This window comes from Diadema setosum, chromosome 20 (assembly GCF_964275005.1).
Source record: "Diadema setosum chromosome 20, eeDiaSeto1, whole genome shotgun sequence".
NCBI classification, from domain to species: domain Eukaryota; kingdom Metazoa; phylum Echinodermata; class Echinoidea; order Diadematoida; family Diadematidae; genus Diadema; species Diadema setosum.
In genome coordinates, this window is record NC_092704.1 from 17,387,827 (window position 1) to 17,521,737 (window position 133,911).

The following is a 133,911-nucleotide window of genomic DNA, read 5'->3' on the forward strand; positions in this document are numbered from 1 at the left end:
GCCTAAACATGTGCATGAAGCCACTCACTTTCAACCTTTTATTAAGATTATAATGTTTCAATATATCATTCAAAGTGTGCACCAGATCGTTAAATTTCAATTCTAAAATAGCAAATTCTCTCCCTCGTGGGAGGGGGTATCCCCTTCCCACACCCTCCCTCGCCACACTTCGGTTCTTTTCCTGGCACATTTAGATTGACAGATTCCAAAATGTTTCATTTAAGTTTGCATCAGATCCATGACTTTAATTCTATTAAATGTAAAAGTTTCCTAATCCTCGTTTAATTTACCTTTCCCCGCTCGGTCGCTGTCGGTTCTATCCATTGATTTAGCCTCTATGAGCACTTTGGGGGTTGATTCCACAAAAGTTCGCTTATGTCAATCGTAATATGCAAACGTTCCGTTAGGGAGGGGGCCACCCCTTAATTCCCACACCGTCCCCTTTCCCCTAACAACTTCCACGTATCATTAATTTTAGTCCGCCTACACGGTGATGTCGCACACTCGGAACGAGATACCACAATTAAGTCATTCAGTTATCCGTGAGTATTTCTTTTTCTTACTTTTTATAGAAAAAAATCCGACATTTTACCAAGAGTGTACACCAGATCGCTGAATTTTAGGTCTAAAAATGCAATGCCAAATGCAATACCACCCCCCCCCCTCCCCCCTTAGGATCAAATCCTGATGGCTATACGTCGGTGCTAGTATTATAGGCTACTAGAACCTACATACAGCCCAACTTTGAAACTTGGAAATCGAAATAATGATGAACCTGTTGAAGATTTGGTGTAACTATTGGTGCAGATTAATGCACTGCACCAATTCCTATATTTACTCATGATTCTCTAGATCTACAGTATCATATTGAGAGAAGAGATAGACCTAATAACCCTCATGGTGGAGGGCTTGTGCCGAAAAGGTGGGTTGGGTGGTGGCGCGTCGCGTTAATGGGAACACCACCCTTCGTCCAAAGCCCCCCCCCCCCCCCCCCCCGGTTTTGCCGAAAGGGTGCGTTGGGAGCGTTGGGTCGCGTCGCGTTGACTGGAACCCCACCCTTCGTCCAAAGCCCCCCACCCCCCCCCCGGTTTTGCCGAAAGGGTGCGTTGGTACTTTTTCTCATGTAATATTAAAAGACGAGTTTTGAATTTATATTTAACCTTCAAACAACCATTTCAAAGAGGCTATCGTCCGGATCAAATATTTAGTTCGTCCAATGTTCATTTGGTCCAATATCCATTTGGTCTAATATCCGTTTCTGTTTTACATTACAGGGCATGGGTCATGTGGATAATCAGTGGCTTATCTAGTCCAGCTGCTGGGGGTGCTGGCCTGGCACCATGGGGGAGGGGCGAGGGGCCCTAAACTTTACCCTAATCTTATTTCATGTGTATGAACATATTTTTTTCTCCCTCAATGAAGGGTCGGAGGGTAGTCCGTAGTCGTAGAAAAAGCCCCCCCAAAAAAAATAAAAATAAAAATAAAAATAAAGATAAAAATAAATAAATAATAATAATAATGATAACCCAGTTGGTCATATAGACGAAACGATGATTGGACCAAATGGTACCTGATTAGACCAGGAGGCTGGCTATTAGACCAAATGACAATAAGATCAATGGTTATTAGACTAAATGGGTGTAGACTAAATGATGATAGACAGACTAAGGCTAGACCAACTGGGCAATGGACCAAAATTAATGATGTGTACACCAAATTCATATTGGACAAATTTGGTTTTATTTTAGACCATTTGATGATTAGACGAAATGTTTGAAATGTTTGAAAAGATTTTATTTCTGCATTTCATATTTTCTTTCAGAATAACAAAAATAACAAAGACATGTTCAATTACACAAATACAATTCTGAAAATTATTGACATATTATATAGTAAGTCATATTTTGTATGTAAAGACAAATGAAACGTTAAATAACATACAAAATGTTTATATGGCCAATAATGACTTAATTCACAGTACAATATATAATATATACATATGATGCAGAGGGCCGCCGTTATAAGCCGTGCTTGAACAGACGGACAGCCAGAGTTAAATTACCATTTTTTATTGTAGTACTTGAACACTAATACAGATGGGCCATGTTAAAGTGCGTGTGAATCCAGTTTTATACAATTACTTGGTAAACAGGAGTGGTGCCTGTGAGTGCGTGTGCAGGTGATGAAGCGCGAAAGTGTTGATGGTCAGCACTTCTAAGAAAATGATTGGATATGTTATAATATGGGCGAAGGGTCAAGCAGCAAAGTAAAAGAAAAGGAAAAAGGGGGTGGACCAAATATTGCCTTGTTGTTGAGTATAAGAGGTACATGTTTAATGATTACTGTACCGTATGATATTGTGCCAAGAAATATTTCTTTGTATTTGCCTTAAAGGAATAGAGAGATGTGCACTGTTTTATGTGGAGAGGGAGTGAATTCCAAATATCAGGCCCGTTATGCCGAATTGATTTTTGAGCTAATAGGAGTTTAGGGTTATTCAAATGGAAATCATTACGATGGCGCGTGGGGTAAGCATGGACATCCCTGTTAAGGGAAAATGCGTTGTGGAAGAGTGGGAGTAGATTTTGCGTGTATTTGAACATAAATATTGCTGTTTGAAATTTGTGTATATCGTCAACTTTAAGAACTTTTAGTCTAAGGAATAATGGATCAGTATGTTCTAGATAATAAATGGAATTAGACCAATTCATAATAGACCAAATCGGTATTTGATGATATGAATTGGTGTTAGACCAAAAATAGACCAAATGGCTATTATTAGACGAATTGACTGTAGACCAAATAGTAATTAAACCAAATAACAATTAGACCAAACAGTAATTGGACGAAATGATGACCAGACCAACTAGTTATTAGACCAACTGATATTAAACAGTCTATTAGACCAACTGGCTGTAGACCAAGTGGTAATAGAGTGTAAACCGATCCGGACGATAACCTCTTTGAAATGGTTGTTTGAAGGTTAAATATAAATTGAAAACTCGTCTTTTAATATTACATGAGAAAAAGTATCAACGCACCCTTTCGGCAAAACCGGGGGGGGGGGGGCTTTGGACGAAGGGTGGGGTTCCAGTCAACGCGACGCGACCCAACGCTCCCAACGCACCCTTTCGGCAAAACCGGGGGGGGGGGGCTTTGGACGAAGGGTGGTGTTCCCATTAACGCGACGCGCCACCACCCAACCCACCCTTTCGGCACAAGCCATGGTGGAGTGTTTATTGCTACTAAGAGAGAACTTCTAGCTACAAGAGAAATCGAACTTGAAACAGATTGTGAAATTCTCTGGTGTAAATTAAATATGGCGGGATCTAAGACTCTACATATAGCTGCGTACTACAGGCCTCATGAAAATGACGAAGAGAGTCTTGCAGAGCTTCAACGATCCCTGTGTAAATTGAATCGCGATCATATGGTAGTCATAGGAGGTGATTTTAACCTACCTGGATGGGATTGGGAAACCAGACAGGTGAAAGCATGTCATCACCCAGCGCTTCATCATGCTTTTGGTTCTATGCTTGATGACCATGGGTTCACGCAGGTAGTTACGGAAATAACCAGGAAAGAAAACGTCCTTGACCTATTCCTAGTAAATAATCCAACGTTAGTCACTGATGTCTCAGTTGTACCAGGCATTTCAGATCATGATTGCCCAATTCTCACGATTGCTGGTTGTCCAACTCGCCAGAAGCTAGTAAGAAGGAAAATCAACATCTACAGCAAAGCGGATTGGGAGAAATTTGCTGATTTCATGCAAGTTGTAGGCAAGGAAATTGAAGATAAGCTTGACTTTTGCTCAGTGAATGAGGCATGGGTTATGTTCAAGAATGGAATAGAGAAGGGAATGACAGAGTTTGTTCCACATAAGATGACATCCAAAAAGAATGACATACCTTGGATTTCAAACAAGATTAAAAGGTTGATCAAAAGGAGAGATAGGTTGAACAAAAAAAGTCGGAACATGAAATTGAGAAACCACGGGGTAGTCCCTTTTCAATTGGAGGAAGAGCTGAAAGCAGTTAAGAAATCACTGCAACAGGATCTAAGGAGGGCTTATTGGAATTATGTGGAATCTATTTTTTCTATTGATGAAGATACCACAGAATTTGAGAGTATGAAGAGATTTTGGGGCTTCATCAAACACAACAGGACTGATAATACAGGAATAAGAGAACTGAAAAGTGATGGTATTACGATTACTGATCCAGTTGCAAAAGCTGAAGCATTGAACCAACAGTTCAAAAGTGTTTTCACCAAGGAAACTCCCATACCGAATGACTTACTACCGGAAACCTCAGACTTTGAAGAAATGGAGGATATTTTGTTTACATCAAATGGTGTAGAGAAGTTGCTTTGTGGTTTGAAGACATGCAAGGCCCCTGGACCGGATGGTATAACTCCACGAGTCTTGAAGCAGCTGGCAAAAATTCTGGCTCCAATTCTTTGCAATATATTCCGGTTGTCGTATGAATTGAGTGAAATACCAAATGATTGGCGTGAAGCAAATGTTGTACCAGTCTACAAGAAAGGTAATCGATCTACTCCTGTAAACTACCGCCCCATTTCGCTGACATGTATTTGCTGTAAACTAATGGAGCACGTTTTAGCCAGCAAAATTATGAAGCACGGGGACGAAAATAACATCAATTTTCCCCTGCAATATGGCTTCCGTAAGAACATGTCATGTGAACGACAATTACTTGGTTTCACAAGCGATTTACATAGGAACTTGGATGCAGGGCGTCAAACGGATGTTATAGTCATGGATTTTTCAAAAGCTTTTGACAAGGTTGGACATGAGCGGCTTTTACGTAAACTGGACTACTACGGTATCAGGGGGAAATCTGAAATGGATTCAAAGTTTTCTCAATGGAAGAAGTCAGAGGGTCGTTTTGGATGGTATTAAATCTTCTTCAGTAGCGGTAGGATCTGGAGTGCATCAGGGGTCAGTTCTTGGGCCTTGCCTCTTTCTACTTTACATCAATGACTTGCCTGATGGTCTCGCGTCAAAGGTTCGCCTTTTTGCCGATGATGCAATTTCTTACATGACCATCGACAATCAACATCATACGCAAAATCTTCAAGAGGACCTAAACAAAATTGGTGACTGGGCGAAAAAATGGATGATGGATTTGAACACAGATAAGTGTAAGGTTTTGACAATATCCGGGAAAAGAAGTAGGGTGCAACACGTGTATCATCTAAATAAAGCCCCTCTTGAATCTGTTGAATCCGTGAAGTACTTGGGTGTAACCATCATTTCTGATTTGAAGTGGACCTAACACATCAACAATACTGTCAATAAAGCCAATAACGTGCTTGCATTTCTAAAACGCAATCTTCGCATAAAATCTTCTGATGTTAAAGCCACAGCTTACAAAACGTTGGTTCGACCAATTGTTGAGTATGCTTCCACAGTTTGGGACCCATCTACCAAGAACCTAATCCACCAAGTGGAAATGGTCCAGAGAAGAGCTGCGCGATTCACTTTAAATCGCTACCATAACACCTCGAGTGTCACCAAAATGCTACAAGAACTTAATTGGACCACTCTGGAACAGCGCAGAGAAAAATAATGACAGGCTAATTATGATGTACAAAATACACAATAATCTCACTCCTCTTTCAGCACAGGACTATAAACAGGCTACTCAGTTAACGAGAGCCTCGCAACCACACTCCTATCAGGTACCATATTCGAGAACTGAATCGCATCGCCATTCGTTCTTCCCAAGAACTGTAAGGAACTGGAATTCCCTGTCGTCAGAAATTGTTTCAGCGCCATCTGTGGGATCATTTCGAAACCGTCTAACGGTTGATCACAGTGGCTAGTTTTTTCGTCAAATTTTCTATGTGCTTGTAAATATCTGTAAATAAATTGTATTATAATGTAAATAGCACCAGTCTGCAAGAATCTTCAGTCTATTGAAGGAGGCAGACTTAATCAGAAGAAGAAGAAGAAATTCCTTCTTTCTTGACTTCGTACACACAAACATATCGCGAAAGTGCATGCTCAGGCACCACATCTAGGCCTGGAAACATCACCCGCTGAAATCTATCCCCGCTGAACGCTAGTTGGCGCACTCCTCACCAGCGTTTCACTTTTCGACCGAGAGTTGGCCATCTTATGGACGGAGTGTGTATAGATCTTTGATGACACTATAGTGTAACGTGTTGTTGGACTGACCACTACTACTCATCACAACGGAGCATTACAATGGAGGACGAATTTCAGAAAGCAGTTACTCTCGTTTCAAGTGACGAAATTGCGGCTCGGGCATTGTTTCACAGCATTGGTTCGTATTTTCGACTATAAGTTGGCACGGATCATTCATGTGAATGAACATGAAAATGTTACAGAATATCTATTTCGGATCCCATAGAATGGGTTAGGCCTATCCCTATGGTTAGCTCAGAAATGGTAGGCTACTATGTCATGGGACGTTCTATGATTTGCTTGGTCATGCTGCAGCCGCACGCACTGCAGCATTTGAATGTACCGCTTTGCAGTGAAGTGTCTGTCTCTTCATCGCTGTCTAACGCATAACGTTATGACTAACAGAACTAGAGCCACTATAGTCTAGATAGTCGCCTGTTGTGTGTTGACTGTTTAGTAAGCTCATAAGGTTTTCTCTCTCTTTTTTTTTTTTTTTTGCTTAAAATATAGATCTAAAATGGAGACAGCGGTCTAATAATGATATGGTGGCCATGTATTGTGTATAAAACAGGCATGGTACAATAGCCTGACTAGTCTAGTTAACCACTCACTTTGATATTTTATTGTGAATAGCTTTACCAAATTATCTCCTTCCCGATTCAATCATGTGAAACGTGGTTGGCGATATTGCTCTTTCCAAATGTATGATACCAACTGTTCACGAAGTCCAATAACGGAATAAACGCGCGATACTAGATTCTAGTAGCCGCTCACCTAGCCCCGGAGACCGCGCCGCTATGCGGCGGGGTCCTGGCGGCTACCCCGCAGTTTCGCTAAAGTGAGAACCACGAACAACTCCCTATTGCCACATACGGCGACTTCACGAGTAAATCACGGGTAAATTTCTATCATAAACACAGTGACAATAAAAAATGAAATACACATTACCCCATTGCCTTGGTTCTTTTCACGAATTTATCTGGAAACTGCAAAATTTTCCACATTTTTTTAGGAGTAAGCGGCCTTCCCTAATGGTAGAGCCGTGCTACCATTTTGAACGTGTATATCCATTAGTAAGCATCTGCGCATGTAGCGAGTAATACGTAGCCTTTTGTCAAGGCCCTCTCGCTGCGTGGTGTAGAGAGCCCAGCCGAGTAAGGTAGCGCGACTCGCTTCGCTCGTCCGTTCGCTCGTCCGTTACAGCGAGAGGGCCTTGCCAAAGGCTAGCATGCAACGTTAGTGAGCATCGGCGAGCTGAAGACAATTCGCCTTATAAGACAACATTTTCTGCATCATAAGCAACGAAATGCATCAAAAAGTCGCCGATTTGAATCATTTAGGTTTAATCGACCCATGTAAGTATTCCTAGTAGTTTTTGTTGAAAAATTAAGGAAATATAGCGCCGCAACGGCACCCGTTTTGTACAACATTAAGATCTGAATGCGAAAACGGCGCAGCCCCAACGCTGCACGTTGGGGCTGGTCGCAGTTACCGCTCACCTAGCCTGACTGACCAGACACTGCTGCGCACAGGGTCTGACATGTGTTAGTGTTTCAACGTTGTAAACGACCGTCACTATTGACGGCAAAATCACATAAAATACCTTTTATTTTTTATGATTTTAAGAGTAATATAATTGCAACACTTACCTACAGCATATTTTCCTGATTGTTGAGTTGAATTCGGCGTTTTGTTAGTATCCAGACCTTATTGTTGAATTTTTCGGAGTATAGATCGTGCGGTAGCATCTTTTCCTTCGAGAGCTTCAAAAAATCAACAAACTACCACGCATGCGCATTCAGAAGTGGTTGCTTTTTACCTACGCCCGTGCGCCCGTGCGTTTCATGTGTTACGTAAAACTTGTGTAGTAGATCCGCACGCGCTGCACCGGCAATGATTTGACCTTTTTTAGTCGGGGTCATGCGACTACCTCATCACTTTCGCCCCGACTACCTACGTTGTAGTAGTGAATGCCATTCATATAACACGCAGATGAGGAGTGAAGCAGTAAGGACGTTTACAGACCTGATTTCAGCCATAGATTTCGGTAAGTTTTAGACGTAATTAAACAAAAAATCGCATACCGGTTATTGAATGATGGTCATAGATTACGATAATTCCTTATATGTTAGTTTTCCACGATTAATAAAGATATTCATGAAGGAAACGGTGAACGATAACAACGTCCGCGAAGGAATAGAGGTGCAGCGCTGTCGCGATTCGCGACAGCGGCTGCGTGTAGTTACCGCTCACCCTAACTAACGTTACACACAGCCGCTGTCGCTTCGCGACAGCGGCTGCACGTCTACTCCATAGTAAACGTCGTCATTTTCAGCGGTGGGTGTACGTTTCCTTCATGAATATCTTTATTAATTGTAGAAAACTAAAATATAAGGAATCCCCATAATCTTATCTATGATATTCATTCAATAATCGGTATGCGATTTTTTTTTTAACTACGTCAAAACCTCACCGAAATCCGTGACTAAAATCAGGTCTGTAAGCGTCCGTATTGCTCACTCCTAATCTGCGTGTTATTTGAATGGCAGTCACTCTCGTATACTACAACGTAGCGAGTCGGAAATATTCATGAGCTACAGTCACTCTCGTATACTACAACGTAGCGAGTCAGAAATATTCATGAGCTACAGTCACTCTCGTATACTACAACGTAGCGAGTCAGAAATATTCATGAGCTACGTTGTAGTCGCAAGTATTCATGAGCTACTCGGAGAGTGGAAGTGACACATGCAAATGTCAAACCATTGCCGGAGCAGCACGCGTGGATACGAGCGCTTTGCGTAACACACAAAATGCACGGGCGTACGTAAAACGCCACCACTTCCGGTTGCGCATGCATGGTAGTTCATTGATTTTGTGAAGCTCTCAAAGAAAAAGATGCCACCGCACAATCTACTCTGAAAAACTCAACAATAAGGTTTGGATACCAATGAAACACCAAATTCAACTCCACCATCAGCAAAATACGATGTATGTGAGTGGTAAAAATTATCTTTATGTTAAAATCAAACAAAATACAAGACATTTCATGTGATTTTGCCATCAATAGCGACGGTCGTTTACAATGTTTAAACACTAGTATACTATGTCAGACTGCTGTGCTTTGCACAGCAGTCTGGTCAGGCTACCGCTCACCCCTGACTAGTAGCCGCTCACTATAATAGTATACATGGCATGCGCGCTGCACATTGTAAGGCTCTGAAGGATGCAAGTCCTTTTCTGAATGATGCTAACTAGCAAAGGGCATGTCTGCCAACACGTGTGCCGAGGCTGAGATAAACAAAAATTTTCGGCAGTATACGGTGTGGTGGATGTTCTAATTGTATTCAATTTCCGTGTCTGAATTCGAACAATCAAAATATCACATTCATGTTCGGTTTATTTTTCATTTTCTTTATTGTGTAAGTGTGCTGCATTTGACATGTGTCGTATTCATTATTATGTGGAAGACGGGTCTACTTATTTAAAGTTGCGAAAATAGTGTAGATACATGGGAATCCCGTTATAATGAGATCGTCGGTTCCGGGTGATTTTGCTCGTTATATATCCGGATTCTCCTCGTATCCGAACGCTTGTGGAATGTACACTTTATATATAAATGCTCTATTAAAATTGGGTTACCTGCATTTTATTATGACGACGTCATATTGATGAACAGAACAAAGAGAAATGCGACAGGAAAATGAGAGAGCATTCTCGCGATAATACAATTATTTTTGTTCCAGACACATGTTATCAAATATTTCAGATTTGACAAATATAATAACCATTAACTGATTGACAAATTGCCCTACATCGACATAAATAAGCACTGAATTGATCAGTGTTTTAGTAGCAGCCATGATGAAAAATCATGGGCGTACATATTCGAGCAGGATTCGAACCTACGACCTCCTGATCACCGGACAGGCGTCATCTCCACTAGACCACCGAGCTTTCGCCCGACAGCAAGTGTTGGTTCTAATCCTTATAGCATACAGCGGGTACTGCTTTGTTATTCAAATTCATGAAATTCTTCCGTCGAGATGTTTTCATTGCAACTGATTGACAAATTGCCCTACATCGACGTAAATAAGCACTGAATTGATCAGTGTTTTAGTTGTAGCCATGATAAAAACTCATGCTGATCAATCTGCACATCTGAGAAGAGAGAGAGATAAAGCAAAATTTATGCAACTAAAGGTAAAGTATAATTGCGCTATCAACGCGCTTCAACGCTGCCTTTAGCGTAACTCGCGTGGATGAAAGCTGTGAGTAAACTCCGAATTTATCTCTCATTCTATGACAAACTATTGATACAAACCACGTGTACTATGGTGAAAGTTTACACCACAATTTATACTCTAGTTTTTTATTTCTTCCAGAGAAACAGCTTCCCGGTTGTGATGCATCAGGTTGAATGCATGCGTTGCGTGAATGTTTTACCCGACGAGATTGACGAGTCAATGCCGTTTTATAAGAAAACAAAAAACACGTACCGGCTAACTGTGGATTGCAAAATCGAGTGAAATACAATGTAGTACTTGTATGTATTTCGATAGGCTAGAGTTGACTTAATTAAAATTTTAGCATACAACCCCATCGTATTTTAATTTTTTGACATTTGATTCAATTTATCTTATCAAAGATACGTAAATGGGTATCTAACTGAGCGGCTAATGTTTGCAAAAGCAGCAAATAATAGCAGATTCTAACTTTTGTCAGGGCTTGGTAACGGTTGCAATCAAACTCAAGAACAGTTTTAATTTTAACAAGTAGTTCTTTCTTATCACAAAGGATTTTTGAACATGTTCAAAATTTCTCCCAAAACGTACAATTCACTGTGTTCGCCGCTCACAGATACTCTCGTTGCGTATCTTTGGAAACATTTCGGATACGTAAACACTCTGCTAAATTTATTTCTTGTTTAAGCCATTAGATAACGTTAATTCGAATCGTAGCGTTTGTAATAACATTTCGTCATAAATAGCGAAGGCTATAGCTATACGATGCTGTTCCATCACGGCCCTCAGAAATAGACTTTATGAACTTGTGGCGCCGTCATCACCTTGATTGCTTCTGTTGGGCACTGGCATAATTATGTTAGTCTGTTTGCACAAAACGATAGTTCAGATAATTTACGGAGAATTAACCTTTTCCGGTTTTGAAATAAAGTGTGATTTTGCCCATTGTTAAGTTCGGCTTAAAAAAAGATAAGTTGTTGTTATATCCGCACAAATTCATCTTTGTTTTTCTTTGTTTTCAGGCCCGAAAATTATCTCGCAATAGCTGAAATCTCCATTTAGGCTAACGTGCAAATTTATTTGGGACCGGACGATTTATCTCGATATAAGCGAATTCTCATTTTATCCGATCTCGTTAGAACAGGATTCCCCTGTATACAAGTTATGAAATAGCCATTATTCATAATGTACTGAATTGAATGATTCATGAGGTCTTTGATGTACAATCAAAAACATTTAAAACGCAGAATAGATCCAGTGCAAATAAATTCATGTGCATCAATATGCCCTCCGCTGTTTTATTCTAATATTCCTGTTCTTTTTTCTTTTTCTTTTTTTCTTTCTGTTTCTTCCATTTTCCTCTTAGATCATTTCAAGTTGTACAAACGTGGCAAAGAAGGAACTTTACAAAGAAATCCATCCACTTATATATAATGTCAATGTCTCACAACTTTTCCAACAAAGCTTTCGTTATAAACATCATTATATCACCCATCCATTAAAAGCGTAAACGGCATGCTCTGTAGGCCTAGAGTAGATATCAGAACTGGCATAAAATGTTTTTAAGCTCAAAACTTTCAATAAAACAAAAGGCTTTAATATCGGTACATCATTGTACAAAACACAGAAACATGTAGCTTGAAAACAATAAATTTAACCTTTTGTCAAAGTGTGGACTTTTTCCTATGGAGGTGGGGGGGGGGGGCGGGGGGATGCGTAATTAAAAAAAGAAAACTGACTTTTCATGCATGCAAAAATTATTGTTTCGTTAGCGCCAACAATCTCGCTCAGCGGGAGGAGGTTGGGGGGGGGGGTTTCCTCGTACCTTTATGATCACACATTGATATAATCTCTTATTGATCATTGCATCCCAATTTCCATGGTTAGTATATGAAAAAGGACTAGAAGTATACATCTATATTCATACAGTTCACCACACAAGCTTTTAATTCTAAATATTGTTTTTGTTGATCTCTCTTTCTAGTGGGCTTCCAGACTTTTATTTTGTTCTCAACTGATGTTTTTTCTTCTGAGGGGCCCACATTCTACAAGCTTTGTCTTTTTAGTGGGTCCCTCCATTTTTCGAATTGTGCATACTGTTTAGTTACTTCTAATCACTTGAGTTGTATGATAGTGTATAATTATTGTAAGGTGATACAATCATTGTACATTCTTTTCATGTTACATAGTTTACGCACCTTATTTTCTGTTACCAAAAAAGTGATGTTTATATTTTTTGTCGAAAAATGAAATAAAACATTGAATTGAAATTGAATTGAATGGAAAGTCCCCCAGACATTCTGGTAAATTTAGGGAATGCTGAAAAAGAATAAAAACATACCAGTTATGAGCACTTCGAAAAATGTTATAAACAAAAAAGTGTATCTGCAAACATTTCATAAACAGGCAAATCTACAGCAAGGCTGGCGATCTTTTCAAACAATGATGTGTTCTACTAATATTGCTACATTCTCTCAATCCTTATGTTTATGAAGGTGAACTTGTCCTTTAATTTGATACCAAACACATAGGGGTAGACTTAAAAATCGGACCTCAAATTTTGATTTTACGTAAGTTGTAAAATGCTTTTTTTGATGCATTACGTGGGTTTTGGGGGACTTTTTGGTAATTAATCTTTCATAATTAACAGTAAATGAGAAGAAATTAGCTATTGTATTACCACATGTGATTATTGATGTCTCAGCATGCTGCATGTGAATTTTGAAGTCAGTTGTTGCATTCTTTTAGAAGTTACAATTTTTTAAAGTGAGAAAATCATGATTGCATACCCTGATTGTGCTTATCACCTTATGCACTTTTTTCCCCATTCTTTTAATGACTTCCATTATTTAATAGGATAACCCTATCGCAGGGCTCCACGCTAACTTTTATTTTTGGTGGCCCAAAGGCATACATCCGACCTTTTTTGGTTGCCCGATCAGGCCACCAACTTCTTCATTTCTGAAATTTGGTGGCCCAACGTGCGTATTTGGTGGCCCCGGGCCACTGTTAGTGTCGAGCCCTGCCTATCGTGAACATCGGGGGTAAGGTGGACATGAATTTCATGGAAAAACCAGTCGATATTTCAAGGGAGATAATGTTAAATGGCAGAGATTTTACAACAGCCCAGGGAAGACACTTCCACTGTATGGCAATGGGTGTATGACTTTTAATATTATCTATAGCTCAAAATTGAACATAAAGGGAAAGTAATTTGCAATTATCAGCTTAAAGTCACCATTGATATTAAACTGAGACACACTGAAAATCGGTATAAACCATGTATACGTCCATGTAATCCCCCGGAATTGTCAAAAAATGATATTCAATGCACAGGTGAATGATCCTCAGTGTACCGATGAATGATCCCGCGACGTAAATCAATAGACAGAGGTTATCCAAGGTAAAATCCATACTATATACACTAATCCACAGCAACGCGTGTGGAGTCCAGACATTATGATGACCGTGTCCAGTCAATGCGTGAATGGAAGTCCAGCAAATAATATCCCGCTAGGAATCCATCCCATCACAGCTTTGACATAGCATTGTCCAGTGACACGAGAATGGAGTCAGTCACCAATATAGGCGAATCAATTTTCCACTGGCACTATGTCTCCCAGGCAATGTGCCTCCCAGGCCTTATCTCCACAAATGTAGCAAGTCAGCAGGTAACACAGGACTGACTGTAACAAGTCACTTCAGAGCCAGAAGTGACGTAACTCTCCAGAGCATGATAGGTGTTGGGTACTCTGCCTACCTCAGAATTTTTGTGGCTTATATACTGTACAAGTAGATCCATTCACCTTGTCTTGAATGTTCTGTAATTCGCTCCAACCTGGGGCTACATAGAGTACATACTTCTACATACTTGTACATACTTGTGACTTCAAAAGCCTTCCAGAACCCTGACTTTCTAAAAATAACTACCAATCACGTTGGGCCATAAGTACAGTGCATGTATTGCATCACTCAGCCAAATATGTAGGCACTTCTAGATTATTCTAGATTGGGTGAGCTATAATGTATGTTCCTTTCACATGCATGTATCATAGCTATACCAAATAGAAACTTCTCCACTAATCTGGTCAACCTGTGTACATGTATACACGTTAGAGCAACCATGTATACAGTACATCATACATGTGTACTAGTGTGTACATTCATGGCATAAAGTTCTTCCAATTTACCGAAAATAAACAATATACATTGTAACGCATACTTGGCTACACTGGTCAGTAAAAAATTGCAAATGTTATTCATATTCGGTTCAACCACACATTGGTTGGTAAGGGAGGCCATATCTTAGCAGCTGTTTGACCTTGGGGCAAAATATTTCAGAATCCTCTGTCAGACACTTGGAGTAACATTTTGTGCAAGTTTAAAGAAAATTGAAGGGAGTTGGGTTACAAGCATATTCGTTGATTTGACATGGATTGACCCATTTACAAGTTTTTATTGGTTTTATGTGCCAACAAAGGAAATTCAAAAGCAAAGATTTGCATACAGTTTGATGGGAGACTTTTATGAGGTGATGACATCATTGCATCTGCCGATTGACTACATATGTACATGTACTTGGTTGTAACTAATACCACTACTTTGTGAAGCGACTTGAATGTTGAGAGACTTGAATGTTCAATGGTTTATATTTTAGGTCCTAATTTGATGATACCATTCAGTTTCTTTCTTTCTCTCTCTCTCTCTCTCTCTCTCTCTCTCTGTTAAAGGAAGCTTTAATATAGTCTGTTGAATTTGCACTTAGCTGCTCTTTGGCGTCTCCTCCCCACATTCCTTTAAGGGGGCATGTAAGAGGGATTCCATTGGAAAGGATAAACAACGGTAAGGTGTAAATTCTGTCAATGCCAGTGGGTCGTCAGCAGCAAACTAGGGATCACCAGGGTGTGGGCCATTTAAGTACTTGACACCTCCCCCTGACTGACCTGTACTGCATTGGGATTCCCTACACAGTCACTCCCATGGCATCTCAAAATACTTCCCAGCAGCTCTCTGAATTGTCAAAGGACTATCAATGTCACCATCACTAATTCTTAATAGGTGTCACCACAATCCTCCAGCCAATGGTTCATGCCATCGATACCTTCCCACTGTATCACTCTTGTACCCCTTTCCCGCTGAAGGAAATCTTCTGCACCCGGGTAACCCCGCAGTATGAAACGAAACTCGGTTGGAACCTAGGGGAAGCCTAAGTGAAACACCGATTAAATTTTGGGCAATTTTTACCCGAGAAGCATCCTGGGTAAACACCGATAGTTCAACGGGAAACCACCGGTGGTTCACCTAGAACGCCCAGCGTGAAAGGTTGTCGCGGTGAAACACCAGGCGAAATATGCAGATTATGTCAAAGGTCATGTTTTGTTTCCGGTCATGCACATGTTTTTTGCTAGCTAGCGCGCGTTCCCAAATTAATCCGCACGTAATGCGTGTATGTAAACATACACACGACTAGTATGTTGATCGTGTGACGTACAGCAGCATTGTATTGGATCGTGTTGTATTGTACACATGCCATATATATACAAATAAGTGCTGCGCAAAACTGAGATTAGTACTTGAGTTGCCGTGTCGTTTGTCCTGTTGAATGTTGCAGTTGAATTGACTATTTTGGAGTTAAGTTCTGTGAGAGGTAGAGAATTAGGAGTACGAACCACTAGTAAAGTATCACGTTCAAATTAGCGCGTGAGATGTCGCGCCATATTACACACTTCCGCTGGAATCGGCCGCGGTGCGAGCAGTAAACACGTCTAGGGGAATTTTGCAAACAAAATTCACAGAGAGCATTGTCGTAGGTGTGAAAAGACAGCACTGAAATTTTCACCGCAGGTTCCCCGGTGAATTCACCAGGGAATCCAACGGCGGTTCACCGAGAGTGGCAGCGGGAAAGGGGTATTAATCACCACGGTTCCCTCTACACCCCCCCCCCCCCTATTATTACCACCACCACCCCACACCTTCTCAACAATCCATGTAGATCCTGTCTCCGCTGACTCCACAAATCCTCTTTAAAACCCACCTCTCCCCCTTCTTACCACCTACTCCCATCACTCTACTTCCTTACCGATTGTCCAGCAAATCTCCTGCACCCAACCTCCACAGTACCGATATGCACCTCTGCTCTTCACACCCCCCCCCCCCCTTCCTTTTTCTCACCCTCCTCCCTCAACTCAGCATACCTATCTAACTGTCTTTCCCTTACCTCATCTATCCTCAATTCTCATGGCACAGTCAGTTCTACCACTGCCACCCTGTGCACAGAACTAGCCACCAACATCCCATGTCCCGCCACAGGGCAGTCACCACCACCTCCTCTGGCACTGTATGATTCCCCTTTATATCCACCCCACCTTACAATCATCCCCCGCTGCTAACATTCCTCTAACATAATTCCCTTGGCCCTTCTTTCTCTTACCGCATCTGACCCCTCCTTTACAAATAGATTCCTCTCACCAAGGGGGTACATTCCTCTTTCTCGCCTCCGCTGCCACCCTTGCCACTCCCCCCATTTCCTTCAGCTCCTGGTTATGCCTCCATGTATAGGCCTACAATAAGCCTCCACACACTGACAGTATATAATGCTCCAGCGACCCCCTTGCTTTCTTGCAAACCCTACATCCATCATCCTCCAAAATGCCCCACCTCTTCAGATTCGCTGGTGAAGGCAAAACATCAAAGGTGGAGCTGATCGTGAAGCGCACAGCTCCAGAGGACATTCCACAACACCTTCCTCTGCTCCACCCCTTCCCACCAAGTCCACACCCCCTGTTGTGCAGCCTTTGCAAACTGGTACTCCTCCTTCTCCTTGACAACCTCCACTGCCAAATCCCTCCTACCCTTCCTACCTTGCTTGCTGTACCATCACACACCCTGAGGAAACCCGATCTTGCTCTGCCCCTCCTGAACAGTACCTTGCATCTCCTTCCACCTTGCCATTGTTACTGCCTCATTTATTAAGCTCCTCCGCCCTCCACTTCCTCCACTTTATGCAAAACTTTGTGCAACCTTTGTGAAGGTAGTGGAGGGGGATGGGTAGTGATTCAATTTCCGCTCTCCTCTATTTCCATGAACATGTAAGGAAGTTTAAGTTACAATGTATGTACATAAGAGAAAACTAAAAATGCACAATCTTATGCATTGATACAATGTATTGATTCAGTTGCCTGTGAGAAAATATTTAGACAACACATGGATACTCTGATAACACTTTTAGACATGTCATAGCTGCAAAATATGCATTTGCACAATACAGTGAAAATATTTATTGTATACATTACAGCTACCTTTCCCCAAAGCATGTACATTTGTACTGTATGGCAGTCTGATGTGACTAATCATCATACAGTGTGATGATCAGTCATGTATTCTGCATTGTCAGGGAGGACAAAAATGATCCTCCCTTGCACCATGGTTTCCAGCCAATCAGGGAAAATTGTTTTACTTTTTCCAGTCAGGGAAAAGTCAGGAAATTCGATAAAAAATGCCTCAAATCAGGGAAAAGTCACGGAATTTTGATTGGCCCTAAAATCGAAGTAGTCAGTCAGACTCTGTTATCTTTGTTGCATATCAAAACAATATCCATTGGATGACCAGTGTTTTATACTGCAAATAGATCGCTGCAACAACATAGAAAACATGTGAAACTGGAAATGAGTTGAAATAATTCTGCAATTTTAAGACATCAGGGAAAAATCAGGGAAGAATCAGGGTATTTAGTTTTTTTTCCAGTGCTGGAAACTCTGTACTATAGACTAAAATTAACTCATATTGATTCATGTCACATGTTGCTCTAGAGTTGAAGAATGTGTAACGTAGTATAACATGTGTTTGTGACCGGCCACAACAAAAGGATTAGAAAGTCACTGGCAGCATAGCAGAGAAAATTGAGTTTGAAGTCATATCATCAAAATCGGTCAAAACCATCAAATTTCTGTTGTTGGCATACGTGTAATGTTGTAGTCTAATGTTTCTGTGATCTTCCAAAATTTCGAACCTAAATTATCAGAGGAAAGGCAAGAAAGTAGCATTTTTCTAGGCCACGATTTTCTGACTTTCAACAGAACAGAAACATGTCTGAAGATTTGGATTTAGTGCCACAGATAGACTCCACCCCTAGCAATGAGGGAGTAATCTTAATGGTCTGTGCATGGCATCCTTGTTACTGATTGGTGGTGCATAAACCGCTGGCGCTAAGCTTGAATGAACATCACGAAGGTTGCTATGAGCGGACCTTCTATTGTCAAGAGGTGAGAACTGTCTTACCTCCCCCTGATCATGATTGTGTCAGAAAGAAAACTTTGAAGGCTGTTTTCTCGAAATGCTGATTTCCTAGACCTCTCGACATGGTCACATAAAATCATCAATATATCTCAACACCCGAGTACTGTTATGAGTCGTGTTACGAAATTAAGCTGAAGAGTATTAGGTGATAATGTCATGTCATTTTCAGAAAGACAACCTCCCTTGACTTTCAGATCCTTTTGGTGTAGCAGGTCTCATAAGAATATTTCATAATCACTTTCATTGTTGATATCCTATGTACATGTATTTAATGGGAGATTTGCTGTAATGTTGTCAGGTGGGTATGCTTTAATGGCACTGGTGTTTTACTTGCAGTGAAACAAGATGTGCCAGCGGCAGATGAAGAGGGAGTGCGTGTGAAGGAGCAGAGTATTTTAGAGCTGGGCAAGCTTCTCGCCAAGTCTAAACAAGCAGATGGTAAGAATTTGATGTATTACCATAAAAGTTGGCCTGTGTAGACAGGTGGCCACTGTGGATAGGTTTATATCTAATTTGGCAGTGTTTCGATTCAGTAGCTGTTACTCTCATTTAACAGTTTGGATCACCCTGAAAAACAAAGAAACAAAAAAGGCCATTTTGTCAAGTGAAAATCTTGAGCAGCAAGAAATGTGACTACTTAGATGTAATACAATGTACAATGTATCACATATTACTGTTCCTGTTTAACCTGGGCCCTGTTGCATAAAGCCTTAACCAGAGTTTTTTCATGGTTAAATCCAAAAACTCTGGTTAAGAATTTTTAACCAGAGTTTTTCTATTGCATAAAGCTCAACCATAGTTTTTTTCTCAGGTTGATGTTCAAGAAACTCAGGTTATTTAACCTTAGCTCTCTGACCAAAGGTTAAATCTAAATTTCTCTGGTTAAACTCACTTAGAGCTACTAAGGCTGCCATTCTGGAAACAATTCAGCTAGCGTGGAATTGGACTAGGAGAACTGCTGCGCACTGTTTGTTCATTCATTTCTGGGAAGATTTCGGTACAGGAGTCGGAGAGGCAGTAGAACAGCTAGTAGACTCTACTAGATCTAGGCCTAGATCTAGTTCTATAATTAACTGTTAGTTCTAGCATCACCCTTATTAATGTAGATCGATCTAGATGTTCTGGATCTGTATTCCAGATTCTTATTTCTAACGTTAGACACTAGACATAGGAACTAGATCTAGGCCTAGACTCTAGTTCTAAATTCTAACAGGCCTAGAGCCCTCAGATACGTGAATGAAGTTAGCACCAAAGAGGTAGATTCAATAGTAAGAGGTAGCCTAGGCCTAGGCCTAGTCCTACTGCAAGAAGCTGCAACATTAACAGACTAGGCCGTATTGCACCAGAAACACAGATAAATTCATATACTTTATAACTTATTTCTGAAAACTTATTAGAACCAAATTGGCTATCGGGAAGCTTACCACCCGTAGCAGGCTCGCTAGCGGACATACCGCGGTACTGTACCGGTACTCGTACCGACATGTTTGTGTGGCATGGCAGCATACAGCGCGGGATACTGTATACGCTATAATTTTCGCGTACATAAATTTTCGCGAATTGCCGATGTCACACATTTTCGCGAGTGGTTAAATTCGCGATTGGGGGACCAGAGAAAATATGAAGTGGCAAAGAAAGTGTGAATTTTCAACTTACTAGCATATAAGAATGATACTAGTTATACACTGCATGAAAAAGACTTGCCAAACTCTGCGAACTAGTAAGTTAGAATTCAACATTTTTGAAGTGGTTAAGTCCATCGCGCTAGATTTCTGACGAGTGGTCCCCTTGCGATATTGGATTGGCTCTCTACAGTATTCGTAAGTAGGCTAGACGTGGACGTGCGTAAACAAGCTTAGCCAGTATGGTCTGTTCGGTAAGCCGTGACATGGTATTCTAGTACTGAAATGTTCGTATCATCAATGGATTCATTTTGGAAGGTAATATTTTCGCGTGTTATTAATTTCGCGAATAGCTCCCGACTCGCGAAATTCGCGAAAATAAAACCCCCGCGAAATATATAGCGTATACAGTACTGTATTATACAGTACATGTACAGTTGAACCTCTATTATCCGGCCTCCCTTTATCCGGATCTCTCTATTATCCGGACGCAATCTCGCCGTGATTTTTTTACAATAATTACGGGAAGAAAGGGGGATTCCCAACTCCTTGAGAACTCCTACCCAAACACACATGAATTACATATTACTTCCAATATGATTAACATACATTGCATCAAATTTCCTTCCAAATTGCTTACCTTCAGACATTTCAACATCCCGAAACATCCCCAAATGTAACAATGAAAAGGTTGCAGTATACACATTACTACATGTGGTACTACAATGGGCTACATCAGTACATGTGTATGTATATGTACATATATAAAGCATTGAGTCTCCCGTATCCGGCCAAATCCCTTATCCGGATGAGCCCCGGTCCCGACTTGTCCGGATACGAGAGGTTCAACTGTAGTACATGTACATTGTACTAGACAGCCGTGCGGTGATCGCTAGCTGCGCGCGGAGTGTAAAACTGAGAAAATCACTTGCACTTCCGCATTTTATCCTTGTCCAAGTTTATTTGCATAAAAGAAGGCTGATAAACCATAACCTTAGTATTTTGAACCAGAGAAATTGACTAACCATAAAACTCAGGTAGGCACCCGCCTCTAACCCGAGTTTTTCTCTATTTCTTTATGCAACAGGGCCCTGGAGTCTATGGGTACATGTATCATTTGTTCATTTATCTTGCAGAATGATTGATGGATTGATTACAATTAATTGTTTTGATGCTTGTCAGTCATGCCATTGTAACAAAATGAAATTAAAACTGTACATGAAGTGAGCATTACAATTACAGTTTGTAATCTAAGGGAATACTTTTATTATTATTTCAGTGAAGAAATGGATAAAAAAATCATTTGGCAAAGGTCATGGTAAAATCTCAGAATTTCACAGATTGCATTGCATGGGATGAAAAGAGGGTTGATTGTGAACGTGTATTTCGATATACCTGGAAAAGTTCGAGATCTACGGGTTTGACATTGTATTCTATTTGGGATGTCTTAAAAGAGACTACACTTGTATACAATGCATAAGTAATAATAGGAGAGCCTGCATGCGATATCCAACAATGCATTCGCATTTGTTCCAGCAACTGGAGTAACTCCTGCGAGCTGACAGGTTCTTTTTATTGATCGATTCAGGTTTGTAGATTTTTAGCTCACCTGAACCAAAGGCTCAAGTGAGCTACAATTTTGTATTGCAATCGCTCCGTTGTGCATCATGTGTAAATTTTTTACATTTTCATCTTCTTCTTGAGAACCCCATGACCGATTTTCACAAAACATGGCAGGTAGCCTCTCTATGGGGATAGAACCTAAATTTGTTCAAATGGGCACCATGCCCCACCTGGGGACCCCGGAGAGGGGGGGCCAAACCCCCCAAAAAGGAATCTTAAAAAATCTTTTTCTGTAGAACCAGAAGTGATAGAGCTAAGTTAATACTATGAGTTAGTACATTGATGAATGTAATTTCAAGTTTGTTCATGTTGGAATCAGGGGTGCCCCCCCCCCCCCCCCCTTTGGGATCCAGGGCAAGGGGGTGGAGAGGTCCTACTTTGTAATGGGGCCTAAATTGTACATTTTCATCCTCTTCTACCTCATGTCAATGACTTTTCATCAAACTTGGCAGGTAGCATCCCTAGCGAGATAGCATCTCAATTCCATCAAGTGGGCACCATGCCTCACCTGGGAGCCCCAGGGGGGCCCGCCCCACTCCCAGTAAGGAATCTTTAAAGATTTTCTCTAGAACCAGAAGTGATTGAGCTGAGTTAATACAATGAGTCAGTATATTGATGACTGTTGTTTCAAAATTTGTTCATTGCAGAATCAGGGAATGGGGGGGGGGGGGGGGGGTCCAAATGCAGACCTAAATTGTACATTTTCATCTTCTTGTTGAAAACAACATAATGGATTTTCACCAAACTTGGCAAGTACTAGTTAGCATTCCTAGAGGTTAAGGATCTCAAAATGTTTGAATCGGCAACATGCTTTCCTTGGGGGCCCAAGGGGGCCCCAAACCTCCTAAATTAAAGGGCAAATCCAGTCCAAATATAGTTTAGTTTGATAAGAAAGAGTAAAATATTACAAGTTCAATGGTGAAATTTTGATCGAAATCGGGTGAAGAATGGGAAAGTTATGACATTTTGAAATTTCGCTCATTTTTCAGGAAACGGTTCTTGAACGGTCAATATGAATATGCAAATGGCAAAGTGAGCATGTCATACCCTCACAACTTACCATACATTTTGTACATAAAATTTGGGAATATCCAGTTTTTCATTCAAACGCAATTATGCCCAAGGCTCAAATCCTGGTATATCCAACTGAACACTATACTTAAGTTATTCAACCAGGAATAACATCATGTTTTAGACTTCAATGACAAAAACATTGAATTTTCATCATTTTTTGTACACAAGCAATAGAAAAATTGTGAGGGTATGACATGGTCAGCTTTCTCATTGGCATATTCATATCTACTGTTTTGCAGAAATAAGCAAATCTTCAAAATTTCATAACTTCGTTAGTTTTGATCCGATTTCAGTGGAATTTTTGCCATTGAATTTGTAAGATTTTACTCTTTGTTATCAGACTGACTTATTTTTGGACTGGATTTAAGAAATATTCAGTAATATTCTTCTCTAGAATTGGAGGTGATAGAGCTTTAAGTATTTTGTTTTCAAAACTGCATATTCCAACCTTCTACTGTGTAAGCTGTTATTTTCGCGAGGGTTTAATTTTTGCGAATTTCACGAGGGTTTAATTTTTGCGAATTTCACGAATCACAGTTGGATCACAAATTTAACAACACATGAAAATGCCTCCATGCGCTTTGTTGATAGAGCATTAACGTAAGCGTCAGCATCAATTCGCGAAAACAACATCTCGCGAAAATGTCTGTGACCTCGTCATTCGTAAAAATAACAGCATATATACAGTATAAAGTACAATGTACTTGGCAGGTAATTTTACCAGAGTGATGGAATATGTAAATGGACACCATGCCTCCAGCTCTCAAAGCTGCCGCCTCCCCAAGTTTCCAATGTACTCTAGTAATTAAGAGTCTGCAAGAATACCTGAAAGGTGAATTTGCAATACTCAAGTGAGCACAAGACCCTGGGGTCTCTTGTTAGCTCTTGGCGTGATAAAAATGTAGCTGCTAGCAGTTGCTAACAATTGTATTCATCTACAAATCACTGTATCTTATCTATCATAGAAATAGTTGTTTAGATAGCTGTAATATTGCAAATATTTTTACTCTCATTCTTTCTTGTCCCTTCTCATTATTCTTCCAACATTTCATATTTCCTTCTCTCTTTGAGAATTGGGAGGACTCATCAAATTTACCCGCCCGTTTCTGGTCATGGTCAGCAAGGCTAAGGCTGCAAAACTAGTCCGTGCGCTTGTAGACTTGTTCCTGGATATGAATGCTGGAACAGGCGAAGAGGTATGTCTACCGCCATATACAATTTTATTCTGGCTCAATGACTATAAATTAATGTCCATTGCTTCTCCCCCCCCCCCCCTTTTTTTTGTGTGTGATTTACAGGCTTTTCGAAGGCATTTTGTCTATTTTCTTTTTCAGCTCTCAGCAGCCAAGGGATCAAGTAGGCTATTGCAGTTGCTTTTCATCATCATCCAAATGTGTGTTGTCATCATGTATTGTCTGCAAACTTTTAAATTGATGATCTCATTGAATCAAACTTGCCAGAAATCATTTTCGAGTATTGGGGGATACAATGTTTTAGGAGTGATTCTTGTAATGTGGCTCCCAGGGGCTAAGGGCAAATGAGTAAGTTTCAAAAAGCTTCTCTGGATCCAGACAAAGTACAGCCAAGTCATGCTGTATGAAGCAGTGAATATACAGGGAAAACTGGATGTAACGAGAAGTTCGGGTCTTAACAGTTTTCCTTGTTATAGCTGATATCTCATTATATACATGTAAGTTAGCATTAAAAACGACACTAATTTGTACATGTGGGACTACAGATCACGTTTCAGTTAATACTAATAACCTGGCGATGTTTGTGATAGAATCATCTTTATGTGTAAGAAGATTTTTTGCCAATATGATATTAAGAATGTGTTTCTTAATGAATGTTTGCATTTGTTTGCATGCGAGTGTGTCACAATCATTTGTGAACTGGTACATGTATGTGGTTCTGCTACATTGTATGTGTGTGTTGTATTTCGAAGGTTTGTACATGTTTCTGTATGATGCATGCTGTGTGTGACACATGTGCAGTAAGTACATAATGCAAGTGTGTGTGAAGAAGATTGGGAATTCCCTAGTAGAGAGCCAATCGCAGCATCAGATTGCCTCACATATGCTACATCATGATGATACATGTATTGCATAGAGCTGTATGCATAGGATCGCTCCGGTGAAGTAAAAGCTTTACCTAAAAAAAAAATCCTTTACCTTGCTATAACAGGTTTGATTAACTATGTTTTTCTTTGTTTGGAAATCACAAAATTTATCTTGTTATAGCAGTTATTTCATAATAGCTGATCTTGTTATAAGAGTAGTTTTTTACATAGACATGTAGAAGGAAATTTGGGACCACAGAAGTTTCCTTGTAATAACCAATATCTTGTTTGTAGCAGTGTTCGTTATAAATCATGTACTTTGTTAGTTGAAGAATATAGGATTTTCATGACAGGACACCAAAGGGGATTGTGTAACAAGTTTGAACGGGACCCTAGTAATAACACTTAACAGTGATTTTTTTTTTTTTTTTTTCAAATTGCATGATCAGATTCATAGCAGTTGTAATAGTGGCTAACTTTTGCACCCGAGGGAGTACAGCTTTTTTTTTTTCTTTTTTTTTTTGGGGGGGGGGGTGGGGGGTTTCACTATTTCCCCCATATATCTATGCAATACCTGAAGGCATTTTTCTGAAACTTAGTGTATGTATACATGAACTACCCAATATAGATTCTCTAGAGAGAGTTTCGGGCTGTGAGGTCAAAGGTCAAGAGAATATGTTAAAATTTCACTTTTTTCTCCATATCTCGGAAAGGGTTCAAGGTATCTTCATGGAACTTGGTACATATGCATGATGTACTGACTGGCAGTGATTATCTTCCTGTGTAATTTCTGTTCATCAATCCAAACACACAATTTGGAATACCTAGATATTCGTTAATGCAGAAATTACTTCTCAAGGGTTTTTGAATCTGAACATTTGCGGTGTTTTGTTGAAGGTTTTGTTAATTTGAAAATGAAATTAGGTTCCTTTATATTTCATATTTTATATATGCCCCCTCTCTTTTTTTTTCTTCTTTTTTTTTTTTTTTTTGCGCTCCCCCTTTCTGAAATTCCTGGATCCGCTCCTGTATTGGACATATTTTATTTCAGGATGGCCAAATCTGAGGTATGATTAACTGAGAGACTGTACCACCAACATTCTTATATTGCATAAGAAGTCATGGCAACAACAGTAGGTATAATTATTCTTTGCCCTGGGCTCAGTTAATTTGTAAACATTTATCTTTGTGTGAGCAAAGGCAATAGTGTGTGCAGAGGACTGGGGACTGCATTGTACTGTTGTAGGTCATAGGGATCAATGCAGCTGGAGATAAGTTTGCAGGGAAAGTTTTAAGTGTGTACAATGGAAGCCTAAAATCTGAACTTGATATTAACAGCTAAAAAATAATCCCATGCTTGTATTCTCTCTCTCTCTCTCCAGATTGAATTATGTCAAGAATGCATTCAGTGGGCAACCACTGAAAAGAGAGTGTTCCTTCGCCAGGCTCTTGAAGCAAGACTAATCGCTCTATACTTTGACAACAAAAAGTACACAGATGCCCTCACAGTAGGTAAGAAAAGCGATGAACCAAAACACTGATACAATTATTTTGATTTGCTCAGTTTTTGTGCCTCCACCATAAAGTATCGCCAGAGGCATGATATTTTCTGAATGTCTGTCCTTCCGTCCGTCCATAATCAATTTTTGTCAAAGATCAGGGGTCAAAGGCAAGAGTGAAAGGCTGAAACTTAAATATTTAATGCTGAAATTACACTTTTTTTCTCTTTTTGCCTTGGAAATTACTCGATGCATACACTTACAAAAGGGTCAAAAGTCAAGTAAAATACCGCAAATCATGTTTTGTGTTTGTTGGGAAAAGCGTTACCATGGTTACCACAATTTTCCCAAAACCTTGTGGAGTAAACTACTTCCACAGTATTTAAGTAATTTACTACAAATTTGGTGTGTATAATGATCTATCTATAGGTGCAGTTATGCAAGACACTCTTTGTATTTGTACCTGACAAGGCATTGCCATGGTAACTGCATATTTTCTTGAAAATCTTGTGGAGTGAACTGCTTCCACAATTTTGAGGCAATTGAAATCAAATTTGGTGGACATCATAGCATTGAGGTGTAGATGTGGAAGATGATGTTTGCGTTGGTTTGACAAAGCATTGCCATGGTAACCACAGTTTTACCAAAACCCTGTGGAGTGACCTTTTTCCACAGTGTTTAACTTTTAAGCAATTATACAAATTTACCAGTACAGTGCTCACCGTTTAATAGGGAGAGGTTGGGAGACAGGTTTTTCTCCCGTTAAAGCGGTGCTCCCGCTTAAGCGGTGGCTGGTATTGGCCCATACAAACCACACAACATGAAGCCCAGTATGTGGGCATTACACTGAACCATGCACAGTTATTAAACCCGCCGATAACCCCAGCAGCAAATACATGCGTGCTATGACATGCAGACACAAAACGCCAATAAGAAAAGACACAGCAGTCTCATAATTTTGGCAAATGCATCATCGGAACAAACCTTCGTTCATTTGATCCCCTTCCCTCTTATATACCAAGTCACGATGGCTACCCTACTAATGCAAAGAAAGAAGCAGCTATGTTAACTTCCACATGCTGTTAAAACATGTTATAACAACATGCACATTACGACGACACTGATTGCAACGATCATATGAACGCATTTTTGTTGAGCTCACCGGAGGTGCGGGGAGACTAAGGGATCGCCTGCGGCATCTGTCCGTCCGTCCGTCCGTCATCCGTCCGTAATGCTACAAAAACTTGAATATCTCTCTACCGAGTACTGAGGACTTCAATTTCAATCAAACTTGGAGGGAAGAGCGGTTATGTAAAGTTACACATTTGTGACCCGCTACAACAAAAGGATCCTAAAGTCGCTGACGGGCGAGCCAAGCATGGCCCAGAAAAATGCTATTTTCAGGCCTTTCCTTCGATCATTTACCTTCGAAATTTCGGCAGATGATAGAAGATATATTAGACTACAAAATTATGTTAAAAACAGAAATCCCAACGTTTTGACAGATTTTGGTGATCTGACTTCAAACTCGATTTTCTCGGCTCACCCGTCAGCGACTTTAGGATCCTTTTGTTGTAGCGGGTCACATTTTACCAAACATGAAGTACACCTCAAGGTCAAAGGTCACAGGCAGGGGTCAATGAACTTTAGGGCCCAATTTTAAGTTTTTATGGCATGTTTCGATTATGGCTCATAACTTTGATGTATATGTTTGTGACCAAACTTGGATGGTAGATGTCCCTTGGGGAGTTGAAGATCACCATAACGTCAAAGGTCACTGGGAGGGGTCAACGAACTTTTAGGGCCTGATGTTAAGTTTTTACGGCGTGTTTCGATTATGACTCATAACTTTTGATCCCTTTGTCTGTTTGTGACCAAACTAGGATGGTAGATGTCCCTTGGGGAGTTGAAGGTCATCACAAGGTCAAAGGTCACATACAGGGTTAACAAACTTTTAGGGCCCAATGTTAAGTTTTCCAGCTAAAGCGCTTCCCAATTAATGGGTGAGCACTGTATTTATAATGATCCATAAGTGTATTTCCAATGCAAAACACTCTGTTTTCTACCCGACAAGGCATTGCCATGGTAACTTTAGAATCTTGTAGAGTGCATTACTTCCACAATTTTGGAGCAATTTAAATTAAATTTGGTGGACATTATGGCATTGAAGTATAGATGTGGAAGACCTGATTTTTGTGTTTACCAGACAAAGTGTTGCCATGGTAACCAGAATTTTAGCAAAACCTTGTGGAGCAAACTTCTTCCACAGTATCTAAGCAATTTATTTCAAATTGGGTATTTGTATAATGATCTAAAGTGAAGTTACGCAATACACTTTGTGTTTGTACCCAACCAGGTGATGCCGTGATAACTGCATATTTTCTTGGAAACCTTATGGAATGAACTACTTCCACAATTGTAAAGTATTTGAAATATAATTTTTTTGACCTTTATGACATTGAGGTATTAGATGTGGAGAACTGATTTTTGTGTTTGCCAAACAAAGCATTGCCATGGTAACCACAAATTTTACCAAAACCATGTGAATTGTATTACTTCCTGAGCAGTCAAATTCAGTATGTATGATCTATAGGTGTAGATATGCAAGACACCATTGTGTTAGTATCAGAACAAAAGGGTTGCCATGGTAACCATACATTTTTGTATCAAACTGAAGCCTTTAAACTATAGGTCAAATTTGATGTGTGTGAAGCTCTATAGGTGTGTTTGTGCAAAATGCCCTTTGTGTTTGTATGCAATAAATCCTGGTTCAATTCTTTTTCATGGGAGTTTGAGCTGCTGGAGCAGGGATATTAATCACCTTCAGTGATAATTCCGGTTTTTTATGCGTTTTGGGACCATCAGCCATATATATTTTCTTAGGGACAGAAACTATCCTTTTGAATAATCATGAGAAATTGTGACATATTTCAAGAGTCAATTTTTTCTACAGTGATCCATGAACAGGATGACAATGCCATTGGGGAACCCCAAAATGCCAAAGCCACAGAAAACCAGCAAAATGCTTAGCAATGCGAGAGCTGGAAATTCCCGGGCAAACCCGCTGAGGGTTCATTTACATCTACAAAGCTCAAGCTTAAAGTAAAAAGAACACGAGAGCTTTTAAATTAGGAAAATTATGTTAAAAAGGTGTTAGCAGAGGGAAATGTCTCTTGAAATAGATTATCAATATTACTGCATTTAAGATATCTGCGCCATTAAGAATAATTCACTTCACCAATTTTTGCTCCGGAACAGCTGTCTTTTTCAAGCCTAAATCGCTATGTCACGCAAGGATCAAAACCCTATACGAGTGCACCGGAACATTTAGGCAGTCATTCATAAAGCACATTTTCCCAGACAAGTGGATGCAATATCTGGGCTCTGTTTTTTCACATTGGCTTTCTCTCCTGACCCATTAAAATGTCCAATTCTTTGAGTTTGATGTCAAGAGTGAATTGAGTGATGGCAGTGAAAATGACACTGATAGCGACAGCAATGAAGTTGGCTAGGTAGAAAAAGCAAGGGCAATGTGTTGACATGGAGCACAGTGATTAGATTTTTTTATGCTTCGGCCACGAAGTGTTGCTGGAGGCATTACGTTTTCGGGTTATCTGTCCGTCCTTCTGTCCGTCCGTAATAAATTTTGTGGACAGCGTAACTAAAATTCTATGTTAAAGTTATCCTAATAAAACTTGGCATGTATATATAGAGTGGGTGAAATAGTGCCCATCAACTTTTGGGTGCACATGCTCAAAGTCAAAGGCCAAAAGGTCAAGGTCAAATTCCCCAAATTTCCCTACAATGTATTTCCCCCATATCTATGCAATACCTAAAGTTATTTTCTTGAAACTTAGTATATACATGTACTACCAAATAAAGATTCTCCAGAGAGAGTTTCAGGTCATGAGGTCAAAGGTGAAGCGAAAATGTTAAAATTTCACCTTTTTTCTCTCGCAAATGGTGTAAGGTACCTTCATGGAGACTTAGTACATACAATGTATGCATTTACTGACTGGCAGTGATTATCTAGGGAATTTGGGGGTCATTGCTCAAAGGTCAGAGCAAAGGTCAAGTCAAGTAAAAATCCTCAAATCCCGAAATACCTTCACTTGTAGACAATAATAATAGCCAAGTTCAAGGAAAGTGAACATTCTGTCATTTTAATATTTTGCCATTTATGTTAAACTGTCATCACATATTGTCAAGACATTGTACTATAGACCTATTAAGAGAACCATGCATAAATGGCAGAAGCATACCAGTCGATATAGTGACATTTCTAGTTTTTATACCCCCACCCTTACATAGTGTGTATGGGGGTATATTATAGGAATCACTGAGGTCAGATGGCTGGTCAGTTGGTCGGTCGGGCGGTCAGTCCGTTGCAAAATCTTGTGGATCGAACTACTCTCATTTTTCGAGCAATTGACCCCAAATTTGGCATGTGTGACTACTATCAAAGGTAGATGTGCAAGACACCTTTTTTTTTTTGTATGACATGATGCGTTGCCATGATAACGGCATATTTTCATTTAAAAATGTGAATTAAACTACTCTCTCATTTTTTGAGCAATTAACCCCAAATTTGGCATGTGTGACTGCTATCAAAGGAAGATGTGCCAGACACCTTTTTCGTTATTATTGCATAATGCGTTGCCATGGCAAATGGGAATTTTTTAAAAATCTTGCAAAATATTGTGGATGGAATTACTCATTTTTTGAGCAATTAACCCCATATTTGGCATGTGTGACTGATATCAAAGGTATATATGTGCAAGACATCTTTTTTGTTAGTATTCAATAATGCATTGCCATGGCAATGGCATATTTTTATAAAATCTTGTGTATCGAACTACTCTCATTTTTTGAGCAATTAACCCCAAATTTGACATGTGTGACCACTATCAGAGGAAGATGTGCAAAACACCTTTTTCGTTAGTATCAATGCTTTGCCATGGCAATGACACATTTTTTAGAAATCTTACAAAATGTTGTGGATCGAACTACTCTCAGTTCTAAAGCAATTCAGTTGAAAATTGGGATATATGATCAATGTAATGTGTTGTGCAAGACAACTTTTTGGTTTGTGAAAAAATCTGTTGCCATGGCAACAGCAGTTTTTTGCCAATCATACGAAAATATGTGGATTGACCTAGCTTCCTCAGTTTTTTAGTATTTGACTTCAATTTTGGCACATGTGACCACTACAGTCACTATGGTATGTAGATGTGCAAACTTAATTTTTGTCATTGTTAAACAATATTTTGCAATGGTAACAGTTACCTAAAAGCATATGAAAATGTTGCGGATTCAGCTTACCAACTCCCTCAGTCTTTAAGCTTTTAGCATGAATTTTGGCACATGTGACCACTATGGTACATAGATGTGCAAACTTAATCTCTTGTCATTGTTGAACAATGCATTGCCATGATAACAGCATTTTCTCACTAAAAAGAATAAAAAAAATATTGTGGATTCAGTTAACTCCTTCAATCTGTGAGCATATGGCTTGAAATTTAGCACATGTGACAGCTGTGGTACGTAGATGTGCAAATGGTAACAGCATTATCCTAGATGAAAATCGTACAAAAATACTGTGGATTCAGTTATCTCAGTCTTTGAGCACTTGACTTGAAATTTGGCACGTGTGACCGTTATAGTACGAAAATGTGCAAACTTCATCTTTCGTCATTGTTGAACGATGTGTTGCCATGGTAACAGCATATCCTAGATGAAAATTGTACAAAAATACTGGGGATTTAGTTATCTCAATCAGTCTTTGAGCACTTGGCTTGAAATTTTGTACATATTACCACTATATGTGCAAACTTAATCTTTGTCATTGTTAAACAATAGGGCGTTGCCATGGTAACAGCATATTTTCACTAAGAAACATACAAAAATATTGTGGATTCAGCTTACTCCCTCAGTCCTTTAGTATTTAGCTTGAATTTGGGCTCATGTGACTGCTATGGTACATAGATGTGCAAACTTAATCTTTTGTCATCATTCTATAATACCAACTTTTTCCTAAGTCAGAAATTTCCATATCTTCCTCGGATTCACCCTCATTTGCATATTTCCCTCAGTTTCTTCCTAAGTTTAAGGAAAGAATTAGGAAGAAACTTGGGAAGATTTTCAGAATACCTCTTGAGAAAAAAATCTTGACTTAGGAAGAAAAATCTTCTTACATGTAGGAAGGATTTCAGAATCCCACCTCAACTCCAAGAGAGCATGTCTGCAACATTCTACAAAAATTATCTCAGAACTAAAATTTATCATTCATGATAAGAAATCAGTGCTCACGCCAACACATGAACTAGCCTTTCTTGATTTTATCCTGAACATTGAGAATGACTGTAAAATTGCATCATACTATTAAGGTACAAAAAGTGAAGGATGTACTGTATACGCCATATATTTCGCGAGTCTAAATTTTCGCGAATCAGGAATTCCCGACAGTTTCGCGAGTGGTTAAATTCGCGATCGTGGAGTCCTGTACTGAACGGAAAAATGTACACGCGATCAGAGTCAATATTTTCGCGTGTCATTAATTTCGTGAATAGCACTCAACTCGCGAAATTCGCGATAATAAAAACCTCACGAAATATTCGGTGTGTACAGTATGTCATTATCGTGTCACTGCCAGCAACTAGTGATAGCCTGGTGGTAGTATGGCTGCCCAGAAAGCAGTAGATGACAGATGTGTTTCCTACTACATCCTTTTCTGACATTTTTGTTAAAATATAGATCAACAGTTGCAATCTTACAAATTATTCATTTGAACACACGTTGACAACTGATTAAAAATCTTTCAGAGCACATTTTCACCCCTCTGTACTGTAGTAATCTCTTGATTTATGCAAACTTACCTGTTCACACTTTCTTGTGTGTTTACGAGGGTATAGGCCACACCCCAAATTTGCTGTTTTATTTCTATTTTCCACATGATATAAATCCTGTGTCTTCTTTTTCACTTCATATATTGATTCTGTTTCAGGTTCAAGGTTACTGAAGGAACTGAAGAAGCTGGATGATAAAGCACTGCTAGTGGAAGTCCAATTACTTGAGAGCAAAGTCTATCATGCTCTCAGTAATTTACCTAAAGCAAGGTAAATGTTACAGTGTGTCTCTTTATCAATAGTGATGTAACGTCACTCTTATCAGTTATGAATTTAAAGGGAGTGTCTCACAATTGTACTCATTGCTTGAATGGGCATTTTATAGTGAATTTCACAAAGGGTATTAAGTATAACTAAGAAATTTTCTTAGTCTGCCCATCTATCCCAACTTGTGTTATCACTATTTGAGAAAAATTGTTCCACAGGTTTTCCTGGCACCTCATGTGAAAACTGTACAGCATTGTATGTGAATTGTACAATGTCCTGAGTATAATATATGGTTATAAGCTACAAGGTCAATTTTCACTGAACCTGGGGTAAAAACTACATTTCAAATTGTTCCTTTAAAGGAACTGTACAGTACTGGTTGAGGTGGAGATTCATGTTTTGAACATTCCTAAGTGAGATAATAAGAAACCTCTTATGAAACATGCTTCCAGCTTCCCACGGCAATTCTCACCAAACTTGGCAGGTAGCATGCTTCTCGGTGGATAGGATCTGAATTCTCCCTGTTACATATGAATGAAAGCATTGTTGGATTATCTATACCTAACCTTTTTCCCAAGTCTGGTGCCTTGTCTTCATGGGAATTCCTTATACCCTCGAATATACCCTCGAATAACCTCGTCCAGCGTTCTAACCCACGTCCAGCGCTCTAAACCCACGTCCATGGAGACTCAAAGTCCCTAGGATGGATTTTCCATGCGGGCGGATGGACTAGTCCAGTAGACGCGAATACCCGCAGGGAGACAAGTGTGCAGCCTCGTCCAGATTTTCGAAAAGCGTGACGTTTCCCACGGTCAGCACGGTATCGCCTGCGTGGAAGCCCCATGCGCAATGCAGCGAATAAAACCCAGTAATCAATTGGCACGAGCTACAACAGCTTCCACGTGCAGGTTCCATTGGAGATCTGACGATATGATCACTGCAAGGTACTTGTGGGTCATTGTTAAGGATGTAGACTGGGTATTGATCCGGTATCCGCTTCCAGGTAATGTGCATCACCTTGGTTTTTGCAGTGTTCAGTGACATTTGCTTTGATGTGCACCATTCGTGGATTTGTTAACGTCTGATTGTAACACAACTTGGTCATGTGAGCATTGTATTACTCTGTAGATGAGGATATCATCAACAAAGAGAATTGTGGTGGACTTGATGGAGTGAGCCACAGCGTTAACAAACAAGTTAAAAAGACGGTCCAATCACGTTTCCTTGTGGTACCCCTGAAGAAGCTCTAGTCCTGGAGAACAAGGAAAGATTTGAGCCATTTCCAGACCTTTTTGCGAATGTTGTAATCCTTGGCAACTGTATTGAGCAGAGCAGAATTGACATTTTGTCAAATGCTTTTGACATGTCACAGAACAGTGCATTAATCATGGAAGTTTTAGGTCTGTCTAGGGTACAAGACCAATCATGGAGGGCATTGGTTAATTGAGTAACACAACTTCTCCCTCTCATCAAGCCATGTTGGTGACAATTCCACATGCCATATGCATCCATGTGTAATTTAATAGGCGTATCCGGGCAATTACCCCCAGAGGGCAATTACCCCCCGGCTAAATACTGGTTAATGGTAAGGTTAGAGTTAAGATTAGGGTTAGGGTTAGGTTTAGTGTTAGGAGTTTGGGTTTGGGTTAGGATTAGGTTCAGGATTAGGATTAGGATTAGGGCCAGGGGAAGGGTCCGGGGTAATTGCCCAGGGGGTAGTTGCCCTAGACCCTTTAATAGGTAATGTTACTAATCGTTCAAGGGTTTTACAGAGCACAGAAGTTAGTGCAACAGGTCTATAGTTAGTGAGCAAATCTCTATCACCTTGTTTATACATAGGAAGTAATGTTTGCCTTTTCCACATGTTTGGTACAACCCCTGCGTGAAGAGATGTATTAAAAAGGGCAGAGAGTGGATACACAATCTCATAAGCTTGATGATTTTGGGGTGAATTCCATCTGGCCGTGGGAGCTTATTTACTGGAAGAGAGAGAGCAACATTGGAATAATCTCACTTACAGAAACTGACTCAGTTCAGGGACTAGGCTTGAGCTGCCTAGAGATTCATCTAGGATAACTTGTGCAGGGTTGAACACTGAAATAAAGTAACCATTAAAACTTGCGATATACTGTCAGAATTATTGAGAGTAGTACCATCATGAACAAACACACAAGGAGGAGGGCCCCATTTCATAAAAAGTTGATATGATAGCAACTCTTGCTGGAATGACAATTGTCATAGTAAAGACAAGAATCCAGCTTCGTGATTGGCTGTTGCTATTGGAAGTTGTCATTCCACCAAGAGGTGCCATCCTAACATTTTTATGCCTCCGCCACGAAGTGGTGCCGGCGGCATTATGTTTTCGGGTTGTCCGTCCGTCCGTACGTACACGTACGTCCGCATTCGTTTACACGATAACTTGAGTAATATTGACTGGAATTTTACCAAACTTGGTCCAAGTATAAAGTATGATGGGGCAATTACTTGATTAGATTTTGGGTGAAATCGGTTAAAGGTCAAAGGTCAAGGTCAAATCATGAAATTGTATTTGTTTACACGATAACTCAAGACTGGATCGAGCAAATTTCACCAAACTTTGTCCGAGGATGATGTATGATGGGACAATTACTTGATTAGTTTTTTAGAGAAATCGGACAGAGGTCAAAGGTCAGAGATCAAGGTCAAATCCTAAAATTTATCTGTTTTCGTGATAACTCAAAACTAGATAAAGCAGCTTTCACCAAACTTGGTCCAAGGATGATGTATGATGGGCAATTAGTTGAGTAGATTTTAGTGACATTGGCAAGAGGTCAAAGGTCAAAAGGACAAGGTCAAATGCTAAAAATTTTGCTATTTTCCCATATCTATGCAATGCCCGAAGGTATTTTCTTGAAACTTAGTGTAGACATGTACTACTGTGTAAAGATTCTCCAGAGAGAGTTTCCTGTCATAAGGTCAAAAGGTCAAAGGTTAGGTGAAAATGTTACAATTTCACTTTTCTCGCAAATGGTTCAATGTACACTGTATTTTCATGGAACTTGGTACATACGCATGTACTGACTGACAGTATCTAGGGAACTTTGGGGTCATGGGTCAATAGTCAGGGGGTCAAAGGTCAAGGTCAACTCCTCAAAATTTTACTATTTCCCTCATATACTAGTATACAATGCTTGCATTATTAGTTTTAAAACTTAATATATGCATGTATTACCTAATGGAGATTCGCTGGGAAATTTCCAGCCAGAAGGTCAAAGGTCAAAGGTTAAGGGTCAAAGGCCAGGTTTAAATGCAAAGAAAAAATCTGTTTTGTACTGTAATTACACTCTTTCTTTCTTCATACCTTGAGAATTACTCATTGCATTGAATTAGAAAAGGGTCGGTCAGAAGTCAAGTAAAAATCCTCCATTCCCCAAATATGTGTACCTGCACTCTTAGACAATTATAGCAAACCCAGTTCAAGGAAAGTGAACATTCAAGATATTTCTGACAAACCTGTCATTTCAATATTTTGCCAGTTATGTGAAACTGTCATCACACATTGTGAAGACATTGTACTATACACCTATTGGGAGAATCATGCATTATGGCGGAGGCATCAGTCGCCATAGCGACATTTCTAGTTTATGAAATGGGGCCCAGATGATTGCTTACGTGATCTGGCATAACTCAAGAACCTACATACATTGTACGTCTATTGTCATTAGACATAAACATATTGTCTATGTAGAACCAGTATGCATGTCTGCATTGTTTCTTGACATTATTTCATACCTGGCAATATGTTTCCTAATCAGTTTTCAAGCCTGGCCTGTGAGCTTTCTTAAATAACACATACCGGGTACTTCTTATGAACAAGCTTTCTCAGCTCTAGTAATCCAAGGGGAAAATTTCGACATTCATTTGGATACTCTGGGAATAGAGTCTTTTACAGCTGCATGAAGTAAGTCTGTCAAGTTCTCTGCTGATGAATTTGGGTCATCTGAATCCATAAATGCGACCTACGGAATAAGCTGGACTAGTTGTCACAAGTGGTTAAAGTGTCATCACAAAAACTGCAAAAATGATCTCACAAAACTGTTTCGAAGGAGTGAATGTAAAGAGGGAAGGTGGATAATGAGATAAGACAAGTGACGGTGTGATATTGATGGAGGAGACATAGTGCCGGCAATTCGTGAAGACAAGGGCTATCATTGAGGCAGTTGTAGGCATGTTGGCTGAAGATCCTGCCATTTGTGGCAAATACTTCGAGCATTGAAAAGAAGGCATGATAACAGCATGGTTACTCCTGTTGTTGACTGAAGAGGACCGCTTTAAGTGTACTGTACAGTACGTTGGTGTAGCAGGTACAGGGGAGCATACCAAGTGCCAAGGAGAGCTTTGTTCACATTCAGATAGGCATAGTGAATAAAGCCAATCTATTTGTCAATACTCACAGAGGCTGTTAAGCACAAAGGGAAGAGGTCCATTGATATCCAGGGGTATTCAAGGATAAGTGAACACATTTAGGCCATGTTCTGTGTGTCATGACTTCCAAGACCAGTCATTATTATGAAGAGTAACAGCAAAATCAGAATCATGGTTATTTGGTAAAATCAATCATAATCCTCCATAAGACAAGTCCTGAAGCTTCCAGAGATTGAAATCAGTTGAGTAGCAATATTCTGGTGACACAGAGACCTGAAAATAGTTGGTAAAATCCACCCCTAATGAGAGCAGAAATCAGAGCATCCAACCCGACTTAAGACACACACTACACAATGTGTAGAAAATGTAATGTGAAAGTGAAGTGTAATATAAAATGTCTGTTGTATTATTTTGCAAGATTGCAGATCATTCAAATGACATGGAAAAGTGTTAGATTCACTTTGCATTCGTATGGCATCTATCCCTGCTAAATATCAATAAAACGCTCACCTAGGAAAACAGTTTTACATGCGAACCTGTGCATTGTCTATAGGAGGTAGTCTGCATTTGTTTGCTGATTCCATTCAGTGACGTCACAAATATCAGGCATGTTCAGCAAGTTTAGGTAGATTTTTGAAATAGAAAGGAGAATCATATTGTCCTTGCTTTATGTTGCACAAATCTTTTCCTTGAGGTCTTGAATTGTAATACCTGAGACTGTCTTAAACTATATTTGCAGTATCATGACATATTATTCATGTTTAATGTCTCTGAATGTACAATTTATGATACTCAATAAGCTCAGGTGCTCTGACCCGAGTATGGCTGTGGTGAATACAAGGATGTGTATAAGAACATACTCAATATAAAATGCCTGTTGTATTATTTTGAAAGATATGGGGCACAATCTTCATCTTCTCATCATTATGTTGTTTGACATTGCCATTGTCTTTAAGGGCTGCATTGACGTCAGCAAGAACAACGGCCAATGCAATCTACTGTCCACCAAAGCTTCAGGCAGCTCTTGATATGCAGTCAGGTATGTTTTCAGGCAATTTTGATTCAATTAAAAGTTTCAGAGCTTATCATATACTTACAAAATCATTGACTGATTGGTTGTTTTTTTCATGCCTCCATCACGAAGTGTTACCGGAGGCATTATATTTTCAGGTTGTCCATCCGTCCTTCCATCCGTCTGTCCTTCCATCCTAATCAATTTTGTGGACAGCATATCTAAAAAACCGTTTGAGGTATCCTAATGAAACTTGCATTTATGTATGAGCGGGCGAAGTTGTGCCTATCTACTATTGGGTGCACATGCTCAAGGTCAAAGGTCAGGGTCAAATGCTCAAAATTTCCCCAATTCCCCCCCATATATACAATGCCTGAAGGTATTATCTGGAAACTTAGTGTGTGTGTGTATATATATATCCAATAGATATTCTAGACATTTATATAGAAAGAGTTATGGGCCATGAGGTCACAGGTCAAGTGAAAATGTTAAAATTTCACCTTTTTCGCCATATCTCAGAAATGGTTCAAGGTATATTCATGGAACTTAGTATGTATATCGAGGCAGTGATTATCTAGGGAATTGTGGGGTCATGGGGTCAAAGGTCAAGGTCAACTCCTCAAAATTTCATTATTTCCCTTATAGCTGTGCAATGCCTAAAGGTTTTTTTTTTGTTTGTTTTTTTTTAACTTAGTGTATACATGTATCACGCAACAAATTTTCTGGCAAGTTTTTTGCTGAAAGGTCAAAGGTCAAGTGAAAATGCTAAATTTTGTGTCTTCCTCCATATCTCGTAAGTGGCTCAAGGTATCATCATGAAACTTGGTACATATCTATGCATGTTCTGCATGAAAGTGATTCTTGTTAGGAATTTTATGGTCTATCAAGGGTCAAAGGCCAGGTTAAAATGCTAAAATGTTACTATTTATTTGCATACTGAAATTATACTTTTTCTTTATACCTTTAAAATTACTCAGTGCATAAACTTATAAAAGGGTCAAAAGTCCAGTAAAAATCCTCAAATCCCCAAATACCTGCTCTCTTAGATAGTATAGCCATTCATTCAATGAAACCTAGTTGAAGGAAAGTGAACACTCGACACATTTGTGACCAACATGTCATTTTTATATTTTGCCAGTAATGTGAAACTGTTGTCACACATTGTCAAGATGTACTATAGACCCATTGGGAAAACCATGCATAATGACGGAGGCATACCAGTCGCCATAGTGACATTTCTCGTTTTTTTTTATGACATTTCAATTTTTGTTGACACACTTTTCTGCTTTTGAACCAATTTAGATGAAAGTTGGGTACATGGCATTGAGGTGTACAGATGTGCGAGACATGCTGTTTGCGTGTGTTGGAGAAAACGTTGCCATGGTAACCACGGTTTTACCAAAACCTTGTGGAGCGAACTTCTTCCACAGTATTCAAGCAATTGTTCTATGATAGGTGTAGTTATGGAAGACACTGTTTGTACCCGACAAAATGTTGCCAGGGTAACTGCATATTTTCTTGAAAATCTTGTGGAGTGAACTGCTCACACAATTGTGAAAAAATTGAAATCAAATTTGGTGGATGTTATGACATTGAGGTATAGATGTTGGAGACCTGATTTTTGTGTTTACCAGACAAACCATTGACATGGTAACCATAATTTTACCAAAACCATGTGAATCATATACTTCCACAGCATTCAAGCAATGAACGTCACGTTTAGTATGTATGATCTATAGGTGAATATGCAAGACACCTTTGTGTTAGTATCAGAAATAAAGAGCATTGCCATGTTAAGACACATTTTTTTCATTAAACTCAAGCATTTAAACTATTAAGGTCAAATATGGTGTCTATGAAGATACCCCCTGTAGTTTCTACATAAACTTTGGATGTACAAGAAAAAGCATGGCAGACCTGATCAAACAAGGTACTACACACATACACATCCTTTTATCAAACCCTGGTTCAATTCTTTTTCATAGGAGTCTGAGCTTTCGGATGGGGGGTATAAGTCACCTTCAGTGATAGTTCTAGTTGACTTGAAATTTGCCGCATGTGACCGCTTATGCAGATGTACAAACTTAATCTTCTGTTATTGTTGAAGAGTGGTTGCCATGGTAATGGTATATTTTGAATGAAAAATCATACAAAAATATTGTGGATTCAGCTAACTCTCTCAGTTTTTGAGTACTTGGCTTGAAATTCAACATGTGTGACCGCCATAATGGAAGTTGTGTAAACTTTTGTTCATGTCAAACATTGTGTTGCCATGGTAACAGCATTTTTCAATGAAAATCATAGAAATTACCAGTTTGTCTATCTCACTAAGTTTTTGAGAATTTGAGTTGAGATGTATGGCACATGTGACTACCATAATTCTTAAATGACCTATTGGCAATACACAATGCATTGCCATGGTAACAACATTTTTTTTTTTTTTTTTTTCCGTTAGGTGCATGCATACAAAATTGTTGGTTTAGCTACCTCCCTCAGTTTTGGGTGGCGGGTATTTATCAGATTGAGTGATAGTTCTAGTTATTTGTTCCTTAAGGCATTAATTCTAAAATGTGATTTAGGGATAGAAACAACCAATGTAAAAATTGTAATCAGGTGAGTATAATCAAGTTAAGTATTATTAGATATACAAAATGTGAACAATATTTTTAATAAAAATGTTTCTAGACTAAATCGTTGACAGTTATGGTTTATGGAGAAAAATAGTGATATCTCCTTATATTTTAGGCTTTATTCAGAGATGGCAACCATTATGGATTCGCCGTTTTTGTTCCAATTTTTGTACTCTTGCTATGGTGTTACTGTAAACAATCAAACAGTTACAGAAAAGACAACAACTACACAACATGTAAGGTTAAAGGAGATGACAGATGATGAGAGGGAAACTTGACACCCATGCCAGGTAGGCCATGCCAGGCAGGCCATGCCAGGCAGGCCAGTGGAAGAGGTAAAGTCTCCTAGCTCCTAAATCCCAATGTGATGTAGGCGTACTGCACGACCAGTCGTAGTTACACTCTCCCCCCCCCCCCCCCCCCCCCGAGGCTCTTTCCAACTTTTTTTTAGAAAACAGTAGGTGAAAGGGATCGTACAGTTTTGGTTGAGACCTAATTTCAGGTTTCTAATTTTTTTTTTGTGAGATAATGAGAAACCTCTTATGAAATATGAAAGAACTTGTAATTATGAGGAATTCAACGTTTATTTGATGAAAATTCGTTTTGAAATGGCTGAGATATCCAAAAAAGAGCGATTCTAATAAAGTGTGGGACCCACACTTTATTACGATCGCTTTGTTTTACTTTGTTTTTGGATGGTTCATTCATTCCACACCCGATTTTCATCAAATAAACTTTGAATTCCTCTTAAAATTGTATGCTCTGTACTATATCATAAGTGTTTTCTTGGTATCTCGCAAAAAGGTAAAAGCCCAATTCTCATCTCCACCAATACTGTACTATCCCTTTAAAACCTACAAAGGCGAAATAAAACTTTGGTTGTGAACAAGGGAAAAACTGCTCTTAATATTTCTAAGATTGTCATTCACAGTATGTAATTTGAAGCTTGTCTTCCTGCCTAAAAATTTTATACATGCATTTTACTATGTACCCCAAGTGGCCGGCAATCTGTGCCTCCCGTTCCTGACGTCACAGCTGAAGGCCATTTCTGAAGACACTAGGGCAGATTTGTCCTCGAAAATGGGGGGATGTTTTCACCCTAATTTTGCTTTTATGGAAGTGTTGTTTAGCTATCAATCAGGCTCATTATACAACCCATAAGCTTTCTGTAGTCATGAATACCTTCATAATTACAGTTCTTCTACAAATTTCTACTTTCAAAGAATTACCCAGAAAGGATAAAATTATCACCATAAAATTTGATATTGTCTGTCTTTGTCTATCAGTAGAGTGAAGCCTTGTTTTCATTTATTGCATTTACAATAAATCACAGTAGCAATCTGAAGAGCCAGACAGTCTTCTGTATTACAGTTTCAAAGGCTGAGTTTGTTTCCAATATTGAAAATTCAATATGGATTTGAAGCACTCTTCTTTCCTTGCGGCTTGGTGTCTCCTCTCTTTGCTACAGGTGTCCTTCATGCCGCAGATGAGAGAGACTTCAAAACGGCCTTCTCATATTTTTATGAAGCTTTTGAAGGTTATGACTCCATTGACAACCCAAAGGCCATTGATGCACTGAAGTACATGTTGCTTTCAAAAATTATGCTTAACAGGTGAGTTTCAGGTAGAATGCAGTTTCATATTCAGTTACCAAGCTAGTAGACTTGATCATGATTATATGGCTTTACATTTGATGTTGCTTTGGGGATTTTTCTGTGATTATTGGTACACACTCTCTTATAAAAACTTTAGCAAAACTTCAATGAATGCCCATCAGTACTTAAGTTTCATGTCATTACATAACAGGTTAACAGGGAAAATACATTGTATGACACAGAGATTACACATTGAATCTAACCTAGCAGGCCATGCTCCTTATAGTCCTGGCATTGCCTTACAAGACAGTTTTGTTTTGCTCACTTGTTGCTTCTACCTGTACCTTCCCTGTTGTAATGTGGTATTCTAGCATTAACAGTGTAACTAAGTATGGCGTAGTCTGGTGTGAATATGAATTTTAAGTAGTGAAAATCAGATCTAATAAGAAGTCATACTTGCCTACACCACATAGATTGATAGCATAGGTATTTCTGCAAATGGGCACCCTTCCCCACATTGGGGTCCCCCTGGAACACCGTGCCTGGGGTGTGGAGGGAGACAGACAAAACCCTCAAATTAAGGAATCTTTACAAATCTTCTCTGAAACCTTCAGTGTAAGTTAATTTATGAATAAGTTAGGATATAAATAATTCAGATCGATGACTATAGTTTGTTTGTTGCAGATTTGGAGATGGGTCAGAGGGGGAGGGGGACCAAACTGGGACCAATTTTCACTTTTTAGCTCACCTGAGCCAAAGGCTCAAGTGAGCTATTGCGATCGCCCTTCGTCCGGCGTCCGTCGTGCGTCTTGCGTCGTCCGTCGTGCGTAAACTTTTTACATTTTCATCTTCTTCTTGAAAACCCCAAAACCGATTTTCATCAAACTTGGCAAGTAGCATCCCTAGGGGGTTAAGAACTCAGTTTGTTAAAATGGGCACCATGCCCCACCCAGGGGGCCCCCAGGGGGGCCCAAACCCCCCAAAATTAAGGAATCTGTAAAAATCTTCTTCTCTAGAACCAGAAGTGATAGAGCTAAGTTAATACTATGAGTTAGTACATTGATGACTGTAGTTTCAAGTTTGTTCATGGCAGAATCAGGGGTGCCCCCCTTGGGACCCAGGGGAGGGGGGTGGGGAGGGGTCCTAATGGGGCCTAAATTATACATTTTCATCTTCTTGAGAACCCCATGACCAATGCATAGACTTATGAAAAAGAGTCAAAAGTGAAGTAAAAATCCATAATTCCCCAAATACCTGCGCTCTTTCGATAGACAGTATAGCCATCCATCCAATTAAACCTACACTGTAGTTCATGGAAAGTGAACATTCAACACATTTGTGACAAACCTGTCATTTTAATATTTTGCCAATTATGTGAAACTCATCACACATTGTCAAGATATTGTAGTATAGACTTACTGGAGAACCATGCATTAAGGCGGAGGCATACCAGTCGCCATAGCGACATATCTAGTTTTTTATATGTTAGTTTGAAATGTTTTCAGTTTGATGTGAATAGCATTTGATTAGTTTTAATGTAACATTATGATTGTGAATGAATGATGTATTTTTCTTTGTTTGTCTTATAGTGCTGATGATGTGCAGTCAATAGTCAGTGGGAAGCTAGCTCTGAGACATGCCGGACCCAGTGTTGAAGCCCTGAAGAGTATAGCCAATGCCAGCAAAAACAGATCCCTCTCAGAATTCCAAGCTGTAAGTCTTCCTAGTACAGTGGTCACCGCTTAATCCAGAGGGGTCAGGTGACAAACGTTTCTCCCATTTACGTGGGGCTCCCACATAAGTGGTGGCTGGTATTGGCCCCTGCATACCACCCAACATAGTAATAATAATAATACAGTAAACCTCGGATAAGTCGACGTCGAGTGAGTCGAAAATCACTTAACTCGAAGCAAAATAAAAAGTCCCGATTTTTCCCTATGTATTTTCTCTGAGAAATATTTGGATAAGCCGAAGTACGAGAGTCGAATTTCGGCTGTGTCGAAGTAAAACATTCAGTCCCTTTTGTACAAAATACACGTAGTTTACATCACTTGAGCCGAAGAAGATTTGTCTGGCATTCTCGTTACATTTAGAGGAGAACAAAAAAATTGGCATGTCGCAGAACCCCGTCCCTGGCCTGCTGCAGGTAAGCATGCACACTCACCGTACCGCTCTGCACGCATGTCGAATACGTACACATGTATACATGTATACACACAGCACATCGATCCATATACTTTATCCATACACACAGCACATCCATACTTTATCCATGTCAAGCCAGAACTCCTTGGTCAACCAATCGCTGCTTTAATATTTTAGTGACAGGCCAAGTGGGCGGAGCTTGTTTGTGCGTGCCCGGCTGGCTGTATAGTTTTGTTCAGTGGAGGTGGGATGGGCCTGGGAGAGTGTTTGTCTCAGGGTAGGTTGACAGAGATGGCTACTTATGTTGCACCATAGACATAGCACATGCACATTGCCACATTAGCGCAGACATTCTCAGAACTACGTTTAACTACTAGTATTGATACAAATTCCATGTTCAATTTAGAACAAAATAAGAACATTATCTTCAAGAACAGACAAATTTGAATGCAAACTCACATACGCACACACGCACGCACACACACACACACACATGCATGCAAATGTACTATAATACATGTACATAACTGTGAGTCAAAAAAAATACGACTCTCGCGAGAGTCGAATTTCACTTAAGTCGACGCATTTTTGCCAGTCCCGAGAGCTTCGACTCATGCGAGGTTTACTGTAAATATCATTTATAAAGCGCTATTACTAAAGTTTCTAAGCACTAAGCGTCTTGTAATGGAGAAGAATTAGAAAGGAGAAATTAGATCCGCTGAATACCATTTAAAGAAACTATAAAAGGAAACGAAAAATAGAGCAAATAAATGCTGCATTCTAGGGAAATTTTGAGCTGAAATAATATATATGACACACGCAATATTTGCATGGAAATTTTCGTGTTTTGGGTTTTTTGTTTTTTTTTTTATTTTAGGTCCGAAAGTAGGGGTGCGTCTTATACACGGAACTTTACGGTACTTCCACAATTGTGAGGTATTTGAAATCAAATTTGGTTGACATTGAGATATAGATGTGGAGACATGATTTTTGTGTTTACCAGACAAAGCATTGCCATGGTAACCACAATTTTACCCAAACCTTGTGAATCGTATTACTTCCACAGCATTCAAGTCATTAAGGTCATTAGTATGTATGATCTGTAGGTGTAGATATGCAAGACACCATTGTGTTAGTATCAGAAAAAAGCATTGCCATGGTGCCGTGGTAACCACATATTTTTATACCCTCACCCACACATAGTGTGTATATAGGTATCACTCTGAGGTCGGATGGCCGGTCGGTTGGTCCATTGCAAAATCCTGTGGATCGAACTCCTCTATTTTTTTTTTTGTGCAAGACACCTTTTTCATTAGTATCACATAATGCGTTGCCATGGCAATGGCATTTTTTGTAAAAAATTGTTGATCAAACTACTCTCTAATTTTTGAGCAATTATCCCCAAATTTGCCATGTGTGACCACTATGAAAGGAAGATGTACAAGACACCTTATTTGTTAGTATTGCATGAGTTGCCATGGCAACGGCATATTTTAAAAAAAAAACTTTCAAAATGTTGTGGATCAAACTACTCTTCTCATTTTTTGAGCAATTGACCTCAAATTTGGCATGTGTGACCGCTATCAAAGGTAGATGTGCAAAACACCTTTTTTGTTAGTATCACATAATGCGTTGCCATGGCAATGGCATATTTTCATAAAAACTTGTGGATCGAACTACTCTCATTTTTTGAGCAATTAATCCCAAATTAGGCATGTTTGACCACTATGAAAGGAAGACGTGCAAGACACCTTATTTGTTAATATTGCATGAGTTGCCATGGAAGGGCATATTTTTTTTTAAATCATTCAAATGTTGTGGATTGAACTACTCTTCTCATTTTTTGAGCAATTGATCCCAAATTTGGCATGTGTGACCGCTATCAAAGGTAGATGTGCAAGACACCTTTTTTGTTAGTATCGCATAATGCCTTGCCATGGCAATGGCATATTTTCATAAAAACTTGTGGATCGAACTACTCTCTCATTTTGTGAGCAATTAACCCCAAATTTGGCATGTGTGACCGCTATCAAAGGTAAATGTGCAAAACACCTTTTTTGTTGGCATCACATAATGCGTTGCCATGGCAATGGCATATTTTCATAAAAACTTGTGGATCGAACTACTCTCATTTTTTGAGCAATTAATCCCAAATTAGGCATGTTTGACCACTATGAAAGGAAAACGTGCAAGACACCTTATTCGTTAGTATTGCATGAGTTGCCATGGAACGGCATATTTTTTTAAAAATCATTCAAATGTTGTGGATTGAACTACTCTTCTCATTTTGTGAGCAATAACCCCAAATTTGACATGTGTGACCACTATCAAAGGGAGATGTGCAAGACACCTTTTTCGTTAGTATTGCATAATGCTTTGCCATGGCAATGGCAAATTTAAAAAAAAAAAAAATCTTACAAAATGTTGTGGATCGAACTACTCTCTCAGTTTTATAGCAATTCAGTTGAAATTTGGGATGTATGATCAATGTAATGTGTAGTTGTGCAGAACGCCTTTTTTTTTATGTGTGTGAATTAATGTGCTGCCATGGCAGCAGCAGTTTGTCATACCAGTCATACAAAAATATGTGGGTTAACCTAACTCCCAGAGTTTTTTGAGTATTTGACTTTAATTTTAGCACATGTGACCACTACAGTATGTAGGTGTGCAGAACACATCTTCTGTCGATGTTGAACAATGCGTTTCCATGGTAACAACATTTTTTCACGAAAAAGAATACAAAATTATTGTGGATTCAGCTAACTCTCTCAGTCTGAGCATATGGCTTGAAATTTGGCATGTGTTACCACAATGGTACGTAGTTGTACAAACCTAATCTTTCGTCATTGTTCAGCAATGTGTTGCCATGGTAACAGCATTTTTCACTAGAAAGCATACAGAAATATTGTGGACTCAGCTTACACCTTCAGTCTTTTAGCATTTAGCTTGAATTTTGGCACATGTGACCACTATGGTACATAGATGTGCAAACTTAATCTTTTGTCATTGTTGAACAATGTGTTGCCGTGGTAACAGCATATTCTGAATGAAAATTGTACAAAAATACTGTGGATTTAGCTAACTTTCTCAGTCTGTGAGCATTTGGTTTGAAATTTGGCACATGTGACCGCCATAGCACATACATGTGCAAACTTCATCTTTGGTCTTTGTTGAACAATATGTTGCCTTGGTAACAGCATATTTTGAATGAAAAATCATACAAGAATACTGGATTTAGCTAACTCCTTCAGTCTTTGAGCATTTGGCTTGAAATTTGGCACATGTGACCGCATACCGCTATAGTACAAAGATGTGCAGATTTCATCTTTCGTCATTGTTGAAGAATTTGTCAAGGGCAAATTCCCAATGCCTAAAACTTTATTTTGATCCTATGATCCCAATAATCAGTTTGTGTGGAGAAATCACACTTTAAGCATCACCTTTATATAAAGCTTCCTTACTGTCAAAAATATGCATTGTGGTGGTAAGTGAATGTTAAAGGTGGTCTAATTTGATCCCTTGAAGGGGTTATCATCTTGAGTAGGGGGTTGAATTGCTGAAATTAATTTTTTCCTCATCTTGCGAAAAAAAAAAAAAAAATGTGATCAGATTTTAGTAATGATAGGCAGTGATAATGATGTCCTTTTACATTGATATAAATAAAGTTAATTCAATTGTAGGGTATATCCCACACAAGAGCCCAGATTGTAAGGTGGTTCTTTTATCTACATCCTACTCTTTCAGTGTTTGTAATTAAAATCTTTCAATCATATTTTATTTCTGTATCACACCAGACGCTGCAGAAGTATCCAAAGGAGTTACAGGAGGACCCCATCATCAACGCCCACTTGGCATCATTGTATGACAACCTGCTGGAACTAAACCTCTGCCGCATTATTGAGCCCTTCTCTAGGGTGCAAGTCTCACATGTAGCAGGCATCATCAAGCTTCCTTTGGTAAGGATTGCAATATATTAAAACACATTCCAGTGCAACATGGTCAGAAATGGGGACACATCTGAACCCACTTTTTGTTTCCTCGCACTTTCTTCCTTTTTTGCTTGAGAAAACGTGACATTTAGGGCGTGTACAGAATTTGTCATGTAAATAGTGTGTGTTTTAACGATTCACATATGGTAAATGCTTCTAAATTATTGAGTCCACTGTATTGAAATGCTATTTCAACCTACCATCTCATCTCTTAGGGCTTTTGCACGGACTGGTGAAAAATGCAAAGAAAAATACAAATTTGCTTCAGCCTATTCCCCTTGTTTGTCCTCCCTCAGACTGTCATCTTTGCATGATATATGTACTATGAATTATGACAGGTGTGCAATTTTGGCAGACCACGTAAATTGTTGATTTCAGTGATTGAGCAATTGTGGCAGTTCTGACAGATGGACACCAACAGTACGTCACATACTTTGCTTGGTATACACAATATCTAGTGTTCCCTAAACTTAGGGAAGGAATCTAAGCCTGAGAAAGTACACGTATACGGGCGTGCCATAAGTGTTGTGTGCTAGTATACTGTATAATGGGTTTCAAAAAAAGCATACACTGCCAAAATTTTCACTCCATACTTTCAGAGTCGCCCCACAGAGTATTCTGCTGTTCATGGGAGTCACATTGACCTATCAAATCATTCTTTACTAGCAAAATACTTATCCATGAACCGTCCCTCCTCTCTGGTTAATAGTAGCCATGATAAAAAATCAGGGGCGTACATACTTAAGCAGGATTCAAACCTACGACCTCATCTCCAGACAGGCGTCATCTCCACTAGACCACCGAGCTTCCGCCCGACAACAAGTGAAGAGTTTGTTTGCAAAAACCGATAAGTCCATATTTGAAGATTTTGAAGTACGGTCTCTGTCATAAAGTACAAAATAATACCTTTTAAATGATATATTGGTCACTACATATAAAGGTACATTTTTGAAGTTATGGTCAAAAGAAGCAAAAAAATTCTTATTATTCTCTTTATTTTTCTTGACCTTTAATGGCAAATATCTCCATTTGACAAATATGGACTTATCGGTTTTTGCAAACAAACTCTTCAAGTGTTGGTTGTAATCCTTATAGCATGCAGCGAGTACTGCATAATCATTCAAATTCATAAAATTCTTCCGTCAAGGAGTTTAGGTTAGAATCCTGCTCGAGTACGTACATTGTATGCCCATGATTTTTTATCATGGCTACTACTAAAAAGGGTAACAAAGGGTCAAAATCATGGGTCAAAGGGACAAAAATCATGGGCGTACATACTCAAGCAGGATTCGAACCTATGACCTCCTGATCTCCGGACAAGCATCATCTCTACTAGACCACCGAGCTTCCACCCGACAGCAAGTGTTGGTTCTAATCCTTATAGCATGCAGCAGGTATTGCATAATTTTTCAAATTTGTGAAATTATTCCGTCGAGGATTTTTTATTGCAACTGATTGACAAATTGTCTATATCGACATAAATAAGTACTAAATGGATCAGTGTTTTAGTAGTAGCCATGATAAAAAATCATGGGCGTACATACTCAAGCAGGATTTGAACCTATGACCTCATCTCCGGACAGGCGTCATCTCCACTAAACCACTGAGCTTCCGCCCGATAACAAGTGTTGGTTCTAATCCTTATAGCATGCAGTGGGTATTGCATAATCATTCAAATTCATAAAATTCTTCCGTCAAGGAGTTTAGGTTCGAATCCTGCTCAAGTAGTACGCCCATGATTTTTTATCATGGCTACTACTAAAACACTGATCAATTCAGTGCTTATTTACATCGATGTCGGGCAATTTGTCAATCAGTTGAAATAAAAACACCTCGATGGAAGAATTTCATGAATTTGAATAAGATACTCATTACTGAGTATTCTGGTCCATGATGTCCACCAACACCTCATGGGTGTCTTTAACTGTGCCTCCATAGATCAGCTTAGCGGGCATCCTTTCAAGCATCTCTGAACTCCTTTATTTCCTGCTATCTGAAAGATGCAGTTTCACATGAAGCCCCATTCTGTTTTGCAGCCCTCTGTGCATCATGCCCATGCAATCTCACACAGGACCTTCCAGCTCAGGCTGGAGCTCATAACATTAAGTCTCATTCCACCATCACCCATGTTTTATACAGATATTGACTTACCAGAGGAGAAATGTAACATTTGAGATCCTCGCTGGAAGATATATTTTTGTCGAGGATTATTATATTTTTCCGAAGCACGTAGCACTGAGGAAAAATATAGTATTCTGAGACAAAAATATAACTTCCCAAGGGAAATGAAATGTTATAATCCAGCGAAGGAAAAGAAGTCAATATCTGTTATATTATATGACCTACAGTACAAGAAATGAACTGCTGTATATAAAGCAAAACGACTTCTACTTTTTCAACCCCACTCCACACAGTCAAATTTATGAAAGCGCATGAGAACATCGCCCTAGTGGTATTCAATCGAGCCATACATATAATTTGGCACATGTGACTGCCATGGTACGTTGATGTGCAAACTTAATCTATCATTGTTTAACTATGTTTTGCCATGGTAACAGCATTTTTTGAATGGAAATAATACAAAAATACTGTGGATTTAGTTAACACTTAGCTCGATATTTGGCACATGTGACAACTATGGTATGTAGATGTGCAAACTTAATCTTTTATCATTAATGAAAGATGCATTGCCATGATAACAGCATTTTTTCACTAAAAAGCATACAAAAATATTGCGGATTCAGCTTATTACCTCAGTCTTTGAGCATTTAGCTTGAAATTTGTGTGACAGCTATGGTATTGTGATGAGCAAACTTAATCTTTCGTCATTGTTGAACAATGCGTTGCCATGGTAACAAATCTTGAATGAAAACTCATACAAAAATACTGTGGATTTAGCTAACTCCCTGAGTCTTTGAGCATTTGGCTTGAAATTTGGCACATGTGACCGCTGTAGTACACACATGTGCAAATTTATTCTTCAGTTGTTGATGACAATGTGTTACCATGGTAACGGCATTTTTTTCACTAAAACAAAAATATTGTGGATTTAGTTAATTCCCTCAGTCTTTGAGCGCTTAGCTTGATATTTGGCACATGTGACCACCTTGATATGTTGCTGTGCAAACTGACTCTTTTATCATTGTTTAACAATGTGTTGCCATGGTAACAGCCTATTTTGAATGAAAATCATACAAAAATACTGTGGATTTAGTTAACTCAATCAGTCTTTGAGCACTTAGCTTAATATTTGGCACATGTCACTGTGACAACTATGGTACATAGATGTGCAAACTCAATCTATCATTGTTGAATCATGCATTGCCATGGTAACAACATTTTTTACTAAAAAGCATTAAAAAAATATTGTAGATCCAGCTTATTCCCTCTGTCTTTGAGTACTTAGCTTGAAATTTGACGCATGTGACCGCTATGAAACGCTGAGGTGCAAATTGAATCTTTTGTCACTGTTGAACAATGGGTTGCCATGGTAACAGCATATATTGAATGAAAATCATACAAAAATACTGTGGATTCAGCTAACTCCCTCAGTCTTTGAGCATTTAGCTTGAAATTTGGCATGTTTGACCACTATAGTACAAAGATGTGCAACTTCATCTTTTGTCATTGTTGAACAATATATTGCCATGGTAACAATATAATTTGAATGAAAATCATACAAAATTTTAGATTCAGCTAACTCTCAGTTTTTGAGCATCTGACTTCAAATTTGGCACATGTTACCACTATATTACCTAAATAAGCCAAATTTACTTTTCATCATTGTTGAAAAATGTGTTGCCATGGGAAATCATATTTTGAATGAAAGTAATGCAATAATATTGTGAATTCAGCTACAGTGTGTAACTCCCTCAGCTTTTGAGCATTTGACTTGAAATTTGGCTCGTGTAATGGGCCGGATGCATAAACACTGGCAATTGCTTGTGCTAGCCTTTTACTTGAATCCGTATGCATAAAAAGAAGCAATTGCTTGCGAGCTGAAGCTTTTGCTAGCAAGCATAAGCAATTGCTTTTTGCCTGCAAGCAATTGCTTAGAGACCAAGCATTCGCTTAAAACGTATTGCATAAAGCATACCTTTTGCTTGTTCTTGCTAGCAATTGCTTATGATTTTCCAAGCTCTGTAAAATGAGCTTGAGCTTTTGCTTAACTGGGTCATTCCCTTTTAAGTATCATTTTCATATTCATAAAGAAAGACCACACTTGTGCAGGAGTGGTATAAATCTACAAGAAATTACTCCTTAAGTAGTGTAAGAAATCTTTTCGTTTCAACAACGGAAATGTCCAGTGGTTAGCACGCAAAATGTGATGAAAAATAAGTAGGATGTCTTACTTTGGTGGAGAGTAAGGAGACCTCGTTCTACGTGCGATCTAGCACATCCGGGCTGCTATAAGTAGTGATGGGAATCAGTCAGCAAGTACATGTGTGTGTATAGATGTGTGTGTGTGTGTGTGTGTGCGTCTGTGTGTGCATTTATGATTGTCATTTCATAGCTCCTTTGCTATGTCAGGAAATGTTTCCGCACACACATGCCCTTTCAAATACATGCTGCCACCCTCGCCTTTGTTCTTGTGTTCGCACAGGCGTGACATCCCTTTTGTTGAAAACGCAAGCAGTTGCTTGTGCGGGACAAGCAAAAGGTATAAGCACAAGCAAAAGGTTATGCATATGGAATTAGGCAATAAGCCAGTTCGAGGTTCCACTTTGAGCATGAGCAGAAAAAGGTCATCTGTACCAGCAAAGCATGTTGGTTGTTAAATTCACTGAGATAGGCATATGTGATGTAATGATTATTCAAGTGATCCTTATAAGTTGTGCTTGCCAGCACATCCACCTGACAGCAATAGCGGTATTTCACAATATTTACAGAAAAAATTTGTTCATACATTCAATGCAAAATAATGAAATGGATGCTTTCCAAAGTGCTAATTGTGGATCATTATGGGCACTAGGTTCTTTGCAACTTCATCCTTTGTTTGAACATGACTGATGAATTCCATAAATTGTTACATTGGGCAAGCTTACACCTTCTGTCGCTTGAAAACTAGTGGAGTGCCTAACCAACTGAGAAAGAAGAAAGGTCATGTGTACCCATATGCCCATGAGCTAACCCCAAATTGGCTTATTGCTTGAGCTAGACCTTTGCTAGACAAGCTTGTGCTTTTGTTTGAAGCAACTGCTTACAAGCAATTGCTTGTTTTATGTATTTGGCCCAATGGCTATTATATATATATAGTGCAAACGTCAATTTTCATTTAAAATGTCAAACATTGTATTGCCATGGTGACGGCATTTTTAAATGAAAGTCATAGAAATTGCCAATTTGAATTTATTTATCTTACTCAGGTTTTGAACACTTCACTTGAAATATGGCACATGTGACTATCAGTGAGCAAAATATACATTTGTTCAATGTTGAACATTGCCATAGTAACATTTTTTTTTTTTTTTAAAGCATACAAAGTAACTGCTGGTTATTAAAGCTAACTCCCTCAGTGCTAGGTGGGGGTATTAATCACATTGAGAGATGGTTCTAGTTTTTTACCTGTGAAGACCCACGTTCCCCACAGTGACTTGGTTATATTGCAGTACGGAGGGGGGATTCCTAGGGGACATATTGGTTGATGAGGTGTTTATTTCTTTTGCAAGACAGAAGGTGGCATTATGTAGAGCATGCAGTATAAAAGCATAGGTAAGAATATATCACTATAAAAGCATAGGTAAGAAGTTATCACTATTAATGATCCTAGGTATTCCTATTGTGCCACCATGGCCTTTCTGGTGGATTTTACAATATGTCCACTTTGGAGGGGTTACTGAATGCTGACAAAAAGTCTTGGTAAGTTAAAAAAATAAATGCCTGAGTGCATAAAGTGTTAATGAACACACAACATATTGTTATTTATACATGTAGTTGATCCCACTGAAACCATTAATTATGTGCCTGTCAATTTTTAGCCTTTGCCCCTTTACCCTTCTCATCCCTGATGATATCTTTATCATTGGAGGTTCTCACTGCAATGTCACACATGAATCATTCTTTTGTATGAGGATTGAAAATGCTTAAAATCAGCATGCCATTTGATTTAGATTTCTTGTAAGTATAAATAATTCCTGATATTAATGAACTAGAGATCAGAACTGTAACATTTTTCATTTGTCTTTTATTGTTTCAGGATGTTGTTGAGAGAAAACTGTCTCAAATGATTTTGGACAAAAAGTTTCACGGTAAGTAAACACAGTATTGGTGTTATAACAATGGAAGGTTTCAATTCATGCACTTTACTGTTTAGGCCTTACATTTCATAAGATTTTCATTACCAGTATGACAAAAATATTACAGTGGCATGCATGCAAACAGTTTTCCACTCATTACTCTACTCCAAGATCATGCATTTAAGCACTTGTGAAATTCTTGGTTCCCAATTCTGCCCCCCCCCCCAAAAAAAAAAAAAAAAAGTTAACTTGATACAGTAATCAAGTGACTAATGATGGAAGGATCTTAAGTAATTTTCCCTTTAATCATTGCTTTGTGCACTCTTTTATTTGGTGTTTATCAATTCCTTCTTTCTCATTCTGTGTCACACAGCAATTCTATTTAAAGCAAAAATTTATAGAGAATCTAGAAATATGACAAGTTTGATATCTACAGAAAGCTAAGGAGCTAGTTAACAAAACTGGATATCTTTTAGACGATGTAACTTTACCCCCAAGTTGTTTTTGAGATTGAAAAAACACCCAATTTCCATGACCACGTAGCTCCGTTCGCTACCAAACATCGGATTTGAGCGACGTCACCTAATGTGTCATGAGCTGATTTGCCGTACGCCTATATGAGACCCACTCTGGCAAAACCCGAAACTTCTCAGCAAATGTGATTTCGCCCTACAGCCCGAAAAAGGGACCAAATTGACATTTTGGTATCACGTTGTAGGGGAAAATTCTACGATAGGTTTTGTGCTTTTAAAACTTTTTTTTTCCGTAAATTTATGGGTGTAAAAGATGATTCCAATGAACACAAACAAACAAACAAACAAACAAACAAACAATTTCACGACGTGAATATAAAGTTTTGGCGGAAGATTTATTCTAGATTGACAACAAATTACACACCAATTTCCTGAAAAGTGCACACAGTTTGCCTATAGATGCGTAAATCCCACTGGGTTACATACACACGTGGTGATGTCACAGAATTGGCACTTTTCGTAGCCGCATCGAATTTCTTCCAGTGCTCAAATTTGATAAAAATAAAGATTCTATATTCAAAGCAGAGACAACTTTATTGCATGATTTATGTCAGAAATCAAAATGATTAATCAAAATAACATTAAATGATGGAAAACAGTCAATTTATATGATATTATTTCCTATAAATTTCTTCTTTAAGAAAAACAGCTGTGTATTAGCATTCATCCTTACTCTATAATTATAGCCCCACCCGGTCCGGTATCCAGGCAGTTGGTCGGTCTGTTTGCTTGTTGCAAAATCTTGTTTTACAACATACGATCATCAAACTATGATATCTTGCAAGACACTTTTAGGTAATTTTTAATGTATCTGTTGACATGGCAATATCATTTTTATGCAAATACAGAAATATATGGATTTACCTAACTTGCTCAATTTTTAGCATTAGACTTGAAATTTGGCACATATGGCCGCTGTAGTGTGCAGATATGCAAACTATCTTTTGTCATTGTCAGCTAATGTGTTGCCATGATAAAGCATTTTTATCCCTGCGCCACGAAGTGGTGCCGGAGGCATTATGTTTTCGGGTTGTCCGTCCATCTGTCTGTCCTTCCGTCTGTCCGTCCTTTTGTCCGTAATCAATTTTGTGGACAGCATAACTAAAAAACCTTATAAGATATCCTAAAAACTTGGCATGTATGTGTATGAGGGGGTGAAGTTGTGCCTATCAATTTTTGGTGCACATGCTTAAGGTCAAAAGGTCAAGGTCAAATGCTCAGAATTTCACTATTTCCCCCATTTCTATGCAATGCCTGAAGATATTGTCTTGAAACTTTGTGTATATGGGTCAATCCACATCAAATCAACCAATTTTCAGACAATTTGTAACCCGACCCCCTTCAATTTTTTTTAACTCGCACCAAATGTGCCCCCAAGTGTCTGACAGAAGATTCTGAAATATTTTGCCCCAAGGTCAAACAGTTGCTAAGATACGGCCTCCCTTAGCAACCAATGCGTGGCCGAATAACCGAGTTTAAATAAAATTTGTTATTTTTGATTGACTGCTGGAACCCGATTAGATGAGATACATTGCTCATTTTCTGTAAATTGGAAGAACTTTATGACCTTAACATGTACAATATATTATGGCGCGGATCTGACAATCCGTTATTGCGCAAGAGGTCACCGAAAATGGTGTTTAAGCGTCAAAGTTAATGTTTTCGGGTGCATGTTTGGAAGCTGATAACTTCAAAATTCAATTAGCTGAGATTCCAATATTATGCATATTTGGAGACTCTCACTTTGTCTGCACACCTACCAAAAATTGGCCAAAAAGTATGCGTCGTTTTCTTGTAGGGCGCCCTCAAAGTTGGATTTTTTCAAAAAGTCGCCAAGTTCAAGGTCACAAATCACCCCTCGTCCCATCGAGGAGTGACACAAATTTTTGTGTATTGATAGACATATACCTATATTTTCATTGGTTACCAAAAAACTTTTGTAACCGGAATGTTTAATAGCTGGTTTACGCATTCGAAAATGGTCGTAAACACCCCCGAAATCAACATAAAATGACACCTGGGGTTTACAGCACATTACAAATTGTGATAAATCAGAGATGAAGTGCCAAGACACTATGGTATCTTCTGTGATGATAGTCTGTAATTAGTACAAAAAGGATATATATCAAAAATCGTTTTGTCTTATTGGCAATGACCTTGAAAATGTAGCTGAAAACTGCAAAAAAAACAATAAATCGGTCAATTTTCCGTAGCCATAATGGTGTTAAAGCGTGTTTACATTGACTTTCATTTGTCTGCCATTTCAGTACTCTTGGTGACTTTAAGCTGAAAACTGCTAATCATGTTCCATTTTTATTCTATTTTAAGCTACAAATAATATTTCAGGTCATCTTTAGACCTTGACAATGTTCTGAAAATAGCTGTAAATTCCTTAATATTAGCATATTCCCAACACACAAGATTTAGCCATATTTCAAAACTGATTTTTCTCTCAGGCAGAATGCCTGATCATATTTATATTTACAGTACTAGTTGTAGTCTGTGACCAGTATTTAGAGGATCTGGGATTAATTTATTTGTCTAACATGACAATGACCTTGAAAATACAGCTGAAAAACATAAAATCAATAATTGTTCAAATTTCCAATAATTATAGGGTGTTTGCACCGACTTTGAATAGTAAGTCATTTTAATATTAATGATGAGTTAGAGCTGATAATTGCAAATCATGTTCCTTTTTTTTTTTCCATTTTGAGCTACAAATAGTATCAAGAGTCATATCCATATCATTTGACTTTGACAGTATTCTAAAAATAGTCATAAATGCCTTGAAATGAGCATATTCACGACACTTGAGCTTTACAGCACATTTCAAAATTGATTTTTTTTTTTTTTTTCACAGACAGAGTGTGTGAAATTCAGAACCAGAAAATCTAAGTCAATGACATAGGACATAGGATGGAAGTAGTCTTGAAATTGTTAGTGTTTTGATCATTGTAGGTTTCTGACTAAAATGTTAATGGAGATTAATGTGCATCCATTATCTATAGGCCTACATCCTGGATAAATTAGAAACTACTGCATGTGTGTGCATTGATCAATACAGATCCTCAAAGTATCCATTACAGACTACCAATACTGCAAATATCAACAAGATCAGGCATTCTGTCTGTGAAAAAATCAATATTGAAATATATATTATATGCTGTAATGCTCATGACTGCGTGTTGTGAATATGCTCATTTTAAGGCATTATGGCTATTTTTAGAATAATGTCAAGGTCAAATGATATGGATGTGACTTTTGATACTATTTGTAGCTCAAAATGGAAAAAAAAAGGAACATGATTTGCAATTATCAGCTATAACTCATCAGTAATGTTAAAATGACGTACTATTCAAAGTCGCTGCAAACACCCTATAATTATTGGAAATTTGAACAATTATTGATTTTATGTTTTTATGCCTCCGCCACGAAGTGGTGCCGGAGGCATTATGTTTTCGGGTTGTCCGTCCGTCCGTCCGTCCTTCCGTCCGTCCGTAATGAATTTTGTGGACAAGGTAACTATCGAAACCTGTTGAGGTATCCTAATGAAACTTGGCATGTATGTGTATTGGGATGTGAAGTTGTGCCTATCAACTTTTGGGTGCACATGCTCAAGGTCAAAGGTCAAAAGGTCAAGGTCAAATACATAAAATTTCACTATTTCCACCATATCTATTGAATGCCTGAAGATATTTTCTTGAAACTTATGTTTGGCGCATGTTTGAGGACAAATCCACACCCTTGATGTATGACCTCTTTAATATGTTTTCTACAAATCAAAATCACAGCATACGTCCACACATCAATCAACTCAATATAGTATTAACAATTTTAAAAACCAGCAAAAAGAACCAAATGTTTGATATGAAAAAATCACAGAATACACTTAAAATGGCTTTGAAGTATGCAAAAATTATATTTGAAATTGAAGATAATGTGTTAGCGAACCTGCAAAAGAAAATCAAATGGTTGTTGGGGTAGGTACTCAGAAAAACTTCCCGCACACACACACACAACAGAGAAATGGAAGGGAAAGGAGGGAGAAATAGTGGAAAAAGAAAAACTCAAGACAGCAATTAACTCTCCTTGGAAGTATTTCTCCCATGATTATTGAAAAATTTGCGTTTGCATTTCCGTCGCGTGTTCTTTGTGTGCATAACTGGCTGTACTTTAGCAATGGTACACACAACATTCACACACACAGTTGTACGTCGTGAGAAAATGGTTTCCGGCTTCATTGTCAGAACACATTCGGCAGGAGAAAAATTTTTCGTAATGTTGGATTTTGCCATTCGCGTCCTTTGCAAATCGTTCGCGTGCATAGTGACATCAGCCCTTTAAAGACCTAATAAAATGGTTTAGACATTTTTTTATGCCTCCGCCACGAAGTGGTGCCGGAGGCATTATGTTTTCGGGTTGTCCGTCCGTCCGTCCGTCCGTCCTTCCGTCCGTCCGTCCGTCCGTCCGTCCGTCCTTCCGTCCGTCCGTAATGAATTTTGTGGACAAGGTAACTATCAAAACCTGTTGAGGTATCCTAATGAAACTTGGCATGTATGTGTATTAGGGGGTGAAAAAGGTCAAAAGGTCAAGGTCAAATACATAAAATTTCACTATTTCCACCATATCTATTGAATGCCTGAAGATATTTTCTTGAAACTTAGTGTATACATGTATTACCCAATTAAGATTCTCTGGTGAAAGTTTGCGTCATGAGGTCAAAGGTCAAAGGTCAGAAGGTCAGGGTCAAATACATGAAATTTCACTATTTTCGCCATATATATTGAATGCCTGAAGATATTTTCTTGAAACTTAGTGTATACATGTATTACCCAATTAAGATTCTCTGGTGAAAGTTTGGGTCATGAGGTCAAAGGTCAAAAGGTCAAGTAAAAATAGATCAAAACTTCTTTTTTTTCTCTGTGCCTTGGAAAATTGTTCAAGGTATCTTCATGGAACATAGTATATACATGTACTGACTTGAAGTGATTATCTAGAGAATGTAGGGTTCATGGGGTCAAAGGTCAGGGGTCAAAGGTCAAGTGCAAGACTTCAAAATTTTACTATTACCCTCATATTTATGCAATGCCAGCAGGGTTATTTTTTTACACTTGGTGTATGCGTGTGTAACCTAATAGAAATTCTCTGGAAAGTTTTTTTTTTTCTCTTTTTGCCTCAAAGGTCAAAAGGTCAAAGATCAAGTGAAAGTGCTGAACTAACTTTTTCCTCCATATCTCGGAAGTGGCTCAAGTTACCTTGAAACTTAGTACATATTATGCATGTTCTACCTGAAAGTAATTATCTTATGAATTTTAGGGTCAAGGGCCAGATGAAAATGGTAACAATTTACTATTCAATCCAGAAATTGCACTTTTTCTCCACACCTGTACCTTGAAAATTACTCAGTGCCTAAATGTATGAATGGGTCAAAGTCAAGTTAAAGTCCTTAAATCCCTAGATACATGCTCTCCTATTCATCCAATTAAACCTACGTCAAGGAAGGTGAACATTCAACACATTTGTGACAAACTTGTCATTCCAATATTTTGCCAATTTTGTGAAAATGTAATCACACATTGTCCACATGTACTATCTAGACCTATTGGGAAAATCATGCATTATGGCGGAGGCATACCAGTCGCCAAAGCGACATTTCTAGTTTCTTAATGATGTAATAATATTAAATGTTAAATTCTAAGTAATTCTGTGGCCATGCGGGGTTTTTTACTGTTCTGAATTTTGTTCTATATTTGTTAACATAATGGATGCAATTTCCTCGGTTTTGGAAAACTTTCTATACTTTCGCCGCATGCGACGCACTATCACTTCTAAATTGTGATGACATCAAAGAACGGAGTCGTCGATATCGATTGTCCGACCAGCCTAGTAGCCATAGCCAGCAAGCTAGCAAGGCTAGCGCAGCACAGCGACAGCACCGGCGCCGCGCCAGCGGCTAGCGATGGAGGGGGAGCGAGCTAGCGAGCGCATAGCTAGCGCTGCGCTGCACTATTGTCATTGGCTAAGCCTTTGGACAAAAGAATATTCAATGAATTGTATCGGATTTAATACTGCCAATAATACAGATTACAACTGTGGTACGTTTTAATGTCCATTATTTTCATTGTAAAACCATGAAGACTGTGGCGAGAAAAGGATACTTCGCACTCGGACAACGCTAAGCTTACATAGATTTGTAGGCAAACTCCTGAAATAGGCCCCACCACTGTGTGTCTGTACTAATACTACGGTGACTTGCCTGTTTATACTCGTGAATTCAGCCCCACTGTGTGGCGTTCATCAGTAGATAAGCACGGCGCTGGGGCTTCCTTCCACAGTATAATACTCGTGAACGCGGCGAAAAGGACTTCCTAATATGTCCCTCGACTAATTTAACGGCCAATTTAACCATAAATACAACCCTACGTAACCCTTAACCCTAGGACCTACCCTTGCTTGCTATAAACGCACGGGTGCATGGGCACTGCGGTGGGGCCTATTCAAAGAGATAGCCCCACCACTGCGTGTCTGTACTAATACTACGGCGACTCGCCTGTTTATAGGCCTAGGCCTACTCGTGAATTCAGACCCACCGTGGCGTTCATCGGTAGATAAGCACGGCGGTGGGGCTTCCTTCCACAGTATGATTTGTATCATAAAACAAGAATTACTCGACCAAAACTGATGATCATTCTTAATCTTGGTATGGTTTTTCTTAGAAAATGGTGCATCTGAATGACTGATAACAATCATTGCAGAAACTGACCTTGGGAAACTGGTTAGGCCTAGCCCCCTTTTTTCTTTTTTTCTTTTTTTTTTTTTGAGCCACGACCCACCCTGTAACATACTCTAACCCCCCTAATGTATAGAATGTAGCCTCTGTACTACTAGTACTTCCAAAGATTCTGCTACTATTACAGAGACTCCAACCCCAAGCACCTTCTGATCTGGAGATTCTCCCGTCCGAAACCCCTAGCAAACGGGAGACTCCAAGTTGATGTGTGCGAAACGCGAAGTTCCTAGGATTCTAGATGTTCTCTGGTGCTATCTAAGGCTTATTTTTTCAACATACAATAGAAATAAGTGAGAAATCCTTTCCACCGGGAGACACAGAGCCAGGGCGGGAGAAATCAAATCTCAAACGAGAGAACGGGAGATTGCGCAAAAATGGGCTTTCGGCGGGAGATCTCCCGTCGAAAACGGGAGAGTTGGAGTCTCTGCTATTACTACTTACTAGTCTACTAGACCTAGTGGTACTCGTACTACTACAGTACTAGTAGTAGTACTAACATTAGTAGACTTGCTACTACTAGTAGACTACTACTAACGTTAGATCTACGTGTTAGTTTAACTTGCTAGCGCTGGCCGACAGGCCAGGCCACGGCCGGGACACTCCCGCTTGCGGTGGCCGGAGTAGCCGCTCACTTTGTGAGCGAGCTGGGTCTGTTCTTCTACTACTTACTAGACAAACAGTTACAACTTACAGTGCATGTAGAATACAGTATATCCTTTCTAACTATGGGGGCATACCACACATACCACTCTGTATTTCCCAGGCAATCGTTTCTGTGAGGTCTTATATTCTCGGACTTGGTGCCATGTTCATTCGCTCTTGCACTGGCAGCGGGGGAGATGCAGCTGGTTCATATCGGTAAGGTGCAGCCCCACGATAACATTCTGGTTCATCGGCTGCCTCTCCCTCCCCATCTTCCCCTTCAACTTCATGTGACTCCTCTTTTTCTCCGCTATCGTCAGAGCTGCAGTCTTCTTCATCATCATCATCATGTTTACCCATATAGGGGAAGACATTATGCTCGAGGTACCAGGTATTTGTGCAAGCTAACTTAGTGATAATGTACGTGGTACTAATGCGTACATGTCGACAGTCAGTGGGTCGACCGGGAGCGCACATCCCGGGCCCGGGCGCCGGGCCTGGCTGGGCTAGCTAACGTGTAACGTGTGTCTAGTAATCTAAGTGCTAGTGCTGGGCGGCGTCTGCTAACTGAGCACAACTCCGTGCTTATACGTCATCAATCGGTTCAGGGGTGTTGGTCACGTGACATATTTTTTCGCAAAAACTGCAATGAGGTCCTCCAAAAATGTGATATTTGGGGGAGTTTCTAGAAGCGACAAAAACCGGAACGACACTGAAAACATATTTACATTGATAATCATGACATATATTTTACATTTCTTTTGTATATTAAAAAATTTTGCAAGCATTTTATTAGGTCTTTAAAGAGTTATCTTAATGAGCTGCGATATTTGCGAGCGTAACCAATTCTAGGAAATTTCAAGGTTCGTCAACAGTTGCAATCAAATTCGTATAACAGTTTTCATTGTCACATAAGAAATTTTGAGCATGTTCAAAATTTCTTTGCTGCGACAAGAAAAATTGTTTACGACAATGAAAACTTTTTATACCTCCGCCACGAAGTGGTGCCGGAGGCATTATGTTTTCGGGTTGTCCGTCCGTCCATACGTCCGTACGTCCGCTTTCGTTTACGCGATAACTTGAGTAATATTTACTGGAATTTTACCGAACTTGGTCCAAGTATGAAGTATGATGGGGCAATTATTTGATCAGATTTTGGTTGAATTCGGTTAAAGGTCAAAGTTCAAGGTCAAATCATGAAATTGTATCCGTTTACACGATAACTCAAGACTGGATGGAGCAAATTTCACCAAACTTTGTTTGAGGATGATGTATGATGGGACAATTACTTGAGTAGTTTTTCAGTGAAATCGGACAGAGGTCAAAGGTCAAAGATCAAGATCAAATCCTAAAATTTATCTGTTTACGTGATAACTCAAAACTGGATGAAGCAGCTTTCACCAAACTTGGTCCAAGGATGATGTATGATGGGACAATTAGTTGAGTAGATTTTAGTGACATTGGCAGGAGGTCAAAGGTCAAGGTCAAATGCTACAAATGTTGCAATTTCCCCCATATCTATGCAATGCCCGAAGGTATTTTCTTGAAACTTGGTGTGGACATGTACTACTGCGTAAAGATTCTCCAGAGAGAGTTTCATGTCATAAGGTCAAAGGTCAAAAGGTCAAAGGTGAGGTGAAAATGTTGCAATATCACTTTTCTCGCAAATTGTTCAATATATCTTCGTGGAACTTGGTACATACGCATGTACTGTCTGGCAGGGATTATCTAGGGAATTTAGGGGTTATGGGTCAATAGTCAGGGGGTCAAAGGTCAAGGTCAACTCCTCAAAATTTTACTATTTCCCTCATATACTAGTATATGCAATGCGTTCATTATTAGTTTCAAAACTTGATACATGCATTACCTAATGGAGATTCTCCGGGAAATTTCAAGCCAGAAGGTCAAAGGTTAAGGGTCAAAGGCCAGGTTTCAATACCCCTCCCCCCCCCCAAAAAAAAAAAAAAAAAATCTATTTTGTACCGTCATCATACTCTTTCTTCATACCTTGGAAATTACTCAATGCATAAACTTCCCCAAAATTCCCCAAATATGTGTACCTGCACTCTTAGAAAATTATAGCAAACCCAGTTCAAGACATTTCTGACAAACCTGTCATTTCAATATTTTGCCAGTTATGTGAAACTGTCATGGATCACACATTGTACTATACGCCTATTGGGAGAATCATGATTATGGCGGAGGCATCAGTCGCTATGGCGACTGATGCCTCCGCCATAATCATGATTCTCCCAATAGGCGTGTAGTACAATGTCTTCACAATGTGTGATCCATGACAGTTTCACATCATTTCTAGTTTTTTTCTGCTCAGGTGGACATCAAGGATTAAGGGGAAATCAGGGTTAACTGGGATTCGACCCTTGGGGAGTATTCTGTTACAAAAGTAGTGTATTCTTTCCTTCGTTTATTTATGAAAGAATGAAAGAATGCTTTACTTCCATGTTTGAATGACATACGGAAAAAAAAAAACTTTGACTTGTGAGACTGATATAACACGTATTTACACAAATCTGGACTTGAAATTATCTTCGACATAGCCAAAATAACATAATCATTTAGTATAATCTGCTCATTCTGCTTGGCGGGTTTGCACTAATATGCTTTCATTGAACATTGCACACACACTGACTTTAGTCCCAACCACCCCCCCCCCCCCCCCCACTCCATCGTAAAAATTTTGGATCTGCTGGAGCTGTACCTGAAATTGCCTTCATCATGAAAGTCGTAACATATTAGTGACATATTATGTCAGGTTAAATGAATAATATTAATTAAATTGTTCATATTCCTCAACTGGAATCAAAGTTACTTCATATACACATTATTTAAATCACATTTAGCAAGACATTATGTTAGGAAATCAATTTTTTCAACCAAATATGCTATTCGGCAGCCTAAAGCTTGTATTTGCCCATCTGGCAACAGAGAAAAGACGCTCAGCATACGGCCTACTGTACTCTGGTTATAAAAAATTCACTTCCCAGCCATACCTTCAGCTATTATTGTCCAAAAAAGGATAGAAATATATAAATGCCTGAAATGTCAGGAGTAAAGGCAAAGTGAAAATCAGGTAGGTCCAATTATGTTATTTGGTATACTGGATCCATATAATAAAAAAAAAAAAAAGAAGTGAAACCCTCAGTATCAGAATTCAAGCCCAAGAAACTATACATGAAGGTTCATAATACTTGTGCCATATGCAGTAACCACATGAAAAATGGCATCCGAGCTGACTGTGCTGCAGTTGAATTGCTCTATTTTTCTCGTTTGTTTTGTTTTTTTATTTTGAGGGTGTAAAAAGCCTAAGGCTTGTGTTTCCCAAGACATCACTTTGAATTGTGTGTTCCAATAACAGGAATGCTTTGTTGCTTACATTTTCCTTTCAACTGTTTTTCCTTTTATGTAGGTATTCTTGACCAGGGTGAGGGTGTGCTGATTGTATTTGAGGAGCCAGTGGTTGACCGAACATATGATATGGCACTAGAGACGATCTCCAACATGGGAAAGGTTGTTGATGCTCTCTATCAGAAGACCAAGAAACTCTATTAATAGCGGTCTGCCAAGCAACCTTGTGTAGTTTCCAATACCATGCTTGGACAGGAAAAAGAAAAAATGTTTTTGAGCATGTCAAGAAAGAGTGTGGAATGGCATAGAGGTATTGTTTGAATGGTCAGTGCTGTAATGCATACTCCATAAATACGGAAGTCTTCATGGAACAGACGGACTATCCAAAGATGAGTATGATTATCTTGCATTAGCAGTGTTTTTAATTTTGATATCCCTTCAGTAACACTCGAGTCTTCTTGTTGGGTATGCCGAGGAATAGAAACAAGAACTTACATTTTGAATTGTTGAAAGTTTGTGTAGGATAGCCGAGATGAGAAAAAACATGAGATTTCTTTGCAGATGCTCACATGAGCCTTTAACTCTGATGTTAGAGTTTTGTCTGAAAGATATGAACAATGGAAGACATTTCCATTGAGATTCTTTCATCATAAAAGCCTTTGTATTTTTGGATAACACTAGTGAGATTAGGGTATTGGGATATATCTCTTTTCCTATTAATATAACATCTTTATTTTCAAATTTTGCAAGATGCATAACTGCATTCAAAAAGGTACATGTACATTCTTCCACATCAAAATGTGCTAGAGACTCGGGGGATAACTCCCAAAATGTGAAGACTACATGCATATACGACAAACTTCGTTAATGTATTTCAAAGTGAATATGATGGAGGCATGTACAAATATGTAACTCACTTAAGCCAAAGGCTCAAGTGAGCAATTGCAATTATTCATCGTGCAGGGGCGTTGTGCAGGGTCCTTCATGGGTAAACATTTTACATTTTCAAGTTTTGTTTTGTTTTGTTTTGTTTTGTTTTGATTACTCCATGAAGGATTTTTCCCAAACTTGGCAGGTAACATCCCCAGGATGATAGGATTCAACTGTGGAGAGACTAAATTAGGAGCCAAGTTTCATATTGTCATCTTTGTGAAAATGCATGTGTGGTCCAATTTTCCCCAAACATAGCAGGTATTAGTGCTTTGCTGGTAGAAGATGGTCCTCTTGGGGCTGGGACCAAATTAGGGGCCAGTTTTCTCACTTTGATCTACTTTTTGAAAACACTGTGTCAAATTTTATATAAACTTGGCCTGTATTATTGCCAGTTTGATGGAATACAAATAGACAACATTCCCCCTGCAGGCTCTCCAGACCCCCCCCCCCCCCCCCCACCCAGTTTGATATGTTCTTCCTAGGTAATGGTCTGCAAGAATATGTGAAAGGTGAAATTGCATTACTCGGGCGAGTGCTATACCCACAGGGTCTCTTGTTGAAGATGTTGTTGAAGATCTGATAGACATCAGGAATCATTAGTGGAGAGTTTCAGTATATGGAGATTGTTGTGATATAGCTCATGATATGGTAAATGTGGCTGTTTTGCAGTGGTAGCGGTGGGTTAAGTCAATGACATGTTTTCTTGCAGAAGTGAACATCTCATAAACAGTCATTTCTTTTCCTGACTTCACTTGTAATGATAATTTAATGAAGATTTGACATAACTATGTCTGATGGGTTACACTAATGTATTATGTTGTGTAGACTAGCTTGTAAAAATAGGGAAATTAAGAATTTGAGTGGAGCAACAGAATAATGCTATGTTTAACCTTTGCAAGATGAGGTTATTTTATGCTGATTGTCATTGTAAAAACTGAAAATATCAAACTAAATAAAATGTGAAGGACACCAACAGGTCAAGTGAAAACTTCTGCATGCACTGAATTGTCAAAGAAAAAATGAAAAACAACCGTGTCATATTTGCCACAAGAGAGTACTCCATTTACTGATAAGGTAGTGTTGTGGGAAACATGCCCCCCCCCCCTCAAAAAAAAAAAAAAAAGAGTAGGCAATTGGATTCCACAGAAATTACTCAAGTAAATATCTGGAATACTCTATGTATGTGTTACTGTACAGCATGAGTACTGATTAGGTGACTTCATGTCTCAAGTAACTGCTCTCTGCCAAGGGAACTAAGCTCCAAGTTCTTGGCCATTTGTTGCATATTTTGTAAACAGCTGTCCTTGTAATGAATGCTATGTATCTATCCTTGTATCGAAGAATTTATTTCGTTGATGCATTTGACTGTGCGTATATAGCATGTCTTTGTAAAGTGTAATAAATCTGCTTGCATTGAACTCAGTTCCCCTGCATTTCAGTGAATTTCAATTAGTAATATACCTGTTATAAGTTACGTTCACACACAGTTGCCAAACTTGACGTTTAGGTCAAAAACTAACTGTTGATGATTAGTTCCACATGTGAATTCACGACGGGGTTCACATGTGCACCTAACCTTTAAGTTACAACTTACAAGCAAGCCACTCGATGATTACAAGGGAAGTGCAGAGTCTTTCCTAGATGACATTATTAGCTCACCTGAGCCAAAGGCTCAAGTGAGCTATTGCGATCGCCCTTCGTCCGGCGTCCGTCGTGCGTCGTGCGTCGTCCGTCGTGCGTCGTCCGTCGTGCGTAAACTTTTACATTTTTATCTTCTTCTTGAAAACCCCAAGACCGATTTTCATCAAACTTGGCAGGTAGCATCCCTAGGGGGTTAGGAACTCAATTTGTTAAAATGGGCACCATGCCCCACCCAGGGGGCCCCCAGGGGGGCCCAAACCCCCCAAAATTAAGGAATCTGTAAAAATCTTCTTCTCTAGAACCAGAAGTGATAGAGCTAAGTTAATACTATGAGTTAGTACATTGATGACTGTAGTTTCAAGTTTGTTCATGGCAGAATCAGGGGTGCCCCCCTTGGGACCCAGGGGAGGGGGGTGGGGAGGGGTCCTAATGGGGCCTAAATTATACATTTTCATCTTCTTCTCGAGAACCCCATGACCAATTTTCACCAAACTTGGCAGGTAGTATCCCTAGGGTGTTAGGATCTCAATTTGTTAAAATGGGCACCATGCCCCACCCAGGGGCCCCAGCGGGGCCAAACCCCCCAAAATGAAGGAATCTTTAAAAATCTTCTGTAGAATCAGAAGTTATAGAGCTAAGATAATACTATGAGTGAGTACATTAATGACTGTAGTTTCAAGTTTGTTCATAGCAAATCCAGGGGTGCCCCTCTTGGGGGCAGGGGGGGGGGGGGTTGGGAAGGTCCAAATGGGGGCCTGAATTGTACATTTTCATCTTCTTCCTTAAAACCTCATGATGGATTTTCGTCAAACTTGGCAGGTAGCATCCCTAGGGGGTCAGGATCTCAATTTATCAAAATGGGCACCATGCCCCACCCAGAGGGCCCCAGGGGGCCCCCAATCCCCCCAAATGAAGGAATCTTTAAAAATTTCGGCCCTTATTGTACATTTTCATCTTCTACTTGAGAAGCCTGGTCAAATTTTAGTAGAGCTGTGAATAATTTAGATTAGTGACTGCGTGAAAGGTGAACTTGCGATACTCAGGTGAGCGCTAGACCCGCGGGTCTCTTGTATCCATACAAAATAGCACAGTGAACGAGACGTGAGGTTCACCCTAACTCACAACTCGTTGATTATTGTGTCCACACAGAGCGAAACGAGTGGGGATTGTTACGGCACATTTTGGTAAATTACCAAAATGTGCCATAATTATGTTACGGCACATTTTGGTAACTGCACATTTTGGTAAATTTACCAAAATGTGCAGGATATTGACGGCACATTTTGGTAACTTTCTGCTCCTCCACAATCATCACAAAAACATATTGTAAGTGCAGTTGGTTTTTGTCCCCACCGAATGAGTTCGGCAGCCTAAAGGCCGTGTCACACCTTTCCGGGCAAGCTACGCGGGCTTGTTGCGAGTAAGGTTTTTCCAGCACGCAGAAAAATTATCTCACCCGTAGTTGCCCGGGGGTGCGCACGCAAGTCCGATTTACCCGCAGCCGTCAGGTATAGGTGCACTATCGGCACATTTTGGTAAATTGCTAAAATGTGCCGTGACATAGTGACGGCACATTTTGGTAATTTACCAAAATGTGCCGATTTACCAAAATGTGCCGTAACAGGGATCCCCGTAGCTTGTGGAGAGAGCGTAAACCCCAAGATGTCTCATGGTTCTAATCATCAACTAAACTTTGAGATTGCTAACTTTCAAGTGTGTCCATATGTGCTAAACTGCAAGCTTATCATTGAGAGTCAAGTTTTCAACCCTAAACTTCATAAAGTTTATGAACAGGGTGTGAACCAGCGAACAGTGTGTGCATGTGGTGGATGAGATAGTGCTACCCATACTTTCTACCTGTCAAGTGTAAACTTCTTTTTGAGAATGGACTTTATTCCACACAGAACAGAATACAATAGTTTGCTTCTCAGCTGGACACATTAATCATTCATATTTACCACAAAAAAAAAGTAGCCAACAAGTTGACCAAGTGACATCAGTTGATGCTTCTGCTTTTCTGCTACTGCTACTGAAAATAAAATTATGCTAAGAGCCATTTTCATAACCCATTTCAGGTACATACACAGAATCTCCTTTAAATGTATACATTTCTGTACATTATTTTTAATCAGAGATATGAGATTTACAAACTTGGTTTGAAATAACTTTTCGTAAAATGACCTATAGATCCAGAATTATACCAATGAAACTCTTTAAGCATGTGAAGAAATGCAAACTTCAAAAGGCAAAAAGGCAAATGAAGTTCTTATGCCCTGGAAAGAACATAGAAATGAAACATTGCAAACATGAAAATAATTCAATCTACAAAAGCTATCATGATAATCAACTGGATACAGTCTACTTACAGGTCAAAATGAAAAGCAAATCTTTTTGCAGTAGTTGAAATGGGGTCATCCCATGAGATCACATTTTGGTAAATTACCAAAATGTGCCGTAACATGTTACTACTTATTTTGGTGAATTTACCAAAATGTGCAGGACAATGACGGCACATTTTGGTAACATTCTGCTCCTCTACAATCATCACAACAAACTGTAAGTGCAGTTGGTTTTTGTTCCCACCGCATGAATTTGATAGCCTAAAGGCTGTGTCACACCTTTCCGGGCAAGCTACGCGGGCTTGTTGCGAGTAAGGTTTTTCCAGCACGCAGGAAATTTATCTCGCCCGTAGTTGCCCGCATGCAAGTCCGATTTACCCGCAGCCAAGTTTTGAGCAGCACCTCGCAGGCAACTCCCATGCAGGTACTTCGCAGTCCCCGTATGCAGCCAGCGCGGCCAAGATAATGACATTCTGCCATTTCTGTTGGACTTCTGCCATTCCTTCAGATGAATTTCTGAGTTGTCAGCCCCCACGTGCCTGGCACGCAGGTCACACAGAAAGAAAACACAGAAAACACAGAAAATAGAACGCATCCAACAAGTAAGACACATGCACAACTCGCCCAATCCTTGTCCGCCCTCAGAAATTGTCCGATATGCTGGAAAATCCCCACACGCAACAAGCTCGCATAGCTTGCCCAGAAAGGTGAGACAAGCCCTGAACATGGTTCCGGGTAAAAAGGATTTGCGTGCGCACCTCCGGGCGACTACAGGTGAGATACGTGCTAGGTACTGTTATGTTGGTCTTCTGCAGGGACTTCCGGGTAGTAAACACAGTACACTGCCTGTAAGGCCGTGTCACACCTTTCCAGGCAAGCTACACGGGCTTGTTGCGGGTAGGGATTTTCCAGCACGCAGGAAAGTTTTCTGCGGGCAGACAAAAATGTTACAGAGTTTTGCTTTGCTTCCTCTCTGTTATTTCTGGGCTGAGTTTGCTTCTGATTGCTCTGACTTATGGAGATAGGTAAGGGCTCTGAAACTTCAACACAAAATTCTGAAATTCATTGATTATGCAAATTTATGCAAATCTATGCATCATTTTAGAACTTTACAAAAATGCTTCTTTGAATTTTTACAATGGATTTTGATTTTCGTTGTTTTATCTGATGGCTGGGTTGGATGACGAAACTTCAACCCCAAATTCTGAAATTCATTGATTATGCAAATGTATGCAAATGTATGCAATTTTTTCTGAAATTAATGGAAATGATACATCTTCATTAAACAGCAGATTTTGATTCTTGTTGTTTTATCTGATGAACAGCTTATATTCCTCATCTATAAAGGTATCTACGTGGTATAAAATACACGCATATAACTTTTATCCCTCCCCCCCCCCCCCCCCCCCATGGGGCACTTGACCCACACTTTGGGACCCTACCCCGTAAGAATGATCCTCACCAAGTTTGATTGTCTGAAAACCGCCCACTGGTTCTGAAGAAGATGAAAATGTGTTTTCCCCCTTGCCCCCTGTCCCCAAGGGGGATACCCTAGGTATTCCCATAAACAAAGTATGTTCTTCAGCTATAAAGATATCATGTACAACATACATGTATTTTGAGTGTAATGCTTCTTTTTTTTTTTTTTTTAGAGCACAAATTTCTACCTATTTCCCCTCGGGGAGGGGAGGCTCCCTGCGGGGGCCAAATGCCCAACATGAACCAACCCAACCCCCTAAGGATGATCCCCACTAAGTTTGATTGAAATTCGCCCACTGATTCTGAAGAAGATGATGAAACATATTGTAGGTGTGAAAGTTAAATTGTGCAGTCAACAAACTTCATTTGTTTGAATTTCTTAAATATATCTAAACTCAAATCCTGGACTTATATAAGATGACTTCTATATGTATACTGAAAAGGATGGCAACTCAAAAGGTAAGTAGAAGTAAAAGTTGTGAAGTGACAAAACTTGTGTCCATTATTAAACCATTTAAGACATTATTTACCACTTTACCCAGCTTTTGTGCTTTGAAATAGTTCTGAAATGTCAGTTAGGGATAGAAACAACCATTGTAAAAATGTTTGTCAAATTGTTCAGCATTGTTAAATATTCAAAATGTGAACAATAGTTATGATAAAATCGTCTTAAGAATAAATCATCTACATTTATGGTTTGGTAAAAAAAAAAGAAAAAAAGATAGTGATATCCTCTAATATTTCATGCTTTATTGCAAATTTTTATTTGGTAGGATATTTTGTGATACAACTGACCTACACATATGCATCGAATGTGATAACTCGGGAACATTTTTTTAAATCACTGCTCCCAATGGTAAACAATACCTTTAAAATTTACTTGGAAGCAGTTATAGGCAAATCAAGTTCTTCATGAAATTATAGGCTGGAAAGAATAAACTTTAAATGAACATTGTAGACATGGAAGTAATACAATCTACAAACTTGATCATGAATACCATTTGGATAACCTGGACTTACAGGTCAATATACACTCCTTGAAAGAAAAGATTGTGAATTATGCATGAAAGTGAAAAGAAACACATGGATGTGAACATTGCAATGAGTATCAACCAACATGTTGTGAATGACTGTTCAATAACCTCGACTTACAGGTTAATATAGTAATACAGTTATTTTACACTCCTTGGAAAAAAAAAGAACATGAATCATACATTTAAAGAAACATATTATGGGTGTGAACACTGTGTCGACTAACATTTCTTGAATTTAATAACCTGGACTTACAGGTCAATACACATCCACATGAAGGTTAGACTGTCTGCAAACTTCATCTGTCTGATGTGTACCTTACATCTGTACGTGTGAATTTGCATGTGAATATGGAAATCAAGCTCTTAAAACATTAAAATGGGGGTCAATTTAGATAGAGCACCGTAGATGAGGAAAGTCTTAAGATTACAAATTTGTTGCTCTTTTACTAACTCCATAGCCAGAACTGATAGGCAACAAACAACAAAATTTGCACATTAAGAAAATAATGTAAACTTCAAAATGCTCATTGTAAAAGTGAAAGGTCAAATATGGACTAGATTTGCTTTTGATAATCACCTCAATAACCTGGACTTACAGTAAAATAGGCAAATTAAATTCTTATGCCCTGGAAAGAACATAGAAAAGAAACATCGCAAACATGAAAATAATTCAATATACAAAATCTATCTTGACTATCAACCAGATACAATCTACTTAAAGGTAGTTGAAATAACATTAACATTAACTAAAATTATAGAAATGTATGAAGGTTATAAAAAGTTGACAAACCTGTCTTTGATATCCCCTCAATAACCAGGCCCAACAGGTCAGTACATGTTTTCAAATCTAAACACTAAACAAAAATTAATTTTCCCCTAAAACAAATCGCTGTAATTTAAAAAATTTTGAACCTTTGAAGAAATCTGGATACGGGGCATGTAGCTGTGTTTTCTAGCTACCTTTCATGTGAAATTCAGTAGATATCAGTCGGTCAAGCTTCAGTGAGCATACTCTAAAAGCAAAATGGTAACTTTTTGAAGTTCACAAGCTCAATTTCGTAACTTCGATTTAATGATATCGGAACAAATTTATAGCATATAGGCCAGCGGATTGAGGCTGAATTTGGGGGTCAACTGGCAACTATCGTATAACAAACTAATTTTGTAATTTTTTGAAAGTATATTATGTCTTAACAAACTTACCAGTAAAATTTACCCAGAATTTCTGCGTCGGAACATGCCCAAATGACGTCATCAACATGGCCACCCCCAAACCAGAAAAATGAATGGGAATTTTAGAATATCTCAAGTGTTCATTATACAACTGACATTAATCATGAGATAAATTGCCAGTGTATGTATTTCTTATTTCCTGGCTTTCTTCAAGCAAAATTGGGCCCATTTGTGACCTCTTTTTCAAAAAATCTGAGCCCAAATTAGGTCATTTCTGTTGCAACTTTATTCTGAAAACATTTTTTTTTTCTCAAACAAAAAATGCAACACCCTCTCAATGATAAACACCATTTTGAATTTATATAAGAATGTAAATCCAATTGACTGGAGTTGAGACCTAACCTGTGAGAGACCATAGCTACCATGGTTACACTCAAACTTGCCTGTAGCCATTATAACACAGCTGTCCAGATATCACAATTTTCATTACTAGTGGTGTTTTATGTATATTCCATCTCAGTAGCTGGATTTTTTGTTTGTTTTTCGTTTTGCATTTGACACAATCATAAGACAAGCTGACATTTCGTTCAAGCCAATTAGGCGTAGAACATGGATTAAGTCAATTTCTCATAAAATGAGACCCTCCTCCATCTCAGCCCCCACTCCCAATAAAAATGGTTAGTTCATGGCTGTTCCTTTCTTGCAGTCCTGTAGGGTGTTTCACCAAACTTCTCATTGGTTTCAGTTTCACTTCACTGGTTTCAGTGTCGCTATCTCACTTTTCTGATTGGTATGTTTCAGTCACGAGGACTTGCTAAGTGAAACTGAAAACACTATAATTGACACTGATCTCACTGAAATCAATGTTGGTGAAACGGGTCTTGCATGGACTTCTGTACGATACCAAAGCAATCTCATTATACTCGATGGACTACTACAACAAATACTGTACTTCTGAAAGAAATGAAGCTCTGTTAACCGAAACTGGATACACATTTTGTCATAGATCACACTGGTCCAGTCAAAATAGGGTTTCACCCACTACTAATTGCAGTAGGAAATTCCACTGCAGTGTTACTTGTTATCGGCTCCTAAACCCCATACTCAAAGTCCCACGAAATCCAGTGGGGCAAAGTGGCTAAATTTCCATAATATGCAAATTAGCTCCATTATGATGAAAATACAGTGTTTCCATGAAAACTATACTTCTAGGTTTTAGATTGGAAAACCGAAAGTGTTGAAACCTATGTTTACAATGTCAGTTTCATAGTGCGATGCAACCATTCACCATGTACATAGTCCGGGCCTCATTTGCAAAATATGCAAATTAGCTCCCATATGCCTAATGATGAAATATACAGTGTTTCCATGAAAACAATGCTTCTAGGATTGAGACTGGAACACCGAAAGTGTTGAAATCTATGTTTACGATGTCAGTTAGTGCGATGCAAACATTTCCATGTACATAATCTGGGCCTCATTTGCATAGTATGCAAATTAGCTCCCATAATGATAAAAATAATACAGTGTTTCCATGAAAACAATGCTTCTATGTTTCAGATTAGAACACCGAAAATGTTGAAACCTATGTTTGCAATGTGAGTTAGTGCGATGCAAACATTTCCACGTATATAATCTGGGCCTCTTGCATAATGCACAAAGGGTTCCGAGCCAGCGGAATATTCTAATGCATCAAAGTGCCCGATATGAGCATATCAAGAGTGTTCAAATATGATATTTCAGTTTCTCTTCACCAAAAACAAACTTTACAGCCTTAGTAAACTAGCATGAATAATATCATAAAATTAGAGTTTGTTATCAGACAGATGATAGCTTATCCATTAATTACGTAGACTCAAAGTACGAAATTAAACAAGTGTCAACATCTATAATTTGTCTAATTTTGTAATGAATAAACTCTATTTGGAGGGTGGTTTGCTCTAATCTTGATGATTCATCTTTTGCATCCTTGAGGGTTTTGAGATATTGAAGATGGCAAAGTCAACGGAAACCCTGTGGGTAGTGCCCAAAGTCATCCCAGTCGATATTATCCCCACGACCATTTACACAACATGCATCAACCAACGCGATTTCCGTTCTAAGCGTACACGATTTTATTTTTAAGTCGTTTGGCCGTCTAGCAAAGACTCTTTTATTTCCATGAAATAGAATTGGCATTGACAGAGACATTTTTCTACAATGTGTATAATTATCTTTAAAAAGTAGTGCACAGTCAAAGCGACTCGTAGGGAGGTACCCGAATTCATCCCTATACCCTCACGGCCCGGTACAAAACATAATTATACACACGTGAATACAGATGTTTGAAGCGAAAAAACTCTGTGCATAACGTCCTTTTCGTTTCATTTCCATTAAAATTCAGTGGAAGTTATAGAAGAATTTTTGTTCTACAATATCTATAAAGTAAAAATGGTTCACATACGAAGACAACCACGTGGAGGGTGCCCAAAATTACCCCACCCAAAGGCAGTCTAAGACATGCAATAATCATGTAGCAACGCAAATACATAGTTATGTTCTGTGGGTACATGCCTTTAAATAGTCCGTCTGGTCCTCTAGCAAAGAAACTTTTATTCAACGAAATTCAATGGAGTCAACAGACGATATTATCAATTTTGACTTACTCTGACATTATAGTTAAAAGTGATCATTCGAAGGGAGCCTACTATATGGGAAGTGCCCACATTAATTGCCTCTATACATGACCCTTTATAACGCAAATATCAGCGCAATTACATTCGTTCCAAGAGTGCATGTCTCAAAAAAAAAAAAGTCGTTCCTAGAGTTTTATGACTATCACTTGAGTTTTATGATTATGTATAATTATCGTATGGTGCTATAATCATTGTAAATTCTTTTCATTCGACATAGTTTTAAACACCTCATTTTCTGTTACAAAGAAAGTGATGTCTATCTGTTCTTGTCGAAAAATGAAATAAAAATTAAATTGAATTGTATTGAATTGGATTCCTGCCATATCAAGACACATTTTTTTTTTCCATAAAAATTGCCGGGGTAGAGATAAAATAACAACATTGATCTACAATATCTATGCAGTCCAAAGGGTTCACCTGCAGAGACTACCTTGTGGGAGGTGCTCAAAGTAACTCCATGCATCCTAAAGGCGATGAAAAACATGCAGTATACAACCGTGAAAACTGTTCCATGGTTACATACCTCTGAAAAGCTCTTCCGCCTGTACTTGTAGCACATACGCTTTTATTTTCGTAAAATGCAATTAAGGTGATATAGGAGACGTTGCTTTACAATATCTATTTTGTCAAGCCATTGGGAAGTACCCAGATTACCATACTCTGACCGTCGTGGTCCCCAAACAAAACATGCATTACGATTCATATAATTATGCCAAAGCAAACTCACTTGTACATGCATGTAAAGTCGTTTTGCCGAGTGGTAAATAAAGACACTTTACTTCTCATGATTTTTAAATGGTAGAGACACTGCTTTACAATCATCATATAGTCAAAGGGGTGCACATTCAACGGCAACCGAATGGGATGTGTTCAAAATCATCTAACCCCAGGGCAATATAAGAAACATGCACTAGCATATAGCACAAATATGTTTCAATTTTCCATGTCTTCACATCGTCCCGATCGTTACAGTTGTACAGCAATTGCCCTTTTGTTTGTAAGAAATGCAATATAATATTACAAAAAGAAAAATACTCTACATTAACTACATTGTCAAAAGGGTGAACATTCAAAAGCAATCCCTTGGGAAATGTCCAAAATTACACCGCCGCTCAAGACCCGTAATTACATCACACGGATACTATGAACGCAAATACCGACGTTCTTTCGTGCATGGTTTTAGAAGTAGTTCCAGCAATACAGCTACACACTTTTACATCAATGAATGTCGTGGAAATGATAGGAGAAGCATTGCTTTAAAATATCTATTTAGTGGGAGGATGCACATTAATTGCCAATCCTGTGGGATGTGCCCCCAAAGTACACCACTCTCATGGCAATAAAAACATTGAATATTATTAACGCGAATTCACTATATTATGTTCCAAACGTACATGTTTTAAAACTTCGATCGTGCCGTACACCAAGGGCACTTTTGTTTTCAAAAATACGTTGTAGTTAATAGAGGAGACATTGCTCTACAATATCCATATCGTCAAGAGGGTGAACATTAAAAGACAACCCCATGGGAATTGTCCAAAGGTACACCTACGCTCAAGCCCCCTTATAAGACAAAATATAGATATTAGCAACGCAAACACCGTTGTTCTAGCGTGGATGGTTTGAAAAGTAGTTCCGGCAATATGGCAAATACACTTTTTAACAATGAAAAGTCATGGAAATGATAGAAGAGGTTTAACTTCACAAGATCTATGCAGTGAAGAGGGTGCATATTAAATGGCAACCCTGTGGTATATGTGCCAAAAAATATTCCACCCTCACGGCAATATATAAGACATATAAAATCATATAATGCGAATATGTATATGTTCCAAACGTGTATGTCTTCAAAATGCCATCGTGCCGTATAGCAAAGGCATTTTTGTGTCCAAGAAATACAACTTATCAATAGAGGAGACATTGCTTTACAATAACTATATTGTCAAAAGGGTGAACATTCAAAATTAATTCCTTGGGAAGTGTCCAAATTCACACTTAAGCTCACGCCCTCTTGTTACAAAACACATGATTAGCAACGCAAATACCGTTGTTCTAGTGTGAATGGTTATAAAAGTACTCCCGGCAATACAGCAAATACAATTTTCATCTATGGGAAGTAATGGAAATGATAGAAGAGACTTAACTTTACAAGATCTATGCAGTGAGGGTGCGCATTAAACGGCAACCGTGTGAGATGTGCCAAAAGTACTCCACCCTCACCGCAATATATAGAAAACATTATGATATCATATAACGCAAATTTATATATGTTCCACACGTATATGTTTTCGAAATTCCATCATGCCGTATAGCAAAGGCACTTTTGTATCCAAAAATGCAACCAATTACTAGAGGAAGCATTGTTCTACAATAACTACATTGTCAAAAAGGTGAACATTCAAAGGTGATCTTTGGGGAGGTGTCTAAATTTACACCTATATCCTCACGGCCTTTATTACAAAATACGGATATTAGCAACGCAAATACAGTTGTTCTAACGTGAATGGTTTTAAAAGTAGGTCCGGCAATGCAGCAAATACACTCTTACATCAATGAAAAGTCATCGAAATGATAGAAGAAGATTTACCTTACAAGATCCACATGATAAAGAGGATGCTTATTGAAAAGCGACCCGGTGCCGTGTGCCCCCAAAATGTACCCTCTTGGCAATATAGAAAACACATATCTGATAACGCGAATATATATGTTTGAAACGTACATGCTGTCGTGCCTTATAGCAAGGGCACGTTTGTTTCCAAGAAATGCAATGTACTGTAATCAATACAGATTATCACATAGTTCTTTACATCAAGTGTGACATCCATATCAGTATATTTTAATAAATAGAATACACAAGCAAAATGACACTTGACAGGTATGTTGAAAATGCACTCTCATTCCATTGCCTAAACCTGTTTCCGAAGCTCTTTCTCGTTGCCATGGAAACAATTTCATTTGGTGACCATGGTTACCCTTACAATGAGTTGAGTCATCTAGTGACTGGATACTTTTACTGGGCACCTACTTATTTGAAAGTTATTAAGCTTAATTTATAACTATTTGCGTAGAAAGAATTACATTTTATCATATAGGGTTTTTTCATGAAATCGTTACCATGGCAATGACTATATTTCCCCCATATTAACACATGATTAAGACGGAAATTGGTTTGGCACTTCGCTGAAACCAACAAGACACATAAAAAAAAAACCCAAATATTTAGACATTCTTATTATATTTCAACAAATTAAATGAAAATTATTATGAACATTTTTGTTTATTTCTATTACGTCAGTCTAAGGTTGCTAAAGCAACGCTATTAGTATGCGTACAACTCACCGGCTCAACTGAAAATGAGCATACTTGATGGCTGATGACCTGAGGTACATGAGAAATAGCATTATTGTGGCTAGAATCACTTCCTTTCCGAAATGTTCCGTTTTTATTATTAGAGATGTTGAAGTGACAATTACTCTATAGCAAAATTGCAGTTCTTGAGAAGCCATTTTGATGACGTCATTTGAGCATGTTCCGATTAGATTTTTGGGGATAAATTTCATGTGGGATATTGTCAGGATGTATACTTTTTTAAAAAGTTAACATTTGCTTGTTATACCATAGTTGCCAGTTGAGCCTTTTTTAAGCCACTTTTTGGCCATCGTCTGCAGGCCTATGCGTTTAACGTAGCAAATTTCAACTTCATACATGAAAAATCAGATTTCACATAATTTCTTTCATGTAACAACTTCACCTTTTGATCCCTATTTTGTCTTACTGCTCTTTTACCTCTGTGGCCCGAATTCACGAAAGTAGTACAAATCAAACCATGATTTAAACCATGGACAAAAACCATGGAGCGCCAAGTGTCGCATGGAATATTTCGTTACGAAATCAGTCATTTCGTCGATGAAATGATTATTTTGTAACGAAATGACAACATTTTGTAACTAAATGAACATTTCGCCCACGAAATGATAATTTCGTTAACGAAACAGTCATTTTGCCGACGAAATGACCAATTTCGTAACGAAATATTCCGTACGACACTTGACGCTCCATGGTTTTTGTCCATGGTTTAAACCATGGTTTTTGTACCACCTTCGTGAATTCGGGCCTGTGAGCCTTTTTCACTCTGTTAATCTGTAGTGCCATGTCACTTCATTAATCCTAAGTCACTTACAAGAAGGTGTAGTTGAGTAAACATTGTAAGGGTTCAGCTGTAAAAGGTCCGAAATACTATATACCTGTACACGTCTTTATCAACAGCATGATCTTTAGCAGCTGACACACTAAATGATGGACCTGAGTTGATTTCAACATCCCCGCTGGTAAGCAGTGACATGTGAAAAGTAGAACTTGCATTCTTATAATACAAAATGCATGTTTTTGAGTAGCCTTTTACTCTGATACCAGTACTTGACATGTTCTTATCATTATTCACAGTTGGAAGTATAGACCTACTACAAGTGCATGTGGCTGTAGTGCAACAATACATACATGGCAAAAGAGTCAGTTATACACAATAAACATGTACCTCATTCGTTCCATTATACTGTACTGATCATTATCATCGCTGCGTTGTGAAAACGTACATAAAATTTACAAAGCTACTAGCTCATTCAAGTGCATCAGTGTGTAAAAGGCCGACAGTGAAAACAACACTGCCCTACTTTAGCAAAAGGAAGCAAGTGACATACCATCCGAATTTGAGTTATTGATGTTTTCATAATTCACATAATGAGCTCTTCTTCCAGGCCAAATTTCATGCAGAAACACTCATCCTATTAAGAGATATGTTAGATAAGACATCATGATAGTCCATTGACGTCAGTGTAAATGACAAACACATTTTGCTCTTTTACGAGAAATGCCCGTAATTTAGGTGTCATATTTGATCAGGAAATGTCATTTCGAAGTCATGTAACTCAAATTCAGCGGAATGTTCGATGTCAGCTGCGTAATTTCAGTTTCAAAAGGAAATATTCGTCTAAATGAATTTGAATAACAAAGCAGGGACCCTCTGCATGCTATAAGGATTAGAACCAACGCTTGCTGTCGGGCGAAAGCTCGGTGGTCTAGTGGAAATGACGCCAGTCCAGTGATTAGGAGGTCGTAGGTTCGAATCCTGCTCGAGTATGTACGCCCATGATTTTTTATCATGGCTACTACTAAAACACTGATCAATTCAGTGCTTATTTACGTCGATGTAGGGCAATTTGTCAATCAGTTGTAATGAAAACTGTAGATAGTTCGTGTATTATATGATTTATTCAATTTGGGAAAACGCATTAAATTCCTTCTCAGTTTCCCTTTATTTACAACTGACTGATGTATTTTCACAATAAGCAGCATGCCTTTCGAAGTAAGCAGGTTAAAAATACATCAGACAGTTGTAATTATCGGATGATGGGAAAAAAGTGGTAATTGCGACGTAATCTACTTAACTTAAGAAAATGCTCCAGTCATATACCATATCGTCATACTACGTGTACTTCGTAAATGACGCAATTAAGGGAAATTAAACGAAATGTCATGAAACTGTAGATAGTTCGTGTATTATATGATTTATTCAATTTGGTAAAACGCATTAAATTCCTTCTCAGTTTCCCTTTATTTACAACTGACTGATGTATTTTCACAATAAGCAGCATGCCTTTCGAAGTAAGCAGGTTAAAAATACATCAGACAGTTGTAATTATCGGATGATGGGAAAAAAGTGGTAATTGCGACGTAATCTACTTAATTAAAGAAAATGTTTGTCATGTACCATATCATACTACGTGTACTTCGTTTTGGAGTTTCAATGCTTGTCAATGTGTCATCCGAACTCAGGTCTCCTCCAAAGACATGCGCTTTGAATTCGATTCTTTAAATACATGCGGCAGTTTAGCATAAATCGTGACATGGAAAGGCTGTAAGGGTAACGAAATCGCTTTAGCCCACTATTTGCTCCGTTTATACATGACATTGATATTCCACTTTTGTTACAGTTGGGAGTTTTTCAGTTTTTTTATGAAGAATTTTCTTCAACTGACAAGTGATTTGAATTAGAGGGCTCACTGAAATGCGTCAGACTGCTATAAATTGAGGGTGAAGAACTAAAAAGGGAACAAGTGTGAAGAAATGTGTGTGAAAGGACATGCGATTTAATGAAATTGTTGGCCAGAAGAAGACATAGTCATGGTTATCGTCTTTTTATTTCGTCACCCTTTATATAGAGCTGTCTGATGCATTTGCTGCAAACACATGTCACTCGAAGTAAATTCTCCATAAAACACATTGATATGCATGCAAGTAAGTCGATTTCGTCACTCTTGACCATTGGAAAGCAAAACAAACGTTTCCTGGAGACTGGCTTATGGATTTGAGCCCTTTATCATCACCCTTTATGTTCAACTTCCTTGTATATTTGAGCACTCGAATACAAAGCACAAGTCTGGGGAAACGTCAGTATATATACTCTTGTGCAATTTTGGTTTAACGTTTTGGTATATTACTTCCATATTGTTTGGGAAGGGATTTCGTCGCCCTTGCCACCGTTTTTCGTCACCCTGTAGTTAAACTGTCAGATGTATTTGTAACCCGCTTCTATCAATTATATTTGTCTGCAATACAAAATATTTGATATTTTGATAAAGCACTTTTAGAAGTAAAATAAAGTGGTGTGCGATTTCATGACATTGCTTAACATAATAGTTGGCCAGAAGAAGATATCATCATGGTTGTTTTTTTATTTCGTCACCCTTTAAGTAGAGCTGTCTGATGCATTAGAGTGCAAAAAGTGAAACACATGACACTCGAAGTAAATACAGTCAACTCCGGATACCTCGAATTCGTCGGGACTGAAGAAAATGGTTCGAGGTACGTGAAATTCGAGGTACGCGAAATTCGAGGTACGCGTACGTACGTCGAATTTTCTTCGACTTATCCGACGTTTATCGATTTTCAACATGGTATCTGTTATAGTGCCTACCGATTGTTTACATGCTTATCAATTGGAATTGAATCGATATGTTATATGAATGAATTGAATGAAAATCGGAATTGAAATCAGAATATCAGAAATGAAGATTTTGGTGGCCCTATCGCGCCACCAAAAAAGTCGGATGTTTGCCTTTACTTTTGAAAATGAATAGCGGTAACAATCGGCTCCGTAAGATACTAAAATAAATGTCGGATGTTTGCTCATACTTTTGGAAATGAAAAACGATAAGACTCAGCACCGTATGGTACTAAAACTAATGTCAGATATTTGATTTTGCGTTCGGAAATGATTAAGGACAACATTCGGCTCCGGAAGACGCTGAAATAAATGTCGAATATTTGCTTTGATGTTCGGAAATGAAAAACAATATTCAACTCCGTACAAGGTTCAAGGTTCAAGGATGGTTAGATAGTGTCGGATGTTTCCTTATACTTTCGAAAGGAAATAGCAATAACATTCGGCTCCGGAAGATGCTGAAATATATGTCAGATGATCGCTTTTATGTTCGGAAGTTCCAATAACATTCTGCTCCATACGATGCTAAAATACCTGTCTGATGTTTGCTTTTAAATTTCGAAATGAATAACAGTAACATTCAGCTGCGTTCAATGGTAAAATTAATGTTTGATGTTTGCTTTGACGTTCGGAAATGAGTAACAATAACATTCAACTCCTTACGATGATAAAATAAATGCTGGATATTTGCTTTTACGATCGAAAGTAGATGGCAATAACATTCAGCTCCGGAAGATGCTAAAATACATCTCGAATGATTGCTTTTACGTTTGGCATGTTTGAAAGTGAATAGCAGTAATATTCTGCCCCATATGATGCTAAAAAAAGTATTGGATATTTGCTATTACATTTCGAAATGAATAACAGTAATATTCAGCTACGTTTGATGGTAAAATAAACGTCTGATGTCAGCTTTGACGTTCAAAAATGAAAAACAGTAACATTCGGCTCCGTACGATGATAAAATAATATTGTCAGATGATTCATTTCACCTTCGGAAGTGGACAGCAGTAAAATTCGCCTCCGTACGATGATAAAACAAATGTCGTATGTTTGAAATGAATCACGGTAATATTCTGCTTCGTACGATGCAAAAATAAATGACAGATTGTTGCTTTTACATTTGGAAATGATTAACGGTATTAATCCGCTCAGTTAGATGCTGAAACAAATAGCGGATATTTGCTTTCACGTTTGGAAATGGATAAGGATAGCATTCAGCTCCGTAAGATGCTAAAATGAATGTCTGTTGTTTGCTTTTACATTTAGAAATGATTAACGGTAATATTCGGCTCCGTATAGGTGCTAACAGACTAATAAATGTTGGATGATTGCTTTTACAATAAGAAATGAATAACGGTAACTTTCGGTTCTTTACAATGCTAAAACAAATGTCGGATGCTAACAGATGTCGGCAAATGCTCCCACTTTTTCATTTCAAACGTAAGTTTTGACCTCCTAAATTTTTCGGCATCAACTTTTATAATAATCTCTACGCCTATTTGCTAAATCTTAAAACACAAAATAAGATGACTGGATTTTCTAATTTTAATTTCGAGTAAATTCGATCACCAAAAAATAAAGATCAGTGATACTGGTGGCCCGATAAAAGTTAGTGTGGAGCCCTGTCTATTCTATTCTTTATCATGCTCGGCCTATACTTCCACATCATGTTCCACAATATTTTCATAATCGCATTGCTGGAAAAAAAAAAAAAAATCAGTGCTTGCTTTCTCGGGGAAGAATAAATGAAACATACTTCGTGAAAGGCAAAAAAAAAAAAAAAAAAAGTTAAAAAAAGGCAATACGCAGGAGATTGATGTTTGGACAGTGGACCGTGATTAATGCCAAAGATATAACTGTCAACATCCAACACCTACGCAGGTGCGCCACGACGGTTTAGAAATCTACGCGCGCGGTATGACTATCATGATCAAGAATTAAAACACAGTGGTTAAAGAAAAGAAGATGATGGGCAGAGCGTAGTGCTATCGTAAGCACTCCATTGGCAAGGGTGCTATGTGCATACCGTGTACGTGTGTAGGTAGGTGTTGGGGATTTTTCTTGTCAGCTGTGTACCGGGTATTTCTTTGGGCGCGCGATTGTTCTGGTCGGGAATATTTACAGTCGAGTGTGAAAAGATTTGTGACATGTCTTCTTCGCTGTCCACGCGCGCTTAATCGGAGATGCTGAGTGATGTTGCAATTCGATTCGAGCTACATGCTGGGAAAAACAATAAGTTAATTAAGATCGGGACAGTAGATTTCACTTCGAGGTAACCGAACTTCGAGTTATTTCTTCGAGCTACGCGAATTTTAATACACGGAAACTCCATAGGACCAATCGGGACTTTCATTTTGCCCCCGAGGTAAGTGATATTCGGCTTATCCGACGTCGAGGTATCCGAAGTTGACTGTACGTCATAACAGACATTGACATGGATGCAACTCTAAAGAAATTGAACATGAATGTGAGAAAAGCTAATAGTGGACTAAGTCGATTTCGTCACCCTTGAGCATTTCAAAGCAAAACATGTCTCCGGGAGACTAATATATTTGAGCCATCTAGTCCACAGAACAATCTCTAGTAGAAAATTCGTAATAAAACCGAATGAGATTCGTGCAAAGTAGTATCATCGTAATACATAAGCAAAGCAAATTGTGCACTCTTAAAACATCCCAGTCAGAACTGACCCGGAACTGGGTCCGTTGGGGTCACATACCGTTCCGGGTCAAAAATGACTTGGAATTAAATCATGAAGACCCCGAATGGGGTCACCCTGACCCAATTCATAACTCTGAATGGGTCATATTTGACCCTATCCCTTGTCATTTCTGACCCGGAACGGTGTGTGACCCTAACGGGCCCAGTTCCGGGTCAGTTCTGACTCGGATGTTTAAGAGTGTGGGCTAAATCCATTCGTAACATTTGCCGCCTTTTTCCGTCACCTTTATATTGAACTGACTCATGTATTTGAGCACTCAAATGGAAAGCACAAATTTGTTGGGGGAAACGTGTTTACTGCCTTCTTTCGGTCACATTTTGTGTTCTGTCTCAGGGCTTCAGGAATCAAATCAGAAAGCGCGTGCCGATGTGGGAAAAAAAAAACTTTATATAGTAGACAGAAAAGCTTTTTTTTTGTTACTATATGTATACACGTAATGTGTTCCAACCATCCAATTCATAGCGCGTGTCTTATAAAGATATAAGAGCGTACTGGTGGCTAAAGCAATGTCGACATCATTGGATTTTTTTTTTCGTCACCCTTTACATACGGATTAATGATGAATTTGAAAAACTCGTATCTGGAAGAAAGTAGTATAATGATCTAAGGTTCTATTGAAACATGTTGCTAGCTGAATCGATTTCGTCACTATTGTCAGTAATGTACAAAATCGTCATATCACGACAATCTCAAAGTCCTTAACCCAAAACTTTGTATTGAAGAGAAATAGAATTTAGAGAATTTGCTTAAAAATACATGAGACAGTTGTAATTATCGGATGACGAAAAAAAAAAGACACTTGCGATAAAATCTATTTAACCAAAATAAATGCTTTGGTAATATACCTCACCGTCATACTACTTCGTTTTTGAGTTTATATGCTTGTCAATGTGTCATTAGAACTAAGTTCTCTTGAAGAGACATGCGCTTTGCACATTCGATTCCTTATGAGGCAGTGCAACATAAATCGTGACATGGAAAGGCGGCAAGGGTGACGAAATCGATTTAGCCCACGATTAGTTCTGCTTATGAATCACACTGAAATACCACTTAACGAAAAATTTGCTTCGTTTCCACATGACATTGATATGTCACTTTTGTTACAGTTGGGAGTTTCTCAATGTGTTTTATGAAGAATTTTCTTCAGCTGACAAGTGATTTGAATTAGATGGCTCAAATGCATCAAACTGTTGTAAATTGATCGTGAAGAACTAAAAAGGCAAATAATGCGAAGAAATATATTTGGCCAACAAATGAGTAGATATTACCTCAAATTGCGCACCACTTTACTAAATAGAATTTTACTTTTAAGTGTTAGATATAAACAACTTCCTATTTTGAGAGCAGAAGTCACTTAAAGAATATTCGTCATAAAACAGAATGGGATGAATTCAACTGAAACCGAAGTGATAAATCATCGTAACGTATAAGCAAAGCACATTGTGGACTAAATCCATTTCGTCACTCTTGCCGCCTCTTTTCGTCACCTTTTATGTTCAACTGCCTCATATATTTGAGCACTCAAATGCAAAGCACAAGTCTTTGATGGAACGTCAGTATATAAATATAATCCTGTGAAATTTGGTATAACCTTTTGGTATATTACTTGCATAAAGGGATTTCGTCGCCCTTGCTGCCGTTTTTTTTTTTTTTTTTTTTTGTCACCCCGTAGTTACAGTGTCTGATGTATTTGTAACCCGCTTTCTATCAATTATATTTGTCTTCAATACAAAGTTCTTGATAAAGCCCTTTGAGAAGTAAAACAAGGGGCGTGCGATTTGATGAAATTGTGGGCCAGAACAAGACATCGTCATTGTTGTCGGTTTTTTGTTTTTTTTTCATTTCGTCACCCTTTATGTAAAGCTGTCTGATGCATTTGACTGAAAACACTCGAAGTAAATTCTCAATAAAACACACTGACATGCTTACAAGTAAGTCGATTTCGCCACCCTTGAGTATTTGAAAGCAAAACAAATGTTTCCGGGAGACTGGCTAATGGCTTTGAGCTATCTAATTCCAAATGACAAATTCGTAATAAAACCGAATGAGATTCATTCAAATTATATTCCAAAGTAGTATATTATCGTTATGCACACGCAAAGCGAATTGTGGGCTAAATCGATTTCATCGCGTTTCCCGGATTTTTCCGTCACCCTTTATATTAGTCTAACCCATGGTAATATGTTAATCTGACTTATGTATTTAAGCACTCAAATGGAAAGCACGAATATCTGGGGAAAACGTCTTTACTGCCTTCTTTCGTCACCTTTTGTGTACTGTCTCTGTGCTTCAGAAATCAAATAAAAAGCGGGTGTTCATTTGGAAAACAAAGCAAAACGAAGCAGACTGAGAAGCTGTTTTCTTCACCCTATGTATACACCCAATGTGTCTTCAAGCATCCAATTCAAAACGTGTGTCTTTTGGGAAAAACTTCTTAGTATAGTTGAGCGTACTGGTGGCTATAGGGATTTCGGCATCCTTGGATTTTTTCATCACCCTTTACATACATACGGATAAATGATGAATTTGAAAACTCGTATCTGGTAGAGCAATTTGCGGAGCAAATCGTACAATGCTTGTGATATATTGAAGGAATCATTTTTTTTTTCTTTGCGTCATACAGTAAATTACGCATTTAAAGGAAATTAAAAGAAATGTCATGAAACTGCAGATAGTACGTGTAGTACATGATTTTTTTTTTCAATTTGGTAAAACACATTAAATTCCTTCTCAGTATCCCTTTATTTGCACAATAAGCAGCATGCCTTTCGAAGTAAGCAGGTCAAAAATCGGATGAAGAAAAAAAAAGTGGTAAATGCGACGAATTCTTCTTAACTAAAGAAAGTGCTCAATTAATTTACCTTATCGTCATACTACTTCGTTTTGGAGTTTCAACGCTTGTCAAAGTGTCATCCGAACTCTGTTCTCTTCGAAAGACATGCGCTTTGCATCTTCAAATACATGCGGCAGTGTAGTGTAGTGACATGGAAAAGCGGCAAGGGTGACGAAATCGATTTAGCCCATTATTTACATGATATTGATATGCCACTTCTGCTGCAGTTGGGAGTTTCTCAATAATAATAATAATAGTCAGTTCTTAGAAACGCATAATACCATACAAATAGTCTCTATGCGTGTACAAAATAATGAATGTGTTTTATAAAGAATTTTCTTCAACATACAAGTGATTTTGCAGTAGAGGACTCACTCAAATGCATCAAACTGCAATAAATTGAGTGTGAAGAACTAAAAAGGCAACAAGTATGAAGAAATATTTGTAAAGGGGGATGCGATCTGATGACATTGTTTGCCAGAAGAAGACATCGTCATGGTTATTGTCTTTTTATTTCGTCACCCTTTATGCGAAGATGTCTGATGCATTTGACTGAAAACACATGTCACTCGAACTAAATTCTCCATAAAAACACGTTAACATGTATACAAGTAAGTCGATTTCGTCACCCTTGACCACTGGAAAGCAAATTAGATGTTTCCTGGAGAATGGTTTATGGATTTGAGCCATCCAGTCAAAAGGACAAATTCGTAATAAAGCCAAATGAGATTCATGCAACCCTATCCAAAGTAACATATCATCGTATTCACACGCAAAGCAAATTTTGGACTAAATCGATTTCGTCACTTTTGCCGGATTTTTCCGTCACCCTTTATATCAGTCTAACTCAAGTATTTATGCTCTCAATTGGAAAGCACAAATATCTGGGAGAAAATGCCTTCTTTCGTCACTTTTTGTGTACTGCTCTGTGCTTCAGGAATCAAATCAAAAGCGTGTGTCCATCAGGAAAAAAAAATTGATAAAGCAGACTGAGAAGCTTTTTTTTTTTTCATTGGATTACTTCGTCACTTTTACATACGGGTAAATGATAAATTTGAAAACTCGTATCTGATAGAGCACTTTAGGGAGCAAGTTGTAAAGTCATTGTGCTGTATTGAAGGAATCATTTTATTCTTTGCGTCATTACTGTTGAGGACGCAATTAAGGGAAATTAAATGAAATGCCATTAAACTGTAAACAGTTTGTGTATTATATTATTTATTCAATTTGGTAAAACGCATTAAATTCCTTTTCTCTCAGTAAAGCATTACAAAGATATTGGAGAGCAAAAACGATTTCGGCATCATTGGATTTTTTTCGTCACCCTTTCCATACGGGTGATGGATTTGAAAAACTTGTTTCTGGAAGAGCACTTTTCTGATCAAATCGTAAAATGCTTGTGCTATATTAAAGGAATCATTTTATTCTTTGCGTCATTACTGTCACGGTGACTGTAAATGACGCAATTAAGGGAATTTAAACGAAATGTCATGAAACTGTAAAAAGTTCGTGTATTATGTGATTTGTTTAATTTGTTAAAACGCATTTAATTCCTTTTCACTTACCTTGTACTTACAACTGACTGATGTATATTTTGAACCCATTTCTCCAAATTATATTTCTCTTAAATACAAAGTTCTTGATAAAGCACTTTAAGAGTATAGTGGTATAACGATTTTATATATTACTTATACCGACAATAGTGACGAAATCGATTCAGCCAGCAACATGTTTGATTAGAACCATAGCTCACTATACTACATTCTTTGTTTATTGTGCAAAATTGCACAATAAACAAAGAAGGTAGTATAGTGAGCTATGGTTCTAATCAAACATGTTGCTGGCTGAATCGATTTCGTCACTATTGTCGGTATAAGTAATATATAAAATCGTTATACCACTATACTCTTAAAGTGCTTTATCAAGAACTTTGTATTTAAGAGAAATATAATTTGGAGAAATGGGTTCAAAATATACATCAGTCAGTTGTAAGTACAAGGTAAGTGAAAAGGAATTAAATGCGTTTTAACAAATTAAACAAATCACATAATACACGAACTTTTTACAGTTTCATGACATTTCGTTTAAATTCCCTTAATTGCGTCATTTACAGTCACCGTGACAGTAATGACGCAAAGAATAAAATGATTCCTTTAATATAGCACAAGCATTTTACGATTTGATCAGAAAAGTGCTCTTCCAGAAACAAGTTTTTCAAATCCATCACCCGTATGGAAAGGGTGACGAAAAAAATCCAATGATGCCGAAATCGTTTTTGCTCTCCAATATCTTTGTAATGCTTTACTGAGAGAAAAGGAATTTAATGCGTTTTACCAAATTGAATAAATAATATAATACACAAACTGTTTACAGTTTAATGGCATTTCATTTAATTTCCCTTAATTGCGTCCTCAACAGTAATGACGCAAAGAATAAAATGATTCCTTCAATACAGCACAATGACTTTACAACTTGCTCCCTAAAGTGCTCTATCAGATACGAGTTTTCAAATTTATCATTTACCCGTATGTAAAAGTGACGAAGTAATCCAATGAAAAAAAAAAAAGCTTCTCAGTCTGCTTTATCAATTTTTTTTTCCTGATGGACACACGCTTTTGATTTGATTCCTGAAGCACAGAGCAGTACACAAAAAGTGACGAAAGAAGGCATTTTCTCCCAGATATTTGTGCTTTCCAATTGAGAGCATAAATACTTGAGTTAGACTGATATAAAGGGTGACGGAAAAATCCGGCAAAAGTGACGAAATCGATTTAGTCCAAAATTTGCTTTGCGTGTGAATACGATGATATGTTACTTTGGATAGGGTTGCATGAATCTCATTTGGCTTTATTACGAATTTGTCCTTTTGACTGGATGGCTCAAATCCATAAACCATTCTCCAGGAAACATCTAATTTGCTTTCCAGTGGTCAAGGGTGACGAAATCGACTTACTTGTATGCATGTTAACGTGTTTTTATGGAGAATTTAGTTCGAGTGACATGTGTTTTCAGTCAAATGCATCAGACATCTTCGCATAAAGGGTGACGAAATAAAAAGACAATAACCATGACGATGTCTTCTTCTGGCAAACAATGTCATCAGATCGCATCCCCCTTTACAAATATTTCTTCATACTTGTTGCCTTTTTAGTTCTTCACACTCAATTTATTGCAGTTTGATGCATTTGAGTGAGTCCTCTACTGCAAAATCACTTGTATGTTGAAGAAAATTCTTTATAAAACACATTCATTATTTTGTACACGCATAGAGACTATTTGTATGGTATTATGCGTTTCTAAGAACTGACTATTATTATTATTATTGAGAAACTCCCAACTGCAGCAGAAGTGGCATATCAATATCATGTAAATAGTGGGCTAAATCGATTTCGTCACCCTTGCCGCTTTTCCATGTCACTACACTACACTGCCGCATGTATTTGAAGATGCAAAGCGCATGTCTTTCGAAGAGAACAGAGTTCGGATGACACTTTGACAAGCGTTGAAACTCCAAAACGAAGTAGTATGACGATAAGGTAAATTAATTGAGCACTTTCTTTAGTTAAGAAGAATTCGTCGCATTTACCACTTTTTTTTCTTCATCCGATTTTTGACCTGCTTACTTCGAAAGGCATGCTGCTTATTGTGCAAATAAAGGGATACTGAGAAGGAATTTAATGTGTTTTACCAAATTGAAAAAAAAAATCATGTACTACACGTACTATCTGCAGTTTCATGACATTTCTTTTAATTTCCTTTAAATGCGTAATTTACTGTATGACGCAAAGAAAAAAAAATGATTCCTTCAATATATCACAAGCATTGTACGATTTGCTCCGCAAATTGCTCTACCAGATACGAGTTTTCAAATTCATCATTTATCCGTATGTATGTAAAGGGTGATGAAAAAATCCAAGGATGCCGAAATCCCTATAGCCACCAGTACGCTCAACTATACTAAGAAGTTTTTCCCAAAAGACACACGTTTTGAATTGGATGCTTGAAGACACATTGGGTGTATACATAGGGTGAAGAAAACAGCTTCTCAGTCTGCTTCGTTTTGTTTTGTTTTCCAAATGAACACCCGCTTTTTATTTGATTTCTGAAGCACAGAGACAGTACACAAAAGGTGACGAAAGAAGGCAGTAAAGACGTTTTCCCCAGATATTCGTGCTTTCCATTTGAGTGCTTAAATACATAAGTCAGATTAACATATTACCATGGGTTAGACTAATATAAAGGGTGACGGAAAAATCCGGGAAACGCGATGAAATCGATTTAGCCCACAATTCGCTTTGCGTGTGCATAACGATAATATACTACTTTGGAATATAATTTGAATGAATCTCATTCGGTTTTATTACGAATTTGTCATTTGGAATTAGATAGCTCAAAGCCATTAGCCAGTCTCCCGGAAACATTTGTTTTGCTTTCAAATACTCAAGGGTGGCGAAATCGACTTACTTGTAAGCATGTCAGTGTGTTTTATTGAGAATTTACTTCGAGTGATTTCAGTCAAATGCATCAGACAGCTTTACATAAAGGGTGACGAAATGAAAAAAAAAAAAACCCGACAACAATGACGATGTCTTGTTCTGGCCCACAATTTCATCAAATCGCACGCCCCTTGTTTTACTTCTCAAAGGGCTTTATCAAGAACTTTGTATTGAAGACAAATATAATTGATAGAAAGCGGGTTACAAATACATCAGACACTGTAACTACGGGGTGACAAAAAAAAAAAAAAAACGGCAGCAAGGGCGACGAAATCCCTTTATGCAAGTAATATACCAAAAGGTTATACCAAATTTCACAGGATTATATTTATATACTGACGTTCCATCAAAGACTTGTGCTTTGCATTTGAGTGCTCAAATATATGAGGCAGTTGAACATAAAAGGTGACGAAAAGAGGCGGCAAGAGTGACGAAATGGATTTAGTCCACAATGTGCTTTGCTTATACGTTACGATGATTTATCACTTCGGTTTCAGTTGAATTCATAAAATATATAAAATCGTTATACCACTATACTCTTAAAGTGCTTTATCAAGAACTTTGTATTTAAGAGAAATATAATTTGGAGAAATGGGTTCAAAATACATTGCACACCACTTTACTTATAGTAAGTTTTCCTTCTCAATTCCTAGTTGGAGAGCACAAGTCACCTGACATTGATATGCCACTTGCCGCGGTTTTTCGCTGTCTGATGCATTTGAGTGCACAAAGTGAAACACAAGTCAATCGAAGTAAATCCTTCATAAAACACATTGACATGCATGCAACTCTAACCATAGTGGAACATTAATGTGAGTTATAAGAAAAACAAATTATAAGTCGATTTCGTCACCCTTGATCATTTGAAAGCAAACCACATGTCTCTCGGAGACTGTCTAATGCTTTTGAGCTATATAGTCCACAGGACAAATCTCTTGTAGAAAAATCGTAATAAAACCGAATAAGATGCATACTATTCTATCTATCATGGCAATACATAAGCTAAGCAAATTGTGCGCTAAATCCATTTCGTTCCATTTGCTGCCTTTTTTCCCTTGCTAAAGCGATTTCGGCATTGTTGGATATTTTTCGTCACCCTTTACAAACGGGTAAATGATGAATTTGAAAAACTCGTTTCTGGAAGAGCACTTTTCTGATGAAATCGCAAAATGCTTGTGCTATATTAAAAGATCAATTTATTCTTTTGCATCATTACTGTAATGAAACTGTAAAAAGTTCGTGTATTTTGTGATTTATTTAATTTGATAATACGCATTTAATTCCCTTTCAATTACCTTGTACTTACAACTGCCTGATGTATTTGCACAAAGAGCAAAGAAAGGAGTACTTCAGATTAATTTGAGCCTATCTCACATTCATTGCTAGTAAATCACTATGTTGATGAAAATTAAGTAACAAACGAACAAGTTACCGAGTACAAATCACGATTTAGCTGTCTGAAGTTCCGTGACCTGAAAATGATACTACTAGTATTATACATGTAGTACACTAATGTTGCATCAGTCCGGATAATAGCGCGCAACTTTTACGTTTACGTTAGACTAATGCAATGTAGATCTTGAGGTATGGATCTACTAGTGCGCGTTTGCCATCCGCCCATTATTCCGTGGTTCGCTCATAGTGTTGTGCTATGATATCTTGACTGTTTTGTCTTCACATCCTTGGTTCGGTCGTGAACGTGGTGGTGGTATCTTACGATGAATAAAATAATGTACAGCGGAGGTACCATGTATGGCTGGCTAACTATCGCATGTACGCAGGGCCAACCTACCTGGGCCAGCTAGACAGGCTCGCTCGCCTCGCTGGGTAAACAGTGTGAGGTTGTATACGCGCTACGTACTTGTATGTGTAGACGATCTATGTGTTTGGACACGGAAGTTCCTTGCATTGCCGACCAATGTGATAGCATCCCATCGGTAAGCGACTGGATTTAGCATTTACATAGCAGTTTTATAAGGCACTTCCAAAGTATAATGTATCAGATTGTATTTTACAAGACGCAGAGTCTAATGTGATGATTAAGTTATGACATGGAGAGTAATTCTGGACGTTTGATCCAGGATCGAACGAATCATATCTTGATAACGCCAAGATATGGCTGCTGCATGCGGCATAGCAGCATAGCTTAGCTAGGGTAGTGCACTGTCCCTGGCTTGGTGCGGGTACGGGTGAAGTTATCCAGAACTCCCTGAAGACCTGTGGGTTTATCGTGGTACTTACTACTTCATTGCTTTCCATAAACACGATAAATCTATTAAAAATCTAGTAGAATGTTTTTAGATATTTTGCATCGTGAAACTTCAACCACAACTGGCACAAGTTCTGGTGGCTGGCTGTTGTTGACGACGTAAATTGGAGTTACTGTCTCGCGTGAGTGTGAGATCTAAACTGTATAGGCTAACACTTTACATTACAATGTACGAAGGATGAGCAGTACAGTGTGTGTAAACTAGACGTTTGGTTTCTACACTAACAAATTAGACCTCTAACGTTAGTACTGGAGCATCGCTAGTCTATTCACCTGTCTCGTATTACAAGTCGGGCCCTGGGCCTAGTAGAAAGACGATCTACATATATTGCTAATGCCCTCCCACTTTCAGTAGATCTAGACTAAACTAGTTCCACTGTTTGTCAACTTGAATACTTTTGACTTCCTTTATTACAGTGATTCTCACTGACTGCAGAGTAGCCATATGTAGCCCGACCAGACGCTGTTAATACGCTACGCGAATACAGCGTCTGACCAGCGAGCGGGCACCTTCAAAGTGGGGAACCACAACACAACTACAAAACTTATGAATATTTATACGTTCTTTATAAACAATGTACACGTTACCAAACGTTACTCACCTTAAGTGCTAACTATACACAGCCCAGTCGCCGCTGTACATACGTAGCGCGACAGGGCTGTACCAACGAAGCTCCAAACACGAAGAGGGTCCAACGATAGCATGCGATCGGATTGAATTTTGATACTTTAGATCATTTTTTTGTCACTTCAAACTCATCTGACGAACAAAATGATAATGAGACTTCATATCTATGCTATGAATATTGAAATTTAGATTTGATAACTTACCTAAAATGATGGTTATATGCAGCATGTGTGAACGGTTCACGAACGGTACATCGTCTTTCACGCCAGGCCATTTCCAATATCCGGGAGGTCACATGATCTGAATGCCCTTTCAAAAGGTCGCGCTGTCGACCGTGCTGCTACACCAACACTCAAGCAGCGCATCGCACGCACGCAAAAGATTTCCGCAGAGATCAAGGCGCCATTTTGAATTCTGCAACGATGAACCCTGACGGTGTTAGGGAATCCGCCAGAAAGTATCATTTTTTGGTTCCACGGACTTATCACGAGGGCTCTCAATGGACTTACGAACCTTCTGTAATACAAGCATGCACTTAAGGTGAGTAACGTTTGGTAACGTGTACATTGTTTATAAAGAACGTATAAATTTTCATAAGTTTTGTAGTTGTGTTGTGGTTCCCCACTTTGTAGGTGCCCGCTCGTTGGTCAGACGCTGTATTCGCGTAGCGTATTAACAGCGTCTGGTCGGGCTACTTAAGTGCATGCTTGTATTACAGAAGGTTCGTAAGTCCATTGAGAGCCCTCGTGATAAGTCCGTGGAACCAAAATATACTTTCTGGCGGATTCCCTGACACCGTCGGGGTTCATCGTTGCAGAATTCAAAATGGCGCCTTGATCTCTGCGGAAATCTTTTGCGTGCGTGCGATGCGCTGCTTGAGTGTTGGTGTAGCAGCAGCACGGTTGACAGCGCGACCTTTTGAAAGGGCATTCAGATCATGTGACCTCCCGGATACGTATTGGAAATGGCCTGGCGTGAAAGACGATGTACTGTTCGTGAACCGTTCACACACGCTGCATATAACCATCAATTTCGGTAAGTTATTAAATCTAAATTTCAATATTCATAGCATAGATATGAAGTCTCATTATCATTTTGTTCGTCAGATGAGTTTGAAGTGGCAAAAAAAATGATCTAAAGTATCAAAATTCAATCCAATCGCATGCGATCGTTGCACCCTCTTCGTGTTTGGAGCTTCGCTGGTACAGCCCTGTCGCACTACGTATCTACAGCTGCGACTGGGCTGTGTATAGTTAAGCCATATGTGAATCTGTAGACTGCACTTAGTAGACCGTCTAACAGTTAGACAGAAAAATCTGTCTTTCCGGAGGAGTCTTATCATTTTTTGACTTTTTCAGTTCTCCTCCATAGACACTGTTGACCAAAAGATCAGTCTGTATCTTGTCATTGAGGATATTTTCTGCAAAGACTGCGTCTGACTTCACGGAATCCCCTCCTACAGCTACACGTGTATACACTGATATATCTAGATCTAGAGACCGAGACCGTGACCGATAAAATGTAAAACTGCCTCTTGGGAAAATCTAGCCTGACCAGACGCTGTGCTTTGCACAGCGTCAGACAGACGGGGCCTCGCCATCAGAGTGGGGAACCACAACACTTATAACCAAACTTATAACAATTTATAGCATAGGGCCTACATTACTTATAGACATTTGTACATTGAATAAAGTGCATGCTTATAATACAGAAGGTACAGAAGTCCATAGAGAGCCCTCACGATAAGTCCATTGAACAAAAAAATGGCACTTTCTAACACAATCCCCGACCGTCAGGGTTCATTGTTTCAGAATTCAAAATGGCGCGTTGACCACTCTGCAAATGCAAATTATGCGTGCGCATGCGTGGCTGGAAGTGCAGCAATCTACAATGTACTGCGTGCGTGCACTCTTTGGTAGCAGCACGGTCGATAGCGTCGAAATGTGTATAATGTCAATATTGATAACATAGCTGTGTAGTGTCATTAATGAAGATTACATTTAATGAGTTTTAGGAGACAAAAAATTATGTCAAGTATCAAAACTCAAAGCGATTGTAAAGTGATCGCTGAGCTCTCTTTGTGTTGTGGGCTGTTCCAGTACAGACCTGTCGCTACGGTATTTACAGTGTATACAGCGACTGGGCTGTGTATAGTTAGGGAAAATCTTGCTGTCTCTTGTTCAGTGGCCTCTTGTTAACTGTATGGTGTATGGTCGGTAAAACGGTCAGTAATACGGTCAACCTCTAGTCATTTTATCAACTTCTTGTATGTATGGCCAAGTGAAAAAAATAAAAACATTTTTGTCTTAACTTTTTGAAAAAAAGGAGGATGCCGGCACTTTTTAAAAGTTTGTCATCAATTCTCGCGATCGCATAGACCCACCTGAAAACTCACCTACAAACAGTGGCAGCGCACAGCGCTATTTAATTTCCTTAACAATGAGTCAACAATGGCGAGCTCTATTTGATCATACACAAATAACATGGGAGCCTATTGTTGTGATATGCAAATGAAGTTATGTGACCTTTGGGTCAATGCGCATGGGCGCGATGTATAGCGGCACGAGTACAAGTGTGGGAGATACCAATAAAGTAGTGATCATGCTTCTCAGTTAATGGTGTCTAAATATCTCTTCCATCTATCCTGGAAGTATAGGCTGAGATGCGACACCTATCTTGAAACAACAATAGTTTTGTAGGTTTTCTTAGCAACTGCTATGTGTTGGGAATAGAAGTACAATTTATCAACTGTAAGTTCTGGAATTGCATTTCTATTGTGAAATAAGAATATTGAAGTCATGATAAAAGCAGGAAAATTAGATATGATTACCACAAAGATGCGCTCTGCCCATGCTTGCTGCACGGTAAATTAGCATTACGGTACTAGAATTGCACGAGTGAATCGTGAAAGTGTCTCTCCACGTGTTGCATGCTGGTGCATGAGATCATCTCATTCATTTGCACATAGATTACAGCCAGCGTAACAGACCTGACCGCTAGCTACTGATTATGTACATTTATAACACAAATTATGCGATCCATCAAATTGCACCTTTGCCAGCAAAATTCTCCACTTGCAACTTCTTGGAATTTGCAAAGGCTTTCCTGATTGGTTGAAGGTGGGGAAGCTTTTTTTCACACTGCAATGTAGATATCATTTGCTTACACTGTCAGCCAATCACAAATGAGTTTATAGAGTGGTAGCATCAAAGCCTTTGGAGTAATCTGTCAAATTAGGGCCAACTGAATCAGCCAGAGCATTTTGGTAGCAGGCTTCGGGCCAATGACAGAGATACATTGTAGGGTTAAAGAAAAGACAACCCCTTATTTTCATGTACACAATACAAGTGGTATCTGTTGAAAATAATCCTTTTCTGTCCCAAATGTGTTGGAACATTCGGTTTATGACTACAAATGGAGGATCACCATATGCGCAAGTACATTATCACACAAATGAATTAAACAAGATTACTTTTTTAGTCCCCACAAAACAGTATTTGATGACTCACTGATATTACATTGGAAGTAATTTTCTGCATTTGATTATATCCACCATTACTGTGTGAATGATAGAGCAAATACATGTATGTACTGTACTGGTACGCGCTGTTACTGTGTGTGATATATACAAAATTATTGTCATCATCCATAAATTGAAGCACAGCTGAAAAATATTCTCTAGACATGTATCTCTAAGCAGATGTATGTGCCCAATATGTTGGATGTGCTACAATCACATTTGTTACCTATACCATGGAAGAAGGTTATGTGATCATCGGCATTGGTTTGTCTGTTTGCAAAATAACTCAAAAAGTTGTGAACAGTTTTGAATAAAACTTTCAGGAAAAGTTGATGATGACACAAAGAATAGATGTTTAAATTTTGGTAGTGATCTGGATCCTGATTCATGAAGTATTTTTGATCTCTTGGAGGTTTGCATACACAAATGTATGCACAAAGCTCATACTCTGCTGTTGATATAAACAAAAGCTTGGCTGGCTTGGTGGAAGTCTGCACTCTCTGAGTGCTTTTCTAGTTTTCAAATGTGATGAAATGTTAGATGATCAACAGTCCTGGAGAAAAAAAAAAAATAGTACAATGTGTTTATTCACACATTGTGCTCAGGCTGCATTGAACTTATTCTACTGATAGTGCATATACATTGTATTGTATTGCCACAATAACTCATCACCAGATGGACAAATGGCACACCTTGAACTGAGTTTTTTAGTCAGATTGCAATGATTTAGGAATCATTAAATGTTGAATACTGTTCACTATATATGTGACCGTGCACCTCAAAACGAACATAAAGTTGCACACACTGATTTTGCGCGAGTACTGAAAATAAGTGAAATGGGTCAACCTAGCCGAACTTGACTTTTCATATTTTCTGAAAGAGCGGGTCTTCTTTTACATTATGCTAAAATTTGGTATCATAAAACGGGCAGGAAAGTGTGTTTTTTTAGCAGTTTATCTCAAACATTTTTGGTAGAATAGTGTGATTAGGTGTGTCTTTAGAATCCCTTTTTCATTTCTGAAAAACCTTGTCCACACTCTTCACTTTCAACTCTAATAACTTTTGAAAGGATAGTGCTACTGCTTTGAAAGTTGGCATTAATTATGGACAGAATGGCCCGAATTCACGAAGGTGGTACAAATGAAACCATGGTCTAAACCATGGACAAAAACCATGGAGCGCCAAGTGTCGCATGGAAAATTTCGTTACAAAATCAGTCATTTCGTCGGTGAAATGATTATTTTGTAACGAAATGACACAATTTTGTAACTAAATGAACATTTCGTCCACGAAATGATAATTTCATTATCGAAACGGTCATTTTGTCGACGAAAATGACCAATCCTGTAACGACATATTCCGTGCAACACTTGGCGCTCCATGGTTTTTGTCCATGGTTTAAACCATGGTTTAATTTGTACCACCTTCGTGAATTCGGGCCAATGTGTTTATGAGGCATGCTTAATTTCAGTTTAATCTAATAATCCCTTCATTGTTGTTACTCTGGTGGTTTACTTCATGTTTTTTGTCCCATTCATCGCACAGCCAGCACGGTTTGGTAAAGATTAAGCGCTTGAATAGACACTGTACTTCAGAGCCTCTTTTCTCAGTTCACACTTTTCCTGAGTTTGTGCTTTCTTTCCAATATTTAGATAGGTTAGAAGAGTCCATTTGATTTGAGTTATACATCATTTTAAAGCTTAAAGTCTGCTCTTTCAGAATATGGTCTTAACTAAAAATTCATGTCTGGCGACTTTTTGTTTGTTTTGAGGTGCAGGGTCACATATAATTTCAACACTTTTTTTTTTCTATACGGCATTCTTGCATAAATTTTATCATAACAAAGATTTGGAACATGTACAATCTTTACATGATTCAATGCCTTAAATATTCATGATAACAGCTTTCTTTTAAATTCTGTTCAAAGTATTCATTGTCAGTTATGGGATGTGTCACTGAGCATTACTGTACATCAGTACAGAAGCCAGTCTCTAGCTACAGTAACAGTGGTATAAATGTGGCCAGCTAACCTATTATGCCTGGTAAACATATTGTCACTAAGTTCATCTAGCAGTTTCATTTGGGCTAGAAATATAAAAACTTCTTGTTAATGTCCTACATAACACAATGTTTATTACATCAACAGTGATATTCAACCATGGTTAAGACAGTTAAGCGACGCATGTCGGATCCCCAGGTCATCCTCCAGCTGTGGGAGGCCATTACCTTTGTACGCCAGCAGCGGCAGGTGGCCAACATGGAGCGTATTGTGGCATTTATGAGCAAACACTACAGCTGCTCTGCCAAGGAAACGCAGCGCCAGATTGCCCATGCTGTCAAGGAGAACCTGCTGGTCAAGGAACTGTCCAAGTCCAAGGTTGGCAGCAGGGCTGGGACCACCCAGGATGGTTTCTGGTGTGCTGAAGAGAGGACAGAAGAAGTAAGAACAAAAGTGAAAAGCCGATTGGTGATGTCATATATTTTGCAAAGTTGTAAGGATCACACAATTTAAAGCTTAAAGAGATTTACTCTGAATGAAATTAAGTATTTTTCATGCTTCTTGGCTGTGAAGGTTGTCAGTAGCCAACTGCCTTGGCATGTGAATCAAATACCTTGGCATGCATTAACAGTATCTAATTTTTAGGAAGTTTGCATTTGCTTCACTTTGATAAATTTTAAACTGCACTACTGCGGGCCTCTTCATTGCAATAATAACATGGAAAAATCCAATATGTCACAGATTTTGATGTACATGTACATGGGCGCATGCAATTTCATGTAATGTCAACTGGATAATCCAGTGCTGACATGGGCAAGACAAATTAGAAAATCTTAATTTCTCTTGTGTGACTAGTCAGACAGTGATATGATGTCCTAAGGCTGGGTTCACATAGGTTATACGGTATTTGCTACTTGCTATTCGCTATACGCTATATGGGCATGGCGGTTCACATAAGGTAGCACACGTGTCCTATTTTAATATTCTTTTGGCGCCTACCTGAAGTTAATTTCTGTGTAAAAAAAAAGGAAAGAAAACATTTTTTTTTCTATATATCTTATTGGTATTTGAAAATAAACTTGTTTTGAACTAACTTACAGTAGAGAAATCACCTCTGCAAATTATTGCACTTCTAAATACAACTTTTAATGATTTTTTTTTCAATGGGGTTAGTTCAGCCAGTCGATCGAGATGGGATTATTTGAGCCATATGATTTTACACACTAAAAACTAAAATTTTATTTATTCATTTTTTATTTTGGGAGGGGGTGGGGGTTGGGGGAGGGGGAATGTGATTGGAAATACTGTAGTTATTTTTCTAAATATTTATTTTAACATTTCAAACATGTATCAGCCTAATTGATTTTATCAGATATTCCTAGTTTTGCTTTGATGATGTCATTTTTTTATGGTGGTGGTGGGGGGGGGGGGGGTAGCTTAATTCTACTCTCCCATCCCAGCTCTGTGAGCTCATAGCAAAAGTGAAATAATAGAGAAATCATTTTATAAACAATATTTTTTGGGATTAAATCTTTTTCCACATTATATTCACCTTATTGTAAGAATAATTAAGTAATTAATTAAATATTCTAATAAAATGAATACCCAAAAAATCCTACAATTTGTAAGTTACCATATTTAACCAAAGCACACATTCAGAACACCAGCTGCCACACCCGAACAGGATGGTATATGCTGCACGAAAATGGAGCAAGCATGATTCCCACTATACTATACTATACGCAGCTATACGGCATTTTCGAATAGTGCCCTCTTATGTGACCCGGCATTAGGAAATCCTATTTTTCGATTCAAGCTATTCGCATGCCCTCAAAAACGTACGCCGTATACCCGAATAGTATACTCCTATGTGAACCCAGCCTAATAGACCAGTTCGTAATGCCACTTTGCACATGAGCAGAAAAAGGTCATTTGTATCAACAGGCATTTTGGTTTGTTAATTCACTGAGATAAGCATCTTTGATGTCATGATTATTCCTGTGATCCTTTTCTAAATAGGTGTTTTCACATCAGCCCGATGTTTCCAAATAGCGCGCTATTTTCTGACTTGGGAAATTAACCCGATCACGAAATAGCACGCTATATGATAATGTGAATACAAATTAACGCGCTAATTGATCGAGAAAATTTCTCGAGTCCAATTCAGGAAATTTCAGAAATAGCAGGATAATTAATGCAAACTAGTGTGCTATTTGATAATGTTCGGGCTGATGTGAACAGGAAATGAAATAGCACGCTAATTTGAGATCGCGCAAAATATTTCGAGCTTGGATTTTTATTGGGCTGATGTGAAAATGCCTAATGTGCTTGCCAGCACATCCACCTGACAGCAAGCCTGGTACGTGTATTTGGCAATATCAAAAGAAAAAGGTTGGTATTGCATTCAATACAAAATAATGAAATGGATGCCTGCTAATATGTCAACTGACAGACTATTCTGGTCACCTGGTCTAAATGCAAGTTCATTCTTTGTTTGAACACAAATTCCATAAGTTGTTACGTCCTGGCAAGCTTATGCATTATGCCGCTTTGAAAACGAGTAAAGTGTCTAACCAACTGAGAAAAAGAGAAAGGTCATTTGGAACAGTTTGTATGTGAGCTGATTACAAACTGACTTATTGCACCCTTCTGTGTACAATAGCCACCAGTAGATGTTGGGCTACTCATGGAGTGATACTTTACCGATAACTGTGAAATCTGAAAGTGATTTTATGTGTTTTTATGTTTATGCTCAAATGATTTGTCAGTCACGATGGTATGAGCATTTTCAGCTTTTAATAATGAGATTATTAGTTCAACTCATTTTTTTTTAAACATGCAGTCAGAAGAGCCCCATGACTGGTACTGCTTCAAATGTCACAAGGGAGGTGAAGTGTTGTGCTGTGGCACCTGCTATCGTGTCTACCATCCAGAATGTGTCAACGTTGAACCAGAGAAGGTTCTCAGCCTCTGGATCTGCCCATACTGTGAGGTATGGTAATGGTCAGAGTCAGGTCTAAGTGATGATGAACCAGGAGATGGGTGCCTCATTCCTTATCTACAAATATAGGTTCCTTAAAAATATGGTGATTCCCTCTACAGTTGATATGTGGGAGACCCACTTCCTAAAAGCATTTGGTTGATATCAGACCAGTCTTCAAGGAGCTGAACATATCATGCTGTGCCACTTATCCAAGCACATAGCATAGTTTTCAAGCGAACTGATATACATACCTGCTGAACTTTGAATATTGTTTATGACCTTATATAGGTCCCCAATGGGAAAATTTGTTTTAATGGCAAGAATTGTAAATGGAGGTAGTGCCACACAAATGTTGGATAATTACATGGAATTCTCATGTTTTAGACCAATCTTTCTTATACCAGTGAATAAGCATGTAATCCAATGGAAATGGTGTGGCTTATACACTTGCAGATATGATACATAGTTCTGAAAAGAGGCATTAGGACTTAAAGGCACTGAAGAGGCTGGATTGGTTGAAAGCTAAAAAAGGACTTTTTTTTTTCTTCTTTTTTTTTTGCGAAAAAAAAGAATGTAGACATGTTGAGCTGACTGACACTTCTTGAAGAATTGAGCTGTCATTTTGAAAAGTTTATGGCTGTCCAGTGAAAGCAAAATTTGTGGTCGCTGGTTTCATTGGGCAGGGGTCTGAGCAGGTTTGAATGTATTACATTTATAGAATGTAAAGAAGTCTCAACAAGTATATTTCATTATATTGAAGTCCAGGCATGGAAAATAACAAACAGAACATTTCATTGAAGCGCCAGGTTGAATGAATAACCTGTGTCCTCTGATGTTTTGTCTTTGGCAGGCTTGTAGGAAGAAGAGTGTGTCTACAAACAAGTGGGAGCTTAATAAGATTCTTCACCATGTCATCAACAGAATGAAAGATAAGGTTTGTACACTGATGCAAAGAACTCCATGACTTCTTCTTGTAGAGCTTCTGTATTCAGTCATCTACCCATAGGCTACACTAGCTTTTTTTTTTATGTAAATATATCTCCTGTGAAGACATACTGAATAGTAATAGTCAGTGAGCATCAGTTACGTCAAAGTTGTAAACTGATGTTTCCTCCTGAACATATCTTTGAGATTTTTAATTTCATATTCTGTAATGATTAGTGTTGCATAGAAAAGAATAGAAAATATGGTATTATTTTATAGAAAAGACTGAAAATGTATGACTATGGGGGCCATAGGAAAGTACATATTTCTGCACACATGCGTGACTCTTGTCTGGGAGTCAGGCATGTCATACTGCCTGCATCCAGATCAGTGCCCTGTCACACATGATGACCAATTCTGCCTAAGCACTACACATGAATTGGTAGGTGGGACTACACAGAGCCCATCATGAGTACGGTGCAAACGATCACAGGTTCACGAATGACAGTGCATTCAAATTTTTTCCCCAAAAACAAAACTCTGTCTTGCATAGATATGCAAAGATATGAAGCAGAGCTTTGTTATATATTCATCAATCATATGTGAAGGTATTAGAACCAACAATTAAATTCTAATGACTCTTGTTACAGCATATTTTTCACATTTTTATCCATGGCTCACCTAAAATTTGTTGTACAAACAGGTGAGAGTAATCAAATTGGTGTTAAACTTTTGATCTCAATACAAAATATTTAGCTCCAAAATTTTTAGCTGTCAATACTACGGCCTTCATCAGTGGAAAAACCCTTCTTTGCCTTGATCATGTTACAGTCGATAGACAGGTCATATACTTTTGGAAGTTTGTAGCGCCCTCCGTCTTTGTTGAGAGAATAAGAGCTTTCTTTTTTTATCAGATTTGGTGTTTAAATTATTTCATTTCATGATTGCTGAGACGAGATATTGCAGTTGAGCTGCACCATGCTGGTAGTAATTTTGGAGAGCAAATGGTATATTTATGCAAATTTGTGTTTCTGTCACAAAGCTTTTGGTGAGTTAATTACTCTGTTGCCCGCACCTGTAAAAGGCCATAGGTATTGTGTTATGCAAAAAAGCCAATGAGAAGGCCTAGACATCCAAGTCTCTACTTTGGCCTAGTCACCTATTTGCTGTACTCTGAATATTACAGTAGAGATACAGTGGTTCCAATATGTGCTTCATTTCTTTTTAAATAGCTCATATGAATCAGACATTGTTTCATATTATTAATGATCATCACACTCAACGGAGTGTACACATTTCACAATTTCAACCAAAATTTACTGTGATGATGCTTCTCTTACCTTTGTATGCTGAATGTAGTCTCGAGACTTGACAAAGAAACTCAACCTGAATGAATTGCCAAACTACTACAACTTGGTCTATCACCATGTAGATCTTGCCACAATGATGCAGGTAAGGATTCTTAATTCTGCACTGTAAATACTGTTTATTGCATATCGGGTGAAGCCCCCTCAAGTGCCTGTATGCGATACATTTCCATACAGTATTGATATTATGAATGCTAATAATATCTGCATTGCCCCCACCAAAACCTATTTCTTAAACTGTCCCAGTATCAAAAATTTTCATTGAGTAATACAAGGTTACTTGTATACCTGTAGTTTGAAAATGGATGATGCGTCATCATTTTCATTTTTTTATTTATTTCTTAATCTTGTCTTGGCTGAAGTAGATGCTATTTTGGCTAATCCTGAAGTTCTCCTAAGCTGTTATCTGTCATATGGCCATGAGACATGTCTGAAGGTATTGTTACTGAATAGATAAGTGGTTGTATGTCACTTCCTAATTTCTTATATTACACTCACTTAATGAGATGATGGGAGACATATAAGTATCAGATGTGCTGGTGTTTGCTGAATGAAGAAAGTTAGATCAGTAATCCGCTTGCAGCAAATGGCAGACGTCCTGAATTAAATGACAAAAATCAAATTACCCTACTGCCGATAATGTCATTTAACCATTTGAAGATTTATGTTGCACCATATAACCATTTGGAAATATATCTTGCACAGAAATTGACTGAGAAGAAGTACCGTTCCGTTGAAGAGTTCCAGGGAGATGCAGAGGCCATGACCCATGTCGCAGCCATCTACTATGGGACTGACAGTGACAGGTTTAGACTGTGCATGTTGATTCTTGAAGACTGTCTGTATGATGTGAGTCAAAGTGTTCTGGATTATGTTCACAATAATGATATTGATAATTACAGTTTGCAACAACAACAAACCAGTGATAAACAGTCCGAATATTGCTCAGTATTTGACATTTCTTTTACTCTTGCATATCTCTGCCAGTTAATGATACTAAAGGCATTATATTTCTGAAATGATGGCAATAAGAAGGCAAAGGTTACTGCACTTTGGTTAAGATGGTTATTTTCCAACTAGTGTGCAAGTTCTTCAGGAATGTCTCATGGTAATATCATCTATAAGAAAATTAGACATGAATAATTATTAAGTTGCTTGAAATGACGGATGAAAGCTCGAAAGTCAAAGTCATACAAGTTAGGTCACCCAAATTAGAATGCTATTTTCTGGCCTTAGATTCCATAAGGTAAGTCCACATGGTGTCATGGCTTGAAGTAATTAGGAAAACATTTCTTTTGTGCAGAGAGGGTTAAATGTCAATCTTTTTTCAGTGACCAGAATCTGTGAGCTCAAAATGTTAATGAAGGGCCTGGTACACGTACAGCACATATTGCACGATTAGCAGGGGCATCCTAGTCGACTGCATGGCAGTTGAATTGCTCCAGATTTATTGCCTGTATCATGTGTTTCCACTTTCGTCTGCCAGAGTGCAACATCATATTTTCATAAGGTCGGCATGGTCTTCATGTGCCATTCACACAAACTGCTCAGGGCAAATTAATTGTGAGAGTTTCCACAAAAATCAAGCTGGACCGATGATCGCATGAGAATGTCTATCCTGAGATTTAGAATACTATTATTGCAAGCATCAGATTTAACCCTATTCTAACTGGGCTATTTGAGACCCAAGTTTTTACTGAGGGGGGTCAATTTGACCCCCCCCCCCCCCCCCCCTTCAGATCTCGGCCGCCGATCACGCGATCGCCGCAAAATTTTGCCTGAGGATAGAGCTAGATGTCAACTACAAGATTACATGGTCATACAATAGAAAAATATTGCCTTTCTATTTTTAATAAATTAATTATGCAAATGTATGCATGAAATCATATTTTCACCTATAACTCCATTAAAAAGACTGGAGGATTGCTAAATTTTTGTGTCAGAATTCCTCAAGACACATCAAACAATTTTTGTGTAAAAAAAAATAGCACAATCGAACTCAATTTCTTTTGTTTTTTATTGTTTTGTTAATTTCTTATGTATTTCATTGTTTTTTCGACCTTTTGTTTTCTATTGTTTTTTTGCCAAAATTTGTTGCAGGCACTTTTTCAGGCTTATCTACACTAGAATTGATTAATTTTAATGTTTAAAAGTTGAAATAATCTAATTTATATCAGTTTAACCAAAAAACACAATTTGCATTGGATTTGCACACGATATCATGAATTTGAGCTGTTTTTTGGTTGACATGCATATGCAAAACATTACGTAACTTCAAAACGGTGCACCCGGACCTCGCAAATTTGGTCTCAAAATATGCGGGAGACTTCAATGAAAAAAGTCTTGAAACGACGCGGCAAAATCTTTGCGCGTTGCGAAATAGTGGCGCGAAACGTCGAGGGGGGGTCAATTTGACCCCCCAGTTAGAATAGGGTTTAAAAATTGTTACTTTTGGGTGTTTGTGAGTGGGCCTACTGTTAGTTAGTTTACTGTCATGTTTGAATGAATCGAACAGAGGAGGATTAGCAGCTTGACACTGGCTGAATCCGTAGTGGGCACTTAAAAGTGCTATTCCACACCACATTCAAGTTGACTGCAATGACTAGTGTGAAGTCAGATGAACAGAGTGGAGGAAGTTTCAACAAAACTAGACTTGAAATAATAGATTCATGAAATTTTTAAAGGGGATGGCTAGTAACTGATCAGTGGAATCAGTGGGAATGCTTGGGGATGATTGTTCCAATCCTTGTGGGATTCATTTAAGAGTACATTATATACCTATTGTTGTGTGAAAATTATTTGCTTCAAAATGGTCTCATATTCAAGTAGTGTGCAGTTTAATGCTTCCAGGTTAGCATGCCTGTACAGTGACGGGGGTATCGTTAACATTGAACTGCACATTACTTGAATATGAGACCATTCTGAAGCAAATAATTTTCACACAACAAAAGATGTATAATGTACTCTTAACCCTATTCTAACTGGGGGGGGTCAAATTGACCCCCCCCCCCCTCGACATTTCGCGCCACGATTCCGCAACGCGCAAAGATTTTGCCGCGGCGTTTTGTGACTTTTTTCATTGAAGTTTCCCGCATATTTTGAGACCAAATTTGCGACGTCCGGGTACACCGTTCTGAAGTTACGCAATGTTTTGCATATGCATGTCAACCCCAAAACAGCTCAAATTCATGATTTTGTGTGCAAATCCAATGCAAATTGTGTTTTTTTGTTTAATTGATATGAATTAGATTATTTCAACTTTTAACCATTGAAATTAATCAATTCTAATGTAGATCAGCTTGGAAAAGTGCCTGCAACAAATTTTGGCAAAAAAACAATAGAAAACAAAAGGTCGAAAAAACAATAAAATACATAAGAAATTAACAAAACAATACAAAACAAAAGAAACTGACTTTGATTGCGCTATTTTTTATAAGAAAATTGTTCGATATGTCTTGAGGAACTCTGACACAAAAATTTAGCAATCCTTCAATCTTTTTAATGGAGTTATAGGTGAAAATATGATTTCATGCGTTAATTTGCATAATCAATTTATCAAAAAATATAAAATCAAATTTTTTTCTATTGTATGACCATATAATCTTGTAGTTGACATCCGGCTCTATGTACAGGCAAAATTTTGCGGCGATCGCGCGATCGGCGGCCGAGATCTGAAGGGGGGGTAAAAACTTGGTCTCAAATAGCCCAGTTAGAATAGGGTTAAATGAATCCCACAAGGATTGGAACAATCATCCCCCAGCATTCCCACTGATTCCCACTGATCAGTTACTAGCCTTCCCCTTTAAGTTTCACCAAATAGCGATTGGTCACAACCCCATTAAAGCAAATAAGCTGATGTCATGATGTCATCAAAATGCAACTCTCCCATTGGTTTATAAGAAATTGAATAAAAGAAAAAAAATCACCGTTTGGGGTTGATGATTTAGCAGCCTCGTCCCTTTACCCCCTAAATTAAAAAAAAAAAAAAAAAAAAAAAACCTTACAAAGTGTGTTTTACTCCCTTCTTATTATTGTGCATACAGAATACCAGAACTGTTCAACCCATGTATATTCCATCAGAAGAGAGACAGTCTAGGTCTTTTATTTCCACTGTTGCATTTGATCTTTGTCTTCTCGTATCTTGTTTGTAGCTCTCTGAGATTCGGTTGTGTAAAGACTGCTACATCATGTCCAATGACAGGACACAGCATGACTGGTTCTGCAAACCTTGTGTAAGTGTTTTCCGTTCTAATATATTGCCAGTTCGCGACATAAAGTGTAGATTCAGTATGTTGTTTTAAGCAGTACGTAAGGAAGGTGTCATGATGGTGTGCACCATATGTGTTTGAATGTTTAGTTGCTTGTTTTATAAATGGGAAATATTTGATGGGAAATGAATTACTCTGATGTCTGAATGATAAAGCAAATTGCATCCACAGTTCTTATTACTCTCTATGCCCTAAATATGATGTATTAGTTTCAAAAGCATTTTATTTTGGGGTTGCTATCCATCATCTGATCAAGTTTTTAACAAGATCTGTCCATTGTCTAAATGTCTTTACCACGATTGCTGAAAATGACTGGGTCATTGTAGTGAATATTGGTATGAGGTATGATGCATGTATGACATGATGTCACACAGGCATTACCCATGGCAAACTACTATGACCCAAAAAGATACACCTGGACTCCAGTGAATTTTGTGTAAATAAATCATAAATTTACTTTATTTTCCCAAGTCAAAGAAGAAAGAACAAAGACAGGTCATATCTATGAGGTTTGATAAATGATTACATTTATGACCAGAGGCATCTACTCAGCCCGTTTGCTTATGGGATACAAGGGTAGAAGATCAATTCCTGTCTCATAATACTGCATCTGTTTCATACTTGGACCCACACAAGATATTAACCCTAACCAGGCCGAGCTTTTTGGGGTATTCTGTGGCTGAGGGAGGGTTGATTCAAACCCCCCCCCCCCCAAGATCTCGGCCGTCGATTGCGCAATCACCATGAACATTGGCACATGCATTACCTGTGGCGTAATCTACCACATTACACGAAAAAAAAAAATGGAAATTTTCATTATATTAATCAATTATGTTAATATATGCATAAAATCATACATTTTGCTATAAATCAGAAAGTAGAGCTCCTAGAATCCTAATTTTTGTTGATAACATTCTTTGTAGCATTCCTAACAATGTACTCAAAAAAAAAATCTGGTATCAAACTTAATTTCTTAAGTATTTCATTGTTTTATGAATTTCTGATGTATTTCTCTGTTTTTCGACCTCTTGTTTTATCATTTTTTTTCGCAAAATTTATGACAGAACCTTTTTCAAGCATAATTATGCTAATATTGATTGATTTCAGCCTATGAAAGTGAAAATAATCATATCTTTATGAATAAGGTGAGAAAACTCCATTTGCGTAGACTTTACACACAAAATCACGTTTTTGAGTCATTTTCAGTCTGACAGGCATGTATAAAAGGTCATGCAGCGTCAAAAATGAAAAACAGATACGTTCGGCTCCGTACGATGCTAAAATAATTGTCAGATGATTCATTTCACTTTCGGAAGTGGGCAGCAATAACATTTGGCTCCGTACGATAATAAAATAAATGTTGGATGTTTGCTTTTAAATTTTGAATTGAATAACGGTAATATTCTGCTCCATATGATGCTGAAATAAATAACAGATTGTTGCTTTTACATTTGGAAATGATTAACGGTATCAATCGACTCAGATGCTAAGATAAATAGCAGATGTTTGCTTTCACGTTCGGAAATGAATAAGGATAACACTCAGTAACACTCGTAAGATGCTAAAATAAATGTCAGTTATTTGATTTTACATTTGTAAATGATTAACGGTAACATACGGCTCTTTACAATGCCAAAACAAATGTGGAATGTTTACAAATGTCTGCAAATGCTCCCACTTTATCATTTCAAATGTAAGTTTTGACCACCTAAATAGGCATCAACTTTTATAATAATCTATAAGCCTATTTGCTAAATCTTAGAACTCAGAATATTGGTAAGATGATTGAATTTTCTATTCATTTGTTTTAGACATGGGTACCTGTATCACTTCAGTAGTACTTAATATCTATGTTTCATTTTTTTAGTGGGACCAATTTAGTTTTTCTTATGTTTTTCTTGATTTTTTTTTTCGGGCCACCAGATTCTACTTTCAGGCCACCAAAAAATAAAAATCAATGATTTTGGTGGCCCGATCAGGCCACCAAAAATAAAAGTTAGTGTGAAGCCCTGCCTATACAATGATTTAGCTACTAGTCAATTGAAAGAATAACAATCATAGATTTGGAAGTTTGTTGCCTAAAGGTCAAAGGTCAAGTGAAAGTGCTAAATTTCACTTCTTTAAACTTATAAAATGGTCAAAAGTTGGGTACAAATCCTCAAATCCCCAAATACCTGCACTCTTAGACAGTATAGCTATTCATCATTTATAAACCTAGTTCAAGGATATTGAACACTCAATGTATTTGTGAAAAACCTTCATTTTAATATTTTGCCAGTTATGTGAAACTGTCATCACATATTATCAAGACATTGTGCTATAGGGATAGACGTATTCAGAGAACCATGCATTATGGCGGAGGCATACCAGTCGCCATAGCGACATTTCTAGTTGGACTAAGGTCGGAGGTCAAATACTTGTGTCACTTTCACATTTATAAGCAATCAAGTCAGAGTCAAAAGGGACCTGAGTTAGTGATCTTAGTAGAATCTTCATCAGAGGCAAAATGACAAACATGTAGGGAAAGCAATCACACATATGGACTACATATATATGGACTACACACAACAAACGGTCTGATGAAGGCTAGGGACCCAGAACATGAAATCGAAGGGGATCGGTTACAAGTAGAAGTCAAAGGCAGGGAACCAAACGGGTAAAGAAGGGGGATTAAAGCAAGGGGTGAACAGAAGAAAGGCAGAGGTGGGCCCGCGATGATCCCAAGGATCTTAGGGGGCAGCCTGTGAAGGATAAAGATGAGTAGGGTGGCAACATCAAACAAGATAAGAACAAGATAAGAACAAGACAAGGATAAAGAATAGGAATAGAGTGAAATAGCAACAACATGAATGAAGGATGGTGGGGGGGGGGGGGGGTGAACAAGCAGGGAGCCCAAAACCTGGTGTACAAAGATGTGACAAAAAATGAAAGTGAAAGCAAAACCAACAAATGCAAAGTACAAAATATATTAGTTTGTGTATTTATGTATAAAGAGCAATACAAACTAAATGTTAAGTGGATCAATATAAAAATCCCAAAAGGATATATATTATTGTGAAGATGTTGACCATCGCGGTGAATACTATAACGATTGGGGAACAAATTAATCTTTTCTCTCACGAAGAAAATCGTAGTAAAGTGTACAATGTTTTGCTCGCTGCTGCTGAGCTTCGTCAGGTACAATGGGACACGGTGGTGTGTGCACACAGGTTATAGCGTGTATGTGGATGTGGTAGTGGGCATTCCATTTCTCGGGCTTGGTCGGGCAGTGCACCATCCTGTGTCTGCTGTTTATTACGTTTATGCGGACCTAGTTGGCAGCACGCTGTCTCTCGCAGCAGGCCGGGTAGTGCGCCATCCTGTGACCGCTGTTTATAGCGTTTATGCGGACCTAGTTGGCAGCACGCCGTCTCCCGGGACGGGTCGGGCAGTGCGCTATCCTGTGTCTGCTGTTTATTGCGTTTATGCGGACCTAGTTGGCAGCACGCTGTCTTCCACAGCGGGCCGGGCAGTGCGCCATCCTGTGACCGCTGTTTATAGCGTTCATGCGGACCTAGTTGGCAGCACGCCATCTCCTGGGACGGGCCGGGTAGTGCGCCATCCTGCGTCTGTTGGTTGCCATCCCGGTTCAGCGGTTCTGATTTGTGCCCTGTGCGTTGGTGAATGCCAATGCAACGTATCCATGACTCACGTAACTCAATGCCAACATCTCTGTTTAGGTTGTCTTCACTGAGTCGTATATGGATGGCTTCCTTCACTCTCCTGGTGTACCACTGTCGTGCTGTGTCTATGCATTTCACGCCCGCCCAGTCCAGGTGGTGTTGGGCATTCCATGCATTTTCCACTACTGCAGATACCTCCATTTTTTTGGTGTTCTTCTAATCTTTCCCCAACAGGTCTGCCAGTCTCTCCGATATAACTCTTCCCACAGTCTCTGCAGGGGATTCGGTAGACTACTCCGTCTTTCCTGAAGGGTAGTACATAGTGGGTCTTTGGCTCGAGCCAGGTAATTCCTAATGGTGGTGTCGGCTTTGTCAACGACACGGATGTTGTGTTTCGCCAGCCGGCATCTGAGAATGGGAGCGATTGACTCCACATAGGGAAGGACAATCCTGGACTTGTACTCCTGCTTGTCCTGTTCATGTGGACTTCTTGCTAGTCGTGCCTTGTCGTTGGAACACCTCAAAATGCGAGACAAAAGATTTATTTGTTCCCCGATCGTATATATATATATATATATGTACATAAGATGTACATAAGATATATATATGTACATAAACGTATATACAAGTAAAAACACAAGTACAAGTTTGTGTGTGTGTATGTGAAAACGGGCTATGTAGGCCTACAGGTAAAAGTAACTCTGACAAGAGAAAGGAATAAACTGAATAAGAGGTGTACAATAGGTTAAATGCGGAGAGTAAGGAATGACGGAAAATGTATCAGTTAATCCTTCCTGGATGTTGAGGCCATGGGGTTGGATTGTGTGAAGTCGTCTCATCTAGAGCTGCTCTCTGCTGGTTCAGACTGTGTCTGGACGAGTGCACAAGGATTTGATGCCCTGGAGAATCATGTCAGTGATACGGTAATCAGGGAGATTGAAATGGTGGCAAACTGGAGTATCAAGCTTGGCTGTGTCAACAGTTGATCTGTGCCCATGGAAGCATCTCTAAGAGTAAACATGTGGTCTTGGTTTCCCCTACATACTGGATCTTACAAACTCTGCAAGTGATGAAATACTTGACATTAGTAGTGGTTCAAGTGATGTTGCCCTTGGTATGGTGAGACGGGGCAGTAGAGTTGCTGGTGAACGTGTCACCCTCGTGGATGCGTATATCACAAATAATACGCCCGCTGGCTTTGCATTTGAAGATGCCATGCTGTGTGGGAGAAGAATTGTCAGTGAGGAAGGGTACTTCAACACAAACGATGAGATGTTTGAGGTTGCAGGGGCATCAGTATGCAGTGATGGGAGTATTAGGAACAGCTTGTAGAAGACAATCAGAAGTGTGAAGAATATGGTGATTGTCATGAAGGATATTGTGGAGAGGAGGTAGATTAGGATGAAAGGTGGTCACAAGGGGTATTCTGTCAGTGCTGTCCTGTTTGTTAGTTTTCAGTTTGAAGACATCAGATCTTGGAAAGAACACACTTTCATAATGGCTTGTTAAAGGCAATACATACTTTATGGGAGTGGATCGATATAAAAGCAAAATCCAAACAACCATCCAAACAAAATCCAAACAACCATCAAATGCAAAGTACAAAACATATCAATGTGTATATAAAAAAAAGGCAGTACATACTACATTGGATTTCAGCATCTTTTTTTTTTCCCCCGTTTTTTTTTTTTTTTTTTCATTATTGCCACGTTTAATCAATCAAGTCCTCTGGTAATTTTCTTGCAGAAGTCATTTGTCATTGAATAGGCAACTCTATTCTGTATATCTTACATTGGAGAAAGATTAGATGGGACTGGGTAAATTCATTACATCTGCACAAAATAAGAAAGAGACAAAAATTGACTGATATGAGATGGAAATATGAACTTTAATCTTCAGAGCTATGTTGCCAGTTAAAGGATTTAACAATAAAAATGATTAAGAGGCTTTTAACAATTCTCCAAGTCCAAGTAAGTATTGTGATCTGACCAACAAAGAGATAAAAAGGAAAAGAATCTATTCTAGCTTGTGAAATACTAACAATGAATAGAAGGAAAAAATATGAGAAAGATACTGCACCAAAACATAGAAACATGAATTATGTGACTTGATTTAATAATTACGTCATGTTTGAAACATTCAGAAGAGTAAATATTCAATCAAAATTTGTAGAAGACAAACAATGACAAGAAATATGCTCCTGATCAATTTTTGTAAATACTGTACTTGTTGCTGTGCTTCAGTGAAAACGTAAACAATCACATGTGTCAGGGTGACTGAATCGAAAGAAGAAAGGTAGAGAGAGGTACATCGATGAGCATTGTAACTTCATTCTTGTCAGGTTGGAGATGTGATGATGTATTTAGGATCTTGCTAGTCATGTCATATCTTGATTGCCATACTTGATGAATGTCAAAGAGATGTAGTTTTGTGATAGTACCTGTATGAATTCATGGAAACATGGATTCAATGCTATTTTCTTACCCTCTGATGGCTCTTGCTGCACTCTCTCTCCCTATAGAATCCTCCCCATGAGCTGGTCTGGGCTCAGATGACAGGATTTGGTTACTGGCCAGCTAAAGTATTGCAGAAGAATCAAGATAAAGTTGATGTCAGGTTCTTTGGGTCCAGGCATCAAAGGTGAATATTGGGGGAAATGTTTTCCATGTAAAAGCATGTTCAGTATATCAAGTGTGTTAACAAGTGTTTGAATAAATGTCACCCAGATATTGACAGGGTTCTTTCAGTATTGTTTTTGTCATAATGTGATTGTTCACAAGCTCTTGTTCACTGGTGCATGACATACTAAAGCTGTCATACAGTATAAAGTGAGTCCACCATTCCTGGCAAGATGGTATAAGGGATATGTGACATGCTGTCATGTTCACATGCTGTGGTGAAAAAAAAGACACACACAGAGAAACGAGAACAAACAGGAAGAAGCAGCAATGGGCTGACAGAGCTAGTAGTGATAATTTGAAAATCACACTTAATTGCTTTTACTGATTGAGTATAAATCCCAGCCACTACTCGAAGTATTTCAAAAATTTGACTAGTAAACCAATTGCTATTCACTGGATGACTTGCACCCTCTGTTCATGTACTACTGAGTACATTTCCCCCTTTTCTTCAAGAGCATGGATAGAGAACGTGCATGTGGTAGATATCAACACAGACCGAAAGAATCTCCGTATAAAGATGACACAGGGATGGCGTTCAGCAGTTGATGAGATGCAAAAGTACCAGGATGCCTGCAAAGCTGTTAAACAGAAAGGGGGCACCAAGGAGGAGGGACCATCATCTGGTAGGAAACGAAAAACCAAGGACAAGACAGCTGAGAGACTGAATAAGAAGGCAAAGGGTGTGAGTTCTGGTGAGGGTGAGGAGAATGATGAGGAGGAGGAAGAGAACAGCATGGAGGAGACTGCAGACAGTGTAGAAGAAGGAGAGGACAAGGAGGATGACCAGAGTGAGGCCAGGCATGTCGTCAAACTCAGCTCGACTACAGACGCTGGACAGGTGAGCTTTCATCCTGATACCAGAACGCATTATACCACCATTTCTGTTCCTCCTTCCTTTTTTCTTCTTTTTTTTTTCTCTATATTCATTTATGAATGAATATTCAGATTGTAAGGTCAAGAGCCTTACCCAGTGCAAATTTGTCAACATATCAACCCATTTACAGAAGCATCCACAATCTCTCATGTTGTTTTGAAATATGAGGCTCACTTTCTCTGAGGTAGGTGTACCATTACACTCAAATTATTTGACATTTTTCCTGTAGCTGGTCAACAATGTGGTGCTTAAACTGAGATATCAGTATTTACAGTACTTACCCAATAATCAAGAACCACATTAGTGGGAACAAGATTGAAGGTAACAGAATATGTACGTGTTTATTTCACCACATATCAGAACCTCCTCTCACTTTATTGGGGCATATTTCAGCAGGAACACTTCCATTGGTCCTCATGCATATCTAAATATGATTAGTAGATTCCAAAAAATAGTCATCATAAAATCTTTTCTTTTCCAGAATGGTTACTTTCTAACCGATACTTCTCTTCACATAGCAGTCATAGCATTTGCCATTAGGGAGAAAGACGTAGTTAGTGGGACTACATAACATGGTGACATTGTGCTAGCAATCATATCTATGTGCTTCTGTCCACATGCAGTGTGTGCATGTATGTGCATATGTGAGAGGATGGTCAACTCCTGAGGACGAACAGTCAACTGTCCAAAACGTTGAGTCCTTCTCCTTGCTCTTCTATCCTTCTCCGGTTCACAGTCCTTTTCAGGACTACACGCATTCCAGAAAGAATACTCTCACTCAATTTCGTGCCTCTTATCCTACCTGCTTTTTCCTCCTGTCATTCAAACAGTCCTTTTAAGGACTCACACATGGTGAACCGAAAACCGAGCATATGCTATGTACACCACCATGCAAGGACCTTCCTTCAAAAATGTATCACTTGGTGTCATAGCGCTTGCAAACGTGTTGCAAGGGATATGAATTTCGGCAATAACTGTGCACATTTTAGTGTAATGCCCACGTATTAGGTTTCATGTGGAGTGGTTTGTACAGTTCAATAAGGATCGATTTGACTGTGGGGCCACATGCAAGTGTATGTTGCTCATGTCTTAACAGTAGATCTGTATGATGTTAAAAAACTGAGCGAATTGATCAAGACATTACTTTAGATTTAAATTTTATGCATGCTTCGTTAGCACTTTGTTCCTGGCGGCCACAGAAATCACATTTCAGACCTCTCTGGGCAAAATGGGATGGATGTGAGACAACAATGGACACAAACGTGTTCCAAAGCCACCTGCTGTTCACATTTTATCTGTAGAAAGCCTTGGCAGCACATGAAAAACATGTCAGACTTTAATCAGAATGTGAGGAACCCCATCAGAATATGACAGGTCAAGAGCAAACATACTAGCATCTGCAGTAGACAATGAGCCAAACCATTACAGCACACCTTTGAGCCCCCTGGACTCTGCACCCCCGTTGTCATATGGATGGTCCATCACAGATACAGTGATACACCATGATAAATCTTAGCCAGACCTAACCAAACTTGAGAGCTGAGGAAAAAATAGCCAAAATTCCCCATGATGCACCATGTTTTGGTCAATGCCATGTTTTGGAGCTGCCATAGCTGCTGAGAACATGATATATATGAATCATAAGGAAGATATTGTAACAGGTGTTAGTATAGGAAACAAGTAGTGAGAAGATGTGAGATCTGTGAGAAACACATTCAGGAGCCTATTATTAAAATGAAAAATATAATATTTTGCATGTTCAACATGACTATACGTAGGTCCTCATTTTGAGGGCTACTCTCTACTTACATAGTATACATGTATGCATGTGATGATACCAGTTGAAGTATGTTAGAATCACAGTATGTTATCTTCCATTGCATGCATTGTGACCATTGTCTGTATAAGTGGTTATTTTCGTGAGGGTTTAATTTTCGCAAATTTCGCAAATCACTGTCGGACCACGAATTCAACAACACGCGAAAATGTCGCCATGTGCTACAGGCTACCAGTGCACTTGCAAACCTCGGTGTCAATTCGCAAAAGCAACATCTTGCGAAAATGTCCGTGATTAGCTCATTCTGGAAAATATCTGTGAGCGAAAATAACAGCTTATACAGTATATTAACCAGGATAACGATGGAAGGAATGGAATTATCCAGCAATTCCATTGCACATTGTATTACCAGGTATTTTGCTTGTATCTTCCCTAATACGGTTGTTTTCTGTATGTATGTTTAATCACACATTTACAATGCATACAAAAGCTACTTCAGTCACAGAGGTTTCCTTCTAGTGCCATATCTGTATTCTCTTTCCATAAGGAGAATTTCAGTTTTCAGAAAGCTTCTACATCCTTCATGTAGAAATTTTGCTTTCTGTGGTTGTCACGTGCAGTTAATCTTACTCTGACTTTCTTCCATTTTGCTTGTAATGTACCAAGGACCACAGTGTGAGCACCAGTCAAACATCCCCTGAGGGTGTAGATGAACCACAGGTCAAGAAACAGAAGCTGGAGACGCCTGCTACAACGGTCAGTCCACTCTCTGTTCTGACTTTTGTCTGTACCATAGTCAATATCATCATGTGATAATCATGAAGTCCACAAGAGGCTTTCTGTATTATATCTTGAGGATTGTTATTTGTGCAACAAGGTGTTCACACCTCATTGTACCTCAGAGAAGACTAAGCCTTTTATATATGGGTGAGTGTGAGTCATCTTCTCTCCTCTCTGAATCTGAACTGTAAAATTATTTGTATATTTTGGTTATTTGTATATTCATATTTGTTCTAGTTCTAGGCTGTTTAAAAATACCATAATTACAGAGTTTGTGAGAGAGTGGCTGTCTGTTGATATGGGACTCTCACAAAGTGACTCATTACACCAGACTCTTGGTATTAAAGGGAAAAGTCCTCCCTAAAAATAAGTTTGTTGAATAGAACCAAGGGGGGGGGGGGAATGAGAGGAACAGGACAATTGACTAATGAGGCAAAGGAAATCTCAAGCTGCAAATAATCCTGAACTAAGGATGGTATGGGGCTCAGAAGAGCCTGTGAGAAAGCCAAATATGGGCTAGAATCCTTCTGTACAGATTTCTTTCTGTCATTTAAAACCTTTCTCTGCTTGTACAGCAACATGTCTTTCAGTGGTAACCATTTACATCTTCACTTATCTACATAGGGGCTAGAGTACAAACCTGAAAGTGAAACGAATGTGCAGGGGTAGGAAACACGTGAATATAAGTCCAGTTGATAACTCCATGTCGGGTCAATGTCATAGACAGTTGCTTTAATAACACTGACAACATTTGACGCTTTGAAACAAAGACTGAGAGAAAACAAGGACACGTGAGCGTTAAGCAGAAAAGAAGGTTAGACTGTCTACCCTTCCAAAGACAGTAAGATTTCACATTTTAAGATGATTCATAGAAAGATGCGTAGTGAGATGGACAGATGTGATGGGAAATGTGTCATGCTCTTGAGAATGTTGCCAGAGTGTGATGAATGTGGTGAATCCATCATTCTGTGATTACTGAGTTAACCCTCAGAAAACATGTATGTTATCCTGAATGTACAGATGCAGTCAGAAGCTCCAGCTGAATTGAAAGAAGAGGAGATGGATGATGCAGAGCCCCAAGAAAACACACCATCCCCAGCTGTTGATGAGGGAGAGTGTGATGACAAGAACACAGTCAGCGACGAGGACACAGCTGTCTCAGAGCTCAGGGCTAAGCTGGAAGCTGATTTCAAAAAGAAATTAGACAGGGCAGTCAGGGAGGCGGTTGAAAAGGTAAGAACAGGAAATGGACATTAGATATGAGGTTTTGTTCTTTAGTATTTGATATGAAGATACTTCATTGATTGTGTCCAGTGGCATGTCAAATAAGGCTCATTTAAAAATTATTCACTATCTGATTTGTGGAGACTTAGACAATACCCCAAGGGAAACTACATACTTGAGTATGATTATGCAAACGCATATTGGAGGTTTGCTTACATGTACTACAGTGCATGCTCTGCTTGAGGAGCTGTGCAGCAGGAAGCTTCAGTAAACTCTTCTAAGCTTATTATTATTATTTTCTCTTTTTTTTTTAGCAATCATTATTGGGCAATTTTCAGCATGTGTGTATGGGTCGAAATGAGCTGCTTGGTTGAGGCCTGCACTCACCGAGTGCTTTTCTAGTTTGCTTTCTATTTTCATGCAGAAGGTAACTAAAGTACTGTACATATTAGCTGCTGTTAGTAAACTTCAACAACATTTGGAGAGGCAAATAATTTCACAATTGCTTCTCACACTACTAATACGACAATAGTTTCTGCTTGAATCTTATTTGCTTGCTGCATATAGTCATATAAAACATACATGCAACTCTTTAAAATAACAAGAAACATAACTATTAATCTACTTGACAAATCTCAGACTAACTGAACAACTTGTCATAACCTGTATATACTAAAGGACCTTGATTCTAGAGAAGAGCATGACACGGGTCCCCACAATTAAAGTCTAGATATTAGCGCAATGTAAAAGGATGCTTGTACAAGTAAATGTGTCTGTCATGATATGTATTTCTTTCAGGCCAAGTTAGAATGGCAGGCTGAAAAAGAGAAGCTGCTGAAAGAAGCCAAGGAGAAGCTTGCTGCTGAGGTACAGAGGGCCAAAAATGAGACAGACCAGAAATGCAAGAAAGACTACAGTGAGCAAATTCAGAAGCTGACTGATGAGATTTCACAGACAAAGAAGAAACAATGGGTAAGCACAGTATAAGCGATGGCATCATTGCACTGCTTTTTAGTTAGAGCTACAAGTGAACAGCACTTGATGAAGCTTCTGAAGTAGTACAATTGGAATGGTTATGATGTGTTTAGAAACATGAGAGATGAGCAGACATTCATGCTGACATGTATGGTTAGTGAAAGCAAATAATTTTGGGCAAGGTCAGTGTGGACATGAAATGTCAGTTTGAATGGTCGTTGACCTTGAAGTTCAGCAAAAGAAAAACTGTTCAATGATTGCACCTTTGGCACAAGTCCTGAATGGATGGTGTTGATGGTCACTGTGCGTTGACTTATAGTGGTAGATGGTTACACCAAACAAAGGTGAATTCATGTAGCAGATAGATTGCATACTTCAGTTCTATACTCTGATGAAGAGAACCATTTGACATGAACGAGAATGTTTACAAACTTGGTTAGATATATTTATGTACTTTTTCCTCTTTCTTAGTGTATCAACTGTGAGAAGGAGGCCATGTACCACTGCTGCTGGAATACATCCTACTGCAGTATCAGCTGTCAACAGGTCCACTGGCACCAAGAGCACAAGAGACTCTGTAGACGGAAGCGATAAACCTGGTTGGCAAACTTGGAAACTCTAGACACTCCTAGACTGAGAGTGGTTTACCACAAGAAGTCAAGTCCAGATACAAGCGTTTGGAAGCCAGACAACTAGGATGCCAAGCTGTACTGTCAGGCTTCCTGGGAGTGGGAGCACTATGAATATGACTCGTGGCAAATATGTGCCATAGGAAAGCTGCCATCGGTATGAAGAAGTGATGGTAGTCTTTGGCAAATTACAGTGAATGAGATTCATAATTTCCCCTTTGAAACAGGACTGCTTCAGAGCTTGATTTTCACTCCAGCAAAGTTGAAATCATCGCTGCAATATACAATGTGTTTGTTTATATATGTGAAGAGCTGATACACGAGTTGGAATACCACAAGGCACAACTAGTCTTACTGGAATGCCAGTCTTGTCCCACTTTAATTGATAGAGTTTGATCAGCAGTTTGTTTCTCTGTTAAAAGTATTTTTCTTTTGTTTTCAGTTATATTTTAATCTTGTTCAACAGATGACCCCAGGAAATATGTGCCAAAATTTACAATATGAGTAAAGTTTTATGGAGAGGTACATGTATAGAGCTCCAGAAAAAGTAACAATGTGAATGCATTTTTATTGTAGTGGAATGAAAGGCCTGTACATAATGTAAAATATGAACGTGATAAAGGTTATCTCTTTTTTTAAATACACAAGTGCATAGCATAAGCAGGTTCATTTCAAACAAGAATATTCCCTGAACACTGCAGAAATGAGAAATCGCCTTGAAATACATGTGTGTGGATGACACCATGCATTCTGGGCTTCTCTCTACCTGTTGTAATGACATAATATGGCAACATATGAATGCTACGTATGTTAAGTGTAAGGGTTTAATGATGAAGCCCTTGGCACATATAGTGTGAGAGGAAATGCTACAAGTTACTAAAGATAAGTGCTACAGTAGAATTTGCTTCTTATTATGACCAATGCATGTTGATCCAGTGGAATTATGATGACAATTTACCAGTCCATTATTTGCGAGTATGTGGTCAATAATTCTGAAATCAAGCGCACAAATGAAATAAGTATTTTCCCTCATTCAAACATGCAAATCTTGTCTTTCTTTGTCAGTATTTCCCAGTAACTATAAATTTCAATTGTGACCGTGCATCACAAAAGGAACAAAAAGTCGCACCCCTTGATTTTATGTGAGGACTCAAAAAAGGTGAAATGGGTCAACTAAGTCAATCTTGAGTTCTTCATATTTTCTGAAAGAGCTATCTTTCTTCTACAACATTCTTTAGTTTGGGATCATAACATGAATGGGAAAGTGTGTTTTCACCAGTTTTTCTACAACCCTTTTGTAGGGGAGAGTAGAATGATCAGGTATGTTTCAATTGCCCCTTTTTATTTCATGAAATTCTTTGCATACTCTTCACTTTCAAGTCTAATAACTTTTGAAAGGATAATGCTACTGCTTTGAAAGTTGGCATTAATCATGGACAGAATGTGTTAATAGAACATGCCCAATTTCAGCATTATCTGATAATCCCTTCATTGTTGTTGCTCCAGTGGTTTACATCCTGTGTTTTGTCTCTTTCATCACACAGCCAGCACAACTTGGTAAAGATTAAGCACTTGAATAGACCCTGTACTTCAGAGCCTCTTTCCTCAGTTCACACTTTTCCAGAGTGTGTGCTTTCTATCCAGTATATAGATAGGTTAGGGGAGTCCATATCAATTGAGTTATATATCATTCTAAAGCTTAGAGTCTGCTCTTTCAGAATCTGCCCTGAACTAAAAATCCATGTCTGGCGACTTTTTGTTGGTTTTGTGATGCAGGGTCACAATTAATATTGCTTCAGTGACCACAGAGTGGGATATTTTGTGAGTGATCTTGGAATGATAAATCTGTTTTAGCTTAATACAAGTCAGGTAATTTTTGTTATCTGTTCACATGTTAGGTGCCATGGTAACAATGAGATGTGCATACTTAGAGCTGGCAGTACTGCATTGTCTGCTTTTAGCTTGTATCATTCTGGTGAAGTAATCCTTGATTTTAGCTTGGACATTCTGTTCTCTATGTTCGTGCTGCATTATATCCCCACTCATACATCCAATCCATTACTTTGTCCACCAGTACCTTGACATAGAATGTGCAGGGAGGGGCTCACGATGACATCATCCAGGACTTTGTCTGGACTTAATGGATGACATGATTGTCGTTGCCCTTGTGCCCTCTCTCTGACCAGTCATGTCAGTATGACTGATGTACTTTTAACCTAGTCAGATTTTCACCAAACTTGCTGGCCTGATACCCCACGGGTAATAAGCACAAACACTTTGAGGAATAGAGAGTCTTTCCTGTGCGGTTGACAAGTGTTGTGTACTTCTCACTTTTGTCCCATGGCACTGACGAGCACTGTATGCCAGTCTTTGTTTTACTTCACACTTTGACCTTTGCAAGCAAAGGTTTTATTGGGTATCATTATGCAGAATAGGCCTGATTTATCCTCTAAACATGACCTCCTCGTTGACACTTGTTTGCCTGTGATTTTAGGACCATCAAATGGCTATTAAAGCTTGTTCTTTGTGTGTTTGGCTGAGTTCTATGTTTTTGTTTTTGTTTTTGTTTTTTTTTCCTTTGTTTTTAATGGGTTTGCAACACTGCTTGAATTTTTCTTTTAGCAGCTAAATCTTGTCATGTTTCTCTAAACCAAACTGAAACATCTTGGCATGCCCCCTTATCAGCCTTTTCCACCATATGGCACAGTTCTCCAATTTCCTCGGCTCTTGTGCCAGCTCCGTAACTATTTTATTCAATTATTTGTGAATCTGTTATTCCCACAGAATGACAGGGATGCAAAATTAGGCTGCATCTACTTTCGCTTTCTCTCTCTCGTCTCTCTGTCTCTGATTTAGCCAAAATGTTGACATCATTTTTGTAGCATTCAAAACATTCCTTCAAACCATTGTCATGTTTGTGCAGTTATTAACAGACAGGACTGGTCAGATATAATGATCATCCGGCTGACACTCCAGGTGTATCTGTTGCTGTCAGTTGATGTTTGATTTTTAATTGGCCAAGCCTATGGGTCAAATGCCACCTGCAAAGTGAATTCTGGAAACAACTTGTAGGAGATGAAAAGGTTCATTATTTCATTAAATTGACTTTATTGATGCAGTAATATCAGACAATTGATCTTTTCAGGGGCAAAATCTGTTTACTTTCAGTGAACAGTTGATGTTTGAATTTGGATGTTTCATTCTTTTGTTCACAAAACTTACAACATAGAATTTGTATGTGGATGTAAAAAGCAGGGATCCGAGATTATTATACTTAAAATTTACAAAATGTGCAGCTAGGAAGTATGTGCATGTAATTTTTCTTTCATTAAAGTATTTTTGGCAGTGTATGAGAGGATATATAATGTGTGAAAATCAGATGATAAGAATCATAATTTCTAACATGGAAAATGATGTTTGTTTGTTTGCAAAGATATGCTCATTTTGAAAAATTCCTTGCACAATTCACATGAATTGCATTTTTCATCAGTGTAATTTACACTGCATGCTGTTCATTGGGCATCAGGTAGAGCTATGTAGTAAAGGGCAACTCAGTCTAGAGTTCAGATTTATGAGAAGCCACCTGAACAAGGGATTTTGGCTCAGTCTATTTCATTGCATGTTCATCTTGTAAGTGACATGCTGGTAAGAGACTTTATTAGCTCACCTGAGCCAAAGGCTCAAGTGAGCTATTGCGATCTTCGTCCGGCGTCCGGCGTGTGTCGTGCGTCGTGCGTTGTGCGTAAACTTTTTACATTTTCATCTTCTTGAAGACCCCTCGACCGATTTTCACCAAACTTGGCAGGTAGCATCTCTAGGGGGATAAGATCTCAATTTGTTCAAATGGGCACCATGCCCCACCTGCCCCCCCCCCCCCCAAAGGGGCCCAAACCCCCCAAAATTAAGGAATCTTAAAAAAAAAAAATCTTCTTCTATAGAACCAGAAGTGATAGAGCTAAGTTAATACAATGAGTCAGTATATTGATGACTGATGTTTGAAGTTTGTTCATGGCAGAATCAGGGGTGCCCCCCCCCCCCTTGGGACCCAAGGGAGTGGGGTGTGATGGGTCCAAATGGTGATGTAAATTGTACATGTTCATAATTGTTGAAAACCCCTTGATGAATATTCACCAAACTTGACAGTTAACATGCCAGGGGGTTAAGATCTCCATTTATTCAATAGGGCACCATGCTCTCCTTTGGGGCCCCTAGGGGGCCCAATTCCCCCCCCCCCCCCACATTAAATATTTACAATTCTTCTCTAGAACCAGTAGTGATAAAGCAAAGTTACTGTGCGTTTGTACATTGATGCAGAGGCGGATCCAGGAATTTCGTAAAGAGGGGGCGTGTTTACAAAAATAAAGGGAGGGCGCACGCACCCCTCCCCCATTTTTTTCTTTTTATTTCTTTTGTTTCAACAAAAAATAAAGGGGGGGCGTGCGCCGTTTGTGGTCCTCCCTGGATCCGCCCCTGTTGATGTGTGTAGTTCCAAGTTTGTTCATTGCAGATCTGAATAGGCACCATGCCTTCCTTTGAGGCCCCAGGGGGCCCATTCTCTAGAATCAGAAGTGATAGGGCTTTAAGTATTTTATTTTTCAAACTGCATAGTCCAACATTCTATAAAGTACAGTGTACTTGGCAGGTATTTTACCAGTGTGTTGGAATATGCAAATGGACACCATGCCCCCAGCTCTCAAAGCTACCCCCCACCACAAATTTACAATGTCTCAGGTAAGAGTCTATAAGAATGCATGGAAGGTGAACTTGCGATACTCAGGTGAACGCAAGACCCCCGGGTCTCTTGTTTCTGATACATCCAAGTGCTTTCTAAAGGGAAATATTTTAAAAAACAAAAATACACCAGGAACTGCAATGTCATGTAAAGATGAGCTAATGGTAGCCCTCATGCCAACATGACAGTTACCTTAACTGTCAATGACCCACACTTTGTGTTACTTTTTACTCACAGAACATACAGTACACAAGTGCTGGCATGTGTCAATGCAGTGTGTGTCATCTGTGTAGTTCATTTTGCATCAACTGTGGCTATCACTGATTGCATGCTGAACTGTCTGAATTTGTGTAGGATGGCATTCACATGCATTGATAGTGTTGTGGGACCCCATATAAGCAGACAAATCTCTTCACATATTTGCTATTCCTCTTCCCCCTAGAGAAATCGTGTCTTGTAATGCAGTTCACATTTATTGCATTGATTGAATACCATGACATCTTCCTTGATGAGCTTGCAATTCAATGTGTCCTGTTTTACTGTCATATCCTCACCAGTACTTCTAAACTTGATATATTCTGGATATATGTAGAGTATGAAAGGGTAATATGGGAAATTTGTGATTTCATAGATAGCACTTGTTAATGCTTTCCAACATATTTGTTTTGTTGAAAAGAGAAGAGTTGCTACCGAGAATGTTCAGGACATTTGAGTACAGGATTGAGTTCATATTTTGATCCATGAGGTATATTTTTGTGCAAACATGTTTCACTTTGGATTTTAACAAACATGAGAGAAGAACATACAAATTATGATGCAGTGCACATTATGTTGACATGTCTGGTAGGTGTAGTCATCACAAAGTCAGTACAACACATTTTGGAAAGGAGCTTAATGTTCCTGTATTAAGAGTGTTAGTCACCCCTTCACATGTTACTCATACTGCATTACCATATATACTATTGCATTGACTCAGAAACAAAGATTGGTATATTTAACCCTGATGCTCAAATTGTTTGCCTCTACATTTGTTTGGATATTTTAATTTCACATTTTTACTTTTGCTTGTAAAGTGGTGAGTGAATGAGTTCTTAGTTTTCAAAGTTACATTTTTGTAGTCATTAATATTGTGATTAAAGTTTTTATTTGTCAAGACAGAAGGATTTTGTATACAGATTATGCAGGAATATTTCCCCCCCTAATGAACCCAGCCTTTCATGTTGTTATGTTCAAGAGTAATTCTGTTTGTACATATTTATTTCATGATTATTTCTTACTTAAGAGTAAATGTTTGCCAACTGAAATGACTGGAACAATCCAATATTTGTGACTCATGCTGTGTTTCATTTTTGTTGTGTAGGTAAGGCCAAAAAAAAAAAAATTTTGTTTGCCCTTAATTGTCAAAACCCAAGAGGGTCCGTAGGTCGTGTTTTTTTTTTGGTTTTTTTTGGTTTTTTAAATACCCTTTTTACCCATGTAATTTTGTAACTTTGGCAGGGCATCTCGTAATACACTCATCCTTCTGGCAGTACTTTGAGTTCTAGTTCAACTTTGTACAGGATGTGGTGCAAGTTTAATGCACTCAAAACTCCAAGGGATTCATTCCTCGAAGTCCACAAATTGAAGAAATTTTCGATTTTAAGTTGATATTTGTCCGCGATACTACCCTGTCATGATCCTGAATGCTACAGTCCGCAGCCCCATTACGCTATGCGTATGGGGCTGCTGGTCGCAGTTAGCTAGCGCACTACCTATGCACGTGAACTAAAAAGGTAGCTAGCATGCAATGCATGCTATAAAACGTAGCTTGCGGCCCCGTGCGGCCCGAACACGATTACGACGGGTCGATGAGATGAAAAAACATTTTTATACTCTTTTTTTTCATTCTTTCTGTAGCTTAAAATGGATAATTTTGGGTTTAAAACCACAAATTTGCAGAAGATGAAACTTGTGGGAAAAAAAAAACTTGAAAGAGCAACAAAAAAAAACAAAAAAAAACCCCGACCCGAAATTTCTGTGATTCTCGGTTGGTCGCGAAGGGCAAACAAACCATTTTTTTTTTTTTTTTTTTTGACCTAATGTTCAGATTTGCTTTTGTATGATTATGTTTTGGAGAAAGAGTTTTTGTGTTGTTTTTTTTTTTTTCAAAAATTGTGTCATGACTGTAGTGCTATCAATGCATTATTATTTCTTTAAATCAGTTGTATGATAGTGAGTGCCAATTTGATATTGTTATTCTCAGAAACAAATCATTTAGTTAAAAGCCCAAAAGAACACTCATGTATTATTAACTTTACCAGTAGGGAGTTCTGTCATCAAAAAATATGCAGAAATTTCTCAAATCTTTTGTCTCATAATGGAAAACAATTATGAACAAGCCATTATGTTTGCCATTCTTTTATTTTTAGAACATGTATGACAAGTTTTGTTAGTTGTCTTATTCACAAAAGTAGCAATTTATTCCCAAGCACATATAAGTGAATGTACTGTATACTGTAAAACAAGGAATGTAGGAATGTTTGCATGCATTTTAATTCCGCAAATGTCGCGAGAGCCAAGATTCGCGATATTAGAATGCACACGAAAGTTCTTGTTTATACTATATGCATTGAATGTTAGAGGCAACCCACAAAAATTTCATGCCACAAAAAACGCCGTTGGCTCCAATTCGCGAAAATTTCATGCCGCGAAAATATTATGTTTTACAGTATTCTGTGTCAAGGACAGTTAGAAGATGAGAGTGTGTCCATTTGCCAGCTACAATGTAAATGTATATTGCATACCAGATGCTTATTTTAGAGTGCTACTAAGTGCAAATCCTAGTTTCTGTTAATTGCCTGCTTAATGTGTTGTCGTATTCTCAGCCTCTTTTTTTATACCACTGTCTCTGTAGACTGGAGGTAGCATTACCAATATCAGGCTTGTCCACTCACATACCTAAGATCTCATTGAGACATTGTGGAGCTGTTTTGACTCTCTGTAGATAAAACTACTGTCAATCATGAAGTCCCTTCAGCTGTTGTGCCCCTAGGCAAAGCACTTTATCCTCATTGCCTAGTCCTTCAGTCCCATGGTTGCTTCCTTAGCAGCCATGTGAACTGAATCAATTCAATTAAATTCTAATTCAATATCTGATTTTTTTTTTTAAGTCTCAAAGTGAAATGGCTGATGTTCAGTCAAGGTATGCAACATGATGTGCAGATTTACCAGTTAAATTTAGGGCAAAAATCACTTGAGATCAGA

General features: G+C 38.6%; 2 protein-coding genes across 2 annotated transcripts; both read left to right on the top strand.

Annotated features, from left to right (window-relative positions):
* Positions 1 to 6,197: 6,197 nt before the first annotated feature.
* Positions 6,198 to 69,403, top strand: LOC140243280 (26S proteasome non-ATPase regulatory subunit 11B-like). The gene is made up of 11 exons (XM_072322949.1): positions 6,198 to 6,314; positions 19,051 to 19,152; positions 24,105 to 24,229; positions 26,475 to 26,604; positions 33,595 to 33,706; positions 39,064 to 39,146; positions 43,218 to 43,362; positions 44,934 to 45,057; positions 49,284 to 49,445; positions 55,675 to 55,726; positions 67,110 to 69,403. Exons 1-11 carry the CDS (start codon positions 6,236 to 6,238, stop codon positions 67,250 to 67,252), a joined length of 1,257 nt encoding a protein of 418 aa, XP_072179050.1. The 5' UTR covers positions 6,198 to 6,235; the 3' UTR covers positions 67,253 to 69,403.
* A 27,814-nt stretch (positions 69,404 to 97,217) lies between these two features.
* LOC140243378 (zinc finger MYND domain-containing protein 11-like) lies at positions 97,218 to 126,207 on the top strand. The gene is made up of 13 exons (XM_072323056.1): positions 97,218 to 97,313; positions 103,940 to 104,233; positions 106,635 to 106,784; positions 107,626 to 107,709; positions 109,059 to 109,151; positions 109,772 to 109,915; positions 113,218 to 113,298; positions 119,518 to 119,636; positions 120,131 to 120,515; positions 122,995 to 123,084; positions 124,129 to 124,341; positions 125,131 to 125,304; positions 125,779 to 126,207. The coding sequence occupies exons 2-13, from the start codon at positions 103,952 to 103,954 to the stop codon at positions 125,899 to 125,901; spliced, it is 1,938 nt and encodes a 645-aa protein (XP_072179157.1). The 5' UTR covers positions 97,218 to 97,313; positions 103,940 to 103,951; the 3' UTR covers positions 125,902 to 126,207.
* The last annotated feature ends 7,704 nt before the right edge of the window (positions 126,208 to 133,911 follow it).

Excerpts from the sequence above, each read along its gene's own strand:
- LOC140243280 (XM_072322949.1), top strand. The coding sequence starts at position 6,236 with ATGGAGGACGAATTTCAGAAAGCAGTTACTCTCGTTTCAAGTGACGAA. Across the intron at positions 6,315-19,050 it reads GGCATTGTTTCACAGCATTG|TGAAACAAGATGTGCCAGCG; the intron begins GTTCGTATTTTC and ends TTTTACTTGCAG. Across the intron at positions 43,363-44,933 it reads TCAAAAATTATGCTTAACAG|TGCTGATGATGTGCAGTCAA; the intron begins GTGAGTTTCAGG and ends TTTGTCTTATAG.
- LOC140243378 (XM_072323056.1), top strand. The coding sequence starts at position 103,952 with ATGGTTAAGACAGTTAAGCGACGCATGTCGGATCCCCAGGTCATCCTC. Across the intron at positions 109,916-113,217 it reads TTGAAGACTGTCTGTATGAT|CTCTCTGAGATTCGGTTGTG; the intron begins GTGAGTCAAAGT and ends TCTTGTTTGTAG. Across the intron at positions 120,516-122,994 it reads CGACTACAGACGCTGGACAG|GACCACAGTGTGAGCACCAG; the intron begins GTGAGCTTTCAT and ends TAATGTACCAAG.